Below are 134457 nucleotides of genomic sequence, written 5' to 3'. Positions count from 1 at the left end.
CTTTGTGGTGGCGGTATGGTCTTGATGTAGATGGCAGTGCCTCCCCCTCTGGTGCTGAGTCTATCCGTTCGGTAAGTTGTGTATCCTCTCACTTTTGGGTTGTTGGCAGGTCTTAGGTAGGTCTGGTTGATCAGCATTATGTCCGGGTTGTGTCTTTGTGCGAATTCCTGTAGTCTAGTGTCTTGTTCATGAGGCCGTTGGCATTCCAGGCTGCAATCAGAAGCGAGTTGGGTTTTACTTTTGTTTTATTCATTGTTGAGTGCTATCAGTATGGAATGGGTTCCTTGCAGGAATCTCTTTGTGGAGGATGGAGGTGGGTTTGTTCTACTGAATTCTTGCAGCATAGTGGCTAACGAGGCAGTCAGTATTGCTGTGATGTTGGAGCCTATTTGATTGCTCTGCATTGTGTCCTTTGTGCAGGCTGCTTCTGCATAGGTCTTGGTGGGAGGTTGAGCCCCCTTTCTGACTTTTGTGGATAGGGTTTTGTTGGTTTGATGACTGTGCAGCTGAGATGCTGCACAGTCATCAAACAAAATAAATCAAGTTTGTGCTTGCACATAATGCAAGTCTAGGTAACACGCAAAATAGTGTAAGTCTAGGCAACTCGTGGTAGAATAAGCTCTGATTACTATTCCTAATAGTTACCCTTAATGCAAAGCCCATCCCCTTGAGGAGATGTATGATGCAAGAAGATAGGCTTTGCATTAAGGGTAAATATTAAGAATAGTGATCAGAGCTTATTCCACCTTTACCACTCGTTGCCTAGACTTGCACTACTTTGCAGGTCACCTAGACTTGCATTATGTGCAGGCACAAACTTGATTTATTTGTCTGTTTGCTTACTTGGGAAATGGAGTAAAAACCAGGTTTAAAATAGCTTGGTATCTTTAACACACACACACACACACACACACACACACACACACACACACACACACACACACACACACACACACACACACACATATATATATATATATATATAATATTCATCCAAACTTCATTTGCTTCTTCAATCTTAAGTAAAAGGCTGGTTATATTCCACTAAATTGAGCCATACCCAAGGGCCTATGAGTTGTGGAAATACTTTATGAATATGAAAGCTGTGCAGTACAAAGTGGCCTTCTGCAACTGCTCGGTTTTTAATCCATCTAACTTGAGTGCTTCTAGATATTTTTTTCAGTGTTTTGGGGATGGCGCTTATTTTTGTAGGAACAACTTTCGTTTTCTTTTGCAAAATTCGTTCAAATTCAACATGCAATTCGCGATACCGTATAACAGTGGTGGCCGGTGAAACTTTTAAGTGGGGTTGCTGCATATACCAAAAAAAAAAAAAAACTCTTTACCCACTCAGTCTCCAAAAGTTAGATAGGGCTAAGGGGCCTCGCCTAGTCCCTATATACGGGAATAAAAAGGCGTTAGTTGATTTTTTTCTCCTTTTCCTAATCAGTAACGAATTTATTAATAAATAAATTTACATATTAAAATTTGCTTTATTAAAAATATATCATCCTCACCACGAACAAATACCAATAATAACAGTTTCGTATCAATAGCAATGACAAGTGCAAACGAATATGATCGCAGTGCATTTGTTTCGTGTAACGATAATTGAAAAAAATAATTCTTTTCATATTTTCAACAGTGACACTAGTCATAATTCAGCCTTATATCTATAATAAATAAATAATTATGTTATTTTAACAAAATAAAATAAGATTTACAAAAAATAGTTCCCCACGTACACGCACCAATAATAAACGTTTCATATTTCACAGAAATAACATGCGTAAATATACTAATGATATACTGCCGTTTGGGCAGTGTCGGAACGTGCAATGACAAGTGCAAAGGAATATCGGCGTTAGATCACGGTGCATTTGTTTTGAATCTAAAGTGTTAATTCAATTCCAATTATTAACTATTCAGTCAATGTCAAAACATAAGCTGTAACCTTTAACATGTTGTATTGCATTTATATAATATTGTAAGCATTGTTATTATTTATAAACACAAACAAAATTTAAATTTATATATATATATATATATATATTAAAAACAGCATTATTTCAAAGCCGAATGTAGAAACAATGAACGTTTCGTAAAAAAGTTGACCAGAGAGCTTATGGGAATACACTCACCGGCATTCACGAGTTGCCTTAGCGCGGACCACTTAGAAGACATAAACTCTGCCCACACGTGTATATATTCGCCTTTTATTGGTCCATTTTTATAAGGTTTCACTGTCCTGACAGCTGTTTCGAACAGGTTGTTCTCCTCAGAGACCAGGCACTGTTAAAATAAAGCACCTCTCTACAAATTAGGCGATCCCCCAGACCACTCCCTACGAATGACCAAAAGATCGTCCAACTCAGCTTTGGTTCCACTCAGTGGCAGGCTCACCCTACCACTGAGCAGAACTACTCATATTCTAGGGAAAAGCATCCACCGACACGGCTTCGATAGAAACCATGCCGGAAAATGCTAATTCCCAGAGACTCAAAATCGCTCTTTCAAGGCAAACTCCCCCGAAATCTTAAGCTCCACTCAGCAGAAGCCTATTTAAGTAAAGGTCCTCTCTAAAAATTAGGCGATTCCCCAGATCACTGCCTACGAGTGACCGTCTAACTCAGCATTGGTTCCAGTCAGTGACAGGCTCGCCTACCACTGAGAAGAACCATATTCCGTATTCCGGAGAAAAGCATTCACAGAAAAGGCCCCACACAGGCTATGCCAGAAAACATTTACCCCGGAGACTCAAATTGTCCTCTCAAAGCAAAACCCTGAAGAGAGCAGAAAATCTCGTTCAGTACTAGGGAATTGACAATTGACAATTGACCTTTATGTCTTTAGGGGTGAAGCAAGATGATTTTCAAATTCCCCGCTATCTGTTGTGGTTACAGTGAGAGTAAAATTTATGAGGAGTGTGCTCGCCCTGAATGGGCATGCAGATTATGCATCGCTAAAGGAAGCTAATATAGATTTTGGTCTTCAATATTTGAATATGTCCGTTTGATCGTATGCTGCAGCTTGCTAAACCAAATCGTTGGGGTGTGTGGACGTCTTTAAGAAAAACTTAAATTGAGATTGTAGAAAAGAGAAAATATAGGGAATATTTGTATCTCTATGCAGTTAATTGTTTCTAACATACTACGGGGCGTTCAGAATAATTCTCAAGCACTTGTTCTGCACTCGTTGTATTTTGATAATGTTAGTATTAGAGGTGTGGCTCCAGGCTGGAGAGGAATAGGTGATTATAGGACGAATCGTCATCTGGTATAGCTGCAATTTGATCCTGTTACTGAGGTTGCTATTTCTATTAATTAGCAGATAGATCTGAGCTATGGCTTTAGATGCCTTTGCGCACGTAGACTTGATGTGTTGGTTGAAAGACAGCTTTTTGTCGAAAATTACACCCAGGCAATTTGTTTCTCTCTGCCCAGGTAATTTTAGTATTGAATAGTAACACATCTCCTGCAGGAGACATTGGCCTTTTTGAGAAAAGAACCGCTGAGCTTTTCTGGGGGTTGACTTCCAATCTCCGTTTGGAGAACCAATCCTCCAGCTTTAGGAGGTTTTCTTAAAGCTTTCTGGTAACGAAATGGGTCGGATTGTTGTATCCGACCCAATTTCGTTACCAGAATGCTGTATCTGGTTAGTATTGCTGTATCGTCCGCATACAAGGCCAAAATGGAAGACATCGGAAGAAAATGGATTGTGCGGGATGTCCGACATGTATACAGAAAACAGCAATGGAGCCAGTAGGGATCCCTGCGGCACTCCAGCAAAGATATGGCACTGGGACGATGTAGAACTTGATTTTTACTTGCATTGATCTATTCTGAAGATAAGACTGGATTAGATGAACCATTTTAGTGAGGTACCAGCTGAGATAATTTTGTGTAGGCGACCAAAATGCCAGATTTTGTCAAATGCTTTGGATAGGTCTTGGAAGACAGCTCCTGTGTACTGGCGCCCGTTATAGCTGGTGGTGATGTATTCCACAATTCTGTGTATTTGCTGGGTAGTACTATGGTGTTGCCGAAAACCAAACTGTTCTTTAGGGAGGATGTTTAGGTCATTTACTGAGGTTTGGGGTCGTGAGAGGATGACCCTCTCCGCAACCTTACCCAGATTAGAGATAAGACTGATTGGACGATAATTTTGCGTAGGTGTGGGTCTTTGCCTAGCTTATGAATATAAATTATATCAGCCAGTTTCCAGGTAGAAGGAAAATAGTGAAATCTTAAGATTGCATTTATTATACTGGTCAGGTGCACTACAGCTTTCCAAGGCAGCAGCTTGATCACCCTGTTTGATATGCCATCTGGTCCAGAAGCTTTATTGTTCTTAAGTTTTTTAATAATATCATATAATTCAACAAGTGGTGTGGGTGCAATATGGTCAGCGCTGGTATCTAGGAGATTTAAAGCATGTCTGACCTGTCTGTGGATTTTGTACAAGTGATTGAAATCTAAGTAGTTATATAAGGAGGTTTGCACTGCTCCTCTAGAGTCTTTAGTATGACTTCTGCCTTATCTACATCTGTGTGAACTAAGCCCTGGTTTGAGATTATGGGGGGAGGGAACTGTTTTTATTTCTGTTTCTCAGTAACCTCCAGATAGAGTGATCAATAGGACAGATAGAGGATAACTTTTTATCCCAAACTTGGTTTCTATGAGTTTTAAGTTCCTGATGTCTTCAGGCAAACGATCTGGCTTGCGGGCAGATTTGTAGGAGGTAGCTACCTTTATAGCAGAATTAATTTGTTTTGTGAGATTTGTAACTGCAGTTTCTACTTCTTCTTTTGTGCATATGTGAGGAACAGGTCCAATATAATCCTTCAGTGCTGCTGATAGTCTTTCCCATGCAGTGTAGGAGTGAGAAGGAGGACAGTATTCTTGATTTCCCAACTGGAGTAGAATTGGATTATGATCGGATGATAGTTCATCCATAGATATTATGCTGTATTGAAGTTTGATATCCTGCAGGATAGCTATATCCAGGATGTCAGCAGTGCCGAACGTACTGAGATGAGTTGGTTCGATGGGGCCTGTCACAACAGCTTTGCTTGATCCTAAGTAATTGGAAAGGATGCAACCATTCTTGTTTGTGGTTGTGCAATTCCACGCAGGGGACTTGGAATTCAGATCCCCGGCTATAATGGTGGGCTCTCTGACGTATAAGATGGCATTTAGGTCAGAGTGAAGTAGAGATTTTTGGGGAGGGTTGTAAGCTGAGTAGATTTTCAGTTTGCCAATGGAGCTGGTGACTACTTCCACGCCTGTGATCTCAAGGTTAGTGGTTGAACGATTGCTCACAGAGTGGTGCTTAATGTAGCTTTTAATGAAGATGGCAGTGCCGCCGCCTCTGTAGAGTAGTCTGTCATTTCTGTATAGGTGATAGCCCCTTATTATAGGATTGTCTGAGGGTCTTAAATGAGTTTTTAAGGAATTTGAAATGTCGAAGAGGTGTATTTTTGGTAATCGAACTTTAGGTAAGTGCGTGAAAATATTTACTAAAATAAAGAGCCAAAAAGCTTCAGTTTTGGCGATGCAAAATTATATAAATCAAGTGGATATTAAATCCAGCATTATTTCAAAGCCGAATGTAGATACCATGAAATTTTCGTAAAAAGGTTGATGAGAGAGCTTCCGAGAATTCATTCACTCTCATAGTTTCTACATTTGACTTCGAATAATGCTGGATTTAATATTGACTTTACCTATATATTTTTTGCATCGCCGAACGGAAGTCTTTTAGTCTTTAGTTTAGTAAATACTTTCATGCACCGACTGAGAGTTCGCTTGCGAAAAATACAAAAAAAAAAAAAAAAAAAAATCAGCTAACGCCTTTTTATTCCCGTATATACGGGAGTAGGCGAGGCCATTTAGCCCTATCTAACTTTTGGAGACTGAGTGGGCAATTCAATCTCCACTGGTACCCAATCAGAGACAGATGGCCCAAGGCTATCACTAATTAAGCGGTACGCAGTGAAGAGAGACGGCTCAAATGTGCCGCCATCTCGTGGTCTCTAACCCTAACACAATATATTTAATGTCTGAAATAATGTGGGTTCTACGGTCGATTTTCTTGAGTTTACAGGACGAAAAACCCGAGTTTCCGGGAGGAAAAACCTGCTTGCCCGTGCCAGAGATCGACTAACTCGGGAACCGGTCGAAAAAAGGCTTAGAAAAATTTCCTCTAGTCGCCGACTAGACTCGAAACCAAGACTTCCTTCGTGCGGCCTAGCGCGGTGGTGTGCAAACGCCACATCCACCGAGCTACACAGGCTCGCGAAAAATACACTTCTCCGATATTTCAAGTTCTTAGTACTGAACGAGAGTTTCTGCTCTCTTAAGTTTCTTCCTCGTCTGGCCCCTGCTGAAGAGGACTTCAGATTTTTGGGTTTTTGCCTTGTGAAAGCAATTTGAATCTCTGGGGGTAGTGTTTTCTGACGGCCGCTATTGAGAGGCCATGTCAGTGGATGCTTTTCCCCTTGAATATGGGCAGTTCTGCTCAATGGGAGGGCGAACTGTCACTGAGTGGAACCACCACTGAGATGGACGATCCTTCGGTCACTCGTTGGGAGTGGTCTGGGGATCGGCTAATTTCTAGAGAGGACTTTACTTATACAGTGATCTGGTTCCCGCTAAAGGGGGGCTTAAGATTTTTGGGGGGATTTTGCCTTCAGATAGCAGTTTGAGTCTCTGGGAATAGTCGTTTTCTCACAGGGCCTCTATTGGGCCGTGTCAGTGGATGCGTTTTCCTGAAATACGAGCGGTTCTGCTTAGTGTGAACCTCTAGGGTGAACCTCTCACTGAGTGGTACCAACTCTGAGTTAGACGATCTTTCGGTCACTAGTAGGAAGTGGTCTGGGGGAATCGCCTAATTTTTAGAAAGGGCTTTACTTAATTTGAGTCTCTGGGATTGGGGGATCTCTGAGGTTTTTTCTTGCAGGGCTTCTATCGGGACTGTGTCGGTGGGCGCTTTTCCCTGGAATATGAGCGGTTCTTCTCAGTGGTGGGTGAGCCTGTCACTGAGTGGAGCCAACAATGAGTTGGACAATCTTTCGGTTACTCGCAAGGAGTGGTCTTGGGGGATCGCCTAATTTGTAGAGAGGTGCTTTACTTAAATAGTGCCTTGTCTCTGAGGGAACCAACCAGTTCAAAACAGCTCTCAGGACAGTGAAACCTTATCAAAATGGACCAATAAAAGGCAAATATATAGACGCTTGGGCAGCGTTTATGTCTTCTAAGTGGTCCGCGCGAAGGCAACTCGTGAATGCTTGTGAATGTATTCCCTTAAGCTCTCTGGTTAACTTTTTTATGAAGGGTTTCTTGGAGAATTTCCCAACACTATAAACTTTAATATCGTCTGCCCACTCATGGTGAGGACGACCTTTGACATTTGTTACGCTCATTAGGCAAAACACCAATGATTTTAACTTTCTGTCGCTTGATATTGTACAAATATGTCCAAAGAGTTATAATTTTCTTTGCATGACTTTTGAAACAGAGCCTCTTTTAGTTTTATCCTTCTGTACATTTCTTCATATCTTCTGAATCCATCCAATTCGTAGAATTTTACGATAACACTTTTTTTGCCAAAGCCAGTATTCTTCTTTTCAATTCTTTTGTCGTTATCCAAGTTTCACAACCATATAACATACTGCTAAAGATGCATATTTCGAGAACGCTTAGTTTGGTTTTTAAGCTGATATTTCTACTCTTCCAAATTTTGTCATGGATTTTAGCGCTGTTAAACCCTTTGCATTCCTAATTTTAATTTCTTTTTTACAGTTTAGATCATGTGTTATACAACTTCCAAGATAGGTAAACTGCTCCACATTATCAAGTTCCTGTCCGTCTACAATAACATTTTTTCCAATCTCGCTTTCACCAAAAACAATGGTTTTTTGGTGAAAGGGAGATAATCCTTAATCCATTCGTTCTCTGTTTAGATTATGTATCATTCTCTCAAGTTTCATTTCGTCTTCTTCAAGTAAAACAATGTTATCTGCAAAACACAGGTAGTTGAGTCGGCAAACGTTGGTCGAATGGTAGAGCCTCTGCTACTAATGGCTCAGTTAAGTAAGTTTGAGCGCGGTTAATAGTTGGAAGGAGACAAATCGTTCGATGCTGTTGGCACACTCTCCCTCGATGAGTCTTTGGATTCCCTGGAGGTGTCTAATAATAATTTCATCGATGGGACAATATAGTCAACATGGCAACAGAACAACTACGGTCGCTCCGCCCGATGATGATGATATATATGTATATATATATATATTTTTTTTTGAAGTTGAAAATAACTTGAGATAGCCAGAAACATTAGGGAAGATTACAAGAGTTTATGCATTCCTTGTTCTTCTGTTTTAAGAAAATATAATATAATATAATATAATATATATGATTACTTTAAACATTTCTCACTGGTGAGAAATAATTCGACCTGGTCTGAAAATAATTTCGTAATTATTAATGTGTAATATTAATACTTAGGAAATGATTCTAAGGAGGTCTATATTCAATAAATAAGAAAAAATCAGTTTTTAATTCTTAGGCTGTTCATTTCGTGTAATGGTTGACGGCGTTCGCTTTTCAGATTCTTCTTAAAGCTGGCGTTTCTCAGAATTCTGTTCATACATACATACACACACACATAAACGAACTTTTCTCATTGACATCAAACACTATTCGCAGTTTCGGTTTTGCTGATTATATATGCGACAAATCTTGTAGTGCTCAAAAATTTCAGGCTTCGAGATCATCTTTAATTATGGTAATATAGACTGGAATCAAGAGACTGCATCTGGGGTAAAGAAAATAAATTTTTGGAGTTTTTGAAAGACAATTACCTTAGGCAGTACGTAACGGAGGCTACACGAAGATGAAAAGTATTGGATTTGATCATCTCATCATATGATGTTATTATAAATGATGTGTCAAATCTTCCACCAGTTGGTGAGAGTGACCACGAGATGATCACTTGCAGGGCGACCAGTCATTCGAGCAGGGCCGCGCAAACCCTAGGGTGCAAAGGGCGCAACATTGATATTTTATTTATTGTAGTAAATGCTACATGCAATTTCTTTTAGTTATTTTTTTAAGGGGTGGCCGTTAAAAGTTTGCACCCAGGCGGAAAATACTCTTGGCGCGCTCCTGCATTCGAGGACGTCTGTTAGAAAGGGATATATGTATGTGGAATTATAAGATTGGTAATTATGAAAAGCTCCGGAAACACCTTGCGATAATAAATTGGAAAGAGCAGCTGGATGGAAAGGATATCGGTGCTGCTTGGGCCCTACTCAAGAACTATTTGGTGGAGGTAATATCACAATGTATTCCAAAAGTTAAGAGGATAAATAGAGCAGGTTTGAAATGGATGAATCAAGAGATAAGGTATTATTGAAGAAACACAGGATGAGTAGTTATAACAACCAGTTGCATGAAAAGTACAGAGAGATGGCGAAGAAGGTGACTCGTTTGATAAGGGTAGCAAAAGTGCAGTATGAGCAGCAGTTAGCTAAAGCAGCCAAAAAAAAAAAAAATCCTAAGGAGCTTTTTTTCGATATGTGGCCAGTAGAAGAAAGAACGATATGGGATTGATTGGTGAAAACGGAGGGATAATAACCGATACGAAGGATATAGTCGATATATTTAATAAGCAATTTATAAAGGTATTTCATTCTTATGAATGTGACATTATGCAGAACTTGAAAGCAGTGGGAAAGGAGGAGGAGGAACTGATAGTAAGTGAACAGGAGGTATACGAGGAATTGAATAAACTTGACTATTTTATGACGTATTTTGAGGGAATGTTCCAGAGAGTTAGCAACAGCTTTTACATATCTTTTCAACATGAGTCTTTCACTGGGTGAAGTTCCAAAGGAATGGAAAGAGGGTAAAATTGTTTCAATTCATAAGCGGGTCTGTGCGTCTAGAATTGTGGTTAAGGTATTAGAGAAGTTAGTTAGCACCAAGATTCAGAACAGGGTTGATACTCTTTGGCGCCCAGCATGGATTTACTAAATGAAGATCGTGCTTTAGCAATGTGCTTACTTCTTATAATAAAGTGAGAAATGCGTTGGATAACAGTGTTGCATATACAGTGGTATATATTTAGATTTTGCAAATGCGTTTGATATATTGCCACATATTAATGTGGCAATTTATCAAACTGGTAATTAAATTGGCACGAGGGGGGGCTGAACAGTAGATTACTTCGCTGGGTTGGAGATTGGCTGTCTGATAGGTATCATTGAGTTCTTTATGGAGGAGCGATATCCCAGAAGAGAAAAGTTACTAGTTGTGTACCCAAGGGTCTGTTTTGAGTCCATTGTTTTGTATTAGTCCTTTAATTTGTATGTAAATGATATTTGGAGATGTCTGAATGGTGATATGCAGTTATTTGCAGAGTGGAAACAAAATCGAGGAGAGCTATCAGGAGTAGAGTGGATGCTACAGTTTTGCAAGAGGACTAAAATATACTGGCTGAATAGGTAAATGAGTAGGGATATCAATTCAGTGTTGCAAAGTGTAAGGTATTGAAATTTGAGAAGCAGAGATGGGATGTAGAGTACACAATCAGTGGAAATATCTTGGAAGTGGTAGAGGAGATGAGAGATCTGGGAGTGATTGTATTTCGGGGACATGTTACTAAAATTATGAAGACCATGGGAATGATGCAGAGGGCACTGCACTGACTTGTAGAAGTAAGGATGTCATATTTCCCTTGTATAAGGCTTTGATCAGAACACATATGGATTACTCTGCACAGATTTAGTCACCTGGTTTCCGAAAAGATGAATATGTGTTAGAAAAAGGTTCAGAGACGATTGACTAAGGTGGTTTCTGGTCTCTGGAATGTTGAGTATGAAGACAGATTGACAAAATGTAATTTGCAGAAATTGGTGGATAGAAGGAGCAGAGGGGATATGATCAAGACAAATAAGCTTTTAAGAGGTTATTATCAGATTAATGTCGTGGAGATTTTGCACAGAATGGGTGAAGATAGGAAGAGAACAAGAGGTCATCCCTAGAAGCTGTATAAGGAGAGTGTGAGGAGCAGGAATTTTTGCATGGAGAGTGGTTGAAATGTATTGCCCGAGAGTGCAGACAGTGAATATATTTAAGGCGTGGCATGATAAACTGTGTATAACAGTGGATCTCCCAAGATGAGTCTTTGACTCCATGGAGGTTTTTTATAATAATAATCTACAATAAATATTCTAAACAAGGATTCCCATAATTCGTAAGCCTTTTACAAAACTACACCAGAATTTCTGTTGGTATAACTTCTTATAAAATGTGATAATTATTTAAGTTAAGGGATATTATATCCCATATTGTTTCTTAGCTGAATAAGAAACTCAAAGAGTTTCATGCCGAATATAGAAACTATATAAAGTTCGGCGAATCCAAGCATAAGCAAATACCTGGATAGTGCAACACCTGACCCATTTGGTAGTGCAAACTGAGGCAACTCATAGTAAGGATGGATCAAGTTCCGATCACTATTCTTGATATTTACCCATAATGTGAACTTAGCTCCTAGGAGCTGTATTACTGTTCTACATTATGAGAGAAGGTCACTACCCAGACTGGTTTCAACCTGTTATATAGGTGAAGTGGGCTCTAAAAATAAGACGATCCCGAAGGATCGCCAAAATCAGCATTGTTCCACACAATGGCAGGCTCACCCCACCACCAAGCAGAGACATAATCTCAGCAGTGGCCCCACTCAGAGACAGGCAAAAACCTACCTCCAAGCAGAGCCTCTCTAAGCCAGATCCTCCCCGCACTAGTTTCCACCCTTATGTATAGGTGAAGCGGGCTCTAAAAATAAGACGATCCCCAAAGATCGCCCAACTCAGCATTGTTCCACTCGATGACAGGCTCACCCCGTCACAAAGAACTTCTCAGCATTAGCTCTACCCAGTGGCAGGCTCACCCCACCACCAAGCAGAGCCATAATCTCAGAGGTGGCACCACTCAGAGACAGGCAAAAACCTACCTCCAAGTGGAGCCTCTCAAAGCCAGATCCGTACTGCACCGGTTTCCATCCTCATTGGGGGTCTCATCAGATAGACGTAGTTAATACCAAGTTTGTAGCGAACAGAACTTACATCCCTTCTATGAGAATTGCCAAGAAAGTGTCCTAATAAATTACTAATTATATGAAGAGCCAAAGGCTTCAATTCAGCGAAATGAACTTATTTAAGTTAAGGGATATTGCATCCCATATTGTTTCTTAGCTGAATAAGAAACTCAAAGAGTTTCATGTCGAACATAGAAACTATATAAAGTTCGGCGATTCCAAGCGTAAGCAAATACCTGGATAGTGCAACACCTGACCCATTTGGTAGTGCAAACTGAGGCAACTCATAGTAAGGGTGGATCAAGTTCCGATCACTATTCTTGATATTTACCCATGAAACTTGAAACTCTGAGTTTCTTATTCGGCTAAGAAACAATATGGGATGTAATATCCCTTAACTTAAATAAGTTCATGTCGCCGAATTGAAGCCTTTGGCTCTTCATATAATTAGTGATAATTATATTTTACCATACTATAAAAATGCATCCATTGGGAAGAAAATGAATCATTTGTTTAATGATATCAGGTTGTTTAAACATGAACGAATTTCTGTTTTTATGACACTATAATCTGAATTGCTATTTTAGATGTTTAATATACTTCGTATTTCGTTTGAATCACTATTTTCCGAACATTGATTGCGGAGCAGTGAAATCTCTTAGAAAGAATTAAGCTGAGTTTATATTAAGCTGTTGTATTACACTTGTTTAAATAGTATATGACTGAAGGAACTCGATGTCAAAGAATATTTGACCTGATTATAGTCATGCTGTACTAACTTGAAAAGTAGCTAAGTGCATGAATATTCCAATTATTAAAAACAAAGGTTACACGAGAAAGCAGAAAATTATGGTCAGTTGAGAGAAATACTAGGCTGGTTCTTATGGTGTCAGTTGCCAGATGAGAAAGATAACAGCAGTGCATGGGAAGTATTTTTAAAACCACATCTCTGATGCAATATTAGAATGTGTCCCTAGAGATCAATGAATGAACATGGCGAGATTGAAATGGATGTACCATCTTATTAAGGAAGAAATTATTTGGGGAAATAAAAGCTCACTGTTCGACAAAATGAGTGTCATTTTTATAAAAAGTATCAACATAGTATGTCACATTGACCTCAAAGCTAGTGGAAGAAGTAACTCAGGTTACTTCTATGAGGAGGTATTGAGCAGTGGCATAAATGGAATATGAATTCAGCAATACGGATGGAAGGGATACGAGCATGGATACTAAAAGAAGGTTCAGCTGAACTGGCTGTATAATTTGAGTCTAAGCACATGGGAATATTCTCAAAGAATATATGATAATCCCATTATATAAGGATGATGAAATGAAAGAATGTATGATAATCCCATTGCAGAATGGTCTTGCAAAGACTTGTGTGTATAACAGTCGATATATATCAGTAACCCTGGAGTGGTGGCAAAGATTTTGAAAGAGTGTTGATAAGAAATCGTGTCCAGAAGCAGGTTGTCATATATTCTATGCTCTGCAATGAACGGCATGGGTTTACTAAGGACAGGTCATGTTTGAGTAATTTGTTCACATTTCATAATGTTATGGTTAAGTTAGATAAGGTGAATGATTATACTATGAGAAATGGTGGACTTCGTTACAGCTTTTGACAAGAATCAGCACAGGATCAGGGATCAGTCCTTGGCCCATTGATAAGTTTTAAATTTATCAATTTGCGGATTAGGCCCACTGGGGATACCACGTTAAAAAAGGGTGCCTAATACTCTACCTCTCAGGTGGTGTGGAAAAGAGTATACATTTTATCACTTCTATCAATTATCATTAAAACAGCGATGTCAACATTATGCAGAGATGCTTTTCTTGCTTCATAAAGTTTTTGTACTCTTAAACTTTCTTCCTGGTCTGCGAAAAGAACAGTAGGCCCATACTGGTTCATTTGCCACCTCACCTGGCCAATGCTTGGCTCTGTGATGGTACTTTCTTCTGGTTGTGCTGGGCTGAGGTTTGAGTTGTTGATCAGATGAAGCACAGAGATTCATAAGAGATCCACTTTTTTGAGGCCACTTGCGATGTGACCTTTTAGTTCACTGACGAGTTTCTGGAATTGGCAATTTGTATAATTGAATTGACTGAATTATTGGTCCAAATATCTCATCCATTAGACTAGTTTTCAAAATTATGCAACAAGTATATTTATTATATAATAATCAACTCATGTCATATCGAATGTTCGATGGATATATGTATATAGATTAGGGGTTTCCAAAATTTTTCAGCTATGTACCTCTTTTATTGCGTAATTTTAATAATAATTATTAAAATTGCACTTCTCCAAACATTCAAGTTTCGAAAATAAAATAATCAGCTAATGCGTTTTATTCCCTTACAGGGAGTAGGCGAGGCCTATCTAGCATTTGGAGACTGAGTGGCAGTTCAATCTCCAATGGTAGCAATCAGAGACAGCTAGCACATGACCATCACTAATTATAAGCAGCAGCAACCCATGAAGTGACAGGCAAACAAGTGATCAGAACTTTCCCCACCTTTGCAACGAGTTGCCTGAGATTGTACTACATACTAGGACTACTTGCATTAGCTCACGCTAGTAATCGCCGATACTTTTATAGTTTACTATATTCGGCATGAAACTCTGATTCCAATCGTTGAGTTTCTTATTCAGTTTTAAAACAATGTGGGATTTAATATCCCCTTAATTTGAATAAGTGCTTCCATCTCTTGGTGCCTAAGCTTAACAGGATATGTTAGTCTGAAATAATGTAGGTTGAACTGCTGATTTTCTTGAGTTTACAGGGCAAAACACAGTTTCCAGAAGAAAAACCTGCTTGCCCATGCTAGAGATTGTCTAACTCCAGAACCAGTCCAAGAAAGGCTTAGAAAAAGTTCCTCCAGTTGGCGACTCGACTTGAACTCAAGTCTATCTTGGGGGAGCCTTGCATAGAGGGTGCAAGTGCCACCTCCATTGAGTTATTATTATCCAGGCCTCCATGGAGTAAAAAGACTCATCATGGGAGGTTGTTTTTAGGAAACACAAAGTCTATCATACCACTCCTTGAACCCATTAACCGTCCCCACTCCAACCACTTTCTCAGGCAATGCATTCCAAGGTTCAACAACCCTCCACGCAAAGAAACCACTCCTCACCCTCTTGCGCACAGACACCTTTCGTAACTTCCAGGGATGGCCCCTTGTCATCGCTCCTTCCAGCAGTTCCACCAAGTGAAAGAACTCTCCAATGTTTACCCTGTAACTGCCTCTCAACAGTTTAAAAGTCTCAATCATATCACCTCTCCTTCTATCTACCACATTCCCTCAGTCGATCCTCATAACTCATATTGTACAGTCCTGAAACCATCTTTGTTATCCACCTCTGTACCTTTCCACAGTCAATTTATCCCCTTCAAATCCTGGGAACCAAATCTGAGAATAGTCTAAGTGTGGTCTAATTAGGGTCTTATACAACGGAATGATAACTCTTTTATCTCTACAGGTCAGCATCCTTCTCAGTATTGCAGCAATCCTCTGAGTTATCCTCACCACCTTTGAAATATGCTCCCTGAATTTGTTTTCTATCAATCATCACCCACCCCCAGTACAGTTCCTCCAATCGAGTATGCATCCTCCCATCGATGGATCCCAAACCTCAAGACTTTACATTTTGCTGCATTGAACCAATAACCCCATTTATTTGCCCATCTGTCTAGTTTATTCAAATCTTCTTGCAGGGCTTATACATGCTTTTTTTTTTATTTGAACATTTTGATTATTTTAAATATTAATCTAATATTAGATTAATTACATAAAACAGTAGCACATTTATATTTTGCAAAGGCTTTGGATAAATTGCCACACGACAAGCTAGTAGTTAACGTGTAGGATTGGAAATTAGCTGTCTGATAGGTACGTGATTGGGGGAGTAGGTTGTGTATGAGGAAGTGATATCTCAGAAGAGGGAAGTCACTAGTGGTGTACTCCAGGCATGTTTTATGTAAATGACATTGGATGGTCATAAATGGTGATATACAATTGTTTGCATACGAATGAAAAGTTGGAGAGAGTTATGAGAAGTAGAGCGGATGTTGTAGCTTTGCAAGAGGACTTAAGTGTCAGAATGGGCAGGTGTATTGGGATGCCAGTTTAATGGGGTAGGTGATTGTCTTGGTTATTTATGCAGTTAAGGCCAGTAGCAAACTCATGATTTCATCTTGGGGGGGGGGGGTTAAATAGACGATTTGAGAATACACACTATGCATCGCATACGACCTATGACTGAGCATCTGCAATGATTGCTAATTCATAATAGTATAGAAATAGAAGACAAGACAACACAACATAAATTTTAAAAAAATAATTTTAATTAGGAAAAGATTTTCGAAAATTTTCTAGTGTTTTTTTTCCTTTTTCTTTAGGGGGGGCGTGCGCTTGTCCCCCCAATTAGTGCACCACTGGTTAAGGCACATCCAACTGTGCACCCCCCCACCCCACCACCACATTTCCCAAAAACACATAATGACATGTCATCCATTCCCACAGTCCTATTAACATCAAAATCCAATCAATGCTCCCACTTTTAGGAATTGCATAGCACCATCAATACCAGCACACAATAGACACCAACAAAGTATTCATATATATGAAACATTTTGAACATCAGCTCTAAAATAAAGGAACGCTAAAAAAATATCGATTGAACTTTTTTTTTTGATATGACGACTAAGAATTGAGTCTTACCTTTAACCAGTTAAACCAACGACAATGAAAGATATAGCAATCTTGAGGAGGAAGACTAAGAACAAGGTATTCTCATGGAGTGGACAGGAGAGGACTGGGGATTAATGACTAAGAAGATTATTACATTCAGGTTGGACTTTTCATATATCAGATGAATTATATGAAGATATACTTTATGAAATGTTCTTGATTAAAACATCAATGTTACTAAATCTCCTTGTTACTGAATTATTCATAAACTCCAAAATTCATTGTTGATGTTCCAGGATTTCAACTTTTTGACCTCTGATTTTAAAAATGACTACTTATAAAGTAGGACTATCTATTACTACAGTCCACTAAAAAAAGGCTACTTGCAATATATATATACACACATACATACACTCTACATTAAACATAATCAGCATCTGGACCTAACTACAGAAGTAATCAGTATTTATTATAAAAAATATTTTCACAAATATATACAACAGTTTTAGTATAACAATATATGTATTTAAAGGATTATACATGTAACATTATTTATAAAGAAATGTTTAGCACTTTGAATATAATCCAATACAAATGATATTTATTGTAAAAAAAAAAAATAATGGACTTGGAAATACAATAACTGCATGATATATGCCTACACATTTTCCTGTTCATACTACAAAATGAAATCTGACATGCAGTTAGCAGTTGTAACCAGTCATGTAAACATTGCTAGATATGAGTTTATAGCATTGACTGTAAAATGTGTGCATGGATATTATGTGAGTTAACGTATCAGTATTTATTTTATATAGGAGTGTTTTATTATACTGAATAAAATTGTACGAGACCATTTCATCTATTTAAATATTCCATAAAATCCTCTTATTTTTATTTTATTTTGTTTTTTTTTAATTTTATTCAAGAAGGTGGCAAATCTGAAAACAAACCCAAACTCAACATCACCAGAGTTAAAGATCGGTACTATCAACATAAGAAGCCTGAATGGCAAAGAAATGGAGCTAGCTGAGGAATTAGATAAGTACCAGATCGACATAATAGGGGTGACTGAAACAAAAAAGACAAAAACTGGAGAGATCTTTCTGAACAATAAATACAAAATGTTATATTCAGGCAATGACAATCAAGGAAAAGAAGGAGTAGCCATAGTATTCAACACAAAATACGAGGCTAATCTTCTTGAATGGCAGCCAGTCTCAAGTAGAGTAATGTGGGCAAATATGAGAATGGGGAACTGGACAATGAGACTTATTTGTGCCTATGGTCCCACAGAAGGTTCTACTAAGGTAGAAGTGGAGAAATTTTTTGAGGCTTTAGAAAAAGCAACTGACGCAATGAAAAAGGAAAATTTGGTCCTTGTTGGGGATCTAAATAGCAGAGTAGGAAATGATTGTCAGACATACAAAAATATTTTGGGAAAATTTGGAGAAAAGAGCAAAGCTAATAATAATGGCAAATATCTATTGGATTTCTGCTCAGGACATGGACTGGTTATTACTAACACCATGTTCCAACATAAAAATGTGCACAAATTCACATGGAGAGAAGAGGCAAGGCATAAGAAAAGTCTCACTGACTATGTTATTGTTGATAGTGATGTTTTCTCCCTGGTGCAGGACACCAGAGTGTACAGAGGATTTGAAATTGGAAGTGATCACTATTTAGTCTTGAGCAGGATAAAATTGAATTTCATATTGAAAAGAATAACATGTAAGAAAGTTTTAAAGCGAATAAAAGTTGAGCAGCTCTCATATGTGAACTGTAGACTAAAATACACAAATATTATTGAAGAAAAAATGAAAGAGTTTGAGAACAGGAATCAAACCCTGGAGATTCAGTGGCAAACTCTCAAGAAAACATTGATTGATTCAGGCAGAGAGGCATGTGGTGAGGTTGTCTGCAAGGATAAAAAAAATCAGAACTCCCTGGTGGACACAGGAAGTTAAAGAGGCAGTGAAGGAAAAGAAGAAAGCATATCAAAAGTTCCTGTCAAATAAGTCAGCTTGTGCTCTTAGAGAATACAGAGACAAATGCAAGAATGCTAAACACTGTAAAACTAGCTAAACAAAAGTCATGGGAGGACTGGCAAGAATATGGAAAATAAAGATCAAGAAGGTGGCAAAATATTCCGGAGGTTGTTGAAGAAGCTTAGGAATGGAGGAAAGAGTGCTGTAAAAGGAATATGAGATGATAAAGGTGACATGAAAACTGGAGAAAAAGATATCCTTGAAGCATGGAGTAATTACTTTGAAAAACTGCTAAATGAAACAAGCAGTGATGACAGCACAGTGGTAAAAAACACTGACCAGGCATGCAGTCAGGAATACATATCCATACTTGAAGTAGAAAAAGCCATCAAAGGCTTGAAATGTGGAAAGGCAGCAGGAGTAGATGATATTCGACCAGAAATGCTGAAGTATGGTGGTATAAGAGTCTTACAGTGGCTGCACTGCATAGTTCAGAAAGCCTGGACAGAGGGACGAATTCCCGATGATTGGAGTAGAGCTCTCATAGTACCCATACATAAAAAGGGAAACAAAACTGAATGTGAGAATTACAGAGGTATTTCCCTACCGAGTGTTCCTGGCAAGATCTATGCAAGTATACTTGAGAAACAGTTGAGAAGAATTGTGGAAGAAAAGCTTGGTGAAGAACAAGCTGCATTCAGGCCAAACAGAGGCTGTCAGGATCAGATCTTCACTTTATGACAAATAGTCGAGAAAGCATGGGAATATAACAGAGATCTGTATTTAAGTTTTGTCGATTTGGAAAAGGTATATGACAAGGTGCCAAGAGAGAAGCTATTCAATATGCTACAGTTATATGGTGTCAATGGGGCATTATATCAAGCAATACTTAGTCTTTATTTAAGTTGTAAGTCAGCAGTTAGAATTGAAGTACAGGAAGATGGTTTAATGTTAAATCTGGTGTGAGACAAGGATGTACATTATCCCCTCTGTTATACATTATCTATATGGATGACATTATGAAGGAAAGTGGTATTAAACATGATATCAAAATTGGAGATGTAATGTCAGCTCTTTGCTTTATGCAGATGATGTTATACTTCTAAATAAATCCGCTACAAGTCTGCAAGATTCTCTGACTAAATTGAATAGCTGTTGTAATAGATATGGCATGAAGGTCAGCAATAAAAAGACAAAGACAATGAAAATAGGCAGAATCACTGAAAATGTCAACTGTGTTGTGAATGGAGAACCTGTGGAACAAGTGAAACATTTCAGCTACTTAGGCATGATTTTTACTGAAGATGGTAAATTAAATATAGAAATAGACAACAGAATCAGCAATGCTGGTATGGTAGGAAGTCAACTGAATAAATTCATATGGAATAAGAGAGAAATTAGTCGGAACACTAAATTAGCTATATACAAGACAGTGTTCAAACCAGTTTTAACTTATGGATCTGAGAGGTAGGTCAGAAGTAAAACACTTGACCAAAGACTAGAGACCACAGGTATGAGAGTCCTGAGAAAGATTATAGGCATAAGCAGATGGCATGAATGGCAATATCATATTAAAAACGAGGATATTAGGAAAGAACTTGACATTGTCAACATCTAGGAATGCATTAGCAGAGCTAATTTCAGGTGGTAAGAACACTTGTTTTGCTAATCTTTCTTCGCCCATTCTGTTTAAGTGACCATACCACCTGAGATTAGCTCTGCTAAGAGGAAGACCAAGATATAGGTGGATTGATACAGTACAAAGTGCCTTAGACAATAGAAATATAAGATCTGATAATGTTGGAGTCTTGACAAGTAACAGACTGATTTGGAGGAAAATTGTAGATAGGAAATTAGTAATGATGTAATTTTTTTCATGTAGTACTATCATATCCTGTTCACCCCTTGAGGGTACATGGCAGGAATTTGATGATGATGATAAAACCCTCTTAATTATGCACTGCCTTATCAAATTTTGATAACTGAACATTTCTCTTCAACAATCAATATGTTCAAATTCTGTAATAAAAAGTTCACACATCTTCAGGTTTAAAAAATAAACCTTTTTAATGTTTTGCATTTCTTTTCCAAGATATAAATAAAAATTATTTTATTCATTAACATCACCTATTGCTACTCTATATTAATTTCTTTAAATAGTTTAGTAAGGAAGTATAAAATATGAAAGTAAAACCAAGTAAGCCAAACAAAATTGCATTACAAAATCTTAATGATTTCAGAATATATGGTAGCATATTAATATTGCTTATTTTTCACATGTCTAATTATTGTATAAATTATATTATCTAGTTCAGTTTTTTCCAAACTTTCAACACCCATTGTAACCATTTTAAAATTTTAGTAACACACCAGCATAACCTAACCTCTTCTGGCAGAAGCAATCTGTGAGAAGTTATATTTCATTCAAACACAAATAATTATAAAGGAATTTTTGCAAAATTTGCATTATAATAAATTACAAACATATGACAAAAAGTTTTGAATTATTAAATACACTTTTAGTTATACAGTAGACACAAAAATTTGCATTCTGAATATTCAATAATAAAAAAGTTTAATGACTTCAAGCAGATGAAAATTTGCAGAAAGTTTTGACACTGTGGTTTTTGAATTATTTGAATTTAAAATTTTAATGCAAACAGTTCAAACCACACGAACGGAATGCAATTGTGCTGCTAACCAGACATTACACTGAGGGGGGGGGGGTGTCTGTCGATACATGTTTAAAACCTTCCTTTAGATTTTTAGTTATTGAAAAATTAATTACAGAAGACCTGCACTTATCTGAGATAATATGGTGCCAAAAACATAGAAGTAAAAAAAAAAGTGTCTTGTACTCCTTAAAGACCTTTCGCACAACCTGAGGATATATGTACCACACTTTAGGAAAAGCTATTCTAGTTAAAACTGTTGATTCTGAGTTAATTTGTTTTTTCTTAATTTTTTTAAGGCACCACAGACTACCGGTTCAAACATTTAAATTGCATTTTCTTTAATGGCCATGTAGGGGTCAAGAAAGATCACATCTTGAAAAAAACAGCCCAAAAGATTTTTTCAATGTGCCACATATAATGAATAATATAATATAATGAACTACTCATTTTAATAGCCAAGTATAGCAAATAAAAGTATGTGCTCTGATAGTAAACCGATTTCATATAGCATATAAGAAAACATTTCAGCAATGCTTACTTTTAATTAGTGTCTCGATATTACACCTGAAAGGATAATACTAAGGAAAACTGTATTTTGTATTTTATTCCTCCTTTTTAAAGTTTCAATACATCATTTCTGCTTTAACCACGCTACCGGTCATGACGTCTATAGACGTTAAGGTTATCATGGATGCGAAGTGCATATTAAAAGTGTAATACCATTGATATTACATTGAAATATATGATGGATACGAAACGTATGAGGATGCGTATTTGATCCATAATGGCCGGTAAGGTGGTTAAAACTAATTTGTCTTAAATTAGTAAGATACTCAGAGATAAGGCAAAAATTTTGTTTGCATTACTTATCTATGAAAATTTGAATATTTTATAATTAATAACTACATCAACAAAATTCGATGTTAATCTTCAATATAAAGGGACATATTTCCAATAGGAATAAAAAGCTTCTACCCGACCTTGCAGGAGAATTAGGTGAAGTTTGAAGCAGTGGATGTCTGGTCAGTGAAGCTTAAAAAAAAAAAAAAAAAAAAGCTAATAAATTGCATATTACAACACATTTTAGAATATCATGTAACTCACTGTCATTTCAGTATAGTGAGTTAAGTGATATCTAACTCTAAACTTCTAAATATTTCCACCTTTGATCTTAGTAGGCTGTTCCATCTATAATATAAAAACAGCACACACACAGGCATGACCAAGCTCATTTAATCATCCTGAAAGAGATGTATCTTACCCATGTTATTACTTATTTTACCATTTTAGCATGACATTATTCCCAACTGGTAACCAATATTGTGTGCCAAAGGGAATTGATCAGATAGATCACATAACTCAAAGCACCATAGTCATGGCAATTTTTGAAAGTAAGCAGTGCTAGAATATCACCAAGCAGTCAACTCTTACTATAAAGAACCCTCATTAACAAAACGTGCTCATTATAACCAACTGCTGAAAAGTCCTGACAGAAGTTCTCTTTAGGTATGAAGGGTGATATGAAAGTAATTCTATGCTCCTCCTCCAAGTACTTCGAAATGGCAGCTGTTATAGATACACATACAAAGTAGAGTGGTCTTGCTTGTGGACGTTTTTGGAGAGAGGCACTATAATTAATTCAGAATGATATGTGGAGATGTCACAGAAATTTAAAAAAAAAAAAAAAAAATGCATCTGCAGTTTGGCTCACCAGAAACATGAATAAGGTCCTCCTCTATGACAATGTCTAACCTCATATCAGTTTGACCCAAGGAATGCAACTGAAATATTTGGCTAGATTGATCTTGTCTGATCTGTCTTGTAGCCCAGATGTGTCATCCTCTTACTACCACCTGTTTGGACAATGAAAAATCTAAACGAGGTGTTGGTGAAGAGCTCTGATGTCAGAGTAAAAACTTTTATGGTGTTGGCATGCATCATCTCATTCAATGATGGCAAATGTGTATAGAAAATCATGGAGTTTTTACGAAAAAATGCTTGTGAAAGATGTAGGCTTAATTCAAGTAAAAGCCATCATTAAATAAATATGTTCCACACCATTCCTTGCACAACTTATTCTAAAGAAAATTCACTGTAGAACATTTTTTAAAACAGACTATTTCTGTGGTTCTTTCTAAGTCATCTACAGTGAGAGAGTTGACTGTATACACAACATAAAACCATTATGCTTTGGTTGCTAAACCTTTGTCTATTTCAGTTAGCTAATAAAATATGAATATTTACCTTTTTATTAGAAGTAAAATAGAAATATTTAGCAAAATTTTGGAAAATTTATTAATTTTATTTATTTAACAGGTATGACTTAATATGAAGATGAAAAAATGCAAAAATGAAAATTAAAGAATACCTAAAAATAACAGGTGTAATAAATTCTGTACTTAAACTAGAGCAAAAATCTATAATACACTGGCTATATGGAAGTGAAGTTTGCCCAATAAAACAGCAAAATATATACCATTTAATCATTAAAGAAATAATGTAAAATATTATTATTATTATTATTACAGGTATCTCCATGGAGTCAGTAGACTCATCGCGGGAGACCCAAGCTAGCAAAACAATATCTGTCATATCTCTTCTTGAATTCATTTACAGATGAAGAGCTCACAACAAAGTCAGGCAATGAATTCCACTCATTCACCACCCTCCAGGCAAAAAACCTTGTTCTGACACCTTTGTTAACCACACTCTTCTTTAATTTCCAGAGATGACCTCTTGTTCTTCCATCACTATCACACAGCTGAAACATTTCCCCTGCATCAATCCTATAAAAACCTTTTAGTAATTTGAATGTTTCTATCATATCCCCTCTTCTTCGCCTATCAACCAATCTCTGCAATCCACAAGCTCTCAATCTATCAATGTAGGGAGCATTTTTTATATCACTCACCAACTTGGTCACTCTTCTCTGAACCCTCTCCACAGCCTCCTCATCTCCAAGGAATCCAGGTGACCAGACCTGAGCACAGTAATCCAAATGTGGAAGTATCAATGCTTTATAAAGGGGAATAATAACCTCTTTATCTCTGGATGTCAGTGTGTTCCTCAACAACCAAGTAATCCTATGTGCAATCTTGGACACCTTAGCAATGTGTCCTCTGAACTTCATCTCCTTATCTACCAATACCCCTAAGTCCCTAGCCTCATCAATCTCTTGGAGTACCTTTCCATCGATGTAGTACACAGCTGGTAATCTTTTAATCCCAAAATGCAAGACTACACTTTTCCACATTGAACTGACATCCATTTTCTTTTGCCCATTTTACCAGCTTATTTAAATCCTCCTACAAACTTTCAACATCAGCTTGATTTTTTATTGCACTACACAACTTTGCATCATCAGCAAACAACTGAATATCTCCCTTTAAGCCGTTTCCTATATCATTTATATACAAATTAAACAACATTGGCCCAAGCACACCACTGGTCACCTGCCTCATTCTGGACTCGGCTCCTCCATACACCACCTTATGGTATCTCTCCCTGAGCCATTCTCCTATCCATATCACCAATTTAATATCCATTCCCATCTGCTCCAATTTGCGTAACAGTGTTCTATGGGGTATCCTGTCAAAAGCCTTAGCAAAATCCAGAAGTACCACTGTGTAGCCAGTTCCTTTGTCCAACTCTGATGTTATTCTATTATGGATAGTTAATAGATTGCTAAGGCAGGATCTACCTTTAACAAAACCATGTTGGCCTCTATAGAGTATCATATCCTGATCCACCCATTCTTGAATTTTGTCTTTAACCAACTTTTCCAATACTTTTACCACTACTCCTGAGATGGTGATTGGTCTGTAATTCAATACTGCAGTTTTAGAGCCACCCTTATGCAAAGGAACCACTTTGCCTAACTTCCACTCCCTAGGGACCATACCAGAGTTCAAACTTAAAACTATGGATAGTTAATAGATTGCTAAGGCAGGATCTACCTTTAACAAAACCATGTTGGCCTCTATAGAGTATCATATCCTGATCCACCCATTCTTGAATTTTGTCTTTAACCAACTTTTCCAATACTTTTACCACTACTCCTGAGATGGTGATTGGTCTGTAATTCAATACTGCAGTTTTAGAGCCACCCTTATGCAAAGGAACCACTTTGCCTAACTTCCACTCCCTAGGGACCATACCAGAGTTCAAACTTAAATTAAATATCCAGGTAAGAGGGGTTGACAATTCATTTGCACATTCACGCAACACCCGAGCTGATATTCCATCTAAGCCTACCGCAGTGTTTGCATTTAAGTTTCGCAATATATTTAATACCTCTGATTCTTTAGCTTCAATTCTCACATTAGGTATTGCTATAGGTATAGAGATATCCTCACTTGGGTGATAGACTTTTGAGAAGTGATCACTCAGTAACTCGACTATTACATCTGATTTTGTCACCTCAATACCATCAGCACCCACTAAGGTTATCCTTCCGAAGTCATTCTTCCTCTTACTTGCCACATAGCGGAAGAACTCTTTGGGATTACCCTTGACCTCTTTGGCTAAGGTCTTCTCATAATCTGATTTAGCTTTTCTTACTATGCTGGTAACCTTCCTAGCTTGAGCCTTGTACTGCTCATGGGTGTCCTGATCGCCCTTCTCCTTGTAAATTCTCCATAACATTTTCTTTTTTTGTAGTTCAAGCTTGATACTACTGCTCATCCATCTAATGCCTGCCTTGTTTGACCTCCTGACCATGGGGACACAATCTGATATTGCTTTCCTCAGATACCTGCTGATTTTATCCCAAGCACTGCTAACATCTTTCCCTTGCAATATGTTCTGCCATGGGATGGCTGCAAGCTCACTCCGAAGCTTGTTATAATTGCCTAACCTGTAGTTTCGTACATACCCCTTCTTAATAGAAAAATCCACAGATTTTGCAACCTCCCAAGTCAATACCACATGATCGCTTTCACCAACTGGAGGTAACGAGGTCACCTTACTTAAGCATATAACCTCTGAACCAATAACCAGGTCCAACACTCTCACACCACGTGTCCCTTCAGTTACGTGCTGTTTCAAGTAATTATCTCGTAGCAGATGTATGAACTCCATTTCCTTTTTGCTACGTGATATTTCCTCCTTCCAATTGATATCACCATAATTAAAATCCCCCATAATAATCACTAAGCCTTCACTCATTGCACTAAGTTGCTGATGCATGAATTCAATATCTCCCCCTGTACTCCCTGGCCTATAGCAGCATCCAACTGTATATTTGGTTGCGTTGGTCACTATTTCGCACCAGACTGCCTCAAATGAACTCTCATTCACATGTCTATCATCATGATATACTACTTTCTTTGGCTGCAACACATCAGCTATCATCAACAGTACTCCTCCTCCTGTTCTATCTTCTCTATCCTCCCTGAAAATACTGTACCCATCACATTCAATTCCAGTGACCACATCTTCTGCTGACAGCCAAGTTTCACTAATGCCTACAACTTTTGGTGAGATTTCACTGACTAATGCCAAAAATTCTTCTCTCTTATTTCTAATGCTTCTAGCATTGGTATACAAAAATTGCAGATTCCCTCTAGATCTTGTACCGGCTTTAGAACTGATATATAAGTCACTAACTACCGTAGTCCTATGCCGATTTTTTTTTCCCTCTCTTCTGCAATTTATTCTGCCTATAAGGATCAATAAATACACAATCAGTGCTAAAGTTTCTCTCTCTTACACTCAACCTTTTCAATATTAGTTTCCCTGCCCAATAACTTCAACCTGTTCAGAAAACAATAACTTCTTCAATCTCTTATGTCCTTCCATGTTAAGATGCAGTCCATCTCTAGCATACAACTGCCTTTTTCCTTCAAACACACTCCAAACATCAACAAACTCCAGACCTCTTTTTCTGCACATTCTTGCAATCATATCATTCATTATCATTGCTCGTCTACTTAACTCGTAATTGTCAAAACGAGGCAGCACACACACTATTCTCCCATTGACACTTTTCCTCTTCACAATATCTAATAATGTTCTTAAATCTTTTCCTACCCGATTTATACTACCTCTCAGGTCATTCGTACCCACCATAACTATCATCTTGTCTGTTTCATGCCCTCTCTTTATTGCTAAAGCCACTCTTTCTATTGTACCATCAGCCAAGCACTCCTCATGCATACCACTCTCCATACCCTTAATCATAGAATCACCATATATTTTACCACTATTAACTTCATTCAAGTTCACACTCATGGACTCATTCTGTACACTATTCAGCATGACTCTCCCAGCTTCATTACTCAACTCTCTATTACTTACCCCCCCACTCTCACTACATCTCATTTCTTCTTGGCTACTTGTGGTTTTATTATGTTGACTCCCAATCACTCCCATACTATTTATTACTGAATCATTCACCAAAGACTCACCCATATGTAATCCTGTTCTAGTTACTTCAGCTAAAGTAATCTCTATAGTCCTAATTTCTCTGTTTAACACATTAAACTCAGCTTTAACTTCCAGTATCTCCTTACCGATCACTTCCACTTCCTCATGAAGAAGATGAAGGTCATTTTTCATTTTCATAAACTCCCGCCGAAGTTCTTCCGCTACGGTCCCCGATGTCAGCTTCCATTCCTAAACGCTCCAGCCTATCCCGACACTTCTCACATACGTCGACATTTTCTTTCTTTTCATTTTGCCAGACCGACCACAGATCCTTCACATTTTTCGGTGCATACATGTAGCAGTTTCCGCAACGCATCCATTGCGAAAAATCTAACGCTGAGCCAGCCTTTCGTGTAGTAGTAGAAGTCCTGCGCGCCGCTGACGTACGTTTCTTGTTGGACGCCATCTTTACACGTTGATATAGTGATACAAACGGCAGTGAAAACACAATATATACACCACAGTTCTAAACAATAATACCACTGAAGGACACTTGTTTCTAACCGATGCACAATTTTAGCACAATTTGTGACAAAAAGCCACACTATATTTAACTTTAAAAACACGTTTTCTAGACTAGCTAAACTCGACCGCCACATTTACCTTTTACCACCACACTTACACATTTACCAAATAGTTAAACCAAAAACCAGTAATAAAGAAAAAGAAACGATTGCATGGAGTATATTAAGAGAATGTAAATTAAATAGAAAGAAAGAGTAAAGGGAATGTTCCTTATAAAAAGAATCTTTAAATGATTTCACTTTAGCAGACAGTTTCAAAACTGTGTATGTCTCCAAATAAAGGTTAGAAATGCTCATCTTCATATTAGCATTGTCATTTACACATAAAATATCTATTAGCCAAGAAGTATCCAACATGTTATGGAACTCAGAGTAATCTATGTAATTACAAAAATGTTCTATGTTGTAACATTAGGTACAACAGTTGAACATAAATCTATCCATTATTGTTCAATTGCAAAATTTAAAAAAAATATATAGCTATATCTATCCAAAGTTTGTATCCTGTATATCTCATTGAGGTCAATGAGATATACAGGATACAAACTTCTTTTCATCTCTTCCATCCTAGGATAGGTTAAGTTCTCTCGTTAAAGGAACTGGCTTGCCATTTCTAATACACTATCCTTATATTTCCAAGGATGAATGTATTACGAATGTGAATGGCATGCTCTCTGATTGGTTTGTATGTTATATTAGGTGAAAAACCTTGTAACCTTCAAGAGATGGGCTAACTTACCTTCAGCTGAAAAGGCCTACATAAAAGTTCTTTGCAGAATCGATGGGAATCATATGGAGATCTATCCAACCACAGTGCAAATGTAATGACTGAAACATGGAGACTAAATATATAAATATATACTGAATTTTGTATATATGTACTTGCAATTTGTAGCAAGCTCCATTTCTAAGAAATATATTGTGGCACTTATTGAGTATGAAGAATAAGAAGAATGGGGAGAAAAACTGGCAAATCTGTCTTCATAATACACAACATGAACCATGGAAATTCTGTATGCACCCTATCCCGAGATATTCAGAATTTTTAAAATTACACCTCATTCAAAACAATAACTACCAAAAATGTAAAAAAAAAAAATTCAGGTGTGAATGGCATACGTGTATTGTGTACAACATTACATTCTATCAAGCTTAGTTCTGTTTAACTCTGTGGTTTTCTGTAATTTAAACTTCTGTATAAGGAAAGGCTGTCCTCAACTAATTCAGTACTTTATTAAAGTATAGTCGACTCCCACTATAGCAAACTCACTCATTATAATAAGTTATTGAAAGTGCCGACTAGCTAATGCTATTCTGAACAAAATTCAGTAAACAACTATTCCTGTGGTTCCTATGAATTTGCTGGTGAGAATCAATCGTATACAAAAATTATGTTTCTTCATCCATATTATAACCAAATAGAAGCCTAAATATGACAGTATATGAACAAACCTTCTATGAGCCAACTTGATAAAGTCATCCATATGTAAAGGCTTAGGTGCCATTGATTATTCATAATAGAGCTTCATAGTATCTGCAACACCAAAAGAGTAAAAAAATGCATTGATAAAGTAGATAAAATACTACATGCACCCCATCCCTCCTGTACACCAACTCACAGGATAACAGGCAAAATCATTCCCATCCCATATGTTAAGGGTACATCAGAAAAAATAGCTAAAGTTCTCTGCAAATATGATCTCCATATCACTTTGAGATCTTTCATTCAGCTAGCTACCTTCATCCATCCTCCTAAAGATTTGCTTCATCCTTTTGCACATCTTGGAGCATATGAATTTCCTTGAGCCTACAGTTTTAGCATAGTTTGGACATACTGGTAGATCAGTTATAAGATCTGTCTTGTCTTGTAGAAAGCAAAAATTACATTTGCAATCATCTTGTACAGCAAGTCAGGATTGGCAGACCATGCTCTCGATACTCCTTTACATAGGATGGAGGGAAATATGAATACTATGAATAAGTTATTATAGGTCTGAGAGACTATTTTCAGAGTCAGCATCAGCTACTTTCCCAACCTCAACAAGTATGGTTGCATTAATTTGTCAAAGATCTGGGAGTCCATCATTTTGAGACCTGATAGCCTGACTTCTCCAGATTAACTTCACAGTTATCCAGCCCATAGAGGGTACCGTGTAAGGATATTAGTTCAGTGCTGTGTGCTGGTCATGGTAATACTTGTGCTCTGAAGATAATGGGCAGAAAGACACTGGAATATTAATAAGTTTAGTAGATGTAATAGTTCCCTCTTTTGGTATGTTGTTTATACAGTGAAGCTCTATTATGAATTGATAAGTCATCAGAAGAGTTATGATTTGTAATAAATGTTTATAATTTACTCCTTCCAACAACAAGTTTTAAACAAGTTCTTTGATAGATTAATATAAGATTTCTTAACAGCTATGCCACTGATTATATTCTACATCTGAATGATACAGAATTTTTTTTTTTAAATCTGCAGTAATACTTATACAAAAGATGTTTGCACATGAAATGATTTTTTTTTTTTTTTAATATATTGAGGTAGCTGATTTTGCTATTTTCAGTCCATATACAATCAATGAATTTACTTTAAATTTGAATTTAAATCATGAGTTACTGTTTTTGTTTTCTGAGTTTCATCTGTTTTGCGTGTATTCAGGACATTGATACAGACAAGTTTTTAATATATAATTTTCTATATATATAATTTATAGAAAATTTATAACTTTTTTTTTGTCCACATTTACAATGGGAAGCAGTGTCGATGATCTACTGAATGTCCTGTTTTCTTGCAGAGATTTTGCCTCAGATTGTATGATTATAGTCGAAGGAGGTAAGCCTTGTCCTCATCTTCCAAATTTACTATTATATTTACACCTTTGAGTAACTCAAATATAGCATTCTCCTTCCTTATAGTTTTCTAATATATCTTAAAAGAAAAACATTGTCCTCTACTCTATGCAGATTTGGTTACAATTAATTGATCAAGTATTGAAAGTTATCCTACAATTAATTGCATTAGGCCAATTAGGATGAGTGCTGATGCGTACTGCATTCTTAAAACTTTCATACATCAATAAAAATGTAATCATATGGTCAAATTGAAGAGAATTTTGTAGTGTGGGTTGCATAAACCACATGACAGCACACTCAACCGAAATGAACATGTGACGCCACTAGTTATGATATATGCTTAAAGAAAACTTCTACTATCAACTTATAACATGGTGTCTTTAAAGGTTTAACCTCATAATTTAATAAGTATTGAAATACGTTTTGGTGATACTATGAAGAGCCTAGCACAGTGAAGGGAAGATGACAATAATTTTCTTAATAATATATCATTTTACTATAGCTTTTCACTGTATTCTTGATTATCTAACAGAGGGGAATAGGGTGCAGAGATAACTGAAAAACAAACAGTAGCTCTTTTCTGTATGAATGTCCACATTATTTAGATGATATGCAATTTTTGCTTTTATTAAATATTTTCCTGAAGTGTATACTCTGAAAAATTACATATAACAAGAATTAAATGTTGCTAAATTACTGCATTAAGAAATACACCAACCAATTCTTTAGTTAGACACAGACTGAGAGACATACTCATTTCATATAAACTTCCAACTCTTTGTGTGTTTGTGCATGTGTTGGGAAATGAATCAGAAAAGGAAGCAACTGCATTCGTGAACAAATATTCTGTGTATATATATTTATAGTACATAAGTTTAGGAATCAAATACTTGGTAAATTTAAAAAAAGAAGAAAAAAAAGAAAAAGAAACATGTATGGACAATCCAAAAACTGAATAATCTGCATGCAGTTAATTAAGAATACACCTAAATAAAGAATTCTAAAGTAGCTTTCCTTTGTTTTATAAACTTCACTAGTAAAACTAGGAATTAATTCGAATTAATTTATTTTAATAGTGATCCCATATATGAAAAAGGCTCAAAATTATCAATCACATGGTATTGTATGTGGGTTAGCAGATAGAAAGAGAGAGAGAGAGAAGAATGATATGGAAGAAAATGTGGTGTTTAATAGATTTCAAACAAGACAATATATGAATAATGATCAACTCATGCTCATAATTTTTTTATTTTTGGATTCCTCTGTGCTTATAAAGGAATCCAAAGCATTACAGATACCAGTTCAGCAAAATGGCCATTGGGATATCACTGAGAGGCAAATGCCAGATTACCTAAGTGACAAGAATGGGCTGAGTCAGTAAAAGAAAGGAAGGGATATTAGTAGGCTAAAGTGACCTATAAACAGATTCATGCATTTTTAGATTGGTTAAGCAGTAAAAGATTAGAAAATGAAATAGAATATAAAAGAACAAGAGCCATACCTAAAAGAGAAGTCAGAAAAAGACAGAGAATCATGGAACAAATTTGTTTCTAATTTAGAACATGATTTATATAAAATAAGACCCAATGTATATAAAATTTTGAAACACTTAAATGCAGATGCTAAAGAAAACATAACATTAAACACCGAATTGAAATTAGAAGAATTTCTAAATTTCTACACAGAATTGTGGACATATAAATATTTTAAAAAAGACAACTGGCAAACATTTAATGAAAATGAAAAGGAAATAACTAAAGAATAATTAAAAATCAGCCTGAAAGAAACAAGAAACAGAACATCACATGGAGAAGATAAGCTAGGTTCAGAACTATATAAATATGCAGGAACAAGATTCAAAGAAAGACTCCTATTATTTTTAAATAAAATCTATTCAACTGGTAATCCCCCAATAGAATGGAAAAAAGCAATTGTCATTCCTATCTTTAAAAAAGGTAGTAGAGATGACCCTAAAAACTATAGAGGTATAAGTATACTAAATTCCTGTTACAAAATATATAGCAGAATTTTAAATAGTAAACTAATGAAATATTCTGAAAACTGTATTTTAGAAGTACAGAATGGATTTAGAAAAAGACGATCATGTATAGACCCAGCCTTTTGCCTAAAATTAATAATAAAGAAAAGAAGAGAATACAATTTAGGAACACATATTGCATTTATTGACTTTGAAAAAGCATTTGACAAAGTTAAAAGAAGCATTTTATTTAACATATTAAAAGAAAGACAAATACCAAATAATATCCTAAAAGCTATCATAAGTATATATGAAAATAATCAAATAGAAATAAGATTAAATCATGAGCTATCATATACGAGAGAGATAAACCAAGGGATCCGACAGGGATGTCCCCTCTCAGCAACTCTTTTAATATTTACCGCAATGAAATAATAGTAAAATGGAATAAAAATTTCCATCAAGGTATTAAACTTTCTCCTACTGTGAACTTAAACACTCTCCTTTTTTGCTGACGACCAAATAATAATTACAAATTCTGAAGATTACTTACAGAAAGCTATTTTAGATCTAAATGAGATAGCCAAGATTATGTTATGATAATATCAACAGAAAAATCAAAAACTATGGCCTTTAAAGGACAAGATCCAGCAAGAACTAAAATGGTAATAGATAACAAGATCTTAGAACAGGTGAATTCATTTAACTACCTAGGATGCATGATCACAGATGAAAATGAAAAAGATATAAACGTAAAAATTGCAAAATATTTAAAAATAACAGGTGTAATTAACTCTATATTTAAACCTAGTTCAAAAACAAACCAGGCTAAAAGTATACAATACATTAGACCTACCAGTCTTATTGTATGGAAGTGAAATCTGGACAATAAAACAAAAAAACAAACAAAGATTAATAACAGCAGAAATGAAGTTTATGAGAAAAACTGCATAGTATACTCTATTTGATCACAAACGAAAAGAAGAAATTATAAAAGAATTAAACCAAGAATCAGTAATAGAAAAAATTAAAAAATATAAACATAAATGGATGGAACACGTTCAAAGAATGAAAATAGAAAGATCACCAAACAAGCCTTAAAGTACAAGCTATTAGGACAAAGTAAACCAGGACATCCTCTTAAAAGATTCAACGATGACTTCTAAGGCCAGAACAGGCAACCCTAGGCCTAAATCCTTGATATGCTTGATGATGGTGATGAATTTTTAGACAGGTTTTTGATGAACAACTTCCAATGTGCAAACAATATTGAAAAGTATGAAACAGCAATGTGCAGAGGACAAAGGCAAATATGAATCCAGGATGATACATCTTTGTTTCTGAAAATTCATACATTATCAGAAGTAAGAAGAGGTGAAGTAAAATCTGTGAGAAACAGTATAGGACTACACCATGACAGCAACAAAGTCAACTAGGTTGTCATTCTTTCATAGGTCTTTATAACTAAACTGCACTATGAAGGCATGAGGAAAAAAGTAAGTGAGAGAACAGAATGAGTCAGAGAAATACAAGATAGAAAGTAATTCAGTATTACATATGATGAACAGCTGATAATTAAGTTAGCTACTAGGATGTAAAATGCAGATGAAAGACCATAGGATGATATTTACTATAAAGGTAAATGAATACTGGAAATGTCACGATCAGTTGGTTGAATACTACTAAAGCTTGAGAGGCAATTGTTTAGAGAGGAGTGACATTTGAATTTAGATTAAATGAAACTGCCAGCTAGTGAAGGGTTGATTGCTTATGAACTTTTCCATTATTTTCAAACAAATCAAAGTGAGAAGAATGGGAATAGTTTGAAAGAAAGATTTTATTTTTCTTTATATGAATAAGTTACAGATCAGCTCCATGCAAGCTATCCCATCACGGATACAAAGTTTAAGCAGAGGTAACAGAAAGTGGGGAAGGCCTAATACCACTGGAATCAAAGATTTTTTTTTTTTTTTAATGCAAACTGAATACAAATATTCTGATATTTTCCTGGCAATAAATTTAAAGAGGCATAGAGCATACTGATTTTGGTATGGTATGGTAAGTGCTAATTTATCTGGATTATTAATACAGTAAACTGTCTGTGTGTGTGTGTGTGGGTGGGGGGGGGGGAATGATGATCGGTCAGCAGTGTCTTTTGTCAACTGTTACACTAGTTAGTACCATCTGGATGTGAAGGCAGAAATAACTTAGCAGAATTTATTAAGTTTTCCACTTTGTTTAGCTACAAAAACAAATTCATATTTGGTATGTTGCTTAACTTTTTATAACTATTGTAGACATTTATATAGATGGAGATGGAAACTGGGATTTTAGTTTTGAGCTAATCTTGGTATTCTTCATTTTACAAAATGTCTTGGTGCAATTCTTGCTGGATAAGGTTGAGATAAGAGCCTGGAATATTTTTAAAGGCTAACCACCTATATAAAAGGATGAAAATCCTACAGCAACTCAGTCCTTTGTGTTAAGGAGAAAACAAAGGTACCAACTGATGTGTTTCTTGAATGGTATGAGAAAGACTTCATGAGGATGGAGGTGGAGAGAATAAAAAGTTGGTTTAAATTATCTGTAAAAGGATGCTGACCAAAAGCTGCTTATTTTTACAAGTTTAAAGGAAGGTTGAGGAATGATGGAAGATCATTCAGTAGCACAGTACAGTGAAAATACCTATAGAACAAGGTATAAAATAGAACGCCTGTAAGAGAGTGATTGGAGTGTGTGTGTGAGAGAGAGAGAGTCTATTAAATGATATAGGTTCTCATTTAATCCTTTATTGAAATGCATCAAGAAATTTTTAGGTAGGCTTTTGAAATTCCCATCCCAAATGTGAAAACAATATTCTATGGTTGACTGAATTTGGGATTTATACAGTGTTAGAAATTGTATAGGTTTAGATCTCCTGGTATCAGACCACCACCATGTCTAATGGATGCCTGAAGTGCCATAAAAAAGTCATGTTTTGTCATTAGAGCATATTTTTCAAATTATCTAACCCTTTACCCATACTATATCCATGGCCTCTTAATCAATATGAAAACAAATTTCAGAAGTTAATGAGATATAAAGGTTCCTTTATATGTCACATTTCTTTGGAAATGTGACTGAAATCAAAATCCAGGGATAGAAGATTAATAGTTCAGTGTAATTTGCATATTCTGGAAAGCAGTGTAAACAACAAATGAATTTGATAGAATTGACAAGGAAATTTTTAGCACTAAAATAAAATAAATAAAATAAAAGGGAGGGAGTTAAAGAAATTCCAAAGTGAGCAACCTCAGGCATGAAATAGCTGAATTTACAAATATCTATGCATCACTTCTGTACAAATAATGATATACAGCAAGTAAATAACATTTGAACAACTGTTACCGATGGTGGTTCAGTTAGCTGGTTCCATTAGTTTTAAGTTTGTTTGCATTACTACGTACAGCAGTATACTTCATTTAAGTATGGGATAGGTTTACAAGTTTGGATAGTATTTTTTTTTTTTAACCCCTAGAAAAGAAACAACTATTCCCCCTCCATGCTGTTGGAATAAGAGCTGGTGAGGAACAGCAACACTTGATGTGGATTGAGAGCCTTCCAAATGCAAACAAAAATGCATTTTTGGCATGTATAACTGAAACCTGTAGCCATCCTTATATACCTAAGATGAAAAATCTAGAAAAGAAGCAACCTTTTGAGATGTACAATTTGAGGGTATTGGCTTTTTTGCAAACAAGGAAAGGAATAATTTAACTAAGTTACTGTCTTCTTATACTAGCTTAATATTATCTTAGAAAACTTGTGCAATGTAGCATACCATGATTAAAAATGGTACAAAAATATTTGTCATGTTATATTAATGAAAACTAATTTTCGAAGCTACTTTAGAATCTAATACTGCTTTAATGTCCTACCAGTGATTAGAATCCATTCACAACTGCAAAATCATTTTCAAGGACTAGTCTGCTGCTCAGAGAGGATATACATGTGTAAGGATCTACTCATGCATATCCTTTCCTTCATTGTTCAATGCTGTTTAGTTTTTACTATGGGGAAAAAAAAAATAGAGACTGCTACTAAGTAATAATAATCTCAAATTATTACACAAACAAAGTGGTAGCCTCCATAATTTTTCCATACACGTACATGCATGCTTTATTTTTTCATAGGGAAGTCAAATAAATTTCAGGTTTCTAAAATAATATCTTGAAAAGACATCAAGTCTATTAAAAATATGATTTTAATACTTCAAATATTTGAGCACTTTATATTACAAATATCACACACACACACAATTCATCTTTAAAAAATAAACCTTTTCAAAAATTTGAATTTTGCTCCTCTCTCTCTCAATTTTTACCTCTCTTACCCACAGCACAAATAACAGTACTATTCAAAACAGTTATCAAAAACCTTTAAACAATGCATTTATAAAAAAAAAAGTCAAATGTTTTAAAGTTTTGAGGGTACAGCAGCTGAAAATAATTCTTGTAGTTTCATGGCTTGAGAAATATTTCCTTGAACTTTTAACTTGCCTGCCATAAATGCAGCAGAAGGTTTAAGATTCCCAGTTGCCATCTTGTAAAAGTTCTCTGCATCAATTTTAAAGATCACATCAGCATTTACTGGTGGTTCTCCCTTTTCAATTTCTTTAGCACCATTAGCTGTGTTAACATACCACATTTCCTCTTCAGAATCATCTACACAAATAGAAAATGTATAACTTAATAATCTTGCTAACTCATTTAAACACTCGGATAAATTAATACCTAATGTGACAGTAAATTCACATATAGCATAACATAACAAATGTTGTTGTAGCATTTCTCATTATAACAACAAAATGTCCAGTCAAAAAGCCAAAACCATATGGCATTAAAGAAATGAAAAACTAGTTTCTGATTTTTCAACTCACAAGACCAACCAGTTTCTAAAATACAATTAATAGATATTGCAAAATATATATAGATTTATGGATAATAGAATTAATTAGGTTTCTATAAAGCTAAGTTACCTGGCTATGATATTGAGCCTAATATGCAAGAAGATGAAAAAAAAAAAACAATAGGGTCTTAGATTTATCTCTAATAAAGGTTACAGGCCATAACAGATGATCTAGAGAAAGACCAATTTCTTGGTCTTTGGGTTTAGGGAAAGACTGCTCTCAAGGAACATAAGAGATGGCAGGCTCTATTCCAAGAATCTTGCATTCACAGCTGGTCAGCACAATGAACTGATGGTTTGAAAGAGATCTTTGGATCATCCTTCCCTGGTTTTAGGAAGGCAATAGGCAATGTTAATATCATTTGCCAAAAGCTGCTCCTCAATCAAGGTTCTATTATAAAGAATAAACAGACCATGAAGGATAAAGAAAGATGTTTATCTCGATGAATTTCATCCAGCATTAGAGCACCTGCTTGAGACAGTATGGTTTGTATGTACATAGCTTAGCACTATTCAATCCCAAGCCATCTGTGTTTAAACATGTTCATGGCAGGCTGTGTGTTGTACTTGAACAGCATGAAACACATCCCACCATTAATGTATTAAAGAAGTTCTTATCTTCCTTTTGTGTTAGGCTCACTAGCCTGTTCATGGCCAAATAACCTGATTTTTTAGAAACCTGATACTGCCTATGATAGGATTATTATTCCTATCTGCATTGTGTGCTATGGCTATAAACTGCATGTGTTATATAGTTCAGTTTGTGGGATGAAAAATCCTGCCACCTCCATATGAGACTGGCTAATACACCTTTGAATGAAAAGTCCTGATTACGGTTCTGTGTCCTGATTACGGTTCTGTGTCCTAAATGGGGTTCTATCAAAAGGGTCATCTATATACAAATAAGCCAAGGAGTTCTTGTTTTTGTTTAAGGAACAGGAATTTGGGATGATGAATGAGTAATAAAGCTACTGCTGATGAGCTGACAAAACTCAAAATCCAGGTTAGCATTATTTTTTTTAGAAAAAAATCTGTAGATTATGTTTCAGGATAAATAAAGGGTGAGAATAAAAGGAGAGGCATATCCACCCTTCATTTTCCAATTCTATCTCAGAAAAATTTTGTATTAATCATCTCGTTATGGAAAATTTCAGACACATCATGCTTTGGGCAAGAGCACATATTCCTAGCCTGATTGGCTATTTATCAGAATTTCCTAATTTATGTTTTTTTTTTAAATATATATATATATACTTACAGGCCTCCTAGTAAGGACCTGTATATGTATATATATTAATATATATATATATATACTAATCCCCCCCAGAGCCTATGCTGCATACCCCCCCCCCACCCCGGGTTCTGGGCTGGTAAGCCGGTAAGACAAAAAATGTGACAAAAAAAACGTTTCAAATTTCGACTTATCTTTTTATACATATCGAATAGATATAGTTGACACTCACTACTATAGAAAACTGGAAACTATAAGATAATTGTTATAAGTGAATAGTCTGCTATAATGAATTTTATTTAACATAACATTGTACATGTAGATCTTTGGTAGGGACTTTTCAGTGGTTCGTTATAGCGAGAGTCAACTATATTCCAACAAATGATTGGAATATAGTTGACTATATTGTAGGTTTTCAGAAGAAGAAATCAGGATGATATTTTGAAAACTGCAGTTGCTGCATGAATAACTCATTGCAGAAGTGACTTATACTATAATTTCAAATTCTACTAGTGAGGAGAAAATATCATAATCAGTCTAATTAATCTTCTATAGGGTGTTCGGGATAAATTTGACATATTTATAATTAATTATATTTTTCCGTAAGTTACATGTATTAACACACACTTCTCTTCATTTAAAAGTTTGGACCCTTCTTCATTCATATACAAGATGTCAGAAAGGATGGATAGCTGGAACCCACCTGAATCATGGAAGAGAATAACTTGTATCATGATGATTCGTGCCCGCCATCAAAATAAGGATATTACGACTGCTGCCCAATGCTCCCTGAATACAGTAAAAACAATCAGGCATGAACTAGAGACTTGCAATGGTGACTACGAGGATGTAGCAAGAAGAAAGATCCCTAGCAGACGATCTGATTGCGTTCGTACAGCAGAATTCCTCGCAAATCTGCAGGAACAGGTGTTGAAGAACCCTGGCATTGGAATTCGGGCTTTGTTCGTGGAGTTGCTAACTGTAGTCAAGCCCTGGATAACAAGGGTAGCCAATGGTAGGCCGTATGTATGGCAGCAGGATTCGGCCCCTTGCCACACCTCTGGGAAAAGTCAAAAATGGTTGTCTGAAAATTTCTACGACTTCACCAGTCCAAATGTTTGGCCTCCAAACTCCCCAGACCTTAACCCCATGGATTATTTTGTATGGGGCGCAGTTGAAAAAGACACCAATTGCACTTCCAGTAATACAAAAGCCCAGTTAATGGATAAAATTAAAACAGTTTTTGCGGCCCTTCCCAGGGAGACTGTAGCATCAGCTTGTTCGAGGTTCCGAAGCAGAATTGAAGCTGTGATCGATGCTAATGGTGGTTATTTTGAGTAAATCTTGTTGATAGTATTGTAATTAACTCTGCCTGTAATGTTTTTTTGTCAATTCATTAAATTTAATAGATACAAAGAAGATTTTCTTTTTCCTTACGAAACTGTCAAATTTATCCCGAACACCCTGTATGTCAAGTATTATTCTGTTTTCCACAAATGTATATGAATATCACATTGATTTTCTGGGTTAGATAATTCAGAAACTCTGTTTCTAGAAACATGCTACTTTTTCAAGCTTCATGTTGCCAATAAGCAAGATAACAATCTCACACTAGGATAAAAACCATCTCCCCCCCCCAAAAAAAAAACACTTTCACATTCATGCCACAGTGCATTTGTATCCACAGCTACATAGCAGACATGATATCCACTAGGCCAACCATGCTGTGGTAGATGGCATTTGTCTCTATTGTGGTATTAAGAGGAATATGCTGGAATGGAATATGGATGCTAGAGTCCTCATTAGATTTCAGGGATTTCTACAAACAAATCCATAGGCTAAGGCAGTGTGGTGTAAGTTGCTAGAGGATCTTAATATCATCTATATTGTCACAGAATTTACTAACGATTTAACCATTATTTTGACTTAATGGAACCACTCGGCTTCTGAAAATATCACATTTTTTTTCGGTGGACTTTCCTTTAGTATTCATAGCTATAATTTCTTCTCTTGATGCTAAGTAGCTGCATTATTTGGTCCCACAGAGTCAGGAATTAAATTTTCGCCCTCCCTCTCCCTTTAAATTATAAATTTACTTTAATCCTTTATTAACTTATTATTATTATTACATCACACTTCCAGGGAGTCCAAAGATTCATCAAGGGAGGGCATCTACTCTACAGCTCCTCATCTCACTACCCCACCAACTTTCATCATATAACACCAACGCCATCTACCACTGACTATCACCACTAGTACTTTCACAGAATCACAAACATCCATGCCCACGGCGGGATTCGAACACGCAGCCTTTTGATTGGAGAGCGGATACGCTAACCACTCGGTCAACCAGGCCGGCTGTGCTTATCCAAGTGTAAGCAAACAAAGTTTGTGCCTGAAGAGTCTTCAGGGTTGCGGCAACTCGTAAAGGTGGACTAAGTTCTCATCACTTGTCTTAGTATCTCCCACAATGCAAAGCACATCTCCTTGAGGACATGTATAATGCTATGCATTAAGGGAAGGGGCCACTACCCAGACCCAGAGGTGGTGATACTAAGGTGGAAGTAATGGAGAAGTCATATTTACCTATACGAGTTGCCAAAAGGTGTCTCACCACTCTGGATTAGAGGAAGATGTTGGAAGTTTTTCCCCACTTGGTTAGACTATAAATTTAGCTTAATCCTTTATCCAAGTGCAAGCAAACATCTCCTTGCAGACATGTTTTGCATTGTGGGAGATACTAAGACAAGTGATGAGAGCTTAGTCCACCTTTACCATGAGTTGCCTCAGTCCTGAAGATATTTCAGGCGCAAACGTTATTTGCTTACACTTGGATAAAGGATTAAACTAAATTTATAATTTATAGTCTAACCAAGTGGGAAAAAACTTCCAATATCGTCCTCTAATCCAGAGTAATTTAATAATAAGGTGAGACACCTTTTGGCAACTCATATAGGTAAATATGACTTCTCCATTACTTTCACCTTAGCGTCACCATCTCTGGGTCTGGCTCCCATTGACAAGACCTCAATAAAGGTCGAAAAGTCTGGGTAGGTCGAAATGTCTGCAAGAAGATGTGCTTTGCATTGTGGGAGATATTAAGACAAGTGATGAGAGCTTAGTCCCCCTTTACCACGAGCTGCTTCAGTCCTGATGATACTTCCGGTGCAAACTTTGTTTACCTACACTTGGATAAAGGATTAAACTAAATTTATAGTCTAACCAATTGGGGAAAAAACCTACAACTCTCTCTCTTTCTGTCCTTTGTTAGGATATTCAGAAATATCCATTTTTAATTTGAGGATCTTATCTTTTGGGGGCAATAAAAGACTGGAATGGCAGAACTCCAATTATTTATTAACTAAGCATTCTGAAGAGTAGCAGCTGAGAAAGCAAGGGGTACTGCATGAGGATTTCCAGCAGATGTGGTAAATCACTCCTTGCCTCCTAAAAGAAAAAAAAAATTATAATAAATTTAGTTTAATCCTTTATCCAAGTGTAAGCAAACAAAGTTTGCGCCTGAAAATATCTTCAGGACTGAGGTATGGTGGTACATCCCTTGGCAACTCATAGCAAAGTTGGACCAAGCTCTCATCACTCCTTGTCTCAGTATCTCCCATAATGCACTGAGAGGAGTGATGAGAGTTTGGTCCACCTTTGCTATGAGTTGCCAAGGGATGTACCACCTTACCTCAGTCCTGAAGATATTTTCAGGTGCAAACTTTGTTTGCTTACACTTGGATAAAAGAATAAAGGATTAAACTAAATTTATTATAGTCTAACAGGGTGCAAAATAAACTTCCAAAAAAAATTAGATATTCCATTTCAATTAACTGGATTTTCTATTCTTTTTTTTATTACTAATATGTTTGTGAGTATGCTAGGTATTCACACTAGCATTTACAGTATCTCAGAAGGTTAGGAATATGATGCTTGACAGGATACTAAGTGTCCTGCAGATGTTGAAGGCTTATGGTGGTCAAATGTAAGGATGACATTTCTGGTTAATATTATATTACCATTCCTATATACTGATATGCACCTAATAGCCATCACAGTTTGATTTACTAAATTCTTCTGAGCAATCCTTTATCTAGTATTTTATGCCTTATATAGAATTCTAAGTTCGGTGGGATGTTGCAGTAATGGATATTTATTCTGCAGACATTGCATGAAAGACTAGCTTTGAATTTTTATGTTGTTTTGAGTAATGGATCACCTTGAGCAAAGTTTCTTGGCCAATTCTTGATGCTGTCAACTCCTGGAAAAAAAAAAAAAAGGGTGACATTTTCCAACTGGATGTTTGCAAGGAAAATGAACTATGAGTCAGGATGAGATAATATGTGAAGGAAGGAACTCTAGGTCAAAGAGTGTTGGATTTGCTCATAGTGTCAGACGGGGTCTCTGTTAAGAATATAGCTATTTTACCAACAGTTGGTGACAGTGATCATGATGGAAAGTATCTAATTGTATTGATGCTCTGATTAGAAAATGTTACATGCTGAACTAAAAAGCTGGAAATTATGATCAACTTGGGAGAATACTATCTTTGGTCCTATGGTATCAGTTACTGAATGGGAAAAATGTCAGCAATGCATGGGAATCTTTGAAAAAGTGCTTAAATGAGGCAGTATCTGAATGTATCATTAGTGTTCAAAGAATAAATAGGTTGGGAGTGAAATGGATGTGCAACCTTATTAAGCAAGAGATCCACAAGAATATGATGTGGAAAGCATAACATGAAAATAGGAGTGAGAGGAGTTATGAAATATATAAAGCTCAGGCCAGAAAGGTAACGAGTTGTGTGGAAAGCTAAATTTGGGTATGAAAAGAAATTGGCCATGCAAGCTAAATGCAATCCAAAAGAATTTTATCGTTATGCCGCAAGCAAAAGAAAGAATGAATGTTTTTAAGAATGACTTTATTGAATGCACATGGTACTCTAGTGTCGGAAGCTAATGAGATTGTTCAATTAATGAGTGCTCACTTTGCTGAGATATATCAACCAGGTGAATATAACATGGTGCACAGTGCTACTGCTACATTGGATGAAGAGTTAAAGGTGCATGAAAATGAGGTTGAAGAGCTGTTGCATAACAAGAATTTGTCAATAGGGACAGATTGGAATATCAGCTCATTTGCTAAAGGAATGTTCAGCTGAATTGGCTAGGCCTTTCACACGTTTGTATAACATGAGTCCCAGCTCAGGAATGATATCACAGGAATGGAAGGAATATATGATAGTTCCATTGTACAAGAGTGGTGCAAAAAACTGATGTGTTTAACTACCGACCTAAAAGTATCTCTGGTGTGGTAGTGAAGATTTTTGAGAAGTTGGTAAGAACTCACATACAGAAATGGATAGACAAACAAGGCAAGGAGCAGCATGGGTTTACTAAAGGAAGGTCATGTTTTAGCAATTTGCTCACATTTTATAACAATGTTATGGCCGAGTTGGATAAAGGGAATGGATACACTATAATAATGTTGGATTTTTCTAAAGGCATTTGATAGAATATTACACGAAAGGCTGTTGCATAAACTGGAGAACATGGGATTGGAATATAACCTCTTGACTTGGATCTGGGAATGGTTGACAGACAGATATCAAAAAGTGGTATACAGTGGGTGTGAATCTGCCAGATTTAAGGTGATCAGTGGTGTGCTCAGGGTTCAGTCCTTGAGCCATTATTGTTCCATCTATACATTAATGACATCAGGCAGGTCTAACATTAGATGTGCAACTGTTTGCCGATTATGCGAAGATGGGCAGGGCAATCAGGGATACTTCTGATATTCAGCACTTACAAAATGATTTCAGTAGGCTGGCAATTTGGGAAAACGAAAATGGCTATCAGTTTATGTTAGTAAGTGTCAAGTTATATACTGTGGTGTGCTGAGATTTCCAGCAGCATATTATATTAGCAGAGTGATGCTACAAGAAACTGAGGAGGCAAGGGATCTTGGTATATTGGTGGATAGGAATTTGAAGTTCAAAGGTCATATAGCAAAAGCTGCAAATACAACTCATAGGATAACTGCAATGGTTATGCGAACCTTGACATCTAAGGATACGGAAGTCATTGTGCTCTTTATAAGGCTTTGATAAGACCACACTTGGATTATTGCGTGCAGATTTGGTCTTCCAGATTCGAAGGGGATAAAGAAGCTGTGGAAAGGGTGCAAAGAAGAGTTTCAACGATTATATCCAGATTATGGGATTTAGATTATGAGAGAGACTGTGAGTATGTGGATTATAGACTTTGGTGAACAGGAGAAAGAGGGGTAATATGACAGAGATCTATAAACATTTGAATGGGTGTTATAGGATATCATCTAATGAAATTTTTTGTTATATGGGAGGTGAGGAGAGAACATAGGGGCATCCATGGAAGTTAAGTTTGTTCACAATCAAGAAAGGGGTAAGAGCTAGGTTTTTCTCTCACAGAGCAGTGAGTGAGTGGAATCCAAATGGGTGAACACATCAGAGATGTACAGAAAATAAGAGCAAATAAATCCGGTTTAGCCTTCCATGCAACCAGGTAAAACAATGTAATTTGAATGTAAATAAAACAATGCAAATAAAAAAAAGAAAAAAAAAAGTCTTACATGTCATATAATAGTCAAATCTGGAAATTCAGAGTTGAAAGTGATTAGATTACCCGCACAGTACCAGAACCAAGATTTGACACTCAACAACACATGGTCTGTTCTTGTAGAAAGTTTTTTCACTTCATTATAAATTAAATTAAAAATACCAAGAAATTATATCCAAGTGTAAGCAAATCAAGTTTGAATATGAAGTTTCTTCATGACTAGGCTACTTATATATAAAAGCTAATGACTTCACATTAATTGCCTAGTATCCCATAATGCAAAGTATACATCCTTTTTGGTGTGTATATAATACTATGCATTATGGGAAAGGCTACCAGCCAGACATCTATTGCCTGACACATTGAATGCAGAGTTCTGGACATTGACAAGAACATGAATCTTCACAAAAACATTCAGAATCAAGGCTCACAACATGGCTTTCAATGGTAGGACTGTAATATGCAAGTCCTACATTACCTGAACCAACATCAGCATTGTCTTCAGCAGTGCAGAGAGAGAGAGTGTACAGTAGGTCATGGAAGCTTGGAAAGCTGTGTTATGGAATGACAAATCACACTACACCCTCTGATTAACAGATGGATGGGTATGGGTGTGGCAGATGCCCAGTGAACATCTTTTAAGAGTGCATAACCCCAACTATGAAATTCAGAGGTGGCAGTGTGATGTTATGGTCCTGTTTTTCCTGGTTTGGTCTCAGATTTCTGTTTGTGGTGTCATGAACACTGAACTCTAAGAGGTATCTGAACTTTCTGGCAACAAAGTAGGAAGCAATGCTTCCTACTTTGTTGCCTTTCTACAGAAATGACCACTGTCTCTTTCAGTAAGACAATGCACCTTGTCATAAGGCTGCTGCTGTAACTGTGTGGTTTGTGAATATGAATGCCACCACACTTGACTGGCCTCCACAGAGCCCCGATCTCAATCCTATTGAATATCTGATAGATGAACTGGAGCATTGGGTGAGGTCATGGAATATCTTCCCCACAACAGTACAGAACCTCATTACATGCCTACAGGAAGAATGGTCCAAAATTACTAATAATCACTATCGTACACTTGTAGAAAGTATGCTCCATAGGATTGCTACAGTCATCGCAGTGAAAGGAGGTTCTACATCTTAAGGTGGGCACCATGGCTGTTTATTCTTCACGTTATGGTGTCCACCGACTTCTTTCCAAGCATTAATATTTTATTAAAATTAATATTTCCAATATCATTTTTTTTTAAATCGACACAAATATTAATAACTTTTTCTTTGAACTTTAATAGCATAATCCTGTCAACTCAGCTGTGACTGAGACATGAGCTAGTAAGTACATGCTATGCCTCATTTTTATAATTTATATTTTAAATGTAGTTATTGATCCATGTATCTAAATATGTGTAGTACACAAGTCCCCTTAAAAACTTTGAAACTTTAATAATAGAATGTTAAAAGACATATTTCAATCTGAATTTAAATGCCTGAAAACTAAACCAATTTTCAAGTATATGTGTGCATCACAGTGACACATAATACATAGGCCTAAAGATAAGAACCTGTATTGTTACATATATATTATCTAGGCTAATTTACTATACATTTTCTTGTCACCACTCTCTATATTCCTAAACCAATGTCTTATTAAATATCTCATTTTGTTGAACCGCTGTCTCATAAACTCCACCTCAAAATCATTAAAATCATTAGCACTATTTCTCTCTCATATTTCCACTATGTGCAAGTGGCATTCCTTTGTTATCATCAAAAGTATTCCCTGCTTCCTTTTTGTCCTGCCTATCTTCATGAAAAACATCATACTCCCTCTGTTTCTATTCCTGTCAGGATATCAATGAAATCCAATCACATTTCACTTATACCAACAATTTTAAGACATGAATTCAATCAATGCAACACTTAATTCCCCCTTAATTCAATACCAGAAGTATTTCTCAAAACTCAATAACTCATTTTTGAGTCTATAACCAATCTTATTATAATGCTAGTAATTTCTATACACACCTTAGCCATCTTTCACTTTATCACCTATTCTGTATTTTCCCCCAGATTCAACTACTTTCCTTGCATCTCAGCCAATCTCATTCTTATGCTGACCACCCTTACAGAAACATTTATTACAGCTTTCATCTTCTTACATGGATTCTCAGCTGCTTTCCAGCTCAAGTTTCCCTGTTTATTTTACCATTCACAAGCACTTATTCAGTGTCACCTATCTCACTCTCCTCCTTTTTTTTCCATCACCTCATATGTCCTGACATCTTTCATTTACCTCTTTCATTACACACTCATCCAATAATTGCATCTCCAGTTGATTCACACCAAAATCCAGATAATCAATTTTTAAACATGCTTGCTGAGGGATGACCAGTTGCAAGGAAGGTTATCACTTTTTTTTTCTGTTCTTGAAATCTATTTTATGATGATTATGTAGAATTTTCAACCAAAAAACAAATAGGATGTAAAATAACTGATATTAGGTTTTATTAGGTTGTAAGAGTACAGATCATTATACCAACTACTTTTACCACATACACCAGTGTCTTCTTCTGGGTTAGGAAGAACAAAAAAAAATACAATAAAGGGATAAATGTGAAGTCTATTTTAGTTCTGTACCACTCAATAACTGGTTAACATGTCATATGTTTTATAAATGTGTCATTAATAATAGCTATAAACAATACATCACACAGTCAGTGTTAAATACTTACTTTTTATGTGAAATAAAAATAATGCTCCTAGCTGGTTAGCCATCTTATCATCAAGCTTCTCTTTTAATTTTGAAAATACTTTTTCAACTGTACTTTCAGTATGAAGACTATTAATGTTCATCTTGGAGAGACCTTCTGTGTCCTTTTCACTTAAGAAAAAATCAGGTATCAGAGGAGCTCCTGAAAAATAAAGCAACATAAACATGTGTGCTTACTTTATTTTCCTTTTAACAAAAATCTAATTACCTATTATTCATAGCCAATAATGATCAAGGAAAGGAAGGAGTAGCATTTAACCAAACATGAAGATAAACTTCTTGATTGGAAGGCAGTTTCAAGTAGAGTTATGTGGGTAAACTTCCAAATGGGAAAATGGACAATGAAACTTTCATCTGCATGGAGATGTTTCTTCTTCTTCAGAAGAGTCTTCCCACAGAAGGAAGAAGTGGAGGAACTTTCTGAGTCATCATAGCAGGCAGTTGACAAAGAAAAATGGAAAAAGTCATCCTTGTTGGAGATCTAAACAGCAGAGTAGAAAATGAATCCCACCAGATAATAATAATGGTATCTACTGGATTTCTGCTCAGGATAAGGTCATTACTAACACTATGTTCCAACATAGATGTGCACAGGTTCACACGGAGAGAAGGCACAAGAAATAATAAATGCTTCATTGACTGGACTACGTTATTGTTGATAGTGGTATCTTCATGCTAGTTCAGGATAATAGTGAATAGCACATTGAAAAGAACAGTATGTAAAAAAAAAAAAAAAGTTTTAAAAAGAATTAAAGTTGAGTAGCTTTTACAGGTAAACTACAGACTCAACTATAAAATATTATTGAAGAAAGAAGGAAACAGTACGAAAACAAGAACCAAACTTGGAGTCTCAGTAGCAAACTCTGAAGAAAATACTGACTGATTCACCTAAGGAGACATGGTGAAGTTGTCTGTACAATTAGAAAAATAAGAACACCATGGTGGATGCAAGAAGTTAGAGAAGCATTTGTAGAAAAGAAGAAAGTCTACCAAAAGTTCCTAGCAAATAAGTTGGCAGATGGTCTAAAACAACACAGAGAAAAATGTAAGACAGCTAAGCTATTTGTAAAAGTAACTAAACAAAAGTCATGGAAAGACTTCAGTAAGAATATATAAGAAATGTTAGATACAACAATATTGGAGTGCAGACAACTAATAGAATAATTTGGGTGAAAGTTGTTGATAGGAAATTAATAGTGATGTAAACTTAATCATGTAGTGTTGTCATTGTAATCTGAACACAAGTTAAGGGTACATATCAGGAAACTGACAATGATGATTATTCACAACATCCCTTGCCTAAAAATCATTCACTAGCAAAGCTACAACTACCTCTAGCAACCTATTTACTACTCTTCAAGCAAAATACTTCGTTTTCATACCCTTGCTTATCATGCTGACCTGTCTGTAATGTACTAAAAATTTCTTCTAAATCCATCCTATCAAATTCCTTTAGTAGCTTGTTTCTATTGCATTAAGTCTTTTTAGCATATCAACCAAATTTTGTAACCCAAAACTTCATTCTATCCTCATAATGAGTTCTGCAAAGTCACCATCTTTGTCACTCACTTATTGATCTACTGCACCATTTCTTCATCCCCAAGGAACTCAGACAACTAAAATATGTGAATGCTTTTAGACTCATCACATTCTTGCAGTCCATTTCCACCTATGCAATACATTACTTGTAATCATTTCATCTCAAAGTGGCTATCTAACTCAAACAAATACGACTGAAATGAAAAATTGAGTAGCCACATTAAAACCTAAAGAATGTGTGGAAAATGGGATGAAAATAACTTACAACTGGCAGTGAAATGACAACCATTATCCTTTCATCACATTGCAAGAGCTATCCTGGCATCCCTTAGCAACCATGAATACAGCATTTGTAATGTGTAGTGAACTTTGGGAAAAAAAGAATTTAATAATCTCTCTCTATACATATATCATCATCATCATGAATTGTGATATAATAGCAGAGGCAGTAAATGTCTTATAATTTTACTAGGCATCAGTTGTTTGTTATTTCAGGAAAACAGGGATTTTATTTCTTGTGCTGCTATTTTATTTATTTATTTTTTTAAGTAAAAACTTTGAAGATGACATATTTTTACTTTGTAAAAGAAGCTTTATGTTTCTTTTACAAATACAATAAAGGTACCTGTCATTGGCAAGATTGTCTTCGTACATTTGGAAGCTATTGTAAATTATCTTCAAAGTAGAACAGCTATTAAAGGTTGCAAGGGGCATTTATAAATGAATTATTCTGCATTCTTAAGGACTCAAAGAATTATCAAACGTGAGTAGCAGGCTCTTTCGTTTGTTTTGGAATACATGAATTTCTTCTTGATGTTCTGGTACTATAAGAACAATGTCATGTAAATATATCATATTTTTCTCAATACAGTGCAATTTGAAACTGTAGTCACATGGATACAGTATTCACATGTATTATTTGAAGTATATGTGTGTGTGTGTGTGTGTGTGTGTGTGTGTGTGTGGATGGGTGGGGGGTAGAACTCAAAGAGACAAAAAAGCAAGCAAATGTCAGCAAATAAAAATGCTAATCTCTCTCTCAGTTTGTATTAAACAGCTGAGAGGGACTGATAGCTATTTGACATTTTTAGTATTTGCTTTGAAGGAATTCATTCAGTCTTCAACCACAAAATGCAGTCAACTCTCATTATAGCAAATGCCATCTCCTTAGGCAGCATACTTGTAAAGAAAATTCACTACAAGAAGCTGTAGTCTTTAAAAGTTTGTATAGTGAGAGTGGGCTGTATTCCAAAGCACATGGACACACATCATAACATACAACAGAGGACAGCCTAACAAAAACACTATAGTTTTGCTGCAGTGGAATTTTGTGTTCATCTAGTATCACAGTAAAAAAATTTTAGAGAGCATGTTAAAATCTGAAAAATGCCATTACATCCAAGCAAAAGGTAATTATGTGGTGAAGTTGTCTAAAAAATAAAGAACAGTGAAAAATAAAAAACACACTTTAGAGACAATACCAATATCTGAAAAATGCCATTACACTCAAGCAAAAAGTAGCTTAGTCATTATTCCTGATACTAAGAGCACATGTTTTGTTTGCAGTAACCAAAAGTATAATTTATTATTATTTTTTTTTTTTTCTTTTTGCAGGACTGCGCCATTAACATTTTGAATCAAATCTTCTATAATTAAAGAAATTCTCATTTGCATTTCAGACACTTTGCTATATGAAATTTTTGTTTCAGTTCAATAATGTGTTTTTTTAGATTCTGATATGCAAGACTAAGGTTCAGTTTTTCATTTCTAAACAGTTCCACTTTCTTCCTAAATATTATCTATATATTTGTATCTAGACTTCATATAAAAAAATGATTTTTTTTTTGATTTTTTTGATATTTGTATCTAGACTTCATATAAAAAAAGGATAGTAATTCTGATTTTTAAATTTTCATGCACATTATTATTTTCAATATGATACTGAATCTGACATGGAATTGGTGGATCAATGAAATGTTGATCACTGAAATTACAGACGATGTCTTATGCTATTCGTGCTATTCTCTATTCTTTGCATAATTCAATCACTGTGCATGTACTTGGATATTTTATGTTATGTATAAGGTGAACAGAACAAAAGCAGTCCCTAATAGAAGTTTTGAGATATTCAATATTTGTTCTTACATATGAACAAATCAAATAAGCATTTCTCAAACTTTTTTTTGATCACAGAACACCTATGAAAAAACTCAATGCTAGAGAGAATTATTTTTGAAAGACAAAAAAATACTATAATCAAGACTGAATTGAATCAAGACAAAATTTTTGTTTGTTAAAAGCATTACTTCAAGTAAAAAATTAAAAACACTTTGGTTAATGAAATGAATAAAACCAATTTGGTTATACTGGTTATATATTTGCCTTAATAAAGAATAAGAACTATTTCTTTTAATTGCAGAAACTCTTCACTAGTGAATGTATAATGAGATCATATCTGGACATACTAAATTTAGAAAAGAAATGTAACTGAACTGCACAGTTCAACTGAAGACCTATGTAGATATGCTGAATCTTGGTGAGAGGATATGTTGCATACACTCCATCCAGAATTTGCAATGGCAGTGAAGTGTTTCATATGTTATTAAAATTTAAAAGAATGATTTTCTTGTGGAATACCTATTAACCTCAAATGGAACACCAGTTTGAAAAATGGTGTTCCATGAAATTTCATCAAAAAACAGTTATTTGAAAGAGAATCTACTAAATAGTAATTCACTAAATGACATTTCATCTAACAATTAAATGTACAACAATTTGTCGCAAAAGCAATTGATCGAAAAACAATTCACCAATAATTTTTTGAATAATTCCTTTAATATTGTTAAAAAGTGTTCAGTAACAATATTTAATATAACCTAGGATGCATTACCAGGACAACATAAGTAGGTGGTCATAAAGACGTGTAATAATTATTTTGTTGTATTTTAAAACATTATTCAAATAAGCATACATGTTATAGATGGCAATTTATCTTCAGACAAAAAATTTCATTGGCATAACATGAACTACAGTCGACAAACTGAAAAAAGCTGGAGGAAAAATGTTACATATACTTTTAAAAATGGAAAGATTTCATTTATGTCCTTATACATATATACATACAAGGAATATACATGAAGGCTTAAAATAAGTAAATGGAAAAAGTTCTGTGTTTGGTCTTGAGTAAATATTTTTAGGCAGATAGTTACATATCAGTCTTTGCACTACCTTTGTGCAATGGGATTATTGAGCATTCTTTCCATTCCTGGGGAATCTTTCCTAAGCTAGTCACCTTAAATTATACAAACATGTCAAGGGCCTTTTTTTGTTGTTGTTGTTTTTATTTTTGTTTTTACTGGAAACTGACACATACTGGCCAATATATACACATAAACTCCTGCCACCACCCAACACAAAAACTAGGGGTCATTAATACACTAAAAAACAGGGATTTGAAGATTTGCTCCAATGAACAAGCACTCAAAGATGAATTAAAAGTTATCAACAATACCTTCCTAAAAAATGGTTACAGCCAAAATACTATCAACAAAATTCTGTACAAGACCTCACTTAAAAACAAAAATAAACTAGACTACAATAAAACTGTAACCATTTCATACATTAATGGGATATCAGACAAAATAAAAGAATACTACAGAAATACAACCTTAAAGCCACCTTTAAACCTCCTGCAAAATTAAAGAACTTATTGAACTCATCCAAGGATTCACTCTGGCCACTGGCCCAAATTGGAATATACTTTGCACCTGTAATTTGCCCTACATAGGGGAAACAGGACGCACAATTCCTATTAAAAAATAATAATAAACATAAATGGCACATTAAATTTAATAACTATGGTAAAGTTGGCCTTTCTGATCCTGCCCTGAATATTCTATGGAGAATTGACCAGAAAGGCACCTTTGTTTACATCACACCAAAACGAGGAGGCTTATGAAATTCTTATCAACCATCCTAATCTTAACAATAATGATGGTCTAAAAATCACAAGAATATGGAAGGCACATATTCTACCCGCATAACCTTTCTGCCTAAGAGTCAATTACAAATACAATTATAGGTAATCAGGATCTTAACTTTAATATAACAACTGTCATGTTAAATTAGGGCATCACCTTTGCTGTAATAAAACTATCTATATGAAATTGTTCTCTGATATTGTCATAAATAGAATATAGTTTTGATGGAGATACTTTATTTTATTTATTTAATTTTTTTTTCCACTAGAGGTCAGTCCAGTAGAATAACCGTTGATCAACTCATTGTCTCTTCAGCATACCGTGTGAAATGTAATTTAGGTTGTCTCTGTGTGTATATAGAGAATTTCACACAAATATAAATATGTGTGTGTACTACAGATGATGACCATAATATTAAGGTCGAAATGTCAAGAAATTAAAATAATTATTTATAACAAGGTTGTAGAGTCCATAATTTGTGTAAAATGAAAATCATTGTCTGCTTCATTTCTGGTTTATTGTTAGAAGGAGATAAGCTTATGAATGTGACATTTATATAGAGAGTAACCAGTCTTCTTGCAATTCCATGGCCTCAACAGTGCCTCCCACATACTATTACTCAGACACCCTCTCCAGGCATGACCTGGCAGAGTATGTGGCAGTGGGATTATGTGCCAGTTGATCAAGAAGCCTCCTGACTCATCATTGACAAGTTCAGGCCTGTATACTATCTGGCAGCTGGCCTGCATTAGCACCATTTTAACTGTGGTAATGCAGGCCAGCATCAACTGATGCACCCTTGAAATGGATGAGGTTCTGGATCTCTTAGGGTGGTAGGCATTCCCTTGAAAAGAATCACTCATATAGAGAAGAAAGGGAGGAACAAAGACCTGAATCCTTGCTCAGGAGGCCAAACATAGCCTTTGTCACTTCGGGCCATGGGTAAGCATATGTATACTTAGAATACAGATGAAGTTGGACCAGATCATTGAAAATTACCAGAGTAAGGCCATGAGTGCTTCTGTCACTTCATATATTTACTCAGACTAGTTTAAGAAATAAAACACTGGGAGTATATTCCACAATGTTAAAAATTCTTCTGTGAAGCACACTTTTTTTTTATTAGCACTTCAACAGTTTGACAAACAACTTACACAGTAATTTGAAATAATATGAATATTAAACCATTGGCAAAGTTTTGTAAAGAGAAGCCATAGTGATGAACTCTTTTTTTCCCCAAAAAATATTCTTTAATTCAGCTGGCTATTTGACAATTCTGAGCTGTTATAATCAAATGGCAAATGAACTGCTTTGGTTTTATCATTTCAAGTCATCAAACTATATCACAAATATCAGCATGCTGAAAAGTTGTGATAATCGCCATGAAGGAATTGAGGTAGAACAATGTAACTTACACATTATTCTACATGTTCCCCACAAAGTATTATACATATATTATAATGCTGCTGTATCATTTGCAATCCTCTGAGAAACAAGTCTTTCCCTTGTTGCACAAATTGGTCTATTTTTGTTCTAGGTGTTTATCAGAACTTTTCAGCTCCTCCCCTCGTAAATACAGAAACAAATAAAAGCCCAATTCAGTAGTACTTTTCATATCACTGTGCCTTTTATAATATTGTACACCATCATTTAATATATATATATATATATATAATATTCATCCAAGCTTGATTTGTAAAAGTCTTCAGTAAAAGGCTGGTTATATTCCATTAATTCGAGCCCTACCCAAGGGCCTATGAATTGTGGAAATACTTTCTGAATATGAATGTTGTGCCGAACAAAGCGGCCTTTTGCAGCTGCCCGATTTTTAATCCATTTAACTCGAGTGCGTCTAGATGTTTTTTCAATGTTTTAGGGATGGCACCTAAAACACCTATTATTAGGGGAACAACTTTCATTTTCTTTTGCCAGATTAGTTCAACTTTGACTTGCAACTCACGATACTTTGTAATTTTTTCAGTTTCTTTATCATCAATCCGACTATCTCCTGGTACTGATAATTTGATAAACCGAACACCCTTGTTTTCACTTTTTTATATTGGGTGTATTACATTCCAAGCTTTTGTCACTCTGGAATCTGAAATCCGGTATTTTAGCTTTTTCATTCTCAATCACTTTCTAGTGAACTTTATGCTTCCAATAGCCTTTAGATACTTTAAACGCGTACTTTTTTTACATAAATGCCAGTGAATTATCTTAGCTACGTTATCATGCCTTTTACGGTACTCATTTTGTGTGATTATGCTGCATCCACTTATAATGTGGTCTACTGTTTCTTCCTTTTCTTTAAACAATCTACATTTACTGTCTTCTTGAATTTTTTGTATTTTTGCCTTCATAACATTGGTTTTAATGGCCTGTTCTTGTGCTGCAAAAATTACCAATTCTGTTTCTTTCTTTAGTGCTCCATTTCTCAACCATTGCCAGGTCAAGTTGCTGTCAGCACTGTCCTCTATGCTGTGAAGGTATTTTCCATGCAATGCCTTATTTTTCCATCTTTCAGTTCTCACTTTTACTTGGTTGGTTTTGTATTCCAATTTTGTCTCCATGGGTTTAAATAAACCCTTTCTTACCTAATTAAAAATGTTTCTGTTCTTTGCTGCAGATAATCATTCAAATTTCATTTTTCTTCTTCAATAACTTGCTTTACTTGTAATAATCCTCTGCCTCCTTTTTGCGTGATAGATAGATCATGCAATAAAGGAGGCAGAACTTTTCATCCCCCCCCCCATAAATACAGAAACAAATAAAAGCAACAATTCAATAGTAATTTTTATATCACTGTGCCTTTTATAATGTTAAATTGTGAATGAAACTATGTTGTGTAATTTATTTTTTTCATTCACATTTAACATTGCTAATTATATATTAATCATGATTTGTATAAAAATTATTTATTGTTCCTTAATTAAGGATTACTATTTAAATATTTATTCTAAACTTAACCTACTATTAATTTATTAAACAATAATATGTGTAGAATTTATGATAACTAAAATATATATATGATGTAACGAAAAGTATTATTATAATTAATTGTATACGTAATGAAAGAGCTGATTAAGTAGCTCAAATATTCTGTTTATTCTTATTTGTGAAAATTTAACGTTATGTAATCACTCATGTAGTAGTAGAGCATTGTATTACATTAGCAAAATGTTCGCGTTCATTTGTTGTCATGGAGACGCATGAAATAAACAAGCACGAGTCGAATAGAGCGTGACCTTCGGACTGAAAGGAGAAAAAAGATATAATAGAAGATTTTTAATTAGAGAGAAGAGGAAGTTTTTGCGGAGCGGGAAGGAAGGTAGGATACAAGCAAAGGAAGTGGAAGAAAATTATAAGTTCTCTAGGGCAGAAATTCATGAGAATAGTGTTTAGAAGTGAGCCAAAACATAGTGAATCATATACTTAGCTGCAAGTGAAGTCAGCTGTGTTGTAAAGGAAGATTAATGCCGTAACCGGGTAAATAGAGAACTGGACATTCAATGCAAAATTCTGATTAGTTCCAGTTAGTCTAGGATTACGTCTTAATTCTATGTTGCCCTGAGAAGAATTATATTGAGATTAACTAGTTTGAGAAAAGTAAACAAGGAAAGATATCAGTGCCTTATTGATGTTTTTTTAGAGAAGCGCGATTAACAGTAGTTCAGTTAAATCGTTGGAAAAATTTTATTAATGTGTTCCACTAACGTAAATAAGTTAATTCATAAGTGTGCTCACAATTAATTGATGTATTGAAGATTGTATCTGGTAAGAGTAGTCATACTTGTTTGTTTATTCTAACATTAACATATCTTCGAAGTTCAAAGTCCGAAATAAGATTGCTTGGAATATTGCCTACCTTGATCAGTGCTTCCTGTGAATTTAAACATTAAGTACAGCTGATAGATATGTGGAGACTGATTAAATAAGAAGTTTCGTTTTATTAACTTGAGTTAAGAAAGCTTGTGATTTTGAAACTGTGAATTGTATGTGAAAGTTTAGAACATTGAATTGGCATGAGTGACTTAGCAAGATGTATTAAGTTGATCGTATTGTTTCATTTTAAAGCAGAATTCTTGTATTTGTTATATATATCATATATTAAATGTTTTATTTTGTTAATTTAAGTATTGTGTTTGCCTGAATTCCTTTTTATTGCACCGTTCATAAATATTCGAATCTTGCAGGAACACCAAGTGGAATAGTAAATAATTCGGCCTAAATAAATGAGAAGACTGCTAACTTAATTAAAAATTGATCCTACTATTTTATATAGACTAATCTAAAAATAGGGTGGCGCAGTATAATTATAAATTTCCCTACTTTTGGATCGGTGATCAATTTGCAATTAGTTGTTATATTGATAAGAGTGACTTGAACCAAGATGGCGGATTTAGAACGTAACATGAAAATAGAACGTCACGACAATAACATTGTACACAATCATTCAATCAATATATATATTTCTTTTACATTCATATTGCTTTTAGAATTTGAAATTCCTAGAAATACAGCTGAAAAAAAATGAGTGGTTATTTTCTTGGGTATTTCCATGGAGTTCAAACACCCAGGCGGGATGACCATATTAAATATTTTTTAAGCAATACATATACTTCTCTTTGCATTCACTGATAAAAGCACTCATTCTATTTGTTCACCACCATCTAAGCAAAAAGTTTCTGGTTCTCATGACCTTGCTAACCACACTCTTACACAACTTCCAAGGGTGAGCATTTGTTTCTTTCTGTGATGTCATGTAATGGAAAATTTCTTCAGCAAATACTCTATAAAATCCCTCTAGTAATTTATTACATTTCCATCATATCACTTCATTGCCAACTAAACTTTGAAACCTACAAATGTTCAGTCTCTACTCATAAGGAGAACTCCACGAAACATTTACCATTTTAATCATTTGCCTCTGAATCCTCCCAATCACTTCCACATCCAAAGGAATCCAAGATGATTAAATGAGGCTGTATCAAAGTCTTATAAAGAGATTCTAACACACTGCTGTGAACAAAATCCTTTATGTTAAATTCATCTGCCACTGTTCTACTATATACTGGTGGCAAATCAAACAAAGCTATTTACTAATATTGTATTCCATATTCTATTATTTAAATGGAACTAGTATGTAGTTCTTGAACAATGACAGGTGAATTTAACATGAGGGATTTTGTTTTAACATAATAAAACTTATTTACCTAATATCATCATCAAATTCCTGCCATGTACCCTCAAGGAGTGTACAGGATATGATAGTACTACATGAAAAAAATTACATCATTACTAACTTCCTATCTACAATTTTCCTCCAAATTAGTCTGTTACTTGTCAAGACTCCAACATTATCAGATCTTATATTTTTATCGTCTAAGGCACTTTGTACCATATCAATCCACCTATATCTTGGTCTTCCTCTGGGTCGTTTTCCTGCCAACCTGGCAGAGAACACTTGTTTTGCTAATCTTTCCTCACCCATTCTGTTTAAGTGACAATACCACCTGAGATTAGCTCTGCTAACGCATTCCTGGATGCTGACAATATCAAGTTCTTTCCTAATATCCTCGTTTTTAATATGATACTGCCATTCATGCCATCTGTTCAAGCCTCTAATCTTTCTCAGGACTCTCATATCTGCAGTCTCTAGTCTTTGGTCAAGTGTTTTACTTCTGACCCAGTGCTCAGATCCATAAGTTAAAACTGGTTTGAACACCGTCTTGTATACAGCTAATTTAATGTTCTGACTAATTTCTCTCTTATTCCATATGAATTTATTCAATTGACTTCCTACCATACCAGCTTTGTTGATTCTCTTGTCTATTTCCATATTTTTAATTTATCATCTTCACTGAAAATTGTGCCTAAGTAGCTGAAATGTTTTACTTGTTCCACAGGTTCTCAATTCACAACACAATTGACATTTTCAATGATTCTACCTATTTTCATTGTCTTTGTCTTTTTATTGCTGACCTTCATACCATATCTATTACAACAGTTATTCAATTTAGTCAGAGAATCTTGCAGACTTGTAGCAGATTTATTTAGAAGTATAACATCATCCACATAAAGCAAAGAGCTGACATTAACATCTCCAATTTTGATATCATGTTTAATATCACTTTCCTTCATAATGTGATCCATATAGATAATGAATAACAGAGGGGATAATGTACATCCTTGTCTCACACCAGATTTAACATTAAACCATCTTCCTATACTTCCTTCAATTCTACCTGCTGACTTACAACTCAAAAAGCTGTATAACTGAGAGGAAACCTCCACATAGCCTTTAAAGGAATGTGGAGAACCAACCAGGGCTTCTGACCTAATATCCAATCCTCACCTTCTCATGGTGCACCCTGTTGGGTATCTACTTAGATACTGAATGAACGAGGATGGGCTGGCAATTTGGGATTTAGCTGGCCAAATTGTATTCTTATTGGTTAAACCAAAATAAAACATTTACTTAATATTATTCATTAATTCTCAAAACACAATCAACCTTATCTTTCTGCTCAATGATATAATTTTTATTAAACCACCCACTATCAGTCTTCCCATTAGAACGAGCAGGTTTGAAGGCAATTCCTTTCACTATCACTCTTCATGTGAATCCAAGCAGTGATTTTGCTTTTTTACTATCACTACCTGTTACATGATCATCAGGCTAATAAATACAAAGCATGTCTTTAGGGTAATCTGTAACTCTTATTCAATTCATTTATAGTGTACAATGCAAAGTACAGAACACTGAACTTTGTACAGTGCAAGATTATTAAGAATAAGATCAAACCAGCCTCCATAAAAACTTATGAAAAGTAAGTCTAGAAATCAGATGGTTGGAATTATGGCTGAAGGAAATAAAACTGTAAGGGGATTGTTTTATTTCTGTTAATTGTATGTTTTCTCTGGCAACTTTTCCTACCTTGCAGGATGAAAAAACATTCCCTAACATATTATTTCTAGAATGTTGTTGACTCACTAACATGTACATACATTGCTAATAGCAACATTTATTGTAAAGTCTTCTTAATAATACACAGTAAGAAAATATGTCTAAAACTTAAATGCAGCATCTTTCTAAGGTGAGCATGTACCAAGTTAGAAGAGGGATGGTTGCTGGCCAGAAGATCCTGGTCAAAAAATGATTTTTATTCATTATTATTATTTTTTTTTTAACCATCGGTTCTTGAAGCAGTGATCGTATACTTAATCTATACTAGATTTGATCATGTCCCAGTTAGAAACCATTGTTCATGAATATTAAATTTCTATTTCAGTATTTGTTATTTTATTAAATGCTGCTGATTCTAGCAGTGGTGTCTCATCATATTTGAGTTATCAGCAGCATTTTCTTATGTAGTTTTCTACTTAAGAAAAGTCTACCTTCTAATAAGGATGAAACATCAAAACAACGACGAATGCATTTTATTATTCATTTATTTTGTATTCTGCTGTTTTCATGTATGTAATTCATCATCATCAAATTCCTGCCATGTACCCTCAAGGGATGTACATGATATGATAGTACTACAAGAAAAATTTACTAACTTCCTATCTACATAATTCCTCCAAATGAGCCTGTTACTTGTTAAGACTCCAACATTATCAGATCTTATATTTCTATCGTCTAAGGCAGTGCTTCCCAAACTTATGGATGTAAAGGCCCCTTGAAAAAATTAAATTATTTCATGGGCCCCCATCGAAAAAAAAAAAATCATAATACAGACATATATTATCATAATATTTATTGTATTTATATTCAATACAAAACATACATAGTGAATATTGCAAAAATCAAATATCTTACATACACATCTCATAGTTTGGGAAGCGCTGGTCATACCTTCATACCATATCTATTACAACAGTTATTCAATTTAGTTAGGGAATCTTGCAGACTTGTAGCAGATTTATTTAGAAATATAACATCATCTGCATAAAGCAAAGAGCTGACATTAACATCTCCAATTTTGATATCAGGTTTAATACCACTTTCCTTCAATAATGTGATCCATATAGATAATGAATAACAGAGGGGATAATGTACATCCTTGTCTGACACCAGATTTAACATTGAACCATCTTCCTGTACTTCCTTCAATTCTAACTGCTTACAGTTAGAACTTTTGACTTACAACTCAAATAAAGACCCGGTATTGCTTGATATAATGCCTCACTGACACCATATAACTGTAGCATATTGAATATGCTTCTCTCTTGGCACCTTGTCATATGTCTTTTCCAGATCGACAAAACTTAAATACAGATGTTTGTAATTAAAAGTCCAAAAGCCAATTCATAATATTACATTATTAATAAGTTTTGGAGAAAGAACAATAATATTCTATAATATTTGAATTCTGAGATTCAAATATTATAGAAGTGGAAAAGAATAAGGTTATGTTTGAAAAATTACTTGGACAAAATCATAACATATGAATTTACAACTGCGAATTCATCCACAAATTATGCCTAGTCACACTGAACCAAGTTAGTGCTAAGAAAAAATAAATTAAAAATTCAAATCACAGATACTGAAAAATTGAATTTTTTTAAAATCCTTAACATTAAAATATCATTTTTATGTGCAATCAATTCTAAACAAATTTGAATAACTGCAACCATACTCACCAGGCTTAACGGCATACTGATCAAAATCTGTAATTCCAGCTTCTTTCAGTACATATTCATCTATACAAAAATTACCAGAGAATGAGCGACTGTCTTTTGTTAGAATCACATAAGCAGCATCAGCTACTATTTCTGGTTTACGACAATTTTTGGAAATTTCATCACCTCCCAGCATGTCCATTGCAGCAGTGTGAATAGCTAAGAAAACGAAATTATGTTTAATTTTTGTTTATTTATCTTTACTAATTTAAAATTTCAATTGAAAATGAAATACACCAAAATTAAGCATTAACAAGAAAAATACACTTTAATCACTTTAATACGAAAGAAGTAGCAGTGTGTAAAGAGAACTCCAGTTTCAGATAAGTTTTTTTTTAAATAATTAATAGTATATAAGTGTGTGTTCATGAGTAAGAGTTGCTATAAAATGGTGTGCACTTATAGTGTTATTAACATGTGGAATATTTGGTTTAAATTTATTTACAAATTCATTGATATTAGCGCTTAGTGTAGTAACTGGCAAAGGAATGATTGTGGTCATTTTGTCCATGCAGGAATTTAACTTCGACTTCAGTCGTTTCATGAAATGTGAGTTGTTCTATATGTATTCACTTGATTACATTGATAAATTGTGGATATTTAAGGCAGATGAAAGGAGGGTGTGTGTGTGTGTGAAGTGTGAGCTGAATGAGGACTTAATGAGTGCTAATATGTTGATGACAGAAAGTGTTAGTAGCGAGAATGCCGGGAAGAGAATGAGTGCTCGTCTGATAGAGAAGAATGGTGTAAAAGAACAGTGAAAAAATGTTAAAAAAGTTTTGATAAAGAGAACGAGAGATTTGAAAAACTTAATTGATGGTAAGAAAGACGAAAGTGATGCAAATGTGGTGGAAGGCAATGAAATTGAGAGAATGAATGAAAGCAAAAGTTTGATGCAAGGTTCAAAACTATAAAAACTCAAAAGGATGAATGAGAGCAAAAATGAGACGCAGGGTTAGAGTTTGAAAATTCTAAAGAATGAATGAAAGGGAAAATGTGACACAAGATTCGAAAGTTGAGTTGGTTAAAATGAGGCAAGAGATGAAATGGATGCAGAATGAAGTTAAGAAAATTCAGGAAATGTATGGGAGAGCGAAAATGATGAAAATAAATATTGTTGGTATAAAAGAGGTAATGAAAGACCCACAGTTGGTATTATTTGGTGATTCAATTATTAAAGGTGCTGGATGAGAGGATGCACAAGGTATGTTTTACTAGAGGTAGAATGAGTAGAGTGATTGAGGCATTGGATATGAGCAGCAAGCAAGCAAAAGAGTTGTTAGTTTTAATAGGTACAAATGATTTGACTGCGAACAAAGAACACGTCAGACTGGATATCAGGAGGTTGCTTAGATGAATAAAAGAGAATAGTCTGATAGGAAAGGTAGTAAGCTTAGTGCCTAAGTATGACAGTGGCAAGATGAGGCAGAGAGCAATGAGTTAGAAGGACGAAGTGAATTGTATAAGAGTAATGGACTGCATTTGAGTGGTTTTGGTGTAAGTCGCTTGGAGAGACTGCTGCTAGAAGGTAAAGAAGTGAGTACAGAGAATGAATCTGATCAAGTGGGAAGCGATGTGGAAAAGCAGGAGAGTAAGATAGGAGAGATTGAAGAGGTGGATGTGAATGGGGAAGTGAGTGGTATGAGTATAGAAAATGAGAGAATGGGTGTGTGCAAGAGGAGCAGGGAAAAGGGGAGGCTCAGGGTGGATGGGAAAACAGCATGAGAAAGATGGATGCGCCAAGAGGATGTGAATGCATGTGTAGACAGGAAAGGAAGGGGATGACCTGGGATCAAGAGGAAACAGTTGGATTTGAGAAGGGTTCTAAAATGAATAAGGAGAAAGGAAAATGGCTTGAGTTAAGCATGAGAAATCACGTCGAATGAGTGGTATCAGTGAAACTAGTTACAGATCCAGGGATGAGCTGCTGTGTTTGTATACAAATGTTAGAAGTGTAAGAAACAAGGCAGATGAAATGGTTGCATTGAGTCTGTTAACCCAAAAATTGTTGGAATAAGGTGAGACATTGCTGGATAAGGACCACATCCTGACAAGAATAGAGATGGAAGGGTACGATGTGTTTCATGAGGATAGAAAGGGTAAAAAGGGAGGGAGAGTGTTACTATTGATGATGGAGAAAGAGTTATGTCCATACAAAGTAGACATGCAAGAGGGAAATAGTGCCAGTGGCTTTGAGGCGATATGGTGTGAGAGATAGAGGTGAATAGAATGAAATACTTAGCTGTTTTTATAGACCTGGTAATGTGGATGGCAGTGACTATGAAATGTATAATCAAATTAGCCAAGCAAATAATAAAAGAGTGATCATTATGGGTGATTTTAATTATGGCAATATAGACTGGGATGATGAAATAGCAACTGGAAGTAAAGAAAATGAGTCTCTTGAGTTTTTGAGGGATGACTACCTCAGGCAGTATGTAACAGAGGGCACACGAGGATTGAGGGTCCTGGATTTGATCATCTCATCCGAGGATGTAATTATAAATGAAGTGTCCAATCTCGAATTGGTGAGAGTGACCATGAAGTGATTACCTAGGTGGTTGCCAGCAGTGTGAGGATCTCTGTGAGAAAAGGGTATATGCAGAACTACACGGGTGGTGATTATGAAGAGCTCAGGAGACAGCTTGCAGGTGTAGCATGGAATGAGGAGTTAGTGGGAAAGGAGATCAATGCAGCTTGGGGAATATTCAAGAACTATCTAGTAGAAGCAATGTCTAAACATATTCCAAGGGTCAGGAGGTTAAATAAGACAGGTGTGAAATGGATGAATGAAGATTAAGCATGCGATACAGGGAAAAAGAGCATTACGGAGGCAGCATAAGAGAAGTGGTAATAACCAATTCCATGAGGATTACAAAGACCAGGCAAGGCAGGTGACTTGGTTGGTAAGGGTAGCAAAAGTGAGGTATGAGCAGCAGTTAGCTAATGAAGCCAAAAAGAATTCTAGGGAGTTCTTTCGATATGTAGCCAGCAAAAAAAGAAAAAATGATTATGGAAGGATGACATTCAGTGGAGAAAATGGTATAAGGACAGCTGTTGCTGAAGATATAGTGGAGATACTTAATGAGCAGTTCATAAAGGTCTTTCATTCTTGTGAATGTGACTTCATGGAGAGATTGAGAACAGTTGATGATGGGGAGGAGAGACTGACTGTAAGTGAGCAAGAGGTGTATGGGGAGTTGTGCAAACTTGATGTTAATAAGGCTGTAGGACTAGATAATATATCACCACATATTCTGAATATGCCTGAGAGTTGACATATGCCTTGACATATTTTTTTAATATGAGTCTTGCACTGGGTCGAGTTCCTAAGGAGTCGAAGGAGGGCAAGATTGTGCTGCTTCATAAGGGAGGTGATAGAACTCAAGCATCAAATTATAGGCCTATCCGTGTGTCAGTTATTGTTGTTGTGGTTAAGTTGTTGGAAAAGCTTGTGAGAACTAGGATCCAGAATTGGTTTGACAACAATGGTATTATCTTTGATGGACAGCATGGATTTGCTAAAGGGAGGTCATGTTTTAGTAATCTACTTGCTTATTACAATAAGGTGACGGCTTCCTTGGACAGAGGAAAGGGATACACAGTAATATACTTAGATTTCGCAAAGGCTTTTGATAAATTACCACATGATAAGTTGATAGTCAAACTAGAGCGAATGGGGATGGATATTAGATTAGTGCATTGGATCAGAGACTGGCTATCTGATAGGTATTACTATTATTATTACTATTATTACGGGCAACTCCAGGGAGTCATTAGACTCATCGAGGGAGGCCCCAAATCATATTCATCACAACTATTTGACATTCATACAGTATCTATCATACCTCGCCTTAAACTCATTCACTGTCACAGCATCCACTACAGACTCAGGGAGCGCATTCCACTCATTCACTACTCTAAAAGTAAAGAACCCAGCTCTAACACCTTTACTAACCACACTTTTGCACAGTTTCCATGGATGTCCCCTAGTCCTCCCACAACCAGCCCTTTTCTCAAAAATATCTTCTGAATTAATTTTATAGAAACCCTTCAGTAATTTGAATGTCTCAATCATATCTCCCCTCCTCCGCCTATCAACCAATTTTTGCAACCCACAAATCCTCAACCTGTTCTCATACGGTTCATTCCACAGACCTGCTATCATCTTGGTCACTCGCCTCTGGATCCTCTCCACCTCCTCCCCATCAAGAAGAAACCTAGGTGACCAAATCTGAGCACAGTAGTCTAGATGGGGTCTTATCAAGGCTCGATACAGAGGAACAATAACCTGCTTGTCTCTGCTTGTCAACGTATTCTTCAGCAACCAAGTGATTTGATGAGCTGTTTTGGTCACTTTTGCAATGTGTCTCCTAAATTTCAATTCCCTATCCACCAACACTCCTAAATCTCGTGCCTCATCAATTTCCTGGAGCAGGGTTCCACCAATGCAGTAAACTGCCGCCAATCTTTTCACCCCAAAATGCATAACCTTACATTTTGCCACATTAAACTGACATCCATTCTCCTTAGCCCAGACCTCCAATCTATCCAAATCATCCTGCAAAATTTTGACGTCATCTGCATTCACTATTGCCCTACCCAACTTCGCATCATCCGCAAACAAATGAACTGTTCCTCTCAGATCATTTCCTATATCATTTATGAACAAATTAAACAGCAGTGGTCCAAGAACAGATCCTTGTGGCACACCACTAGTCATAGGCCGTCTTGTGGACTCTACTCCCGAGTAAACCACTCTCTGATATCTCTCCGTCAACCACCCTCCCATCCATCTCACCAACCCTATGTCCATTCCCATATGCTGCAATTTACTGATTAGAATTCCATGTGGAATCCTGTCAAAGGCCTTGGCAAGGTCCAGTAGAATCACCGTAAACCCATTACCCTTATCCAGTTCAGCCGTCACTGTGTTATAATACGTGAGCAAGTTACTGAGGCATGACCTACCCTTCACAAAACCATGCTGTCCCCGATACAGTATCCAATTTTCTTCTATCCAATCTTGTATTTTCCACTTGACTATTTTCTCTAAGACCTTGACAATGATTCCTGATATGCTAATCGGTCGGTAATTTACAACAGCAGTCTTGGAACCACCTTTATGCAGTGGAACTATTTTGCCCTCTTTCCACCCGCTCGGGACTAACCCAGACCCGAAACTCAAATTAAACAAAATGGTCAAGGGTACTGACAATTCTTTAGCTGCTTCTCGTACAACACGAGCTGGTATACCATCCAATCCCACAGATGTATTGACATTGAGGTTATGCAATAGACTACTCACCTCCACTTCATTAACCACAATTCCCGTATAATCTACTGGTTTATTCGTTTCTGCAATGTCACCACCTGGATGATATACTTTTGCAAAGTGCTCACTCAGTAACTCAACTATCTCAACTGATTCAGTTACCTCCCTACCATCGGCATTCTTTAAAATCAATCTGCCATGTACATTTTTCCTTTTACTTGCTACATATCTAAAAAACTGTTTAGGATTCTCTTTAGCCTGCATGGCCAATGTTCTTTCGTAATCCTTTTTTGCTTTTCTTACCACACTCGTCACCCTTCTGGCCTGCGCTTTATACCGTTCATGTGCCTGCCGGTCACCCTTCTCCTTAAATTCCCTCCATAGTTGTTTCTTTTTTTGCAACTCAAGCTTAATGGTGTTATTCATCCATTTAACCCCTACTTGATTTATTATTCGGACTCTAGGTATACAGTCAGCCATTGCTTCATGCAAGCACTTCTTAACTATCTCCCATGCACTATCAACTTCTAGTCCTTGCAGTTGTACATGCCATGGCACTGAACCAATCAAACTCCTAAGCTTGTCATACTTTCCCGCCCGATAATTCCACATGTACCCTGTCTTAATTGAAAATTCTACACCTTTAGCCACCTTCCAAGTTAAGACCCTATGATCACTCTCACCGATTGGTGGCAATGTGGTCATATTTGTTACAGCCAAATCCTCAGATGTAATTACTAGGTCAAGCACTCTCTGACCCCTAGTATTTTCCATTACATGCTGTCGCAGATAGTTATCCCTTAATAACCGCATAAAATCCAGTTCCTTCCTCCCGTGTGTCCTCTCCTCACTCCAATCAATGCGACCATAGTTGAAATCTCCCATAATAATCACCCTCCTTCCACCCATTTCTTCTATTTGCTTGTGCATACTGTCACCACCATCTTTTCCATCACCTGGTCTATAGCAGCACCCAATTGTATATTTAGTTCTGCTAGCCACAATCTCACACCAAATGGCCTCAAATGTGCTCTTTTCTCTATCCTGCAATTCAACTTCTATTCTCCTTGGCTGGAGCTCATCAGCTATCATCAACAATACTCCTCCCCCCATTTTATTCTCTCTGTCATTCCTGAACACACTGTACCCATCACATTCAATCCCACTAGTTATATCATCTACAGTCAGCCATGTTTCACTAATACCTATAACCTGTGGTCTGGAAGTGCCAACCATGGCCAAAAACTCTTCCTTCTTGTTCCTAATACTCCTAGTATTAGTGTACATGAATTTAAGACCCCCATTAGCCCCAACTCTACCTTGATGCCTTATATTAACTATCCCACTCTGATTTGTTGTCCTTATTTGCTCTGGCAGGTATCCACAAGTTGTGTATTGGGGAGCAGTATCCTGGAAAAGGAAAGTCACTAGTGGTATGTTTTAGAGCCATTACTGTTTATCTTGTATGTTAATGATATTGGCGAAGATTTGGATGGAGATATTCAATTGTTTGCAGATGTAAGGTTTTAAAATTTGGGAAACAAAGATGGGATGTAGAATTTTCTGGTATCAAACCACTCACAAAGAAGTGAAAAATAAATTATGTTTGAATTTGACTAGTTTCATGAAAAACTTGAAGAGGTGGAGGAAATAAGAGATCTTGCGGTGATGGTGGATAAGGTTCTGAAATTTAGGGGACACACTGCCAAAATTGTGAAGACAACACAAAGACTTCTGGGAATATGCGGAGGACACTGACTTGTAGAAGTAAGGAGATTCTTGTTTCATTGTATAAGGCTTTGATTAGGCCACACATGGACTACTGTGCCCAGATTTGGTCACCTGGTTTTTAAAAGGACTAAGAGATGTTGAAAAGGGCCCAGAGGCAACTGACTAAGGTAGTTTTTGACCTCTGGAATGTCAAATATGAGAAAAGATTGAGAAGATGCAATTTACAGAGTCTAATGAATAGGAGGAAGACGGGAGATGTGATAGAGACCTACAAATTAATAAGAGGTTGTTATAGGATCAATGTTGGAGTGGTTCTACAGAAAACAGTGGGAGATCAGGGGAGAACCAGAGGTCATTCCTGGAAACTGTATAAAGAGAGTGTGAGCAGGGGAGTGAGAAGCAGGTTTTTTGCATGCAGAGTTGTGAATGATTGGAATGCCTTGCCTGAGAGTGTGGTGTCTGCAGAGAATTTGAGTGTGTTTACGGCATGGTATGATGAGATGTGTGTATGATAAAAGGATCTCCTACATGAGTCCTTGACTCCATGGGATCTTGGGGTAATAATAATACAGTAGAAAAATTAAAAAATTTTCACAAAAAACAAAGATAAAGACTTAATGGAGAAAATATGGGTCACTTAAGGATCAAAGTCATAACTGGGAGGAGACAGACCTCCACATCATCTTTAAGGAATGTGGAAAACTGAGAACTGATGGGTTTCTGATCTAATGCACAATCTTCACCTTCATGTGGTGTGCCCAGTTAGTAGGTATAATAGCACAAATTATAAAACTACAAGCTAAGTAATAACAGTTAACATTGCTAGTGAAGAATATTTGAAAATTTTCTTATTTAAATAAGAAAGTGTGCATTTGCTGTTACTGTTTATTTGTGCTATTTTCTGATGATTTAAAGAAAGTTTTTCATGAAACTAGTCAGATTCAAACATAATTTATTTTTCAATTCTTTGTGAGTGGTTTGATACCAGAAAATAGTGATTCTAATATGTCCTTTCTCCACATAGCATACACAATGATGATGATAAGATTTCATGCTGGCTGGGGTGTCACCCAGTTAAACAAGGCCACCACATTTTCATCTGGAAATCAGGATGAGTAGTGAACAGTCAGCTACTGTAACAATCTCAACCTCAACATCTATTTAAAGAAAAACAAACCCAATGTCAGAAGAACTGATGATAACTACCATCAATATAAGGAGTATTAATGAAAAGGATAAATAATCAAAGGATAAATAATAGCATTCAACACCAAACATAAAGATAAATTTCTTGATTGGAAAGCAGTTTCAAGTAGTTATGTGGGCAACTTCAAAATAGGGAAAGGGAAATAGACAATAAAACTTATTTATGCCCATGGTACCACAGAAGGATCTCCTAAGAAAGAAGTAGAGGTATTTTTCGAATCACTAGAGTGGGCATCTGACAAAGAAAATGGAAAAAGTGGTACTTGGAGATCTAAACAGTAGAGTAGGAAGTGAATCTCACTAGGTATACAGAAATGTTTTGGAAAATTTGGAGAAAAAGACAAGGCTAATAAATAATGGTAAGTATCTGCTGGATTTCTGCTCAGGATATGGACTAGTCATTACTAACACCATGTTTCAACATAATGATTCAACTGAGGAGGCAACCTGGAGCAGTGTCACAGCATAAAAAGCTACATGGAATATGAATATCATCAGTGCATGGAAAGCGGTTAGGGATTGTTTGAGGTAGGCAGTATCAGACTGCATACCCATGGTCAGGAGTATAAACCAAATAGGAATAAAGTGGATGAGTAGCAATATAAAGAAGGAGCAGCAAAAAAAGAAAGCACTATAGGAATATAAATAAAAAGGTGATCAGCAAACAAGAACAAGGGTAACAAGTAAGGTAAGGAAGACTAAATCAGATTTTGAGAGAAAATTAGCTAAGCAGGCCAAAGTAAATCCAAAAGTTTTTTTTTTTTTGCTATGTAGCAAGTAAAAGAAAGAATGATGATGGCAAGATAACTTTACTCATGTTGAGGGTAGGAAAACGACAGAAACAGAAGAAATGGTTACTTAAATAAAGAGCCAATAGGCTTCACTTTGGTGATGTAGCATTATTAAAAATATGTTTTCAAAACTGAATAAGAAACTCACAGATCGGAATCAAAGAGTTTCATGCCGAATATAGTTGTTGCCCTAGCTTGTACTAGTGCTTTAGCTTACGCTAGTATCCGCCGATACTTTTATAGTTTACTATATTTGGCATGAAACTCTTCGATTCCGATCATTGAGTTTCTTATTCTGTTTTGAAAACAATGTGGGATTTAATAGCCCCTTAATTTTAATAGAAGAAATGGTTCTGTTACCAAGTGATCACTTTACAAGGGTATAATCATCCAGGTGGTGATTTTGCAATTACTGGCATGACAAAGAATGATGTGAGAAGTGAAGCAGATGATGGAGGTACTCAGTATATTGAAAAATATCAATCTGAATACAGAAGTGGGCCTGGACAGTATGTCAGCTTGTGTACTACAAGAATAAGCAAGTGAACTGGCAGTAACTCTAATGAAGTTGTTTATTCTAAGTCACAGCTCTGGCAAAGTTCCAAGGGAGTGGAAAAAGGGCATGATAGTTCCATTATACACAGGTAGCTCCAAGACAGAAGTAGCAAATTACAGACCAATTATCTCTGCAGTGGTGGTTAAAGTATTGAAAAAGTTGGATAAAAGTAAAATTCAGGAATGGATAAGTAGGAGATTTTAAATTCAGAGGAAATACTGTAAGAGTTAGCAAAATAGCTCAGAGGATTACTTGGATGTCGAAGACAGATAAGTAAAGATAGGGAAGTTATTATTTCTCTTTATAAGGCTATAATTCAGCCATATGTTCACTACTATACACATATGGTCACCTGTGTTTCTAGTGGACTAGGAGGTGGTGCAAAGAATTCAGAGATAAGTGACCAAGCTCGTGACAAGTCTGTGGATGGAATGCTCCCTACAAGGATAGATTGAAGGTGTGAGACTTGCAAAGTTTAGCTGACAGATGGAGGAAGGGGATATGATAGAAACTTATAAGTTTCTAAAGGAATTCTATAAGATTGACACAAAAGATATTTTTCAATACATGGGGAGTAGGTGGAAAACAATGGTTCACACTTCACAGTTGTCTAAGAGTGTGGTTAGAGAATGATAGATATTGTGTTAATGAATAGTGTGGGTCTCCTGTGATGAGTGTTATGACTCCATGAAGTACTCATATAAATAACAATAATAATAAATGTGCACAAGTTCATGTGGAGACAAAACACGAGAAATAAGAAAAGCCTCATTGGCCATGTTATTGTTAATAGTGATATCTTCATGCTGGTTCAGGATATAAAAGTGTACAGAGGATTTGAAATTAGAAGTGAATCATCATTTAGTTTTAAGTAGGATAAAATTGAATAGCACATTGAAAAGAATAGTATGTAAAAAAAAAAAAAGTCTTAAAAAGAATTAAAGTTGAGCAGCTTTTACAGGTAAAGAGTAGACTCAACAATATAAATATTGTTGAAGCAAGTAATAAAACAGTTCAAAAATAAGAACCAAACCTTGGAGTCTCAGTGGCAAATTCTGAAGAAAACACTGACTGATTCAGCTGGGAGACATGTGGTAAAGTTGTCTGCAAGAATACAAAAATAAGAACACTATGGTGATAGTGATATCTTCATGATGGTTCAGGATACAAGAGTATACAGAGGATTTGAAATAAATCAACAGATGCCCTAAGAAAGACTGTTAAATGAAACAAGCAGTGACAGAACTGAAGTAAAAAATTTTCAAGAAAAATGCAAAGAAGAGTATATTATTATTAACAGAGATCTCCAGGGAGTCAGAGACTCAGCGAGGGAGGCCACATACTTCACAAACCAGCTATCATACTTATTCTTGAATTCATTCACACTGCTTGACTCACAACATCCAAAGGCAATCCATTCCATTCACACACCACCATCTGAGAGAAAAATCTAGCCCTCACACCCTTCTTGGCAGCTTTCATTCTCAGCTTCCAAGGATGCCATCTCGTCCTTTCTCCACACTCCATAAATTGAAAAATTTCATCAATTAAAATCCTGTATGACCCTTTCAGAAGTTCGTAAGTCTCAATCATATCACACCCTCTTTCTCCTGTTTGCTAAACAGGAGAAAGAGGGTGTGATATGATCATAATCAGTATTCCACAATCCTGATATCATTTTTAAATACTCTCCTTTGTATTCTCTCCAATATATCAGAATCACAACAGAAACCAGGAGACCAGACCTGCACAGAATAGTCCAAGTGAGGTCTTATCAAGGCCATGTAAAGAAGCAAAATAACATCCTTATCTTTACATGTGAACATTCATTTCAACATTGCAATTATCTTTCGAGTTGTATTTACAATCTTTGCCACATGGTCCCTAAACTTCAACTTCCTATCTATTAACACTCCAAGATCCCTAGCCTCATCAGTTTCTTCTAGCCTAATCCCACCAATATAATACGACATTGGATATCTAATCATGCCAAAGTGAATGACTTTACATTTACTCACATTGAACTAACATCCGTTTTCCCATGCCCACAATTCCAGCTTATTCAAATCAATCTGCAAAGACTGCATATCAGCAGCATTCCTGATTACTCTACCTATCTTTGCATTATCAGCAAATAGCTGCATGTTGCTTGTCAACTCCTTCCCAATATCATTAATATATATATATATATTGAACAACAGTGGACCAAGCACTGATCCTTGTGATACACCACTGGTTACCTTAAACCTTGCAGACTCAGATCCCTAATATACCACTTTTTGATATCTGTCAGTCAGCCACCTTCTTATCCATGCTAATATTGTATAACCCAAACCCATTTTCTCCAATTTATGCAACAGTCTACCATGCTGTATTCTGTCAAAAGCCTTAGCAAAATCCAAAAGTACGATGGCATATCCATTCCCCTTGTCTAGTTCAATGGTAACATAGTCATAGAATGTGAGCAAGTTGCTAAAACATGACCTTCCCTTAGTAACCCCATGTTGTCCATTGCAAAGTAGAGATTCACTGTCAACCCATTTCTGAATGCGGGCTGTAACCAATTTTTCTAAAATCTTCACCACCACTCCTGAGATATTAATTGATCAATAGTTGGATACATCGGTCTTTGCACCACCCTTGTGCAATGGAATTACAATACATTCCTTTCATTCATATATCAATACATGAGGTAGAAAAAGCCAACAAAAACTTGAAATTTGGAAAGGTAGCTGGAATAGATAATATTCAAACAGAAATGTTCAAATGTGGAGGTAAAAGTTTTACAGTAGCTACTGTAAAATTCCTGCATAATTCAGAGGGTCTGATCAGATGGTAGAATTCCAGATGATTGGAGTAGAGCTCTCATAATTCCCATGTATAAAAAAAGGGAATAAAGCTGAATGTGAGAATTACAGAGGAATTTCTCTACGAAGTGTTAGTGTTCCAGATAAGATTTATGCAAGCATACTTGAAAAGAGGCTGAGCAAAATTGTGAAAGAGAAACTGGATTTAAGCTAAATATAGGTTGTCAGAATAAGTTTTGTATCTGGAAGAAGCATACAACAAGCTGCCCAGAGATAAGCTATTGAAATGTATATGGGGTAATGCTCCACTTACCCCATATAATTATACTGAGAATTACAGAGGAATTACTTATACAAGGAAACACATAGTCTACATTTAAGTTGTAAGTCAGCAGTTAGAATTGAAGGAAACAGAGGAAGATGGTTTTATGTAAAATCAAGAGTAAGACAAAGATGCACATTATCTCCACTCTCATTCATCATGTATATGGATAGCATTATCAAAGAAAGTGACATTAAACCCAACATCAGAATTTAAGATATCAAATTTAGTTCTTTGCTTTATGCAGAAAATGTTGTACTCCTAAATACATCTAGTACAAGTCTCCACAATTCTCTAACTAAAATTGCATAACAGTTGCAGCAAATTTGGCATAAAAATCAGCAATGAAAAGACTAAAATTATGAAAATAGGCAGGAACATAGAATATTCAAACTGAATCAGTGACACTGTGTAAAAGTAAAATATTTCAGCTTTTTATGCACAGTGTTTAGTGAAGATGGCAAATTAAATTTGGAAACAGACAACAGAATAAGTAAAGCTGGTACAGTAGGGAGGCAGTTGAATAAATTTAGATGGAATAAGAGAGTACTTAGCCAGAACACTAAACTAGCAGCATACAAGACAGCATTCAAACCAGTTTTAAGTTATGGATTTGAGAATTGGGTTAGAAAGAAAGCACTTGATCAAAGACTAAAAACCACAGATATGAGTTCTTAAAAAAATTAGGAGTCCCAAACAGATGGCATCACTATCAGAATCATATTTAAAATGAGGACATTAGGAAGGAACTCGACATTGTATGCACCGAAGGATGGATGAACAGGAATGTGTGATCAAATCCACCTAGACCTTGGTTGTCCTCTGGACAACCAAGGTCTAGGTAGATTGATTCAGATTATTAATAATGTAAAATTATTCATAATGATGCTTAATGGTATAACTAACACCAAGAGGAAAAAATACATTTATTAATCTCATTAATATTTTGCTGATTTTCTAACCAGCATCACAGAGCCCAATTATAATTGTGAAAGCATACAGCACTAAACTAAGTAATTGTAGAAACCATTTAAATTGTAACTGACACCTAATGCTCTTATTCTGTGGATCTGATAACTACAAAGTTAATTTAGAGTAGTCTTTCTATTATGTCTTAAAATAATATTCTCCCAGATGTTTGGTAAATTAATGCAATCGTAGTTGAGATTAGGAGAGTGATTAACCGCTGATACTGATTCTAAGAATAGCCTCTCAGACTTGTAATAATGACTTCTATGTAATATAAACTAAGTAATTTTTGATAATAATTAGATGGAGAAAAACTAAGATGTTTTCTCCATCTAATCTTATATGAAGGAGTATCCAGAGCATCATCTGCCAATTCCAACTTGCCATACAGATGATCTTGGATGTAATTTTTTGTTTTTCAAGGCAGATGTTAACTGATCTGCCAGTGTGTCCAAAGTAGGCTAATCTGCAAGCACAAAGGACTTTATACACTTCCAGATGTTCAAGAGAATTTAGTCAATCTTTAGGAGGATGTATAAAAGTAACTAGATGAATCTTAGAATCAGCATTAGCTATGAAGCCTTCTCCCAACCTCAACAAGTATAGCTGCATTAATTTACTAAAGATTTTTAAGATTTAATAGACCCACTTTTGTCTTTTTTTTTTTTTTCTTCTAATTCTTAGTCACTTATTATTGATAATGTTCAGTTTTAACAGTCAAGACCAGATCTCTCTTCTCAGACAGACAATGACATCCAGCCTTTCTTAGTGCAATCATATTACTTCTATACATCCTTGGCTCCTCTCAAACAAACTTATCTTTTTCACTCAAGACATTATTTTTCATCTATTCACAAACTAATTCTGTATAAATACCAAATCAGCCCAAAGCTAGAATAATGCTATCACATTTGGAAGTATATATAAACCTCCCTAGATATTCTTTATACTGTTCAGAAGAGAACAGCTAATCACCCCACCCCTCTCTCTCTCACACACACACACTCTCTCTCTCTCTCAGTCAGAGTTTCACAAATGGTCAGTTTCTGCATTATGTAGGTTCTGCAGATATTTCCATGGGTATTGTTCAGAACTGGCATCCATCATGATTCCATTTCTGCTTAACCTACAATAACATGAGAAACAGCTGCCTAACATCCTGATACAGTTGAATTGTTGACCTGCTGAATGCGCGACTCCCAATTTCATATTTCAATTTCATCTATCATGATTCTGTGTGAGAAGTAGATTTTTTATTTATTTTTTACCTGGAGAGTGGTGATTAACTGTAATGGATTGCCAGAGATAGCTGTGAATGCTCCGACAGTGAATGAGTTTAAGGAGAGGCATTATGTGAATTATAGTTAGCATGGGACTCTTGCAAAGTCTTCTGACTTTGTGGAGATATCCATAGATATCCATAATAATAATAATAATTCTGTGAACCACTACAAATCTCTTCCAAGAAATAAAACTACAAAAAGCAACAAAAGCCCAACCAAAGAATCCTCCCCCCCCCAGCAAATAACTACCTTGAATATCTGTGGTACTCAAGTTCAGTATCTATGGTGAATTTGATATGCAGGTGTAGGCTATTGATTTTGGTTAGGAATGAAGGCAGATCGGGAAGTGGTCATTATAGCAAAGGCATCATCCACATAGCATGCTCCTGGAATGAGAGAGGGAGAAGTCAGGGCACCCACCTTGCACTGACCTTTCTCATGTGAGGCTTCTCGTGAATGATACAAAAGATGGTTGTTATAGAAAGTCCCAACCTTGCGGAGATTTATTTGAGCTTCAGCCATCTGTCATTGAACAGTTCCTCCTCAAAAAGAGACATTTTCTCAGTCATCACTTCCACAGGCCATCCATCACAAGGATCATCTTTTATGGTGAAATATGAAAGAAAAGCTTACCCATAAACACCATCCAATAGCTGTTTGATAGCACTTGGAAAAAGTCCTTGTGAAAAACCTTATCAAAGCATGGCATTCAATTTTTAACATTACAGCCACTTAGTTTGCCACGTGTTAGTCAAACGAGTGCCTCCAACTGCATGACGCAGGTAGAGAGTTGAAACACTAACCTCTCCCTCGATGAGTCTGCCGACTCCTTGGAGATGCCCTGAATAATAATAATAGATGGTGCTATTTGTCATGCACAATGTTTTAAAATTGGCACGAATTTTGTATGTCAGGCTAGAAACTTTTGGAACCTACCTTGTAATTATGCTTAAAGCCAATAAAATGGGCTTGTATTATAATATAGGCAAATTCATATAAAGTTTTTATAGCTGCAAATAACCTATGACAAGATATTCTTCCTTCTTCTGTCAATAACCATATACTTTTACTGACACACTGCTCTATTCTCTACCATGAAAACTATCAACCATCTGATGACTCACTTTGATTGTGGACAATTCTTGGCTTAAACAATCAAACCTAAATGGCTCCAAATGGACTGAACCATTTACTGTTTCTACCAGTTTCTCTCTCCCTCATTCTTGCTCTGGGAATGCATATCACTTCAGTTCATATCAAAAATACCGTGCAACTTCTACCTGGAAAAAAATATTATGATAATAAATCATTCTGAGCCCTATTGAGTAAAGAACTATTTTCTACTCAGAATAAGAGAGCAAACAGTCATGAACAAACCATATCATTTTCAAAATGCCAAACTATTAAGAGCCACAGAAACAATATAAAGGTAGATCACCAATTTCTGGCAACAAGTGTCCTAGAAAATCAGTGGTGCTGAATCAACAAAGATTACATAATAATAATTCGATACAAAATTAATAACGGAAAAAAAAAAAAAACTCACGTATAAAGATTATTTAATAGTATAATTTTTGCCTGTGTGTCACAGGCATCTTCAGTACATTAAGCTCAAATTAAACAATAACTGACAATTCCAAAAAGCGCCACCTAAGTAATTTTGGAATTGTCAGTTATTGTTTAATTTGAGCTTAATGTACTAAAGATGCCTGTGACACACAGGCAAAAATTATACTATTAAATAATCTTTATACGTGAGTTTTTTTTTTTTCCGTTATTAATTTTGTAACGATATGTCTACTCAGGGTATACCTCTTTTAAAACTTATAATAATAATTCATGAGTACACCCGACCCATTAATTATGTTTCTAAAGCACCACAGACTGCTAGAAACTTAAATATTAAATGTAAATTAAATGTGAATTAACTGATTAAATGAAATGCATTAGTATAAAGGATATAAATGATACAGTGCAAGTAGATATGGACTTGTGCTGGGCCCTTGCTTAGGGCCTAGCTAGATTTAAATGTTAACAAAAGAACCTAAGAATCACCCAAAATCAAGAGATCACCATCAAGTACAGATGTAAATAATTAAAGCATGTGTGTATGAGCTATGCTATCTGTGGTAGTTCAGTGATCTTCTCTGGTGGTCATGGAAACTTCAAGTTCAGTTTCTTAATTTTGTCTGGACCAAAAGAGTGCCGAACCATCTGTTGCCAGAAAAGCAGTGATGTACTCTACTAAATATCAATATAGCTATATTAAATAACAGTTATGAATAAAATATACAACCTGTTAATGGCCATAGAGCATTAACTGCAATACCATCTTTTTTAAATTCTTCTGCCATACCAAGAACACACATTGACATCCCATATTTAGCCATTGTATATGCTAAAATAAAATAAGATGTTATCTTTAAATAATAATGTAGCATAAAATATTTTATAAATATTTTATAGCAAAAAAATATATATAAAAAATATTACAAATATTTTTTATGAAAGCAATTTAAACTGCAGGAACAGGAAGATAACAGATATGTACTATTTGAAAAATTTATTAGAAACAACCCATAACATATTAACAAATTTCTGCTGCCATGGTCCGATAGAGATGAGCTGAGAAGAAGGGCCATGATTGCGACTGAGTCAATGTGCAGAAGGAATAGCGTGGAGGTTGTGGAATCGTGTGTATGTGTGTGAATCTGATGAACAAAAGGACTCATATAAGGCAAATGGTTTGAACTTGAATGGATTCAGAGTTATGTATCTGGAGAAAGTATTGTTCAGTGGGATTTCAGAGTGCAGATTCAGGGAAATGAATGTTTGGGGAAGGGGGATGCACATAAATATGGGGAGGCAACAAAGTGAGTGGAAGAGAGCAATCACATGACGAATGTGGCTCCCCAAGGTTCGTAACCTTAGTAGATGATATTCAACCAGAAATGCTCAAATATGTAGGTATAAAAGTTTTATAGTGGCTGCACTCCATAATTCAGAAAGCCTGATCATTAAGTTTGAATTCTAGATGATTGGAGTGAAGCTCTCAATGGTACTCATCTAAATTAAAATAAAGCAGTGTGAAAGTTTGTGAGGAATTTTCTTACTGTTTCAAGTAAGATTTACACAGGCATAATTGAGAAGAGGTTAAGAAAAATGGGGAGAGCAATTTCGAGAGAAGAACAAAATGGATTCAAGGCAATTAGGGGTTGTCAGGATCAGATTTCCACTTTCAAATACTCTGAATTAGCTTTGCTTTAGAAACACCCACCTAATTAAGCGTTGGTCCACCTCTCTGTGCAATCATGGCTCGGAGACACCTAGGAACAGATCGTACAAGGTGTTGAACAGCCTCTACATGTAACTCAATCCATGTCCACAGCAGCCTTCACACCCTACTCTAGCATATCCCACATATGTTCAATGGGTAATAGTCAGGGGAGTTTTGGTGCCAAGGAAATCTGGCAAGTTCGTTGTAATGTTTCTCCAACCATTCAATAGTTGTATGAGTCTGATGACAAAGTGTGTTGTCCTGTTTAAAGATGGCACTGTGATCAGGGCAGACCTCCTGCAGATATGGATGGAGATGGTCAGCTAACAGGTCCCTGTAGTTTTTACCATTCTCTGTTGGTTATCATCCCACAAACACTGAATGGTAAAAACTACAGGGACCTGTTAGCTGACCATCTCCATCCATATCTGCAGGAGGTCTGCCCTGATCACAGTGCCATCTTTCAACAGGACAACACACCTTGCCAGAAAAAAGCTCCCCAGACAATAACACCACCTTCACTGTCTGTTGAAAGTTTCAACAGGTAGTGAAGGTAAAACTGACTGAGAGGTAAAGTCTTCAATAATATACTGCTAAATTGGGAAGAATTAATTGCCTACTTCACCTTCTGTGAACAATCTGGAGGTCAGGATACAAGGTATAAGGCATGGATGATAAAAGAGATGTTACAAGATAGGATGAATTATTTTTACTTTGTATTTGCTACTCCCATTGTTAAAGAGTTTGAAAGGCTTAATGTTTTGTTCCAGCAAACCTATGCTGATCCTTACGATCTTGCCAAAGAACTGTGCACACAAAGAGATAGTCTTTATCAAAGGCTGTACAACAAAGATGGAACATGCAAAATAGTAGAAAATGTAGACTTTGGAATTAAATTTGATCAAGAAATTAGGACGTACTTGATCAGCTTTAGCACTTCTCCTAGTATGGAACAAGAAAATAATAAAATAAAGTCTGTGAAATTTAGGTGCCAAGCCATGCCTCAAGAATCGTTGAATCAAGTGAACAAGCAGCTCCCTGAGTCAGCTGATATATTTAAAGGTCTGTCAGTTTTAAATTCTAAGCCAAACAGAAAAGGGAAAATTTTCTGATCTGCCATTTTTCCACCTAATAAACTATGTTGATGTGGTCGAAGACCAATACAGAAAAATTAGCTTTGTTGCGTGGAATGAAGAAGAAAACTTCAAACAAGATGGAATTCCTAAGGAAGCTTTAGAATTTTAGCAAGCAGTATCCAAACACAATAATATTAAAGAACTGTCGAATTATGCCTTAACATGCCTTTTCGTGCCAGCAAGTAATGCAACAGTTGAACGAATTTTTCCTTTATGTAACATCTATCAAAACTAAACCCAGAAACAGGATGCAAATTAAACTGCTGGATTCAATTGTAAGAATCCGTTCATTCTTAAGTGATAACAATATGTGCTGTCAAAACTTTAAATGTACTCCTGAAATGCTACAAATGCACAACAGCAAAACCCTTTACGACTCGACTGCAGAAAAAGAAGAACAAGATATTCAATATCTTGAGGAAGTGCTGTCAAATTAACAGCTGAGTTTCATTATGCACATTTAATTATTGGTATGTTAATTCACACAATTCAATCATTTTATATCTTTGGCCATATTTTTGGCCTAATACTTTTCCAAAGTGGCCATTTTTGGCCATAAGCTGTTGTGTTCATCTGGCAACTCTGGTTGAAACCCAACTGTGCAACCAGGAGATAGGGCTTCATGCTGTTTATGCCAAATGCAAACCTGGTCATCAGCATAGTGCAGCAGGAAATGGAATTCATCACTCCAGATGACCTTCTTCTCAACCACCTGTTGAGGGTTCATTGCCGATGTTCCTTGGCCGATGTGAGACGTTGTTTGCAATGCCTGACTGTCATCATAGGTACCCTTGTTGATCTCCAGCCGTGGAACCACCAGGGAATACACCAGATGTACTGGTGGGTGAGCTGTGTGACTGTTGTTGCATGTCGTTGCCGAGATACCAGTCAAACCGGCATGTTTAAATGGCCAGTTTGCCCACTTTGTGGGATGAAAACCAGTTTCCTGGAGCAAAAACCATGTCGCCATTTTGAACTGTTTCATTTTTTCTTGCATTTCATTTGTATAGTTCAGTCTACAGTTCACCTGTAAAAGCTGCTCTACTTTAATTCTTTTTAATTTTTTTTTAATATACTGTTCTTTTCAATGTGAGATTCATTTTTATCCTACTTTAAACCAAGTGGTAATCATATGTGATTTAAATCCTCTGTACTGAACCTGAACCAGAATGAAGATATCACTGTTAACAATATTATTCTTGTGTCTTCTCTGAGTGCGAATATATACATCTTTAAGCTGAAACATAGTAATGACTGGTCTGAATTCTGAACAGTAATTCAGCAGGTTCTTACCATTTTATTAGCCATGTTCTTTTCTCCAAATTTTCCCAAACTCTTCTATATGACTGGCAGGATCCATTTCCTACTCTGCTGCTTAGATCTCCAGCAAGGACCAGCTTTTCCATTTTCTTCATGTCAGCTGCATTCTCTAATGATTTGAAAAATTCATCTACTCCTTCCTTAGAAGAACCTTCTGTAGGAGCACAGACACAAATAAGTTTCATTTCTCTTTGGAAATTTTCCTACATAACTACTTGAAATTGCCTTCCAATCATGAATCTTCATATTTGGTGTTCGTTGCTGCTACCACTTCCTTATTTCATCATTACTGACTGAAAGTAACATCCTATGTTCATTATTTAGGATTTTACATGCTTTAGTCTTGTCTCACCTTACACCAATTATGACCACATGGTACTGTTACAATTCTTCTTCAGGTTTGATTTCCTTTCCATTGATATTGCTTATGTTGATGGTTCTTCAATTCTTCTGAAGTTGTGTGTTTGTTCTTATAGCTGACTTTTTACTTTTTACTGTTTCTCTGGTTCCCTGACAAAAAAAATCGGGTCCTTGTTTGGGTAGGTAAAGTCCCAGGTAGCAAGAAATCACATTACATTGTAAGATTCACCTTTTAATAAAACTATATAAATTAATCTAATAATCATTACATTCAAAAATATTCTATAAACAAATATTGAAAAACAGCTGTATTTTATTCTTCTTATTAAGTATAAAGTTCACAATTTTGTTTGCTATTACATCAACTTCTTGTTGATGTAATAGTAAACACCAATTAGAAAATGTTTTTCAAAGGATTATCATTTCCCATAATCCCCTCCTACTTAAAGGATAATTAAACTTACCTACATGATCTTTGAACCAATTAGCAGTCATGTTTAAAGGGGGACTTAAGTTGAGAATATGTGGATTTGATGATTTTTTCAAATAAGGAACACAGCATTTTGATCTACAAAGAGAAAATATCTAATTATTGATAAGTGGTTTCAACTCATGGAACAAAATCACATTCAAGTTAGAAGACAACTAAAGAATCACAAGTAGATGTGATTTTACAATTTATTGGCATAAGAACATCAGTGTCAGCACTTTGATATCTCTAGGTTTATTTCAAAGTTTAAATTTTTTTAGTGTCCCTACATGATGAGGAAGATGTTCCATCAGTCTTCTGCAGATGAGTTGTAACACAAAATATCACGTTCAGTAATTATTTTTAGAATATTTTATGAGTAAGAAAACCTACAAATATTAGAAAAATGCTTCTCCAATTAAAGATTACATATAAATCCCCTGAAAAGCATAGCCGTGATCTTCTCCAGAAGAACAGTATCTCCTACAGGGGACATCTTTCTGTTCAACACCAAAATTCCTTGGAAAACAGAAGTCAGATACCTTGGTGTACTGCTGGACAAAAGACTAACATTCAACCACCACCACATCAAGGACTCATGTGCAAAGGCATCAAAAGCTATCGCCAAGCTCTATCCCCTAATAAACAGAAACAGTAAATTACACACCAGAATCAAACTGCTCCTTTAAAAACTGATGATTCATCTTATAATCACATATGCTTTGCCAGCATGGAGCCATACCACTGACATACATCCTCAAACTGCAGCGAGTGCAAAACAAGTGCCTTCGTATGATTCTGAATGCTCCATGGTTTGTCAGAGATCTTCAACTTCATCGGGACACAGACATCCCCTATATATACTCTTTCCTTCAGTCTCTTGCAGCAAAGTATTTCCTAAAAACGTCTACACATCCCAATCCACTGGTGCAACAAGCTGTGACTATGATGAAACGGATCTGTACAAACACAAAAGACCTAAAGCCATCCTGATTTCAAGAAATGATCTACAATCCCATTGCCCTCTCAGGGCGAACATATTGCTCATAAACTTTTTTTCTTCACTGTATCCATTCAGACAGCGGGAAATATGAAAAGCATCTTGCTTCACCCTTGGAGTCAATAAAGTTGAAGTTAAAGTAGCACCTAGAACTGTTAATAAACTGGATTTTATATACCACATAGAAAGAGGCATTAAGTCTCTTCCTATTAATATAGCTAATAAAATTCATTTAGAAACCAGCAATGTTCTGAATAAAAAGAAAACCTTATATAGCAATCTTACAAAAACAGAACTAGCAGCAATCAAGTCACTAAAAGCTAATCAAGATATAATTATGACAAAATCGGACAAAAGTAATGCCACCGTCGTCCTTGACAGGTCAACTTACATCCATCAGATGAATCAACTAGTCTCAGATAACAGCACCTATCAGTTTGTAAACTATAATCCAACTAACAGAATAAAGAAAAAAATGGAGAAATTACTTAAGTCCATCACTTTTTGGCCGTCAGACACTATTAAAAAACTTATACCCCATTACGCCCATTCTCCCAGAATATATGGTGTTCCTAAAGTACACAAAACAAAACGTTCCATTTCGGCCGATAGTTGAAGGAATAGACAGCCCTAATTATCACTAGCCAAGAAATTAGCACTCAAGGAGTTGGTAGGTCATTCCCCCTCCTATATAAAGAACACACACAACACTTTATAAACAAAATTAAAAACATAACACTTGGCAAAGATGATTTATTAGTCAGTTTTGACGTTTCTGCCCAATATTACGGCAAAATAAATTTTACCTACAGAAAGAAGGTATAGCCATGGGCTCACCACTATCCCCCCCAATTGCTAACTTTTATATGGAAGCTTTTGTGCAAAGTGCTCTTGATTCCTTTACTCTAAAACCTATAGTTGGATTATATATGTTGCCGATGTTTTTGTTATCTAGCCACACAGTCAACAAACACATTCCTTAGCCACCTGAATAAACAACATGAATGCATACAATTTACTACTGAAATTGAAAATCAGAACTCGCTCCCGTTCCTGGATACACTGGCCACACGTCTTCCCTCAGGCAGTCTATATTTCATGGTTTACGGCAAAACAATACTGGCCAATATATACATGCTAACTCATATCACCACCCATCGCAAAAATTTGGAGTCATTAACACCCTTAAAAAACAGAACTATAACAATTTGCTCTAATCAACAAGCTCTTAAACAAGAATGAAAAAATTATTAGCAACACATTTATAAATAATGGCTATAACAAAAATATTATTAATAAAGTTCTTTATAAAACTTCATCAAAAAGGAATATAGATTACAGTAAAACCATAGCCATCCCATACATTAAAGAGTTATCAGAAAAAATCAATAGAATCCTACACCATTATAATCTTAATGCCACTTTTAAACCACCTATAAAATTAAAAAACATATTCAACTCCTCTAAGGATCCTCTCCTCCCATTGAAACATCCTGGAGTTTATTGCATCTACTGCACCTGTAACTTACCTTATATTGGTGAAACTGGACATACAATCCCTATACGTAAAAAAGAACACAAAAGACACATTAAATATTTTGGTAAGCAGGCCTCTCAGATCACGCTCTTAACACCTACACCAAATTGATTGGACAGGTACCTGCTCTTAACATCATACAAAAACCTGGTATGAAAGAAAATTTAAAGAAGCCTGCGAACTTCTGATTGACCACCCTAATCTGAACAGTAATGGTGGCATAAAAATTCCAAGAATTTGGATGGCACATATTCAGCCTACTTAGTATCTAGCATACTTTAGGACTTTAAGCAATTTTCAGCTTTTATTAGAAACTATTCCATACCAATTAGTTGAAATGTACAGTGGTGCCTTGGTTAACAACGGCCTCAGATAACGACATACTTGGTTAACGACAAGTGGCTGTAAGAAAGTCTCTTGGTTAATGACTCGCGATTATGTGAACCTCTATCCGATCTAAAAAACTGGAATTTTCCGATCGCACCCAGCCACATGCAAGAAGACACTGTCAAACAGAGAACAGCCACGCGGCATAGCTGTGAAGCTCAGATATGTTTGACCCATCATAGCCAGCTGTTTACGTTTTCCGTTTATTGTTTCTTTTCTTGTAGTGTACTGTGATTTATTTTAAAATTTGTGATTATAAATGCGTTTTATGATGAAAATGAGTATTTAAGCACTTATTTTTTATGTGTTGGTTCATATAGACAATAAATCAGTGGGTGGGTGTCACTGTTCATTCACCATCAAAAGGCAAAATCAAATCTCATCTGTATAATAATTGTTGTATCTATAAGCTGCTAATCAGTGTATGTTACGGTAAGTGCTATATCTAATATCGTCACCTTACAAGCAAAATGCACTAAGTCAAAAATTGCAGGTTTCGAATTTAACTGTTAACTTTTATTTCAAAAAGTTATCTTTTTAAACTTTTACTTTTATTTTCAGGTGACGACATGTTCTTTGTATCCCTTGTCTTAGTGTTGTACAATTTGTAATAATACCGTATTTTGCATATCTTTTTTTTTTTTTTTATAGAGTGAATTTTTTTTACTGTGTGACAAAATGGGTCCCAAAAAAAAAAGCTGGTGAGGGAAAAAAAACAGAAAAATTTTCTCTATTGAACAGAAGAAAGAAATAATAGCAAAACATCATGAAGGTTTAAAAGTTATGCAGCTAGCTCGAATATATGAAACCAGTCATTCTACAATATCAACAATTTTGGCTAAGAAAGAAGAACTTATGGTAGCTAAGGTTGCTAAGGGAACTTCAAGGTTGAATGTCAGAGGGCTTCTTTTTGAGCAAATGGAAAATCTATTACTAATTTGGATCAAAGAAAGAGAAATGGCAGGCAATACTACATCTCAAAATGCAATCTGTCAGAAAGCTGAACAGATTTATCAAGATTTGAAAAAGAAGACTTCGGGATCAAGTTCTGAGGTAGATGATGATTTCAAAAGGTAGCAGAGGTTGGTTTGACAACTTTAAAAACAGGAACAGGAATTCATAGTATGGTCAGACACTGAGAGGCAGCTAGTGCTGACAAAGCAGCAGCAGATAAATTTGTCAATAGCTTTACAAGAATTATAGAAGAAGGAGAATACCTAAACAAGTCTTCAATTGTGATGAGACTGGATTATTTTGGAAGAAAATGCCCAATAGGACATTTATCACAAAATAAGAAAAAACACTTCCTGGGCATAAACCAATGCCCAGGAAGATATATACCTATGAATGATAGGTTAACATTGCTTTTAGCAGCAAATGCAAGTGGAGACCGCAAGGTAAAACCAATGTTAATCTACCACTCAGAGAATCCCCGAGCATTCAAAAAGTTCAATGTCTCTAAATCCAATCTTGGTGTTTTGTAGTCTAACAGCAAAGCCTGGGTCACAAGAATAGAATTTAGAGACTGGATTCACGAAGTGTTTGGACCAACTGTCAAAGCCCATCTTGAGCAAAACAATCTGCCTCTAAAAGCCATTTTAACCTTGGATAATGCACCTGGCCATTTAACTGGCATACAAGAAGAGCTGCCAGAGGAATTAGATTTTATTGAGGTGATTTTTCTTCCTCCCAAGACTACATCTCTGATTCAACCTATGGATCAGCTGATAACTGCAAATTTTAAAAAACTTTACACAAGGGCACTTTTTACCAGGTGCTTTGAAATGTGCAATGCTACCAACATATACCTAAGAAAATTTTGGAAGGAAGAATTCAACATTGTCATAGCAATTAGGCTAATTGTAAAGGCTTGGCAAGAAGTAACAATGAAATGCCTCAAAGCAGCATGGAGGAAATTGTGTCCTTCCTTTAGTAATAAAGAAACTTTAGATGAAGGACACAAATTGGTAAAGGATATTGCGGCAAATGCTCATGATTTAACTTGGAAGTACAGGAAGATGTTCAAGAATTATTGGAGATGCATGACCGAGAACTGACTACTGACGAGCTAAAAGAACTTTTCAAGCAGAAATGTGAAGAAAAGGAAATGGAAATTTCATCTGAAGATGAGGAGGGAGAGAAAGAACAAATTACAACTGCTGAAATCAAAAATGTTTTGGCAAAGTGGGAGGAAGTTAAATGTTGCTATGAAATGGAATCCAAACAAATCTGAGGTTATCAGAACTGCAGATCTATTTAATGAAAAGTCCATGCAGTTTTTCAGAAACATTTTAAAAAAGAGGCAGAAGCAAACAACCCGAGACATGTTTTTTACAAGTCCATTTGTCAAAAAACTCCGAAGTGAGCCCAATTGTCCTTCTGGTAAAGACTGATAATTAAAAACTGTTTTCATGAACAATTCATTTTATTAATTTTTTTGTAACAAATACATATACTGTATAATAAATAAATGATATTCACCATATTTTTATGACATTTTAAATGAGTTTTATCTGCATTTTTAATATGTACTATGGTTGTGGGGAGGAGCTAGAACAAATTAATCAATTTTCAATTAAATCTTATGGGGAATCGCACCTTGAATAATGACGGTAATCCTGGAACAGATTACCGTCGTTAACCAAGGCACCACTGTATATGTATAATCACAGTTTTTTTTTCTCGGGAGACCCTGTAACCCCTAGAGAGCGCATCCCCTGGGTGGCGGATAGGAGAGCTCACCATGTGTGTGTGTGTGTGTGGTGGGGTGGTCCTAATATGCTGAATAAGGACTTGTGGAGCAGGGCCATAAGGGGCAATCATCTTGATTGTAAGAGAAGCGGCACTCCCATGAACTCCTAGCTGGATCTATCCTCTCCTTCTTCTACTTTGAGGAAGATCCACTTACTTTAATCTTTCCTATAAGGCCTTATCAGCCAACTCTTCTTATTTTCTGACACCCTTATGCTATTAGAGTACTCGAGGGCCATGGGGTCTTTTCATTTCTGGCCTTACAACTATGCCCTCTCTATAAACCTTACTATAATTCTTCTATAATCTACTCTTTCCCCTTCAATATACCCTATTCCTCCTATGGGTTTAAATTTGGAAGAAGTTCAGAAGCCTTAAGGTAGCAGCCCTACCACTGAACTATTCCATCATCAGGCTAGTCCCCTGACATGGAGAACATAATTCTACTTGTAAGCTGACAGAAAAAGATAATCGGATTGAATCTATGGGAAATGACCCTGGAATGGAACAAAAACAAAAATGGAAACGACAAAATATAACATACATAGCAAACTGGAATGTAAGAGGAATAGATATAAAGAAATAGAATTAGACCAATTATTAAATGAAAGAAATTTTAAAATAGCAATAATCACTGAAACAAAAAAGAAATTAAAAGGAACTATGAGAACCGAAAATTTTAATGTGATATACAGTGGAGTCGTGGTATTGAAAATTCAATACTACAAAATATTGTGCATATATTATCAGCAAATGTGAGCGTTAAGTCACGTAACTCATATAGGATTGACAATTGTGCTGCTCCGAACTATATCACACATTCCTTAGTTTAACACTCTTAAATTTATACTCATTTCCTTTCACAGTTTATAACATGCTACAGTCCTATTCTATCTCTGGTTAAGTCCTCAGATCCTGAATTATATATCATTCATTCACATTAATTAACAAGAAAATTTCACGATACTGTTTTACACTGGGTTCTTGTGCTTGTTCTTTTTTTTACTCATCTCTGGATCCTCAAAATGATTTCTTCTTGCTGAGGAAAGTATTTGGGGGTTTCTCGATCATGTATAGGCCTACTCATTTCCAGTAGGCCATGCCCTTTTTTCCAGGGAGATACTTGGGGTAAAGTAATTCCTTCGACGTGAAGCATTCTACATAGACTCTGAGCTTTTCCGCAGACTACCTTGTCTTTTCCAGAATAATGCTATTCTCCTCGGGTTCACGATTCATAACCTTTCCTATAGATATGTGGCGCTTTCCATTCTCTTCTGCCGGGAATCGGGGCAGAGATTTCCATGATTCCTTTCCATGAAATGATTATTGATTCTGCTCTTTTGACTCAGACACCTGGATGGAGAAAGTCACAGAAATTATCCAAGCTGGCATGAAGGCCTTTATCCTTCATTCTACAAAATTCTCATCCATTTTCCAAGCCCTGGTTCAACAGAAGATGTACAAAAGTAGTTGAAAAAAAAAAAAAAAAAAACTCAGCTTACTAAATGTGGTATGCATCAAGAACCCTAGCTTCATACTTAGCCTAGGCTGAAGCACACAATAAATGTATAACAACTATCAGCAAATTCAAATCCAACTTCATAAAAACTAATAGTAGAAAACTTTCCTCTTATCAAAATGGAAACCATGCCTTCTAGTTCTTTACAAAAGTCATCAGGTGCAACTTCTGCTCATCTGCACTTCTATCTCTCTATCTCTCTCTCTCTCTCTCTCATCCAGATAAAATGTTACAGTTACAGCATCCAAAGATAAAAATTACTTCTTAGCATCACTTTTCCTCTAACTGCTCCATACATGATGAAGGTAAATCACATCCTTGCACAAAAGCAACTGAGTACTAGATGCTTCCTGTGGCCTTTCAGTAAAAAGACATTAGAAGAATACTAAAATAACCTAGACATACTAAAGGCTTCTGGTCATAATGCCATCTCTCCTATTGTACTCAAACATTGTGCTCCAGAGCTAACATATGTCTTCTCAACTCTTGAATTTTTTATACTCAGCGAGCACCTATACCAACACATTGAAGCAATCATATATCTACCAAGTTCCAAAAAATTGCCATCACCTTAATAAAGACCTCCCACTGATGAGGTCTCATCAGTGGGAGCCTCTCACGAGGAGATATAAATGTAGAAAGTATTTTCTACTTTCGAAATGCAAACTTGACTTGTTTGTCTGTTTGCTTACTTGGGAAATGGAGTAAAACCAGGTTTAAAATTGCTTGGTATCTTTAACAATCATTGAACAAAGTTTTAATTTTTATTAAACAAATAAATAATATGATATAATTATGTTACTACTTACTTTTAATGAGATGGTTGAGCTTCTCAGCCCTTGCAGAGTTGCTGGATATCTGGCTCATTATTGGTCAATTTCAGTTGAAGATCGGCACACACACTAAGACGATTTCAGTATTTTGTTTTTATTTGAAGGAGTGATGAAAATCCTTTCTCACAAAGATAGGTTGTAGAAAATTGCATGACAATTTTCAGTGCTTCTTCAGATAATTTGGGAAATTCACTTCTCACTGAAGGCGAGATCCAAAATCAAGACAATCCAAGATCATGGAAATGCATTTTAAGTCCACTGTCACTTGAAAGCTCAATTAAATTGACTGTTTTCGATAACAAAAGGTCATTCTCGTGACTGCAAGCCTGAAATGAATCGCGAATCCATAGAAATTCCTTATAAAAGTTATTTGGAAAATATGTTTCAAAATTCCATTTCAGATTTTTTAGGTGGTCGCAAACCCTTTCCAGAAACTCAGAAACAAAATATCATTTTCCACTAAAAAGGATTCCAATGTTGAAAAAGGTGCAAATTGTCTGTCTTTTACATAATTAATCCATAAAACCAGTTTTTTTCTTAAATACCTTTATTTTGTCATAGGCAGCAAGAACAGTTAAAGAATTTCCCTGAAGAGAGAGATTTAGTTCATTTAATTTCGAAAAAAATGCTGAAAGATAGGATAGTGTTGATAACCATGCTTTGTCAACAAGGAGTGATGCAAAATCAGAATTACATTCATTTACAAATAATAAAACTTCGTGCCTTAACTGAAATAACCTTGTTAGTACTTTGCCCCTGGAAAGCCAGCGAATTTCAGAATAAAGCAAAAGTTGTATATATTCACTGCCATTTCATCGCAGAATACTGAAAATAACCTGCTATTTATAGTTGAGCTTTAATAAAATTAACTAGCTTTACAGCGTTGTATAGCACAGTTTTGAATTCTGGTGGCATTCCCTTGGAGGCTAATGCTTCCTATGTATGAAACAATGTACCCAATTCATATCCGGAGGTACTTCCTTGACCATAGAAACAACCCCACTATGCCTGCCTGCCTGTAAGGGCGCGAGCTCCATCTGAACAGAAGCCTATGCATTTTTCCCACTGGATCTCTTTGTGTATTATGTAATTATTGAGAGTATGAAATATTTCTTCTCCAGTTGTTCAGGATGGCAAAGTTCTATAAAAAGAGAATATCATCATTAATGTTGAAATATCTTACGCAGCATATTAACTGCGCATCATTTGTAACATCAGCAGTCTTGTCTATTTGTAATGCATAATAAGGGCTCTTCTTAACTGTTTCGATTAACTGAGATTCTACGTCACTCTGTGACCAACAGTGTCATTTGAAAGAGGAATCAAATCAACATCTTTTAGCAACTTGTTGCCAAGCACAGTTTTAACCACATCTTTTATAGCTGGAAGTAGCAAATTTTCCCCAATAGAATGAGGTTTCCCTGTTTTCGCTATGCGCAAACTTAAGAGATAGGATGCTTCCAGTGCCTTCCTATTAATGGAACCCATGGCCGAAACTATATGTTTCCCATGAAACAATGTCCTGAAGCGTTGCTGAAAAAAATTCAATTGGCTTATTTTTCACATCACAATGTTTAGTTTCTAAATGTCGGAGTTTTGCAGGTTTCATGCACTCGTTCGACAACACTTCATAACACAAAACACACTGAGGTTTGTGTTCACTTTCATCTTCACACCAAGTAAACTCAAATTCCAAATATGAACTATTATATTTCCTATTGTAGTTTTTCTTTGAACTGCTTGTTTCTTCTACTTTAATAGTATCAGATTTACTCACCGTTACAACACGTGTATCACAATTAAGGTTAGCATCAGTTGTTTCATTTGCTCTTCTTTTCAAGTCCTAGTTCTAAGCCACTTTTCCATTATTAAAAAATTTCCTTGACCATAGAAAGGTTTCCGAAAAATATATAAATATATAAATACTGGGATTAGCTCAGGACACACTTTATCCAAGTATCACTTAGCACTTCTGAAGATATACTGAGCCTTGGTTGAAGGAGGGAAACTTTCAATAATAAAATCAATAAACAACACGCAATTGGTTGAAATGTGGATAACGCATGTTTACTTAAAATCTGACAAAAGGGAAGGCAGAAGCAATAAAACTATATTGTTGTTCACTTCCTCCGTCTTTTATTATTCTTCATTCTGCTGCTAAATTTGTAGCAGCAGAATGACAAATAAAAGAAAGGTGAAGTGAACAACAACATAGTTTTATTGCTTCAGCCTTTGAACATTCTGACGCTTTTTTTTTTTGAAAGTCTCCATTTGATTTCAATAATTTTTACTTACTTATTCAATTTTAATTGTTTTGTTTGGATAATTAAAAAATATATATTTATTTAATTAATTTAAGTCTGCCTGTGAACCACCTGTCCCTCGTCGTGGACCACAGGTTGAGAAACACTGCTGATGTGGTATAGGTTCTTGTAGCTATACCATTTAATATATATATATATTAAAAAACCTGATCTGAGCATGTAATGAATATTGCAAAACACTTTAGCATGCCATCTGATAAAACTTTCGACTATAGTCTGACTTAGAATATAAATACTTACGCTAAAAATGTTCCTCGTGTATTAATGTTATTCATTAGATCATATCGTTTCATAGATGTATCAAGAGTTCCACTAAGTTGAATAGCACTGGCATTATTTACAAGAACATCTATACCTCCAAACTGTTTCACAGCATTTTCTACAGCAGTCATCACTTGATTTTCATCTCTCACATCCACAATGCAAGGTAAACACTTGGCACCATGATGCTCTACTGCCATAAATGTTACAGGAAGAAAAATAAATAAATAAATAAATAATAATAACAACAAGATATTAAGCTTTTAATTTTCATGCAAGAAAAAATTAACAAAAAAAAAAACTAAATTTCAAATTAAAATACAAATAATGGGTGGAGAGGAGGAAAATAAACTGAATGAATTTGGTCATCCTGTAAGAAATACATCAAATCATTCTCTGGAAGGTTGGGAATATGATTTAGCCCTGGAAAGCAAAACAGCTAAGGAATATTTCTAAATAACTGAAAATCAGTACTCTAAATTTCACATCAAAAATTTCCAAATAACAGACCTCTCTTTAACAGAATTAATTCAAACATAATTTCATATTACAGTACACTGAATATACTGAGGAATGAAGCATCTTTTTATAATCATAAAAATATATTTACTTAAATGCTTGAATAACTTCACCACATGAGAGATCACTAAATTTTACGGCCTATAATTTTCTCACTGATATATATATATATATATATATATATATATATATATATATAATAATAATAATAATAATATAATAAAATATATATAATAATATAATATATATATAAAATTAGTTTGAATGACTATATACCGAGAATGAAAAAGAAAAGGTTTAATGTTAAGATACTACTAGTTTCATTGAATAAATCAACTTCTTCAGGTATCACAGGCAAAGAATTATATAAAAAATAACAGAGACATGATAAAATTACATCAACAGATCTAGTATAAAACACAATAGTACATTTTAAAACAGGAATGCATGCTGCAGTTCCAATTGAAGTTGACTACGTGCGTGAGCTGTCATGAGTGCATCAATACTGGACAGTGGCAATGTGTGCATCAGAAAGATGTAGCTAAGGATGTTGTTAACGTGGGATGAATCGAGCGATATTTCTGTAGATTCGATAATCTTTCTTTATCGAAATATTTCTTTCGAGTTCATCATAACACACATAGATATTAGAAGTTTGCGGCCAGTCTACGAGGTGTTGGCGGCCTTCATCCGAGTTGATAGAGAAGAGAACGTGGCTAGAGAGTGGTTATATATATATATATATAATATAATATATATAATAAAAGATATCTACTCTATACTATAAAATGAAAGCTGAAATTGGAAACGGATGTGACGTCGGCTTGAAACAGATGTAGGCTGTAACGTTTTTGTGTAACGTTTTTGTCAAGTTATTTAAAACGTTTTGAAACTCAGGGGCTACCCTGAATGTCGAGTCTTCAAAATTCGAGTCATCAGAATTCAAGGAGAACCGGCCTACCAGTCTGGAACACGGGCGGCGTAGGCATTAGGGGGCAGAGCCCCCTAGTAATATATATAATAATTTTTCTCACTGATATATATACAAAAAACAATGCAGCTGAATTTGCATATAGCTAAATTATGTATCTGCTTCTATGTGTAAAAACTCTATGTAGCTTAAAAATACCAAAGCACTTTACATAGGTTTTTTTTTTTTTTTTTTTTTTTTTTTTTTTTTTTTTTTTTTACAGAGGTCAAGTCCCATGAGAATGTTGTAAAAATAACTGTGTTTGTCTCTGTATATTTTGTGATAGATAATATTGTAAATAACCCTATGGAAATTAACTGTATTTACTTCTTTAACAAGAATATTATAGAATGTCAAAAACAAAGGCAATGTTTTGCCACCGGAACTTTATGTAATAGCTCTATATGACGGCATAAAAAAGGTTGTTTACGAATTTTGTGTATGAGAAAGTGCTTACAAGCTCTGTGCATAAACACCTCCAAAGCCAGTGCCTGAGAGACCAGAAAGATTCAAACAACTTTCCACTGGCCAGCAACTTACAATCAAAAGAGTGCACGGAAGAGAACAAAGAGTGGGTTGAACTTAAAAGAAGATGAAAGAATCATGCTGAATTCTTAGGGGGCTACAATCCTTCGGGCAAGGTCTCAGAGAAGCCGTAATAAAAAGGGACAGAGCTGAGCATGTGGGACTTCCAGTCGTCAGCAGAGAGTCATCAGAAGTCAGAACCAGAGCGGAGGCAAACTGCAGACCATAAGCGGAGTCCAAACCAGAGCAGTGGCGGCAGAGAAAAGAGATGAGGCAAGACCCCAGTTACTAAAGAGGAGAGCCGAGATCCAGGTGCCGAGAGAGCAAAAGGCAAAGCACTGCTACCAAAGAGAGCCAGATTTGTCATTGGCAGTCGGCAGTTACAGTCATTGGAGATTAGTAGCAGAAGTGGCAGCAATTAGAAGCAGAAGTTCCCGAAGTAAGGATCCAGAGGAAAATTTGCCCATACGCTGAAACCTCTTGTATATGTGCTATTCGAGTACTGCAGATTGCAGTCAAAAAGCCTGCTAATATCCTGAAGTGATACCGTTGCAGCAAGATACTCCTGAAGGAAGCCTAAAACTCGAGATGAAAGAAAAGCCATAAAGACTTTAGTAAAAGACTTTTGCTGAATGTGCAATACAGAGCTTCTGTAAGTTACTTCCCTTTGTATATTTTCTCTTATAATCTAGAAGATATGCTGTATATGGACTGTAAAGAATTACTTTAATAGTAATAAGAAGTGTCCATAAGAGAGTCAATTGGCATGTTAGAAGTTGATATCTAATTTGTAAAAACTAACCTCTTTGCGAGTAAACTAGAAGTTTATAAGTTGAATTTGCAAGCAGAGAGTAAATAAGTTTTAGAGTTAAAGAGATTATTTAGTGTTGAAGTGAAATGGTTCTAATTTTATGCTAAAGATTTTATAGATGGGTAGAGAAAGTAATCTCCCTATCGTTTGATTCATGTATATTTCATATTAATGTAAATGAATGTGTTTTAATTATTTGTTAAAAGTGTGCCCTTTATTTTACAACTGCACTGTTCCTAAATAAATTGCACTTGTGAGCGGGAAAAAACTAAGGCATTAAAAGCACAGTTTTATTACTTAAGAACCACAACTGTTTATATAAACTTTGTTGATGGAATTTACGCTAGTAAGAGAGAGAGATCCACAGGAAGTTTTATTGAGTCTTATGCCGAATAGTTGATATACTGATGGCGCAGTCTTTGAAATAAATTTTTCAGTGTTCATTGGCATACAACTAATAAATACGGAAAGTAATAGAGTAAGTGAGAAAGGTTATGAGAGGGAAAGCGCACACAGCTAAATTAGTAATAAAGAGTAAAAGAAGATATTACAATAATGCAGCAGACAAAAAATTGTTACATGTGGTTTAATGATGCTAAATGTATGTCAGCACCAATCTATTTCAATTTAAATCAGAACTGTTCATTATATGGTTGACACTCACTATGGCAAATTCATAGAGACCACAAAAATGGTTTGTCATAATGCATATTTTGCTATAGTGAATTTTAACATATTATGAGTTATTGGTCAAACTTTTTCAATAGTTAGTTTATGGTAATGTTTGCTATATTAAGAGTATTGTATTTGAAACAGATTCCTTTACAGGAATCTGTATTTGCAACATATTTCTTAAAAATTCTTTCGGATTTACTTTTGATTCTATCGAAATTTAATGCTATAATATGTTTATACTTTTACTTCCTTCAAACATATCATATGATCACTCAAAATGACATGGCAGAAGGCCGTTTTTGGTTCTTTAGGTTCCAGACAGAAAATTTTCCTAGCCAATCCAAAATAAAGAAAATAACATGACAGGGAGCTTGAACACATATGGAAAAGAAAGTGGTCATGGTGTTTTCCTTTATATCATATTTTTGTAATGGAGGACACTCAAAGACTTAAAAGGATGAGCAGATAAAATTCCTGTAGCAAAGGTTACTCAGAGCCTTTTCTTGAATTTATTCACACCACCTGCACTCCCAAATTCCAAATGCAAGCAATTCTAATTGTGTACTGATCAATGAGAGAAAAATCATTCTTTCTTAATGTATTCATTCTTAACTTCTATGCATGCTCTCTCCACACTCTTCACAACACAAAAAATTCCATTTTCTGGTATCCTATATGATCCCTTCAGAAGATCAAGTCTATCATATCATCCTCTTCTTTCTCCTGGTTGTTAATGTCTGAAGTCTGCAGTTTCTCAATCTGTCCTCATAATCTATATTCTACAATTCTGATATCATCTCTGATTCTCTTTTATATCCTCTCCACTGTATCTGCATCACCTCAGAAACCAGGAGATGATATCTGCACACAACAGTCTAGATGGGATCATATTCAAGGCACCGTAAAGAAGTCAAATGCCTTCCTTGTCCTTATATGTCAATGTTTGTTTGTTTCAGCGTTGCAATAATCCTATGAGTTGTATTTGCAATCTTTGCTACATGGCTCCTTAAGTTCAACTTCCTACCTACTAAAACTCCAAGATCAATAGCCTAATCAGTTTCTTCTAGCATCATCACACCAATATGATATGCCATTTGATATCTTGTTGCATCAAAAGTGCATAACTTTACACTGAAGTTATTACAATATTCCCTGACAACCACTTTTACAGAATGATGAAAAATCATTCTGCAATTGATGCACATCAGTTGCATTCCTGATTACCTTGCCTATTTTTGCATCATCAGCAAACATCTGTATGTCTGCTATCAAATTCTCATCAATGTCATTAATGTAATAATTCAATAACAATGGATCAATGACTATTCCCTGAGGTACGCTATTGTCACCGCAAACCTTGCAGACTCGCACCATACAACATTTTGATATCTGTCAATCATCCTCTTATCCTAGCTAATAGTTTATAATCCATTTCCATATTCTGCAATAGCCTTCCATACTGTACCCTGTCAAAAGCCTTAGCAAAGTCCAAATTATAAAATGGTGTATCCATTCTCCTTGTCTAACTTGACCATAATTATTATAAAATGTGAGCAAGTTACTCAAACATGACTCATGCTGTTTGTTGAAAGTATCAATTCTCTATTGACTCATTTTTGTATGCAAGCTCTTACCAATTTATGGAAAATCTTCACTGTCACTTTAGAGATACTGATATGTTTGTAGTTGGACACAAAAGTTTTTGCACCCTAGTGCAATGAGATTTATCACACATTCTTTCCACAGGAATCATCCCCATACTGAGACTCAAATTATACAGCAAGGTCAAAAGGCACAGTCAGTTCAACTGAATATGCTGATATCCTATCAACTCCAACTGATGAATTCTTATTCAGTTTATGCAACAGCTCTAGTACCTCCTCCTCATACACCTGAATTTCTACATCAGGTGTAGAGGTAGCATTGAGCTCCATGTTAGATAACTAGTTGAACAATTCTGCATTTGCAATTATCTTGTTTATTTTAATCCTTTACTGTCTCTGTAAAGAGATCGTTTTACACCAAGTGTTAAGCAATAACACAAGAGTTCATTCCTACTGGTACAATGACTTTTAACTATTTCTTTTAGAATCTGGACCAAATAAAAATGTATACATTTAATGAAACTAAAATATATACATTTTAAATAAAATTACATAAATAACTACAAAATTAATTGGATCCAAGGCCTTCAAAAATAAGTCTACATTTCATAGATTTTCGTATCTAAAAAAATAAAATCATTCATTCTCTGACTCATTCTATAACTAGTTTGTTTAACATATACTTAATAATGTCTATCAGACTAAACACTTAGTTTATACAATAACAAAATGTTAATCAGAGTCAGTTTTCTTGTTGGCCCTTTCCTGAAAATGCAGAACTACCTCTTCACTTCCATGGGATCTTTTTTTTTTCAATTCCTTATTTAGCATACGATTTTTTCAATCATTCCTCCTGTTTCACTGGAGTATAAATATTCTTACCTTTTACAGTTCAATTTGACACACAAATTACCAATTCTTTACCAAAAAAAATTTCTTCTACTATTTCATAAATAACATATCTAAGTAGAGCTCTTCGTGTTAAGCCACTTAACAGTTTCAGATTTTACTAATTCCATCGCTTTTTCAAGTGGAATAACAAACAGATCCAGCATTCTTAAGACAGAAGACGAAACTTTTCGTTCAGTTTCCTCAAACAGTGAATTAGAACATTAACTCCAAATCTTCAATATCTTTTTTTATTTACTGAACACTTGTTTTCAGTTTCAAATCTTCTAGTTTAAAGACTCATAGTGCTACAATTTCTTTTCGGAATCTTCTATTAGTATTCTCCCGAATGTCATGTTTTCTTAAAAACTTCCTAAGAATAAAATTCTCTAGTTCCCATTCTCAAATTTACACATACACGCGCTCTCTCGCTACTTATTTTCCTCGTTACCCCGATACTGAATGTTCTCTCTGTCAGCTGTCAATCACCCATTAATAAATTAAAAATATCTCAACACTTAACAATTATAAAATACAATAAACAAGACTGAAATTATTACAAACTATCAGAATCTATCCATGTCTGCACGGTTAGCCAAGTGGCTATGCGCTTTGCAACCATATGCCTGGGAAAGAAGTATCCTGGGTTCGATTCCTGTTGTTGATGTGAGGAGCTTAGGATCTTTCTCAGACATAGCCAAGTTAGCCGGTCTTGGGCGTGGACTGTAGGTTTTTCCTGGGGATTTTCTTCCTGCAAGCAGGCAAACTGGCCCCGTGAAGACACACATCTACAGACATAGGACACACCGGGAGGCATAGGGCTAGTCACCTTATCCTCAGGACAGGTACAACTTGAAAGGGCTTAGGATAGCTCCATAACAGGCCAATAGGCCTAATACGAAAAAGGAAGAAGACTCTATCCACATGTATTTCATCAAATTTAAACTATTGGCATCATCAGGAAAAATATACCCTAAATTTTGAAGGAAATAATATCTTTCAAAATTGGACATAAACTGAAAACTATCATACAGCTTGGCAGTTTATGTCCAGGCTTGCTATTAAATACTAAAGCCTAATGAGCAACTTCCAAATATTATGCAAGCAGCTTATTTCTCTGTTTCATTAAGAGTGTTGAAAATGAATTACTTTTCTTTTTTTGATTCATTATCATTTTTTACTGTTGCTATAGACTTTCATAATAGTAATTCATCTTGCAGCATGCCATATCTTTCAAGGGCAGCAAATGTTATTAATCCTATCTATTCTGCATATAAGTCACTTATAAGTTCACTTGTCCCAAATTATTCAACAAATCATCCAAACTCACAAACTTTTTCATAAGAACAAAACTTGTATATATTTCTTTTATTAGTATAAAATTTTTGCCCTAGGGAGAAATACTATAATCTAATACCTGTTAAGATGCAACTCACATTCTTTTGCAACAGTATATATTGTTCCAGGAAGCTTTGGATGAGGTTCAGCTGTTTTGGCTGCAATAACTATATTTGCACCATCTTTTGCAGCTTTTAAGGCTATGGCTTTCCCAATACCTCTGCTTGCTCCAGTAATGAATAAAGTTCTACCAGCAAGTTTTCTATAAATAATAATATAAAATAAGAAATAGAGAATTAAAAATAACTAATGCCTATTTAGAAACATGAGCATATGTTTTATCATATTAGCACATAATTACACACACACACACACACACACACACACACACACACACACACACACACACACACACACACACACACAGGTAACCCTCATATAACACTGTACTTATACAACGTGGTTTCAATATAACGCGGTCTACAATTTCTGGTGATCCTTATTTTTTTTTTTTTCATATTTTTCACCGCGGGACTTAAAAATCAAATTTTATCTTCGTTAAATTTGTGTCTGCCCATATCGAGCAAGTAGATATAAGTATCGAATTTAGTTTTATTGTATCACTGAATAAGAACTGTACAGAGGCTTTTGCAGTCTGTGTCATTCTCAACAAATACTGCAATTAGAGACAGCTGGAATAAAAACGGTGCTAACTAATGAATCACACGTACCCCTCTCACAGAACTATGCTGTATAGACTTGAGCAAAACCATATGTTGCAATGAAACACAGTATCTAACTAAAAACTATTGTCCAATTTTTCAATTATGAAATAAGTGTTTGTTTCATTGCATTTGAAATTCTCGATGTCATTATGACAGATCACAAAGGCTAACTTAAAATAAAAGACTAACAAGAATTGAAACATGCATAATGAATGTGTGAGTTCACCTACCAAGAAGCCATAAAATTCAAACAAGGGTTGAAATGTTTGTGTGAGTTGAGCCAGTCAGTAATGAGAAGTTCCATCGGAATGATAAATGACACCCTGTTGTGAATGTGTTAAAACTAATAGTGAATGTTGTTATGACATTTTCAGATATTATGGAATTTGATTGAAGAGAATTAGCATTTCAACTCAACACTTGTTGGTTGCTTTTGTCTTTGGGTCGCGCGATCTTTTGTTAATACCGCACCAATCATATGCATGTCTTTATAGCTGCTGTCTTGTGTAAAACAAAATTCAGCTTGTGCGTATTGTAACAATTAAAAAAAAAAAAATTGAATAATTTATAAGAAGCGTATAAAAGGATATCACCTGCAAATCGTTGACATGTCAGCAAAATTCTCAGACGTGCCACCTCCGACACGAGTGCCATAGGTTCGCCATCTAGGGTTTACTGTATAAAGTGTTTATTGTTGAAAATTGTCTTCGTTTTCTGCCAGGAAAGCTCATTCAAAATCATAAGTGTGTTATTCTCAAGCTGAGAAGTTTATTTTCTGGTGAGTTACATACATATGTAATGCTTTTTTTTTATGTAAAAGTTTATTTTTATTGTAATGGCCACTAAAACTGCAACGAAAGGGAAAAAAACTAACACTGAAGAGGAAATTCATTCCTCTTGAAGAAAAAATTAAAATCTTGGATCGTTTGAAAATTGGAGAAAATCCAGGAGTTGTTGAAAGAACTTTGAATTTAAATGAATTAACAATTCAAACAATCAAACAAAATGAACATAAAATCCGAGAAAGTGTTACTGCTTGGTCAATGATAAGTGCAAAGTGCGTTGCTTGCGTTTGTGATATTCTAATAGAAAAAATGGAGAAATCTCTAATGATTTGAATACAAAATTTCAATCAAAAGAAAATTCCTTTGGATGGACACCTTATTAAACAAAAAGCTCTCAAAGTTTATAAACATTTAAAACAACTCGATCAAGATTCTTCAGAAGAAATCTCTCAGCATGGATTTTGTGCCAGTAAGGGTTGGTTCGAAAACTTTAAAAAGCGGTTTTCTTTGTATAATCTTAAAATCCAGGGAGAATCAGCATCAGCAGACATTGAAGCTGTCCAGAAATACCCAGCAGAACTTTTAAAAATCATTAAAGAAGGTGGTTTACAGTACAGACCAGGTGTTCAATGCAGATGAATCTGGGTTATATTGGAAAAAAATGTCAAAATGCACCTATATTTCAAAAAATGAAAGATCAGCTACTGGATTCAATGTTTCCAAAGATAGAATTACTCTACTGTTTTGTAGTAATGCATCAGGTGATTACATGACAAAACCAATGTTTATTAACCAATCTGCAAATCCTCGTGCGATGAAACGGCCCAACAAGTCCACCCTACCTGTTTATTGGCGGGCCAACAAAAAGGCATGGGTTACAGTTAGCATGGTTTTTCAAGGGTTTTTGTACCCGATGTAGAAAGTTACACAAAGAAAAAGAATATGGACTTCAAAATTCTACTAATTTTAGATAACGCACCAGGCCACCAAACAAATTCAAGCCATCCGAATATTAAAATAACTTTTTTGCCGCCTAATACTACTTCACTTATTGAACCACTCGACCAAGGAACGACATCAATATTTGAGTCATATTATATTCGGCGAACATTTCAATTAATTTTGGAAAAAATGGAATCTAATCCAAACATGACACTGCCTCAAGTGTGGAAAGAGTTTTCAATATTGAATTGTGTAAAAATTATTTCTCTGTCCATTAAGGAATTACAACCCTCTATGCTGGAAAAAAAATTGGCCTGAAGCTGTTCTGGAACAAAATTTCGTACCTCCAGTGGATGCCGAGCTACGTCATATAATAAACGTCGCAAACATTTTTGGTGGAGAGGGCTTTTGTGATATGGTTGAAAACGAAATTAGTGAATTAATTGATGGAGAAACAGATTTAAATGAGGAACTGGTACAATTAATAGATGGCATCAAACCAAATGGTGGGGAAAGGTCTGCCGAAGATTCTGATTGTGATGAATCCATTAAAGAATTCAGTTTAAAGAAATTAGCAGAAGGATTGGACTTGGCAAGAAAATTAGAAAGTTATTTTATGGATAACGATCCCTCAATGGGGTGCTCGGGAAAATTCACGAGACAATTGGATATTTGTTTTGCACCATATTATGAACTTAATAGAAAATTACAGCATAATGGAAAACAAAGTCTTATTACTGACTTCTTGATGACTAAACCAGCCGAAGTATGCAATGAGAATTATACAAATGATGTTCAAGAGATTTCAAGTGGTGACGACCTCTGGCCACTTAAAGAACATCTACGAAATGTTATTTCTGAAGACAGTGATGACGATTAAAATATGTGCTTTATTTAATTGTGTCTAAAACATTTATGCATTATGTGCAGTGAAATTTATGTACAATTTGTAATTTTTATAATTTTATGCTATGCATTTGTCTCATAGTTTATGTTTTCTTAACTTACATGAATTACCTAAATTAAATAAAAATATTGTTTTTGTTGGATATGTCATTGTTGTTTATATAATTTTAAAAAAAAAACGATTTTGGAACCTAAGCCTACTTTTTCTATGTGATCCATAACACGATTTATATAACGTGACATTTCTATGGAACCTAACATCTGAGTTATATATATAATTATATATAATAAATGGCAATTAAACTATAACAGACAATTCAAAAAATGTGTCACCGAAGTAGCTAATGCAAGATAACTAAATATGGTTAATAATTTCCTAACTTTAAAAAAAAAAAGAAAAAAGAAAAAAGATATATATATACACACACACACACACATATGCATAAAAAATTAAGGAAGATGAGCAGATTTAAAAAGTACTCTCTTTCACAAAAGGGATAGACACAGACATCAGATCTGTTTAAGTTAGGAAACAGATAGCATGTTCAGCAAGTACAGACATTTTAGGCTCATGGTATTTAATATAAGATTTGGGTTCTACTAGACAAATAAAAGCAGATCCTTTGGTTTGTCCAAAATAAGATGATCCACAAGAGCAAGGAATCTGGCAGATGCCTGGAAAAACCCAGAGGTGGAAGAATGTCCTTAGGAGAAGTGAGAAAGGTGGAGATTTTTCTGATGGGGTGAAAGGCAACAAAAATATTCAGTGGTTTTAAAACTTTGCCATGCATTCAGAAAATGTCTTGCACATAAGAGATAGGAATGCGAGTTATTTCTTCTGTATTGGAAGAGAGAGAGAGATACATGAATTTTCCTCCATTATTTTTATCTCTTTCGATTATGCCAACTCATGGTATTTTGTTATCGAAACATATTCTGTTAATATGTTCCATTCACTCACAGCTCTCCATATAAAAAATCTATTCGACACCCTTCTTCACCATTCTCTTACACAACTTCCAAGCATGAACTCTGATTCTAACTCTGTCACCTACTTTTTTTTTATAATCCCCTTCTGTATTGATCTGATAAACCCCCTCATTAACTTACACATCTCTATCATATCACCTTTTTTTCCTCCCATCCAATAAACTCAGTAATTTACATTCCTATATCTAACCATAGCCAATATTATAGATTCCTGATATTGCCAAAGTTACTCATCACTGGACCTTTGCCAATGTTTCCACATCACCATGAAAACTAGGTGACCAAATCCAAGCATAATAGTCCAAGTGATTTGCCCAGTGCTTTATACAAGAGCACAACTACCTCCTTATCCCTACATGTCAGTGCACTCCTTATAGTGGCAATGCAATATGCAGTCTTTGCAACACTTGCAATGCGTCCTCTAAATTTCAGTCTGATGACAACTATCATCCCTAGATCTCAAATCACATCCATTCCTGAAGCATAGTTCCATCAATATAGTACACACTTGCATTTATCAATATTAAAACTAGAACAACATTCATTTTTTCAAGTTAAAAGTCCATTTAAATCTTCCTGAAGAGAATTAACCCTTATAATTCTCCCCAAATATCCCACTGTGAGTACGGATGTTTGTGATTGTCTGTGGAAATATTAGTGGTGGTGATTGGCAGTAGATAGCATTGGTGTAGTTGCGGTCAGTTGGCAGACTGACTGGTGTAGAACAGGTAATGAGCCTTCCCTTGACATATCTCTTGATGAGCCTTTGGACTCCTGGAGATGTCAAATAATAATAATAACATCTGCAAAACATTGCATCATCAGCAAACAACTAAAGATCCCCAGTCAATCCACATGAACTATTAACAAATAAGTTAAGTCCAGGACACAAGAGCAGACCCTTGGGACACACTGCTGGTGACCCTCCTTTTTTAAATGCTGCTAGATATACAGTCTACATTATTACTAACCTCTTATCAAGGCTAGTAACAATCCACCAAAATCTTGATTTTTCTCTGGGTCTAATCCAGGTGTGTTCGCTACTGTCATGTTATCAATAACTTTTGTTACTTTTCATTTCCCATTCTGTTTAAGTGACAATATCACCGTAAATTTTAAAGATGTCAAGTTCCTTTCTAATATTTTTAATATTATAATTGATGATAGAGAAAGAGTTATGTCCATACAAGGTAGAGATGCAAGGGGGAAATGGGGCCAGTGGTTTTGAGGCAGTATGGTGTGAGATAGAGGTGAATAGATTCAAATACTTGGTGGGATGTTGTTATAGACCTGGTAATGTGGATGGTGGTGATAGTGAAATGTATAGTCAAATAAGCCAAGCAAATAAGAAAAGGATGATCATTATGGGTGATTTTAATTATGGCAATATAGATTGGAATGAAGAGATAGCAACTGGAAGTAAAGAAAATGAGTTTCTTGAGTTTTTGAGGGATAACTACCTCAGACAGTGTGTAACAGAGGGCACAAGAGGATTAAGGGTCTTGGATTTGGTCATCTCATCGGAGGATGTAATTATCAATGAGGTATCAAATCATCCACCAATTGGCGAAAGTGACCATGAGGTGATTACTTGGGTGGTTGCCAGCAGTGCAAGGACCCCTGTGAAAAAAGGGTATATGTGGAACTACAAGGGGGGTGATTATGAAGAGCTCAGGAGACAGCTTGCAGATGTAGCATGGAATGAGGAGTTAGCTGGAAAAGAGATCAATGCAGCTTGGGGGATTTTCAAAAAATATTTAGTGGATGCAATGTCTAAATGTATACCACGGGTGAGAAGGTTAAATAAGTTAGGTGTGAGATGGATGAATAAAGAGATTAAGCATGCAATACAGAGAAAAAGGGCATTGTGGAGGCAGCATAAGAGAAGTGGAAGTAACCAATTTCATGAGTTCTACAAAGACCAGGCAAGGAGAGTGACTTGGTTGGTGAGAGTAGCTAAAGAGAGGTATGAACAGCAGTTAGCTAATGAAGCTAAAAAGAATCCTAGGGAGTTCTTTCGATATGTAGCCAGCAAAAGAAAGAATGATTATGGAAGGATGACATTGATTGGAGGAAATGGTATAAAGACAGCTGTTGCAGAATGTGTGGTGGAGATACTTAATGAGCAGTTCATAAAGATCTTTCAATCTTGTGAATGTGACTTCATGGAGAGATTAAGAGCAGTTGATGATGGGGAGGAGAGACTGACTGTAAGTGAGCAAGAGGTGTTTGGGGAGTTGAGTAAACTAGATGTAAATAAGGCTGTGGGACTTGATAATATATCACCGCGTATTCTGAAGGAATGTGCCAGAGAGTTGACACCTGCCTTGACATATTTTTTTAATACGAGTCTTGCACTTGGTCAAGTCCCTAAAGAGTGGAAGGAGGGCAAGATTGTGCCACTTCATAAAGGAGGTGATCGAACTCAAGCATCAAACTATAGGCCTATCTGTGTGTCAGGTGTTGTGGTTAAGTTGTTGGAGAAGCTTGTGAGAACTAGGATCCAGAGTTGGGTTGACAACAATGGTATAATCTTTGATGGACAGCATGGATTTGCTAAAGGGAGGTCGTGTTTTAGTAATCTACTTACTTATTACAATAAAGTGACTGCTTCCTTGGACAGAGGAGAAGGATACACAATAATATACTTGGATTTCGCAAAAGCTTTTGATAGAGTGCCTCATGATAAGTTGACAGTCAAACTAGAGCAGATGGGGTTGGATATTAGATTAGTGCATTGGATTGGAGACTGGCTATCTGATAGGTATCAACAAGTTATGTATGGGGGTGCAATATCCAGGAAAAGGAAAGTCACTAGTGGAGTGCCTCAGGGATCTGTTTTAGGGCCATTACTATTTAACTTGTATATTAATGATATTGGCGAAGATTTGGATGGAGATATTCAGTTGTTTGCAGATGATGCAAAGTTGGGACGAACCATAAAGAGTAGTGAAGATGTTGTGGCCTTGCAAGAAGACTTGAATAAATTGAGTGATTGGGCAAGCAAATGGGGATGTGAGTTCAATGTTGCAAAATGTAAGGTTTTAAAATTTGGAAAACAAAGATGGGATGCAGAATTTATGCTTGGTGAAAATATATTGTTGGAAGTAGAGGAAATAAGAGATCTGGGAGTGATAGTGGATAAGGATCTAAAATTTAGGGGTCACATCGCCAAAATTGTGAAGACAACACAAAGACTTCTGGGAATGATGAGGAGGACACTGACATGTAGAAGTAGGGAGATTCTTGTTCCATTGTATAAGGCTTTGATTAGGCCACACATGGACTATTGTGCCCAGATTTGGTCACCTGGTTTTCAGAAGGATGAAGAGATGTTGGAAAGGGTCCAAAGGCGACTGACTAAGGTAGTTTCTGACCTCTGGAATGTCGAGTATGAGGAAAGATTGAAAAGATGTAATTTGCAGAGACTAGTGGAGAGAAGGAAGAGGGGAGATATGATAGAGACCTACAAGTTGGTAAGGGGTTGCTATAGGATCAATGGTGGAGAAGTTCTACAGCGAATAGTGGGAGATCAGGGGAGAACCAGAGGTCATCCCTGGAAACTGTATAAAGAGGGTGTGAGTAGGGGAGTGAGAGGCAGGTTTTTTTCGTGCAGAGTTGTGAATGATTGGAATGCCTTGCCTGAGAGTGTGGTGTCTGCAGGGAGTTTGAATGTGTTTAAGACCCGGTATGATGAGATGTGTGTGTAAGATAAAAGGACCTCCTAGATGAGTCTTTGACTCCATGAGGTCTTGTTTAATAATAATAATAATAATAATATGATTCTATCACCAATGCCATCTGTTCGTTCCACAATTTTTTTTATTATTATTATTATCTGATAATAATTGATATTAATTGATAATAATTGAATCTGATAATAATAAATAATGATTATTATCAGATGATAATTTAATATTATTCCATGGAGTCAGAGATTCATCATGGCAAGTACACGCAGAGCCGGCGCTAGGGTCTTTGCCGCCCGCATGCAATGTCTATCTAAGCGCCCCTGTAACGATCCAGGCATGTGTGGTTCTTTTACAATAATAAAAATTTAAAAACGTGTAGCTGTTCTGTCAAAATTTAAATAAATTTTGACAGAACAGCCACACATTGGTTCGCTAAATGTAACGAACCGGAGGTGTTGACTAGGCAGGATAATCATTAAAAACCCGAATATTCAAAAAATTCTCAAAAGTTTTTTGAGAATTTTTTGAATATTTATCAAAAGCAAATTTTGATAAAGCCACTTCACTTTACTCGTTGAATATAATGATACAGGGATTATAGCCTTCTCACCGACCCGAATCGCTAACAAAATTAAAATGAATTTTAATTAAAGTTAAAATTTATTTGAACTAAAGTTTAAAAAATTCTTGCAATTTACTAGGGAGCCTGTGTAGCTCAGTGGATGTGGCGTTTGCACACCACCGTGCTAGGCCGCACGAAGGAAGTCTTGGTTTCGAGTCTAGTCGGCGACCAGAGGAAATTTTTCTAAGCCTTTTTTCGACCGGTTCCCGAGTTAGTCGATCTCTGGCACGGGCAAGCAGGTTTTTCCTCCCGGAAACTCGGGTTTTTTGTCCTGTAAACTCAAGAAAATCGACCGTAGAACCCACATTATTTCAGACATTAAATATATTGTGTTAGGGTTAGAGACCACGAGATGGCGGCACATTTGAGCCGTCTCTCTTCACTGCGTACCGCTTAATTAGTGATAGCCTTGGGCCATCTGTCTCTGATTGGGTACCAGTGGAGATTGAACTGCCCACTCAGTCTCCAAAAGTTAGATAGGGCAAAATGGCCTCGCCTACTCCCGTACAGGGTGTTCGGGATAAATTTGACATATTTATAATTAATTATATTTTTCCGTAAGTTACATGTATTAACACACACTTCTCTTCATTTAAAAGTTTGGACCCTTCTTCATTCATATACAAGATGTCAGAAAGGATGGATAGCTGGAACCCACCTGAATCATGGAAGAGAATAACTTGTATCATGATGATTCGTGCCCGCCATCAAAATAAGGATATTACGACTGCTGCCCAATGCTCCCTGAATACAGTAAAAACAATCAGGCATGAACTAGAGACTTGCAATGGTGACTACGAGGATGTAGCAAGAAGAAAGATCCCTAGCAGACGATCTGATTGCGTTCGTACAGCAGAATTCCTCGCAAATCTGCAGGAACAGGTGTTGAAGAACCCTGGCATTGGAATTCGGGCTTTGTTCGTGGAGTTGCTAACTGTAGTCAAGCCCTGGATAACAAGGGTAGCCAATGGTAGGCCGTATGTATGGCAGCAGGATTCGGCCCCTTGCCACACCTCTGGGAAAAGTCAAAAATGGTTGTCTGAAAATTTCTACGACTTCACCAGTCCAAATGTTTGGCCTCCAAACTCCCCAGACCTTAACCCCATGGATTATTTTGTATGGGGCGCAGTTGAAAAAGACACCAATCGCACTTCCAGTAATACAAAAGCCCAGTTAATGGATAAAATTAAAACAGTTTTTGCGGCCCTTCCCAGGGAGACTGTAGCATCAGCTTGTTCGAGGTTCCGAAGCAGAATTGAAGCTGTGATCGATGCTAATGGTGGTTATTTTGAGTAAATCTTGTTGATAGTATTGTAATTAACTCTGCCTGTAATGTTTTTTTGTCAATTCATTAAATTTAATAGATACAAAGAAGATTTTCTTTTTCCTTATGAAACTGTCAAATTTATCCCGAACACCCTGTATATACGGGAATAAAAAGGCGTTGGCTGATTTTTTTTTTTTTTTTTTTTTTGCATTTTACTAAATTCTTAGTAACTTATAAAAATTATTAAAAAATTTTTACAAGTGGAACTATCTTTTAGGAAAATAAAAGAAACTCAAGATAGATGAGAAAATAAGAAAAGAATTCAGAAATAATAATTATAACATTTTATTAATATTAATATAAGTATTCAAAAAATAAAATGTTTACAGAATAACAGAAAATAAATTAAATTACATAAATATACTTGAAATTTTTTTATTAAAATTTTAGGGTTCTTGATTTCATATTCACCAAATTAGAAATAATGGTCTTAACATCTAATTCTGCACATATCATTTTCAATAGCTATTAATGCCAATCTAACAAGCCTTTTTTGTGACATACTTGTTCTTAAGTAGGTTTTAATCAATTTCAACTTGGAAAACGAACGTTCACCGCTCACTACACTAACAGGTAAGGTTAATAGTTATTCTTAAAGCAATTGAAAAGTTAGGGAAAGTTAAATTATTGGACACAATAAAATTAAGAACATCGAAAGGGTTTGGAATATTTAATTTCGAAAAATATCCCGGAAAGCACATAACTCGTGATATAGTTCTATTGCATTTACGTCTTTACTGTCGCCGTCCATCAAGAGGATCTCTAAATTGTCACAATTTTTTCGTAAATCTTCGTTATTAATTTGTAGTAATCTATACAAGAAATTGAAATTATCATAATATCTTTTTAGTTGTTCAAAACGTTCTATTAACGAACACATTGCAACGTCTAGAAGTGTATAAAACACATTCACTCTAAATTTATCTTCTGGCGATTGTGCCATTTCGTCACGATACTCGTAGTCAAATTGTCGTGTCTTCTTCTGTCATCGAACTTCCGTACCAGTTTTAAATTCTTGTTCTCCATCCACCTCTTCACTCATTTCTTTTGCCGTTTTTAGAACTTCTTTAAAATTTGTATCTAATCGATACTCTTGTAAGAATATTTTTAAGTTTTCGATAGATTGTAAATCAAGTGTAATATTCATATTTTTGTCTTGAAGCATTTTACTCATAGGCCTTATTCAGTTAAGTAAATCATGCCAAATTATAAGAGAAAAAATAAATTTGTAGTCCTTCAGTTTAGCACATAATGTTTGTGCTTCATGCTGAGTTTCTTTATTAACATTTTCATTATTTAAAATTTCAAAAAGTGCATCGTAAATTTCTCCTAACTGATATCATAGAGGGCGGATTGCATTAATTTTACTTTCCCATTGCGTTTCTGATGGTTGTTTCAATGTTAAATTTTTTACGAACTTTAAAAGGATTGCCCAACGTTTGTAAGAGAACGAAAAGAAATTATATATTTCTTGAATAATTGCAAAGAAACTAATTGTATCTGCATTCACTTTGGCTGCATCGTTAATGATTAAATTTAGAGTATGAGAAGCACATGGCACGCAAAAAGCTCGAGGATTTTTGTTCAAAAGCAATTTTGGAGCCCATATTTTTCCCTTTCATATTTGCCCCATTGTCATACCCTTGACCTTGCATGTCTTCAATGGGAATATTCCATTTTTCCAGTTGTTCCACTATTGTTGCACATAAACCACGTCTTGTAGAATCTGATATATCTGCAAAACCTAAAAAGTTTTCCCTGATCTTGACAATTCCATTCACAGGAAACAAAGCAAATAATAATGGTCATTTGTTCTGTTTTACTTGCATCATGTGTGCAATCTAAAATTATGGAATAATATTTAGATTTTCGAATTGATAATAAAATTGTATCCCTGATGGCATTACTTAGTTTCCAATATTTCATTTTGACTGTCTTTACTTAGATAGTGTACTGTATTCTTTCCTTGCAGGGCCATTTCAACACGATTTTCCATAATGGGATCAAACTTCGCAAACAGTTCGACTAATTTTAAAAAATTGCCATTGTTCCTTTCATATAATAAATTTAGTTTAATCCTTTATCCAAGTGTGAGCAAACAAAGTTTGCGCCTGAAAGTATCTTCAGAACTGGGGTAAGGTGGTGCAACACCAGGCAACTCGTTGCAAAGGTGAAAAAAGCTACTATCACACTCTTATCTCAGTATCTCCCATCATGCAAAACACATCTCCTTGCGGATATGTCTAATGTTATGCATAAGGGAAGGGCCACTACCCAGACTAGTTTCGACCTTTATTGAGGTCTCTTCACTGGGAGCCAGGCCCAAGTGGAGATACTAGCCAGAAGCAAGGTCATCTCTACCTATAGGAGTTGCCAAATGGTGTGCAACCTTTTTAATAAATTACTCAGGATTTAGAGATAGATGTTGAAAGTTTATTTTTCACTTGGTTAGAATATAAATTTAGTTTAATCCTTTATCCAAGTGTGAGCAAACAAAGTTTACGTCTGAAAGTATCTTCAGGACTGGGGTAAGGTGGTGCAACACCAGGCGACTCGTTGCAAAGGTGGAGAAAGATACTATCACTCCTATCTCAGTATCTCCCATAATGCAAAACACATCTCCCTGTGGATATGTCTAATGTTATGCATTAAGGGAAGGACCACCACCCAGACTAGTTTCGAACTTTATTGAGGTCTCTTCAGTGGGAGCCAGGGTAGAGATGACCATGCTTCTGGCTGGTATCTTCACTTGGGCCTGGCTCCCACTGAAGAGACCTCAATAAAGGTCGAAACTAGTCTGGGTTGTGATGCATAACATTAGACATATCTGCAAGGAGATGTGTTCTGCATTATGGGTGATACTGAGATAGGAGTGATAGTGGATTTCTCCACCTTTGCAATGAGTTGCACCACCTTACCCTAGTCCTGAAGATACTTTCAGGTGCAAACTTTGTTTGCTCACACTTGGATAAAGGATTAAACTAAATTTATTATATTCTAACCAAGTGAAAAATAAACTTTCAACATTCCTTTCATATAATTTATTAGATGATCTGCGAAAAGCTAAATTTTGGCTACTAAGGAATTTTATAATTTCAATCAAGTGTTCTAAAACACTCGTTCAATGTTTCTTTTCCATTTCATACATGCGTTGAGTCTGGCAATCAATAGTAGTTTTCTTTTTTAAATTTTTATCAAGTTCCTTCCATTTTATGAAATTTTTCATGTGAGCTAAACTAGTCTCATGTCTATGCAAAGCTGTACTTACATTTCTCCAATCATTATAACCTTCTACAAGAATACTTGATTCAGTAGGTGCGAAAAGTTTGCAACAAAAGCAAAAAAAAGAATTTAAAATTTTAGAATAAATCAGCCATGTTCTTGGCATGAGCTCCCCGTTTTCGATTTTTCTATTGTAATATGTGTCGCCAAATTTATGACCATAAGTATCTCTGGGATATATTATATTTTTCTTTTGAACAGGCCCCATTTCAATTAAAACAACTCTGAATTTTTCATCAATATTTCCCCCATTCACCTGGATCTTCTAAATTTACAGAGATTAACAATGTATTAGTTTCGTGGTCAACTACAACTAAAGCTTCTAACTGTTTTTCACTTAAATCCTGCATCTTGTTATCTTGTTCAACAGTTGTAATAGTGTTACACCTGATATCTTAGGAATATAGTATTCTCAGCTATCATGGTGTAACATGAAGAATAAATATCATAAATTAAAATCCCTGCATAAAAAAATGAATTATTTAATGGAAAATTTCTTGCATCCAGTAAAATGTCTAAAACGTAAGGGTTGTTGTTAAAGTAGCTGATAAAGGAAGGAATGTATTAGTATTGTAATATGACTTAAAATAAGAAATTCTAACTAAATAAGTAGTTAACAAAGGAAAGTATACATTAATATTGTAATACGATTAAAAATGAAAGAGTTAAGTAAATAAGTAGAAAGGGGTGAGTCATAAAATACGTTATGGGAGAGATTAAGTAATTAAGTAGAATTCATAAAAAAAGTTTGAAAGGGGATTAAGTCAGGCTAGCACAAGAAAAGCAAAGCTATCGCTTAGGGCTGATCCCCGGATTGAAACATTGAGAACAGGCTTGCCGATCAAATGACATTTGGCGAGAAAACGCCACCCTAATTGGTCGATGATAAAAAAAAACAAGTAGGAGGAGAAAGGAAGTAAGAAAAGGTGCCGTTAGGGCAGCAGCTATAAAAGGGTTGGTAACCCCCTAGAGAAGACTTTTTTTGAATAGTCGCTTTTGGCCGTGGAGTTTGGTTTTGGTTCTGGGGGAGTTCACGGGGTTTTCCTGAGTGGCGACAGGGGTGATATCTCCTTGTCACTACACGGAAACGAAAGTGAGCGGGATTTCGATTCCCGTTTTCCTGAGTAGGAAGCAAAGGAAAAATTGCCATAGAGTCCTAGAAAATGAGGGATCTTCTTTGTTTCGATGCTAGTGATAACTACGCAAAGCAGAAAACCGTAAAGAGATCTATGTCCTCGTTGCTGATAGTAGAGCAAATATGTGTGTTAAAGTATTGCAGAGTTACGAGAAGTTATACCAGAGGTTCGTTTGGAAAAGAATAAAGGCCCATACGAAGAGCTCAGAAAAAAAAAAAAAAAAAAAAAAATCAGCTAACGCCTTTTTATTCCCGTATATGGGGAGTAGGCGAGGCCATTTAGCCCTATCTAACTTTTGGAGACTGAGTGGGCAGTTCAATCTCCACTGGTACCAATCAGAGATAGATGACCCAAGGCTATCACTAATTAAGCGGTACACAGTGAAGAGAGACGGCTCAAATGTGCCGCCATCTCGTGGTCCCTAACCCTAACACAATATATTTAATGTCTGAAATAATGTGGGTTCTACGGTCGATTTTCTTGAGTTTACAGGACGAAAAACCCGAGTTTCCGGGAGGAAAAACCTGCTTGCCCGTGCCAGAGATCGACTAACGAGCTCAAGAAAGGTACTGTAAATCATAACCTATGTTAGTTAGAAATTTGTCTGTGAAAAGTATCGTGATTCCAATACAGAACTGTTGAAGTTATACTGGGACTTTAGTATATGATAAAATGTGTTATGTGTAGATTGACTAGTGTTAACGATTTGTGAATGATTAAGAGTCCTAAGGTATTTTTGCATGTCTATTATATTGCACAAGATGTTTAAATGACATAATTGTGTGTTAGTGCAAATAACGGTATAACGGAATAGTGTGAATTAAGTAATTACGTATCCTAAGAATTGAATGTAATGTATAAAATAATTGAAATGTCACAAGTATGTGTTAGCAGTGAATGATTTGTTAATCTACTTCAGTATGAATAATCAGATAGTGTGAATTGATCTAATTTGTTCACATCAGGTGAATTTATGAATTAATGTGTATGGCGGCATAATCACAAATAGCCATATTGCTTGTAATGATTTAATGTTAGTCTATAAGTATTTTAGTTTAGTATTTGAATTGTACCATGTTTAGAAACTTAATAAACCTTTTGTTCAATGATAAAAGAGTTGTCTGATGTTGCTAATCCAATGCACCGCTTAAAATCATCGTACCTAATCACACGGGAAATTTAATGTTGAGGAAAGAGATTAAGAGTCACGACTGCAATAATATTTAAATACTAAGAGATATATTCGCGATTGACTTTCTCCCTATTCATGACAACATAAATGGTGCAGTTGATAACCACTTGAAAATATTGTACTTGGTCACGCGAAAAATTCAAGTTGAGAATCGAGTTAAGTGTCATGACTACAATAGTTACACTTTCAGATATTTTTGAGTTCTTTCTCCTTGTTTATGTATGTAATATCCTAAACTAAATATCCCAAAAGGCGCAGTATAAATACAAATATTAGAGGTACTACGGGGAGCAATAACTTAGATATTGGTATAAGTTTTGGTTAAAATCTCGGGCATAGAAGTTAGAAGAATATAGATAAAAGGAATTTGTAAGATTAGAGTAGAAATCATAAATTGAAACACAACAATAGTACTTTCATTCAAACTGGATGATGTGCACGGTTCGTCAACTCTAATTTCAGATGTATCGAGTTAGTTACAATCTGCATCAGAATATTTTAATATTTTAACAAATTTATTAAGAGCCCCAGTTTGTTTCTTAATATCTGCTTCTTTCGCAGCATGACGTTTATGATTTTGTGCACAAGATAACTTTTTTTTAAATTTTTGATTGAATTTCTATTTTATACCCACAGGAAATTATTACACGACACGACACAGAGACGAAACAATAGTCCGCACTGCGCTACTGTCAGTAGCCTACTGAGATGCATACTGTTATAAATCTACTGTTGCTATCCTGTCATTACTGCGACACTCTAAAATTTTATTATTATTTTAACTTTGTATACTTGTAATTTCTATTAATTACTTGTGATGTCTTTTTCTTTACATCATCATCATCAAATTCCTGCCATGTACCCTCAAGGGGTGTACAGCATATGACAGTACTACATGAAAAAATTACATCATTACTAACTTCCTATCTACAATTTTCTTCCAAATCAGTCTGTTACTTGTCAAGACTCCAACATTATCAGATCTTATATTTCTATTGTCTAAGGCACTTTGTACCGTATCAATCCACCTATATCTTGGTCTTCCTCTGGGTCGTTTTCCTGCAAACCTGGCAGAGAACACTTGTTGTGCTAATCTTTCCTCTCCCATTCTATTTAAGTGACCATACCACCTGAGATTAGCTCTGCTAACGCATTCCTGGATGCTGACAATGTCAAGTTCTTTCCTAATATCCTCATTTTTAATATGATATTGCCATTGATGCCATCTGTTCACACCACAAATCTTTCTCAGGACTCTCATATCTGCGGTCTCTAGTCTTTGGTCAAGTGTTTTACTTCTGACCCAGCTCTCAGATCCATAAGTTAAAACTGGTTTGAACACTGTCTTGTATACAGCTAATTTAGTGGTCCAACTAATTTCTCTCTTATTCCATATGAATTTATTCAATTGACTTCCCACCATACCAGCTTTGCTGATTCTGTTGTCTATTTCTATATTTAATTTACCATCTTCAGTAAAAATCGTGCCTAAGTAGCTGAAATGTTTTACTTGTTCCACAGGTTCTCCATTCACAACACAGTTGACATTTTCAATGATTTTGCCTATTTTCATTGTCTTTGTCTTTTTATTGCTGACCTTCATACCATATCTATTACAACAGCAATTGAATTTAGTCAGAGAATCTTGCAGACTTGTAGCGGATTTATTTAGAAGTATAACATCATCCGCATAAAGCAAAGAGCTGACATTAACATCTCCAATTTTGATATCAGGTTTAATACCACTTTCCTTCATAATGTGATCCATATAGATAATGAATAACAGAGGGGATAATGTACATCCTTGTCTCACACCAGATTTAACATTAAACCATCTTCCTATACTTCCTTCAATTCTAACTGCTGACTTACAACTCAAATAAAGACTAAGTATTGCTTGATATAATGCCCCATTCGTGGCATATAACTGCAGCGTATTGAATAGATTCTCTCTTGGCACTTTGTCATATGCCTTTTCCAAATTGACAAACCTTAAACACAGATCTTTGTTATATTCCCATGCTTTCTCGACTATTTGTCGTAAAGTGAAGATCTGATCCTTACAGCCTCTATTTGGCCTGAATCCAGCTTGTTATTCACCAAGCTTTTCTTCCACAATTCTTCTCAACCGTTTCTAAAGTATACTTGCATAGATCTTGCCAGGAACACTCAGTAGGGAAATACCTCTGTAATTCTCACATTCAGTTTTATTTCCCTTTTTATATATGGGTACTATGAGAGCTCTACTCCAATCATCGGGAATTCGTCCCTCTGTCCAGGCTTTCTGAACTATGCAGTGCAGCCACTGTAAGACTCTTATACCACCATACTTCAGCATTTCTGGTCGAATATCATCTACTCCTGCTGCCTTTCCACATTTCAAGCCTTTGATGGCTTTTTCTACTTCATGTATGGATATGTATTCCTGACTGCAGGCCTGGTCAGTGTTTTTTACCACTGTAATATCATCACTGCTTGTTTCATTTAGCAGTTTTTCAAAGTAATTACTCCATACTTCAAGGATATCTTTTTCTACCGTATTCATGTCACCTTTATCATCTCTAACTCCTTTTACAGCAATCTTTCCTCCATTCCTAAGCTTCTTCAACGACCTCCAGAATATTTTGCCACCTTCTTGATATTTATTTTCTATATTCTTGCCAAAGTCCTCCATGACTTTTGTTTAGCTAGTTTTACAGTGTTTAGCATTCTTGCATTTGTCTCTATATTCTCTAACAGCACAAGCTGACTTATTTGACAGGAACTTTTGACATGCTTTCTTCTTTTCCTTCACTGCCTCTTTAATTTCCTGTGTCCACCAGGGAGTTCTGATTTTTTTATCCTTGCACACAACCTCACCACATGCTTCTCTGGCAGAATCAATCAATGTTTTCTTCAGAGTTTGCCACTGAATCTCCAAAGTTTGATTCCTGTTCTCAAACTCTTTCATTTTCTTTTCAATAATCTTTCTGTATTTTAGTCTACAGTTCACATCTGAGAGCTGCTCAACTTTTATTCGCTTTAAAACTTTCTTACGTGTTATTCTTTTCAATATGAAATTCAATTTTATCCTGCTCAAGACTAAATAGTGATCACTTCCAATTTCAAATCCTCTGTACACTCTGGCGTCCTGCACCAGTGAGAAAACATCACTATCAACAATAACATAGTCAATGAGACTTTTCTTATTCCTAGCCTCTTCTCTCCATGTGAATTTGTGCACATTTTTATGTTGGAACATGGTGTTAGTAATAACCAGTCCATGTCCTGAGCAGAAATCCAACAGATATTTGCCATTATTATTAGCTTTGCTCTTTTCTCCAAATTTTCCCAAAATATTTTTGTATGTCTCACAATCATTTCCTACTCTGCTATTTAGATCCCCAACAAGGACCAACTTTTCCTTTTTCATTGTGTCAGTTGCTTTTTCTAAAGCGTCAAAAAATTCCTCCACTTCTACCTTAGTAGAACCTTCTGTGGGACCATACGCATAAATAAGTCTCATTGTCCAGTTCCCCATTCTCATATTTGCCCACATTACTCTACTTGAGACTGACTGCCATTCAAGAAGATTAGCCTCGTATTTATTCTCCGTTTTTTTAATGTAGCTGTGCGTGCTTTCTCTCTCTCAGAATCTCTCTTGTTTATATTATTACATGCTATGTTTACAAGAAAGTCAAATAACATTTATTTACATTGCTATGAAATGTACACGAATTTAAACATTAGGGAGATTGCTTTCTCTATTCTTCTATAAAACTCTTTAGCAAAATTTAGAACCTTTTTTCTTCAACTTTAAAATACTTTCTTTAACACAAAATGTTAGCTATTCTCAGTTTATAAATTTTACTTAATCAACTCCAAGCTTACTCGCAGAGGTTACCTAAATCTCTCTGTTATCTTTACAAATTTGATATCAACTTCTAACATGCCAATTGCTTCTCTTAAGGACCTTAACCTTATTAAACATTTATCTTAAGTTTTTCTAATACAACTATAAGAGAAATTATATAAAAGTTTTGAACTTACAAAGGCTCTGTATCTCACAATTAGTCAAAAGTCTTTCACTAAAAGTTCTATGGCAATTCTTTCATCTCAGATCTTCATCTGGAATTTTGGCTTCAGCTATATCAATTGGGAATGTAGCAGGACTCGTACAGTTCCGGAAAAATGTTATTCTCCCATGGCGAAAAGAAAAACTTATGAGCAAAGGTACTTCATAAAATTTGCCTTGCTTTTTCTCCTCTACTTGGGCTTGTCAAAAATGCCTGGATGACTGCTGTCTCAAGTAGCTTGAATTGCAGCCTCTAAGAAACTAAAAATGCCGACTCCAAGAAAAATGAAACTGTTGTCAACTATCAATCAGGATCCCTCTGGACTGGAAACTTTTCTCTTCTATTGTGTTTGGGACTTCTCCTTTAGGCAATTTGAAAGCCTCTGTAGCCTAGAAGTCGTTTCTCTCTAGCGAAGTCTCGAACCGAGAAGCTCCTTTCTGGAAGCAGAAAACTCTCTCAACCAACGTCTGGAACCGAGCAGCTCTGTCTCTCTTCGGCAACGTCTGGGACCGGGCAGCTTTAGCAATGTCTGGGACCGAGTTGCCTCCTCTTTGACAGTGTCTGGAACCAGGCAGCCTCTCCTGTCTCTCTGTGGACGTCTCTGGAACCGGGCCCCATCTACTTCTGCAGCAATCTCTGGATCTGTGCAGCCCCTTCTGTTTGCTTCAGTCCCTTTTTATTACACCTCCTCTGAGACCTTGCATGAAGTTTGGCAACCTCCAAAGAATCAGTATGATTCTTTCATCTTAAGTTTCAAGTTCGGCATGCCTTTTGTTCTCCTCCGCTTTCCTTTAATTGAAAGTTGCCAGCCATCGGAAAGTTGTTTGAATCTTTCTGGCTGACTTAGCAGATGTTTACACTTAGAGCCTTCAAGCCTTTCTCATACAAACAAATTTTAATAACAATCTTTCTAATGCCACCATGTAGATGTATTGCATGTAGCTTCGTCGATATAAACATTGCCTTTGTTTTTAACACTCTAACATATTCTTATTAAGGCAGTATATACAGTTAACTTCCAGAGTGTTATTTACAATAACATCTAAATCAAACTATACAAAGACAAACAAAGTTTATTTTTACAATATTCACATGGGACTTAACCTAAGTAAACAATCGAATGTAATGTGCTTTGGAATATTTAAGCTTCAATCGAGTTTTTACAGTACCATACGACTGGTTACGTAGCAACAAATGTTTTGTAAGAAAATTCATTTCTGCGCATTAAAACTGTTCACTGTTTCACTTTAGATTCTGGAGGCAAGCATTTAGCCTGCTCTCACTGCAAAATTGTAAACAGCCGACAATATACAATTTTTTTTTATTTTTATTTTTTTTTTATTTATTCGGTGTATCCGGCCTTATTTATTTTAATATTGATCATTCTAAGAATTTTTTGTTTTTATGATAAAAATTTTGTTTCTTAAAAATGAACTTATGACCCGTGCCTCGGTGTCCCCTTCGTAGCGGTGCTCGCATGCTTTGCATGCTTGCTTCCACCAGCCCTGGGGACACACTATCACACACAAAGCTCATCCAACCATGCCTTAAACTGATTCAATATGTCTACATTCACAACACACGCAGGCAATGCAATCGATTCACCAACAATTTTCCATGTAAAGAACATTCTGCTTAGTTCTCTGCTCACACCCTTCTTATACAGTTTCCAGGGATGGCCTCTTGTTCTACTTTCCCCATCTCCCATTCTATAAAAAATGTCTTCCGTGTCAACTTGATAACAACTCCTGACTAACTTATGTGTTTCTATCATATCCCACCTACTCCTATTCACGAGGCTTGCAATTTGCATTTTTTCAATCTGTCTTCATACTCCACATTCCAAAGACCACTTACTACCTTTGTGAATCTTCTCTGGACCCTTTCTAATATATTCTCGTCACCGTGAAACCTCGTGACTAAATCTGTGCATAATAATCCATACAAGGCCTTCTCAAACCCTTATACAATGGAATCACAATCTCTTTGTTTCTGTATCAAGATCCTCTGCATCATTGTCATTATCCAATGTGAAGACTTAACAACTTGTGCAATGAATTTAAGGTCCTAGTCCCACACCATCACTGCCAGACTCTTTCTCCTCTACCTCCTTTAAAGTTTAACCCAACCAAGTGTATACTTTGCATAATGTTGCTTACCAATTTTCAAAACTTTACACTTTGCAACACTGAATGGATAGTTCCACTTATCGAGCCATTCATACAAGATACTCAAGACATCCTGTAAGGCTGTAACATCTGCTTGACGCTGCACTGCTCTCCCCAATTTTGCATCATCTGCAAACAGCTGCATATCACCAGTTAAACCTACCCCAATATCATTAATGTACAAACTGAACAACAATGGGCCCTGCCTATTACAGACCTCTGTGGCATGCCACCAGTGACCCTCCTCCTTTGGGGCACTGCCCCCCCCCATATACAATTTTCTGATAACTATATCACTGCCAGTTATTACCAAGATCCAACTCACTAGTCTGTTATCTAATCCTATTTCATTCAGTTTATTTAACAGCTTGTTGTGTAGCAGTCTATCAAAAGCTTTTGCAAAATCTAAGTATAGCACTGTATATCACCCTTGTCCAAGACATTTGTCATCTTGTTGTAGTTCGTTAGTAAGTTAGTAAAACATAATCTCCCTTTAACAAACCCAAGCTGGCAGCTACAGAGAATACTGCTGTTATCAACCCATTTCTGTATCCTAGTTCTTACCAATCTTTCCAGTACCTTAACCACAACTTCAGATATGCAGATTGACCTATAATTTGTAGCCTTATCATCACATTTATGCAGTGGAACAATATTACCTTCTTTCCACTCTCTTGGAACCTGTGCTGTTATAAGACTCTTATTAAACAGGCATGCAAATGCTACTGCCAATTCCCTGGACCATTCCCTTAAGACATGTGGTGATATGTCATCAATCCTATTGCCTTATTGATATCAAGCTTACTTCCTCATATACATCCTGCTCTCTCTCACAATCAAGCCATTCTCTCCTATTTCCAATAGACTTGAGCTTTTCATAATTTCAACCAGATGAGGATGAAACACCCTCATAAACTGTTCACTGAATATCTCAATGTCTTCTGCAGAAGTTACCATTCTACCATTTTCATCCATTAACATCATCTTATCATAATCATTTTCCCTTCTACTTGCCACATATCTGAAAAACTCTTTAGGGTTTTTCTTGGCCTGCTCATACTATAGTTTTGCTGTTATTACCAACTGAGTCGCCTTCCTGGCCTGCTCTTTATACTCCTCATGCAATTGATTGTTACCATTATTCATCCTGTGTTGCCTCCACAATATCCTTTTCTTCCAAATTTCATGCTTAATCCCTTTATTCATTATTTGACACTTTATTCAGTCTTTTGACCTTCGGAATACTTTCACACATCAATGTTGTTAAATATCTTTTGGTCAGTTCCCACGCCGCATTTCTCTCTCTCCCACTTAACACCTCATTCCATTCTATAGCTCTAAGCTGTCCCCTAGTTTTCATAATCACAAGCCTTGAAATTCCACATATATCCTTTCCTCAGAGAAGTCTTCATATGGCTAGTCATGACCCAGGTGATCACTTCACGATCGCTCTCACCAACTGGAGGGAAGTGTAAAATCCCACTCACAATCACATCCTCTGATGAAATGATCAGATCTAAAACTCTTGATCCTCATGTATCCTCCTTCACATACTGCCTGTAATAGTTGTCTCTCAATAGCTCAAGAAATTCATTTTCCTTATTCCTAAATGCTATCTCTTCATTCTAATCTATACTGTCATAATTAAAATCATCATAATAATCACCTTTCCCTTGTTCACTAACAGAAGTTGCTTATACATTTCTTCATCACCACCCTCCACATTCTCTGACCTATAGCAGCATCTGAATAAATATCTCTTCTTGCCAACCTTCACCTCATGCCATGCTCATTCAAAACCATTGCCACTATTTACATCTTGCATCTCCACTTTGCGTGGACATAATTCAACAGCATCCCCCCTTTCTATCCTCATGTCACATGCTTTCATTTCTATTCCCATCAGGATATCATCCTTATCTGAACCATGTTTTGCTTATTCCAACAATTTTTGGGTGAGTAAATCAATCAATGAAACCATTTCATCTCCCTCATTTCTGATGCTCCTGGCATTTGTAAATAAACACAGCAATTCACTTTTAGGTCTATAACCAGTCTTGCCCATGCTACTTGGAGGTTGTAATTTCCCCATACCTAACCATTCCTAGTTGCCTTTATCTCCATTTAACCTATTTATCTCTTCAGACTCAACTGCATCCCTAGTCATCCCATTCCCTTACACACATTCACTACTACTTCCAACATCCACTCTCCTTATATTGTGTCTCCCTGTCCACTCTGACTCCACCCGTTTCCCTGTTCATCTTGCATTCTCATTCTATTATCACTCACAGTACTACTATTCTCATTTACAATAACTTCAGTCTCACTAGTTCCACTCTCCCAATCTCTTGCTTCACTTTTACTTCTTCGGCTATCTTGCTCACATCAATTATTCCTTCTTGTAGGAATGGTCTCTCTAACTGACTCACACCAAATCCATTCAAGTACAACCTGTCATGTTTGTATAATTCTATTTTTCCTTTAAATGCATCCCACACATTCATAAACTCCACTCTCTTCTCTTCATAGAGAAGAGAGTGGAGTTAATGGCAACATGCCATTTACGATCTCTGCTCTTCGTCTCAACTTGCCATTATCATATCGAGGCAACACACTAACACTAACCACACTGTTATCTTTCACTCTCCTCAACAATCTACTGATATCCATTCTTACATGCTCTTTATATCCTCCATACAAGGCATTTGTTCCAACAACCACCACCAATCACTTCCTCATCTCCTTCTCTTATCAAATGCATCAGAGCCTCAGTAGCTCAGTCGGCATAGACCAGATGTCTAGGAATAATTGAATTTTATTATTATTATTATTAAGTTACTACTTATCCATATTCATTTTCAAAAGATCTTTTCCATACATCCTAATGTTTCTACAATATTCTCAACTTCTGCAACTTAAAATATTTTGGTCGAACTTAAAGAACAGTCATTATTCAACTAAATGAATATAAAAAATTGCTCTAGCTGCAGACCTGTGAATCTGTTTTTGAAATCTACCACAGCTCTACAACATTCTCCTAATCCAAATGAATATGGCTGACTCCTAAAAATCTGGAAGGCTGTCAGTGGAACAATCAAGATTCACCCCCCTTCCCCACCTATCATACTGATAGTTTGCCAGGTTAGGACAGTCAAGTTAGTCATTTTGAAATGAGCCTGTTTGTCTTCCTGTAGTGCCTCTGTGTACATTATCTCATATCTTTGTGTCTATGGAAATGCTTTTATGACCAAGGTGGGGAATGCCCTTGTAGCTCAGTTAGTAATGATGATGTTTGAAACTGACCTGTGAAACTGTTTTTGAAATCTACCACAGCTCTACAACATTCTCCTAATCCAAATGAACATGGCTTACTAACTCTCCTAAAAATTTGGAAGGCTGTCAGTGCAACAATCAAGATTCACCCCCCCCGCCCCACCTATCATATAGCCAAAAGAACTGGGTTCAAATCTCATCTAAAGAGATTAAACTTTTATAAAAGGCTTTTTAACTGAGTTAAGCAAATCTCATATGGAGCTGGTAGGGTGTTTCCTCCAGAAAACTCAGGTATTTATCTCAAATAACAAGAAAATTAGCCAAATGAACATAAATAACTAACAGACACAATATATGAGCCTCATAACCATAGCTCTTTTTGCTGTAATTCCAAACAAAGACAAAATATCACTAACCAATTAAGTGGATATTGAATCCAACATTATTTCAAAGCCGAATATATAGAAACTGCAAGAGTTTCGTGCCAAATACAGAAACTATAAAAGTTTCGGAAGATCCAAGCGTAAGCAATCTTTTAGGACAGAGGCAACTCGTGGCAAAGGTGGAGTAAGTTCTGATCACATTCCTTAGTATTCTCCATAATGCAAAGCACATCCCCTTGTGGACATGTATGTTGCTATGCATTATAGGAAGGGATTACTACCCCAGACCGGTTTCGACCTTTGTTGAGGTCTTGTCAGTGGAAGCCAGACCCAGATGTAAAATACCCAGGAACTTGGAACTTAATTGGTTGATGGACTGAGTCCTTGACTCTTCATCCCCTCATCTGGATTTTAGTTTGTGAGTGATGGGATTATCGTGGGTAATTTACCCACTCATTGTGAGCATTGTAGGCTGTATTAGCTTTCTCTTGCGATGGAGGAATTCGTGTTTTTATGTTTGAAACGATCTGAGGGTTTGTAATCTTCTGCCTGTTGAATTAGCTGATTTGGATGATTATCTGTGATTGTGAAGAATTTCTCTGCAATGCCTATCATGTAGGTTTTGATATCTGAAGATTGGCTTCTTGGTGTAACTGGATGTTTCTGATGAACCACAGGGCATTAAATGCCATTCTTAGGCATTTGTTCTGGATTGTCTGTAATCTGTTGCTTTTAGCTATGTGACCCCAAGTTGGAGAGGCGTAAGTTAGCTGTGTTCTGATCACTGATTTGTAGAGAAGAATTTTGTTACTTATGCTTAGGAAGCTGTTCCTATTCAAAAGTGGATATAACTGTGCTAATGTCTGCCTTGCTTTAGTGGCAACACTATCTATACGTGTCGTGAAATTAAGGTGTCTATCAAGATGAACTCCCAAATATTTGGTAGAATTGTACCAAGGGATGATTTTACCAAACATTTATATGCTTGTATTCAGTTCTGCTTTACGTCTGGTGAAAAGTACTGCAGAGCTTTTACTTGGGTTGATTGCGATATGCCATTTGGTGTACCAATCCTCCAGTTCATTGACTGCTCTCTGCAGCTTGTTTGTGGCCAGATGTGGATGGAGGGATCTGGCTATAATGATTGTGTCATCGGCATATAGAGCGGTGATAGATGGGGACGATTTGGGGAGATCTGCCATGTACATGAAGAAGAGTAGGGGAGATAGCAGAGAACCTTGAGGGACTCCAGCCGTGATTCTCCTCTCTGTGGATCTGATCCCATTGAATTTTATTTTAAATTTTCTGTTATTTAGGTAGGATTTGATGAATAGAATTAGTGGTAATGGAATTCCAACTTGGTGTAGCTTAAAAATTAGACCATGATGCCACACTCTATCAAATGCCTGAGTGATGTCCAGGAAGACTGCGCCAGAGTGTTGGTGCCATTCATACCCTTGGGTGATATATTCAACAACTCTGTCTTGAATAACATAGTTGATATCTGCTGCTTCTTGAACCCGTATGAGTATAGCCCGTTTGGCTATCTTACCTATGCATAATAGAAGGCTGATCGGTCTGTAATTTTCAGGAAACTGTGCATTTTTTCCAGGTTTGGGAATTAGGAAAACGTCAGCAAGTTTCCATCATTCTGGGAAATAATTTAGCCGAACAATGGCATTAATGATGGCTACCAGATGCATAACTCCTTTGTGGGGAAGTACCTTGAGCACCTTGTTTGTTATTCCATCCAGACCCAGAGCTTTTTGTTATTTGGTTTTCTTAAGATCTCATATATTTCTGTTGGTGACATGGATTTGTTGTTGGATTGGGGTGAGGCGTTTTGAGTTATTTTACACCTCACTCCAATTTCTTTTCTAAGCTGTCTGCAAATGCTTCTGCTTTTTCCTCGTCGTTGTAGACAATATTATATTCACCTTGGATTGGAGGAAGTATAAACCGCTTCGAACGGAGTAATCTCCTCATTCTCCATATTGACTGATCCTCTGTGTTTAATTAGTGAATTTTGTTATTTCAGAGTTCGTTACGGTGATCCTTTAGGGCATACCGAACCTGGTTTGTTGCTCTATTAACTGCTTGTTTATCCACTGGGCCCATTGTTCTCTGATATTGTCTTCTTAATGTTTTTCTTTTGAAAGACGATTTATATCCTCTTGGAGTTTATTTGATGGTGTACGTTTGGTTATATTTGTTATCTGTGTGATCGCTGTCAGTTATTTTTCAAGAGTTTTCACTGCTTGTTCTATATGTTCGGTGGATGTTATATGCAGTATTGGGCCAAGGTTTTCCTGGAAGGCTGAGGGAAGTTGTTTCCAATTTATAAATGTGGTGGTGTTTTCCATTAAATCTTGTATGGTGCCTAGTTGCAATATGATGGGGCTGTGATCAGAACTTAAGTCGTTAATTGCTTGTATTTAATAGCTGTGCACTATGTTTTTTAATATAGCTATATCTAGTACATCAGGACGTCCGGTTGCTCGGCAGTGTGTGGGTTTAGTAGGTCCTATCACTGTTATATTTCGTGAAGTGGTATAAGAGTTGAGTATTCTTCCATTAATATTTCAGTTTCTGCTATTCCAGACTGAATGTTTGGCATTAAAATCTCTGGCTATAATCACTGCTTTGCCAGTATTTAGTATCACATCTAAGTCAGATTCAAGGAGTTTTTTTATTTGGGGGGGGGGGTTGTAGGCGGCTGCATATATCCTGATGCTGCTTGTGTTTTCCATATGTATTTCTATTCATGTAGTTTCCATGTGTTCTGTTTGGGGTTCGGCTATTGAATTATGTTTTATGTTTCTTTTCACAAAGATGGCAGTGCTTCCACCTCTGGCATAGGATCTGTCTGTACGGTAAGTGCTATAACTGTTAATTCTGATTTTGTCACTTGGACGAAGATGCGACTCATTTATGAGGATGATGTCTGCTTGGGTTTCTGCTGCAAACTCCTGCAGCTCCTGTAATTTGTTTGATAGACCATCAGTAAGTGATTTTGGTTTTCTTTTGGCCTTATCCATTAAGGATTAAGGTGCCTTCAGATAATATCCTTGGCTTCTTAAGTTGGGTTGTTGGAGTCCAACAAGTATTTCACCTGTGTGACTTGTTATGTTCAATAGGATAGGTTTGTTGGTTTGCTGTGACTGGTTTGGTTTTGGGTCTTTTAGGAAGGTTGATCTTGTAACTTCAGCATACGATCTTCCATCCGTTGTGGAGACTGTGGTTTGATGGGAGGACGTGCATTCTTGTATAGGTTTACTGGTTTTGAGGAAATGCTATGCAGTCCCTATAATTTGCAGGGTGTGGCCCTCCACAATTTGCACACTTTGCTGGAGACCATCCCATTCTCTTCATGTTCACAAACACATTCACATCCTCTTTGAGCATGACCCTTTCTCATACTGTGTTCCCTGAGTCAACCTGTTTCCCTGTTTGTCTAGCACACTTGTTCTCTCATTCCTTCACTCATGTTACCCACTTCATTCATAAGCACCACTTCAATCTCCCCTTCCTTACTCTCCCACTTTTTCAATCACTTCTTACTTGCTCATATTCATTCTCTGCACTCAATTGTTCTTCCATCCAGCAGCAATCTCTCCAGATGACTCACACCAAAACCATTCAAATGTAGTCCATCATTCTTATACAATTTGTCCTTCAAACTCATTCCACATATTCACAAACTGTACTCCTTTTTTTCCTTACACATTTCTGCTAACATATTCACAATCTTGGCTCTCCAGAATTATAAAGGAAAGCTTTTTTTTTTTTCTGGTCTGCATTTATTATTATATCTAATAAGTGCATGTGAAGATTTCATAGCTTTTGGAGAAAATGAATAATAATAAAAAAAAATATATCTGGATTTTGAGTAAGGATTTACTTAAGTGAGTGTTTGGCTGAAAGCAATAAATTGATTTTCTGAACTGAATTATTCAGATAACAAATGACATTTTTAACAGGCCAGTTTAATGACTCCTGAGAATTCCATGGAGGGAGGGGTCGACAACGACAACAATGTTAAGTAAATTTTTTGACATGATAATATGTCACAATGATAATAATCGTGTATTCAAATGTATTCATAATTACAGATTTTAATGTCTGTAGGATCCTGTTTAGGTACAACAACCTTGAAAATAAAATGCCACTAAGGTGGCATTTTATATGGTTGCGGGAAATAATAAATTTCTTTTATTATATCCTCCAATAAATCCCAGCTATCCTAAAATGAAATGTGTAGTTACGAGATAAACTCGTAACTACACATTTCAGGTTCTTCTCGATATTAGCATTAATTGAAGTCACGTGGGTCATCTAGTACTCTCTCTCTCTCCCACGTTATTAGATTTCAAGTTAGTAGCTCCACTAATTAAAACCCTTAATGACAAAACTGAGTGCGCATGAACATTGAAGGTGTCACGTAATAATTAACACATTAATATGCGAAACAGCAACGATTGCTGTTTTCATCAATAACGAGTAACAGAGACTACTGTTAAAAGCCGTAATGCTTTCTGTGATGTTTACAGTATAATCGAGATTAATGAAAGTTCATTTTCTAATGATTAAACTGGGCAGGTAACTTTTTTAACATTATCAGCTAACGCTTAAATCCGTTAATAGGAGGAATTCAGAGTATTTGATATAATATACTTTAGCCATTCCAAACGGCAGAATTACATCGATTAGAAAAATATCGCCAAGGTAAATAGTGGGCGTGTATATATAAGACTCCCTGGAGGTGTCACGTAATAATATGATTATATTACTTAAGTATAAATAGCTAATAAGCTTCATTTCGGCAATGAAAACGTTACTTAAATTAAGGGGATTTTAAAACTATGTGGGATTTATCCCCTTAATTTAAGTAATGATTATATTATTAAGATTATATTTGGAAACGGCGAAACTTTTATAGTTTCTATATTCGGCACGAAACTCTTGTAGTTTCTCTATTCGGCTTTGAAATAATGTTAGATTCAATATCCACTTAATTTGAATAAGATTATATATATATATATATACACATATGTGTGTGTGTGTGTGCGCGCGCGCTTGAAGCAAGGTGAATAATTGCATACAAACGTTAGAGAAAAAACATAAAACACTTACTGAAACTGAATTATGCATTAAAAACTACTTACCCTGTGTTAATCATGTTAAAATTGAAATGAATATTTACTATTACGATAATCAATAGAGTGCCCTGGGTGAGCTATGAGAATTTCTTTTATTATTTCCTCCAATAAATCCCAGCTATCCTAAACCACCACTTGAACTAACTTCAAAAATTATCGTCCTATTTTCCAGTAAACATCACCCCTCCCTAACAGATAACGAGTGCAAAGTGCGGTGAAAAATAATCGAAATGATATTGAAACAAAACAGTAAAATAAATCCCTTCCGATTACTTTATTATAACTACGAATGTTTATTGAGTATTATAAACTGTTAAGTATTATATTTTATAGGCAGTTCACCATGTGGAACCTATATTACATCTACACCGTATCCAGTGGCGAATTCAGGCTTAAATTTTAGTAAGGAGACGATGACAAACTTATTAATTTTTCTTAAAGAAAGGATCATACATATTCAGTATCATTTAGCCAAATACTAAAGAATAATTGCCCTTGCAACATAAACAAAAAGTTTCGCAAGTGACAGACTGCGGGCTTAGGATAATACAAACTATAGTATATAAATTGTCTTAGCATGACACCGATACCCTGAATTCACCTGTAATAAATTATTGTCCTAAAATTTATGACTAAATAAATAAATACCATAAATGTCCTAAAATTTATCGAATTGATAGATTTCATCAGAGATATGTTTTGAAAACCTATGCCGTGTATGAACTTTCTCAAATTTCCTGCTGCATGGCAAAAATAGATTTAAAAAAAAGTACTGTAATTAGAGTAAACAGCAATAATATTTTTGCTGTTTACTCTAACTCCTTTCAGTTCCTTTCAAAAGGAAGCATTTGAGGCTTTAACTTTAAATGTTTGAAGATAAGAAGTACTTAATATATATTTTAGTCCTCACTGATAGTAAGCTCCCGCTCTAAATAACACGACTTTCAGAAAAAGACAGCGTAGTGCAGACAATTGCCGCCATCTCATAGCCCTAAACCATAACAGTCATGTTACACTATGTAATACTGTGAGTTTTAGGGTCGGTTTTTTTTTTTTTTTTTTTGAGATAGGGGATTAACCTTACTTCCTGTACCAAAGAATGATTAACTCGAAACTCAGTGACTAGAATCGAACCGACAGCAATCGTCTTCTGTGGAGCTAGCACTATGAGAGCAGTTTCCAGAGTGTTACATTAGGATTTAAAGAAAAATGTAGGGATATTAAAACTATCTCTTTTGGAGAAGTTAAGAAGGCACAGACCTGTGTAAACATATGAAAATAGCGTTTGGATCCATAGCATTACACCAAGTGAAGAGAGGTCATTCTAAGGTCGGTTTTCGGCATTTTTTCTAGGAAACATGTCGAAGAAAGGCTGACAA

General features: G+C 35.8%; 1 protein-coding gene across 3 annotated transcripts; it reads right to left on the bottom strand.

Moving 5' to 3' along the window:
• Nucleotides 1-37472: 37472 nt before the first annotated feature.
• On the bottom strand, nucleotides 37473-133501 carry Hsdl2 (Hydroxysteroid dehydrogenase like 2). 3 transcript variants are annotated; one of them, XM_090410646.1, is made up of 8 exons: nucleotides 133085-133501; nucleotides 102537-102700; nucleotides 95088-95301; nucleotides 84492-84595; nucleotides 80231-80332; nucleotides 62956-63153; nucleotides 48753-48932; nucleotides 37473-37950 (listed from the first exon to the last, which is right to left on the bottom strand). In XM_090410646.1, the coding sequence occupies exons 1-8, from the start codon at nucleotides 133096-133098 to the stop codon at nucleotides 37703-37705; spliced, it is 1224 nt and encodes a 407-aa protein (XP_090266772.1). In that variant the 5' UTR covers nucleotides 133099-133501; the 3' UTR covers nucleotides 37473-37702. The 3 variants fall into 3 exon arrangements, with proteins under 3 accessions (XP_090266772.1, XP_090266774.1, XP_090266773.1); XM_090410648.1 differs by lacking the exon at nucleotides 102537-102700; XM_090410647.1 differs by lacking the exon at nucleotides 133085-133501 and having other exon boundaries at nucleotides 102518-102656.
• Nucleotides 133502-134457: the final 956 nt, after the last annotated feature.

Source organism: Typopeltis vanoorti, chromosome 20, assembly GCF_054136105.1.
Source record: "Typopeltis vanoorti isolate ZY-2024b chromosome 20, IOZ_Tvanoo_1.0, whole genome shotgun sequence".
Classification (NCBI taxonomy): Eukaryota; Metazoa; Arthropoda; class Arachnida; order Uropygi; family Thelyphonidae; genus Typopeltis; species Typopeltis vanoorti.
This window is presented reverse-complemented; position numbering and strand designations above follow the sequence as displayed.

Coding starts and splice junctions, on each gene's coding strand:
- Hsdl2 (XM_090410646.1), bottom strand. Junction 63,154..80,230: donor TGCTCTATGGCCATTAACAG/GTTGTATATTTT, acceptor TCGTTTTCTTAG/CTATTCACACTGCTGCAATG. Junction 37,951..48,752: donor ATTTTTATTTCACATAAAAA/GTAAGTATTTAA, acceptor CTATTTGTGTAG/ATGATTCTGAAGAGGAAATG.